The following is a 144179-nucleotide window of genomic DNA, read 5'->3' as shown; positions in this document are numbered from 1 at the left end:
ATTTTTGAGATTTTTAAGCATCATTGTTATGTAAATCAATGAGCATTTCATGCCCATTTGAGTACCATTTAGCTAGAGTATAGTCCTTGAGAAAATTATTTGAGAAATTGTACCAATCTACACTACATTATGGTTATTCATGTGTTATATGTGAATTCTTTGCACTTCACCTCATTGTTTTCATCTTCAAAAGTTCAGCTCTCTCTCAATTTAAGCCTAATTAAGTGGTAGATCAGTGAGTTTAAGCTCCTATTTGTGTGAGTGACATTAGCCCTTGTGACTTGAGCCATCTATGTTATCATCTCTGAGACAAATTTAAGTTCCTAAAAGATTTGTTTATGTGATCCGGGCACCAAAGGTTCGACCATTGACTTTCCTTGCATAATTTAAACTTATTTTACTGTAACTTCGAGTTTGTGAATGTTTTATGTTATGGAGATCGAAATGTAATGTTTTTTAGTGATGTACAAGTTGATGAAGGAATTGTATGTGCAATCCAGGTAATTCTATGTGCATAATGACATAGTTTGTATCTCCATGTGTAAAGTATTTGAGTTTGTAACTTGGGAAGCCAAGTGATATTTGAGTCCTTGCGATTAAAGTTTGAAGTTGTAACAGTGAGCTAAAAGAGTTTGGATTTGTATGTTTAAAATTTTTTGTTTAAGTTTCAAGTACAAGAGCTGTAACTAGAGCACTAGACTCTATATCACTGCAATTGGTATCCAAGCTATGGCTCTTTGAAGGTCCCCTTGGTTCTTTATTAGTGTCTTACATTGTACCCTAGGAATGCAAGTGCAAGCCATGGCATCCAAAGTCCATATTGACCGAACTAATTATAGAGGAAAAGTTATTGAACTAAGCCGAGTGGAGAAAAAAGATGGTTATGTCTTCCATAAGGATGATTTAACTCCACTTGTCTCAGCCCCCACCTAATAAGCCAGCCCGTAATGCATCCCAAGCCATACGAGAGGCTTATGCTACTTGGCACCATAAAAACCAGAGTGCTACACACAGTTTTAGCCACTATGCATGAAACTTATGTGAGAGAGTATGAAGACTACACCTCGGTGAAAGACATCTAGGATAGAATGCAGAGAAGATATGATACTCCATCTAGAGCTAAGAAGATCATTAAGATGAGGAGCCTTTCGACATGCAAGATGGATGGTCACACTAAGGTGCGTGATCACCAAAGAAAGTTCAAGCAATGTATCAAGGAAAGTGAAGTTGCCGGCACCCCTTCGACCAACAGACACTCACCACCCTCTTCAATGTCTCCATCTCTCCTTCATGGGAAGGGAATGTGGCAAACCTCCTGGCAAAAGAGACTCCCATGACCATTGATGAGATCGCCCACTTCATGAAGACCGAAAAACAAAGGAGGATGGCTATGGATGGACCAAAGGTCCATATGGTAAACCCTCCACTCCCTTCCTCTTCCTATCTCCCTACTTCAAATGCTAATTATGTGCAATGCCAGGGCTAGTGGGAGCACATCTAACAGTAATAACAATAAGAAATGAAAGGGAAAGGACAAATCAAGAAAGAACAAAGGAAATAGAAATCCTAAGGGTAAGCCATATAACAAGATGCCTCCTCCTCCTCCTCCACCACCTAGTTTCTACTCCCCTAGGAACCATGCACAAGCTAAAGGTAACCAAGCAAACCAAGGGAAGCAAATGCCTAAGCCTAAGTGATGGAGGGAAAAATTATACTTATTTTTAATTTCTATTCAATTTTAAAGGATGTGTATTTTGGTTTTAGTTTTAGGATTTATTTTTAAGATTTTTAGTTTTTTAGGAATTCTAAAGTTTTTATAGTTTTTTATTTATTTATTTAATGAGTATTATTCCTTAGTACTGTTCACTAGAATTGTTCACATAGGTAAACCTATCATTACAAAATTTAAGTTTAAGTTAGGACATATAGGTCATTTTAGTCATTGTATGGACATATAATGACTTTGAACATTGAATTATAATATATAAGAGATGTGTGGCCCTTGAGAGCGTCAATTCGACATGGTTTTCAGAAATTAAAAGAGAAAAAAGCTCAACCCTAGCTTGGGTGGAGAGAAGTAGCATATGGTTTCTTCGACTGGTGCTTGTGCTTGGTTGTTTCTTGCTGATTTTTATTGTTCCTTAAAATTTCTCTGCATCAAGTTGGAACCAAAGCTCGAGATCTACAAGAAGTACTGTAGCAGTGTAATTTACTGTAGCATCATACAAATATTACTGTAGCGCCAGTTTTTGGTGCCCTAGATCAACAACAACGAGGGGAAGTTACAATGGGGTATAGGGTTTGCTGATTTTGGCTAAGGTTTTGCTAGAACAACCCAGATATTGTGATTTCAGTAGCTTTTTGTTGATTATTTACCTAGGATTTGTGATTTTGGAGGAACTTGAAAGGCAAGTACAATAGCTCAAGCAACAATTCATGAACCTCGATAATGGGCAAGATGGGTGACCTTTCATCCTAAGATGATCTCGAGTACAAGCCTTTTCATTTTTGTGCTCCGCATGAGGAGTCGAGTTATGAAGATAGTGACAGAAGACCTAAATGTTGGGAACAACACTTTAGGGTGTGTTTGACACATGGAGTTTTTGGGAGTGGAAGGGACTCTCCCACAAATTATGGAAGACTGCTCTTCCATCATTTTTTATGGAAGAGAGGTCTTCCAAAAATGAACTCATTTTAACACTAAAAAAGAGCTGCATCGAAGGTTGCCCTTCCACTTTACAGCTTCCACACAATAATATCAAACATGGAAGTGGGACATTTAACTCCCACTTCTCAAAACTTCCACTTATCAAACATGCCCTTAGGGTTTTTGATTTGGAGGATGAGGTCCTTAATTTTGACACAGATCGTATCAAAATCAGTAGGATGTAGATTGGAATCTGTCACCAATCTCCGACGCATACTTAGGTGAAGAACAAGATCTTATAGGAGATCCAATCTATGATGATCAAGATTTTGTGGTTGAATTGGTATTTGATGAGGAAAAAGATGAAGGACTCAAAAGAGAATTAGTCCTTTATCTCAAAGATGCACCCGTAGTGTGTTCTAGAGCTGAATCTGGGCAAATTCGGCAAGGTTACATGGCTGAAGTGATGCAATTTCAACAAATTTATGTGATTAAAAATATTCTATCGACATACAATGACCCTTTCCTCAAGGGTTTCTCAATTCTAATCCACAATCATTGTGTTTTGATTAGTGCAATAACCCACAAAGTCCCAAGAACATGTTTAAAAAATTCGAGTTGAAGAATGTTGTCGGACTAACACCAATTTCATTTTAGCACACTTCAAAACTCGAGGACGAGTTTTCTCCAACCAAAGGAGAATGATGAAGGCAAAAATTATATTTATTTTTAATTTCTATTCAATTTTAAAGGATGTGTATTTTGATTTTAGTTTTGTAATTTATTTTTAGGATTTTTATTTTTTTTATGAATTCTAGGGTTTATATAATTTTTTATTTATTTAATGAGTATTATTCATAAATACTATTGATGAGTACTGCTCACAGGGGTAATACGGCCATTACAAAATTTAAGTTTAAGTTAGGATATATAGGTCATTTTAATCATTATATGGACATGTAATGTCTTTAAAAATCAAAGTTTTATATATAAGAGGTGTGTAGGGCTCTGAGAGGGTCATTTTCCACATGATTTTTAAAAATTCGAAGAGAGAAAGGCTTAAGCTTTTGGAACCCGAGCATATGGTATGGAGAAGAAGTTTCTTTGAATTATGCTTATGTTTAGCTTTATTTCTTACTGATTTTATTGTTCCCCCTGCACCACTAAGCCATCAACTCAACCTATTATAATAAATGGTAGGCCGATATCAGTTTTCAAAAAAACGAACCGCCCAGCTCCTAGGCAACCGCCAAGGCAATCCAGAAGGCTTGGGAGCATTGCCCAGGCCTAGGTGGCCAAACTGAGCGGCATTCCCTGGGCGGGCTGCCTAAGCGGTACGGAACCCGCCCAGAGCCGATGCCCCGCCAAGGGGCAAAAATTTTTTTTTTTTTTTTTTTTTTGTATTGATCTTTTTTTAAAATATAAACGGTTTGAAGGATGGGTTTTAAGTTGATTTCAAACCTAAACCCACAAGAACCCATTTGAGAGAGAAATAAACCTCAAGAAAACTAAATTTTGCGACTTTCATTGGATCGAAGTGTTTCTCAAAGTTACAGAAAACGGATCCAAACATCACCCAGGTTGATTTGATTTAGTTTTGGAGTTTTATAATATTACTAAAGGGTATTCTTTATTATTTTAACACCAGAAAACATCTCAGAGGTGGGAGTTTGGAGTGCGAGCAATCAAAGTGCCAAAAATTTATTTTTTAGATTGTTTGTTTTATTTTAAGATGTCTTCTTCAGGATCTAGTCAAAGTGAAGATCCAAGTTGGAAATAGGAATATAACCCAAATCCAAATGACAAAAACTTGCATTAGATGCATATTTGTGAAAGAGATACAAAATGGTGCATAAACCGGTTTCAAAAACATCTTGGCAGTATTAAGGGGGTTGTTGCTCCTTGTAAAAATGTTCCTGAAGTTATCAGAGAGAAGATTAAGCACTATATGAGTTCTATAAAACCAAAACAGGAACAAAATCCTTGTCATTTGAATAGGTCTATTTCTACTATTTCTAAAAGACGTGATCTGGGTTGGAAGTACAGTTATAATCCAAAACCAAACAATAAAAATCATATAAAGCGTAATTTTTGTGAAAAAGATACCAATGGGGGTAATAACCGACTCAAGAAACATCTTGCCAGTATTAAAGGGAATGTTGCTTCTTGTAAAAAGGTTCCTGAAGCTATTGGGATGAGACTAGACAACTTCTGAATTTAAAAGAAGTAGAAAATGATGAAAATGAGCCTTGTTCTGTGTATCTTCTCCAGATTCTTCTAGAAGTGGTGATCCAGATTGGAAGTATGGTTATAACCCAAATCCGAATGACAAAAATCGTATTAAATGTAATTATTGTGGAAAAGATTCTAATGGGGGCATTTACCTGTTTAAAAAACACCTTGCCGGTATTAAGGGGGATCTTGCCCCTTGCAAAAATGTTCCTAAGACTACCAGGGAGGAAATTATACAATATTTGAATTCAGGGAAGCACAAAAAGATAGAAAAGTGTAGAGCAACCAAAACTCTCTAAGGCCACATCTGCACATACCAATAAGAGGGAGGTAGAAGAAGAGGAGGAAGAGGCAGATTCAAAAGAAACAGAGGAGGACGAAAGTCATATTGAAGAGGGAGATGACTCTGATGATGATGGCCTCAATTCTGATGATATATGCTGAAGCTAACCATATTCCTTCTGATGATGATGATTGAATCGTGTTGAGTGTTGACTGTCGACTTGTTTCCTAGATTGTATATTTTCTTAATTTCTATATATTTTCTTTTTCTTTTTTTTAGTTTCTAGTTCTACTATCTAACTTTTGTGTGTATAGTCTACAGTGTATCAGACTATCAGTGTATGCTTGTATGGTTTTACTGATTTAGTATTGTATGAAAATATGGATTATGATCTTTTATGGATTATCAAAATTCTCTTCTCAACTTCTATCTTCTTCTTTTAACTATGATTATGGTCTTATGGATTATCAAAATTCTTATGGACTATGGTCTTATGGATTATCAAAATTCTTATGGATTAATCATTATCAATCATCACTCGTCAATTTTTTTTAATCAACTGGGCCGCCCAGTTTTTGTGTGCCCGCCTAAGCGTTAGGCGGCCTTGATTCCCTTGGCCGCCTAGGTGTTGCCTAGCGCTTTTTGAAACACTAGACGACATGGCCTTCACCGAGGTGGTCTTCATACTCTTTCACATAAGTCTCATGCATAGTGGCTAAAACTCTGTTTAAAATCTCATACATAGTGGCTAAAACTATGTTTATGGTACTCCAGGTTTTACGGTGCCAAATAGCAAAAGCCTCTCTTGTGATTTGGGATGCATTACAGGCTGGCTCATTAGATAGGGGCTGAGACAAAAGTGGAGTCAAATCATCCTCATGGAAGACATAACAAACTTCCTTCTCCACTCGGCATAGTTCAACCCATTGAACTTTTCCTCCTTAAGTAGCTCATTCAATATGGACTTCAATGTCATGGTTTCTACTTTGCACTCTCATGATACAATCTAAGACACAAATGACGGACCAAGGGGACCTCCAAAAGAACCCTAGCTTTGATACCAATTAAAGCGATATAGAGTCTAGTGTGCTCTAGTTACAACTCTCGTACTTGAAACTTTAACAAAAAAATTTCCATTCAACATTTGGACATACAAATCCAAACACTCTTAGATCATTGTTACACCCTCGAACTTCAGATACATAGACTCAAATATCACTTGAAAATGAAAAATTACAACTCAATGGGGGTCCCCAAATTATAAACTCAAACACGTTGCACATGCAAATACAAACTATGTCAATATGCACATAGAATAGTGTATGAACTGCATATGCAATTTGTTCATCAACTTGTACATAACAAGAATACATTACATTTCATTCTCCATGGCATTAAAAATTCAAGAAAGTTACTGAGTGCAAATTATGCAAGGGAAGCCAATGGTAGAACCCTTCGTGCCCAGACCACATAAACAGATCTTTTAGGGACTTAATTTTGTCTCATAGATGATAGCACAGATGGCCCAAGTCATAAGGGATAATGTCACTCACACAAAGGGAAGCTTATGCTCTCTGATCTAACACTTGATTAGGTTCAAAATATGCGAGAGAGATGTTTTTTGAAGATGAAAACAGTCAATTTTGAAGATGAAAACAGTCTGGTAAAACCAAGTAGAAACAGCCCACATAGAACACATGAATATGACCATAGTGTAAGTGTAGAATGGTGCAATTTCTAAAACAATTTGCTCAAGGACCATATTCTAGCTAAATGGTAGTCCGATGGGTATGAAATGTTTACTGATTCGCATAAAAAGGATGCTCAATAATCTCAAAAAAAAAAAGAGGTGCATGAATCAAGGAGAAAATGGTGTCTAATGGATGAATCTAAAGGTTAGACCATGCATACCAAGAAGCAAACATGCATAGATTCAAAAGGCAATGAAGGATCATCAAATAATCAAGGAAAGGTGATGGAGATACTACTGTAATTGAAAATTTACAGCAAGCAAAGTACAGGAGAAAAGCTCAAAATGAAAAGAGAAATGGTGGAGATCCTTACCTTAGATCATGAAGCATGAAGCATAGTATGATGTAGACACCTTAGAAGATAGTATTCACAAGGATGAAGAAGGATGGAGCTCTGAGAGTGGGGCGTGGAGGCCCATCTCTCTCTCTCTCTCTCTCTCTCTCTCTCTCTCTCTCTCTCTCTCTCTCTCTCTAAGTAATACTCATAAGTTGTGTAGAGAAAATAAGGGTGAGCAAGGGTTTAAATAGAAGTGTGGTAGCCTCATATTGTGAGTAAATCAATTTAAGCCGTTAATGCTATTCATTTATGGCACATAAGAGGGCTATAATCCTAACTATACATCCACGCCTGGCCATCAAGATTAATGGATGTGATTGTACACCTTTATAACTCCATAAAAACCTAGATCAAGCCATTTTACCAAATTGTCCTAAGGTAGGAAATAGATTTCTCATAAAACTTTTACTCATTCAAAAATATTCCATAAGACTTTATGAAAATAATGAAACACCAAAAGGGTAGGGGATGCCCTTATCGTAATTTGGAAACTCTATTTTATAAAATACTCCAATTAAGATACTTATCATAGATAAGCCAATCACAATGTGTCATTTAATGGAATTTACATGGGTTTAGCCAATAAGATTAAGCCATCTAAAAAGGTGGATCAAGGAAGTATTTCCATTAAATACTTAGGATTTAAATCAAAATATTATGGCTAGCTCTCAACCGTAGGCACATGTGATCAAACACATATGTGTGGTAAAAACCCATGTGACAATTAAAAACAATTAAGCTATAAAACACAACTTTATTTAAAACATTATAACTAAAATGAACAAACAACTTAATTCTAAAAGAGAACACCCCCCATTTAGTTGGGCACCATGCCAACATCATCATCTAGGTAGGGTCGTGCGGTGCCACGTGCGACCCCCCACAAGGTGTCCTTCCTAGGAATATGTCCCAAACAAAATTTAAATACTCATTTTATACTTCAAAAAAAGTCCAAAAAATTCCCCAAAGTTCTCTAAAACATTTTCCACCAAAAAAACACATTTTTACACCTAAATAAAATCAAACAATTGGTAAATGAGATCTCTAAGCTGAAATCTAGGTATCAGAGTACTCCATTGTGCTAGTTCAAAATGGTGATCCACCATCTCAAAATGACCCAACAAGCCTTTGCTCCACGGTTTATGGCAGGGACGCATAATATGGCTTTAGGAAAGTAATCCCAATCAAGGACCCAACATTTCCGGATCTCAATGGATTATGGGCGCACCCTTAAGGACAAAGTAGTGCTCATATACAAGGGTCTTCTAATGGCACATGTGCACTAGATCATATACATCAAAAGAGTGGCTTCCAGTGAGACTGTGAGTATACATGCCATAGGGTGGTCGAGCTTTTGATTACCGGCTCATGTCCCATAAGTCAAAACCATGCGATACAGGGCCATTACTTGGAAGATACTTAGGTTATAATCACTTTTGGGTTCTCCTAGCCCTGGCCAACACACAATATCCATGAGGCATAAAATCTCATAAGTCCCTGACTAAAGGTGACCGCGATACCTCCATAATCTCTCTCTCTCTCTCTCTCTCTCTCTCTCTCTCTCTCTCTCATTGGGCCCCAATGCAAGAAGCACCCAAAATCATCTTCTACCACTCACTCCCACTACGCAAGAGAATATTCATTTTAAGGCCTTGAAAGGCCATAATTCCAACAAGTTCGACCATTCCAAACCAAACCAGCCGGTCCCGATCTCCTATTAATTCCGAAGAGTACCCCTTTTAGAACTTTTCGCTGTTTGTAATGAATTTTGACTTTCTTTTTTTTCTTTTTTTGGTCTTCTTGAACATAGTTCAGAGAATTTTGGTCATAAAAGAAGAATTAACAACAACAAAACTATTAATCACTGGGGATTTCATCAAGCCATACAAAAGTTCATAGCAACAAAAATAGTTACCAAGGTGAGATCGCATAAAACGACATAAATCGTTAATAGAAATGAAAGCTGTTGACCATATTGTTAATGGCAACATTCAAAGTTCAAGAATACAGATTCACCCACCTAGGCTGCCAAGGGGGTCCCAACCTCCTAGGCGATCGAGTGGCCACCTAGGCAGCTGCCTCGAATGGTGACTAGTTTCCTAGGCAAACAACTAGAGTGGGAAAGACTAGGGGCACATTGTGGGGATTGGGACATCCTAGCAGTTCCTATGAAGGGTGTTGCTCGGCACATAAAACACAAGGAGGAAGCACATGTCCAACTAAAAGGAGAATAATGGGGTCCAAATGTTGAGAGATTGTTAAAAGCATGAAGAGGGGCTATATATCAAACTAATGGGGAATGAGTAGGGACAGTTGTAGGGAGATTATTATGGAAGTAGTAGATGAGGGTGGAGTTGGATCAATCGAGACCATGGGATATGAGGCTCCTTATGAGCGCAAATTTTATTTTATAGCAAATTTCAACCAAAAATTATGTTCAAATCTTTGTCTTTGTCATGTAGTGCTCTTCTTATATGCCATATTCCTTAATCATGGTCATGAAATTGAATTTCAACAACTGGAACTTCTTATTCTTCTTCTTCTAAGGTGGCCCAAGGTATCCACCTACAAGCTTTTGGGTGCCCCCTTAGGTAATGCCTTGGCCCAAAAGGCAGGGACCGTGTAATGAGCTAATTAGGCACCTGCCTAGGGCTATTCAGTGTGGGATGGGGCCTCAACCGCCTAAGTAGCCAGCCTAGGTGGCAAATGCCCAAATTCTCAAACATTGGCAACGATAACCATTATAAAAGAGCATCAAGCTCATACATATGCAAGCATAAGCCAGGGAATTGCATAAAGCAAGACAAAGCATTAAGCCCACATGAAGCGTTTCAATTGCAATGAAAACGACAAGTAACATATAGAGAGATGAAGACACCACTTTGCATGAAATAACTTTCTAAACTAAGCAAGTAGGAACTAAGAAAGATGTGCTCAATTTCGGACAGTAATTTACAAGATGCTCTCATTCTCTATAATTATTCAACTACTTGAATTCTCAAGGTGCAATTGGGCTCAGGCCAGGATATCTCCAATAATAACCTAGCCCAATTGCTCGTAACTCCGTTTGGTTTGCACACCAAAAGAGAATGCTAGAGACGCAAACATAATGATGATTTGCCTTCTAGTGGTCACCTCAATGCTCTTTGGAGGCGACGAACACATTGCACAAAGGTTCGGCCTATAGAGAAAGAAACAACAGTATAGAAGCTGTCTACAAAAATTCAGCAAGCAAAGGAAGAAGGAAAAGAAAATTGGAAGAATGAAGCTCCTCAAAATGTCCACCATAGATGAATATGTAGAGAAAAAAAATGGAAGGAGCTTTTCTTGAAATTCATCAAACAAGATAAAGAACATGACATGAAGGAACCTTCTCTCTATAGATGTTTGGGTTTATATAGACTTACCAAAAGACAATGATGCCCTGTCTGACATCCATTGGCCATTAAAGAGGTTGGTTTATACTGGTCAACATAGATGGGATTATATTGTTCATCCAAGAGGTGAACAGGTATTGGTTATTCAAAAGGAGGGTCAGTATTAAGATTTAAGAATACCCTAAAAATCTAGGATATAACATCAGGTTTTAACATAAGAACCCCGGGATTATAGAGTTTACTATTAATGTTAAAATAAGACAACATCAGCATATCACTGTCTAACATAATACGAGTGTCAAAAACACCAATTTCAAATTTGGACCTTTAGACACGGAATGTCCATACACTATTCAAAGAAGGGTGAGGTGCAATTTTAGAAGAACTTAAGCATTTTAAAGTAGGATTTCAAGAAAAAAGGTTCTAACGGGATTTTAGGATTCCAAAGAGTCGGAAACAAGCATCATATCCTTGGTGTGTTGACAAGCACAAAAATTCTTGGACATGTGCATCCATGTCATGTCTCAAAATAATAACAATAGCCAAGCAAACAAAGAAAAAAAATTGTTTCCAGCAAACCAAAATCCACGAATAGCTAAATATAAAATGCAAGTAGATAAATATAAAATGCAAGGTAAAAAAAGATGACACATACATTCAGTCACGTACATTTAACAGAAAAGAAATCAAGATACAAGAAATAACTATTGATGAGTGACAAAAACCAATTAAATTAAGAAACTCCAAACACTATCCAGTAAATAAAACACCCAAAAACTTGCTCCCAATGACTAAAACCAAACGAAACATCAAAGAAGAGGCAAAATAGATAAAGAACGAATCATCAAATTATGCTTGAGAGAGATGTGAATGTTTACACAATTAGGAAATTAAACATTCCCATACCTTCAGATGTGCTCCAGGAGACACCTCCAACGAAGATTTTTCTAATCAAACAAGAAATTAGGGCATTGGAGTTAGCCAAACTGTGCTGTCCATTTCTAGCAGGCAATGGGAGGCTAATGACCTAGCACCAACCACTCCCTACATCTTATTCTAACTAACCAGAAACTAAGCCAACTCTGAAAACTAGACCTCACTTTGGACCCAGATAAAACTAACTAACCCTGGTGATGAATCCTTAACAGAGGAAGTATCTTCGCCTGCACTATTTACGTTATCAACCTCATCATCCTCATCTTCATAATGCTCTGAAACGTCTTCCTCGCCATTAGAGACAGCTATTTCATCTAAGGTTTGCTCCTCTGCAACATCCATGATCTCTTCCTTCTCTTTCGTCACTCTAATCCTATGAACCTGCAAACGAGTAAATGTTACTATAACTAGTCTGCTTATCCCAAACCCTAATATCACCTTGAACACTGAACCCCCAGCTATGGAAGCGCACTACCTCCTCTTAGGGTTCTCTGAATGGTTCCTAGGGTTTTGCAGCGGGTCTATACCGAAGGGATGCTTGCCGTTCCTACTTCGCAACTTAAACGAGGCGACAAATAACACCACGCGAGGCGACAAATAACATGTTATCAGATGTGGCAACCAAGTAAGGACACGATTTCGACACGGTGTCTCTTTCAGTGAATGATGTTTGACACCGTCGCTGTGTGTTTCATGGAGACCGTAAATTTGATACGTTTTTTAAATTGGTGCGGTTTGTATAGAGCCTAAGCTCTAAATAATCAAATTAAAGCCTACCTTCAAATAGTTTTGAGAAATGTGGTTTCGATATTGGAAATCTTTATGATAGAATTAAAAATGTACTTTAATTTTTATTTATAAAGTTTAAAGCTTTAAAATTAGCGTAGATCGATAGATATACGAAAATCTTGAAAATTGACAGTCCAAAAATGCGTTACTAGATGCACCATTTTCAAAATTTGAAATTCATTTTTTTCTTATGTCCATGCATCTTGATGTATAGATGCTCAAATTAGAGCCTTGGCACTATATAAATTTTTCCCTTTTGAAAGGGTGCAGTTTGCATGGAGCTGAGGCTTTAAACAATCAAAGTAAAGTGTACATTCAAATAGTATCCAAACTGTAGTTTTAATATTAAAAATCTTTGTGATAGCCTTAAAATATATTTTCATCTATAATTATAAATTTTAAAGCTTCAAAAATAGTATAGATTAAGTAAATCCATGAAAACTTGAAAAACTTGAAAATTGACAGTCCAAAAATGCGATGCACTATTTCCAAAATTTGAAATCCATTTTTTCTCATGTCTATGCATCTTAAGGTCGAAATGATCAATTTGAGGATATTTGATAATTGAAACAATTTCTTCTAATGAAATTTTTGAAGCGAGCGCTAAATTGATTGTTTAGAACCTCGCGCTTATAGAAACTTTTTCCCTTTCCAAATAGTGGCCCAAAGTGTCAAACCTACAAGGAAAATTTTATATAAGGTTTCAACCTTATACTGTATGCGTAAGGTGCACTTAAAAAACAACTAGTGAAGGTTGTTTCTATGTTGGAAAACCCTCAAATCAACCAACTCACTCTTTAGATTTATAGACGTGAAAAAAAAAAAGGGATTTCTAGTCCTAAAAATAGTTCATTTTCTAACTTATTATCTGGACCGGCCATTTCAATATTTTCAAGTGTTTATAGATATGTTTGATAGTTACCATTCATGAAACTTTAAATTTCATAATTGGGGGTAATAATAGATTTTCATATAATTTCATAATTGGGGGTAATAATAGATTTTCATATCATTGTAAGGCTTTGCGATACCCAAACTGCATTTTTTATATAAGTTTGAGGCACACCTTACTTCAATAGTATAAAGTTGACACTTTATACAAACCTCACCCAACCTACCGTGCCTAAATATAATAAAAGGTGTGTGGTGCTGCCATCGTACCTCTTAAGTAATTTTACAGCCTTGCATAAATATTTTATATATAACTCAAATGTATTCAACTTTGGGAAATTTTGGTAATACAACTGCTCTATTTCTTTTATTTTACACTCAGTTCCCTTTTTTTTATTTTTCCGATATATCCCCAAGTTGATAATCCAAGAGGCTTAGGTCATAGGACACCAAAGTACGGGTCGGCACTTGGATATGCCCAATGGCTCCAAAGTGCCGGGCAGCATTCCAAGTGTTGACCCGATCCGAAGCTCAGGTAGGTTCGGCACATGGAGTGTTGCCTTGTGCTCTAGATTTGCCACTGGGTGGGTGAGAAAAACCGAGACTGGATCAATGAAGGAAAATGAGCTAAAAAACATTCCCTTATGTACAATAAACTCATTCATCAGGGCCAGAATAGGAGCATCATGTCAAAATCACACTTGGTATGATCCACAATACTTTGGAGACCTATGACAAGTCCAGAGTGCAGGTCTGCACTTGGAGTGCCAACCCAACTGGAACTTAACTCAAGCACGGGGCATTTTGGAAAATGAAAAGAAAGGACAAAAAAAAAGAAGACATAAATGTAAAATGTAAAAATTAGGGGACATATTTTAAACTCTACAAAAGAAAAAATGATATTCATAAAATTTTCCCTTGAACTTAAGATGAAAACACCATTTTGGGTTTTGGCTGGAAATCTTTATCGCGTATAACTAGTGAAAAATAAGAAATTGTCATCCCACATATTTTACACTTTACACTCATATCTACTTTGAGTTTTTTTCCTTAAAATATCTTCGATCTATTAGTTCCAGACCACTTTGTTCTATATTTTATCTTAAGGAAATAGAAATGATCTAAAAATTTTAGTTTTGGACCGCTTTAATTCATAAAAATGAGCAATTTGGAATTAATAGTTCCAAATCACTTAGATATATACTTTCTGTTTGGAATCAAAGTGGTAAAGGACTATAAATTCCAGATAATTAAACTAAGATGAAAGCATAATATTGTTTATCCCCTACATATAGTGGAATTTAAAAAACTTTGTCGTTCCGTATATTTTACATTTTATGCTCATGTCTAATTTTTTTTTTTTCTTTTTTTTTTTCTAAAATATCCTCTCTAATAGTTCGAGGCCACTTTCCTCTATACTTTCGTAAGGAACCAAAGTGATCCAAAACTATTACTTCTGGACCTTTTATTTTATTACATGAGCAATTTGGAAACAATGTTTAAAAACGGATCGGTGACCAAGATCACACATATGAAAACCAGCTCGAATTGATGGATCAGTGGTCTAGATTTGGCCTGAAAATAAGTTTAAAAAATCACTAATTTTTTTAAAAATTTAGCTTTTTCGAGTTATGAAGAAAATAGGTATTGCTCATGTCCAAGTATTTGTTGTACATTGCGTTTATTTTATAATTAAATAGATAACTATAGCAAAAACAAATACTTTTGGGAATGGAGAAAATATTATGCTATGAGAGCAAAATAGTGATAAGAAAACGTTTCTTTGAAAGAAACGCTTGAAGAAGGGAAAAAGAGGGAGGAAAGCTGTGAATTTATATATATATCTAGAGAGAGAGAGAGAGAAAGTGAGAGAGAGATGTTTGCACCAAAACAGGTTTCATAAGTGCCACATGGGTAGACATTTGAAACATTACTAGCTTGACAAACTTCTAAAAGAGAGCATGCGTGCTGGCTTCTCACGATCGGTAAGATGGGGGTGCTTGGCTCCATCAGATGTGAGGTGGCTTTGTAGCTAGCAAGGAGATGGGTGGGCTACCTGACCACCCCTCGTTTATATAGAAAAAAATAGAAATTTTATACGAGGAAAATATTAAATTTAAAAGTTTTATAGAAATGAAATAATAATAATAATAATAATTATAATAATAATGGGATCCAAGTTAAGTCGCCTAGCTCCATTGCAAAAAACCGGTTGGTTTTGTTACAAAACTAATAATTCTGTTCCTGATAAACATGAATCAAACTCCTAGAAACCCCTCGAAATTTTGGCTAAGGGAATTCCTAAAAACTTTGATTTTAAGTCCGAAGGACTACGTAAACCCTAGTAGTACTTACAACACCTACGCCTAGTTTGATTATCCCGAAACTTATCCCAGATCAAAGTAGACATCTTTTCAATGGTCTAAGAATTGCACAAATTGGACAGTTAGATTGAAAACCGAAATCCTCGAAAGTCAAGGGGTGCGATTTACCAACCCCAAGTCAACCTATAATGCCCCATCTAAAAATACATTGAAAATACTAGAAAATCCCTAGAAAATAGACTGAAATCCCTAGGAAATTTGAAGTTAGAAACAAAAAATCCTAATAAATCCTAAAAAGTAGGATAATACCTTAAAAAATTCTTATAAAAATTATGCAAAATAAGGATAATTCCCCAAAAATCATAGAAAATCCAAAATTTTAGATTTGAGAATAGGAGACCCCAAATCCTTTAGAAACTTAGGGAAAACACCTCCTAACCTTAAGAAAGCTTAGGTAAACCTTATCTAAAAATCCCTAACCCTTTTTCAAACATTAAAAACCCTAGATCTAGCTGAAAGAACCTCAAATCTACCAAATTCCAGCAAGTAAGAAGCATCCAAAGAGGAGATGGTGGTACTAGAAGGATAGTCTGATCTAAGCCCAAAACTCCGGGTTTCGGGTCCCTAAGGTAAATATCTCTTCCCCTTCTTTAATGTAAGTTTATTTTCCATTAAATTAGTTTACTTTTTTTGCAAATTTCTATTATTATTAGATTAGTAATTTAGAAGTATTTGAAAGCCATAGAGACATATTCTAAACTTGGCGCTGCTAGTGAACCCAAAGTAGAACTAGATCTGTATGGATCTATGATGTTTATGAGCCCATAATTTGAGTGATCCTACTCTCTAAATTAACTCGTTTGCATGGTACTTGAGTTGATCTCTTTAGGAGATCGACACAAATCCGAGCGTAAATAATATATAAAATCAAAATAAAAAGCATATGGTAGTGGTGAATGCTATAAAGCTTGTTGCGGCAAAAGAATACAACCAGCAATATGGCATTGACTTGCACCAGTAGCCATATGACTATTGTTCAAACCACAATTTTTGTGGCATCTATCTGAGAATGGCCTTTATATCAGTTAGATGTTAAAAATGCATCTCTCAATGAGGAAGCGTACATGAAGCTACCTCTAGGAGTTATAAATACTCAAAAAATGGTGGGTAAGCATCAAAGAGCCCTAAATGGACTCAAACAAGTACTCAGGGCATGGTTTGTGAAATTTCGTAGTGTGGATGATATGAATAGTCAGTGATGATTTTGGAACTATTCACAAAATCAAACAAAAACTCAATCAAATATTTTAAATAAAAGACTTGGGATTCTTACCCTATTTCCTTGGATTAAAAATTACTTATTCCCCTTGTGGCTATCTATTATCGTAGTTCAAGTATGCTTCAGAAATTGTTTCATAAGTTCGACTTATAGATGATATTAAGAAGCTCGATAACCCCATTGAGTTGAATATAAAACTTTGAGCTACAGATGGTCAACTTCATCCTGGTCCAACCTTTTGTAGATGAATCATAGGGAACCTTGTATATCTCACAATTTTAAAACCAAAAATTGTTTATGCAGTGCATTTGGTTAGTCAGTTTCCAAGTGCTCCTCGATCTGTTCACCTCATTGTTGTCTTACATATAATCTACTATTTTAAGAATACTCTTTATCAGGCTTTATTTTTCTCCTCTTCTTTCTTACTTGAGTTTCGGGCATAAGCAATCTTCTGTGTTTTTCTAAGTGATTCTCTTCTATCCTGAAAAAGCAAGAAACAAAAATATATTGCCCAATCTACAATAGAAGTTGAATATAAGGTCATGACATAAATTACTACTGAAGTTGTTAGGCTTCATTGTTTACTCGCAGACATGGTTGTCACTATTGTCACTCTCACGCCACTCTATTGTGATAACAAGAGTGCCATCTATATTTCAAAGAATCCATAATTGCATAAACACACAAACCATATTGACAAGACTACTTGGTAGGCACAATTTATCTTCCATATATACCCCCTCTACACAACTTGTTGACTTCACCAAAATGCACTTTGTACCTCAATTCTCTTAGTTTGTGCCCAAAGTTTCCACAATTTCTTGGAAATCATTTTAAGTTTGAGGGGAAGTTGAATGTATATTTACTTTCTATTCTTGCTTGTACATATTAGGAACGTGATTCATCATATATGTTTCTTTGCCTGTACACAATTTTGTAACCCTATAAAATTAGGGTATTGTATATAATTTCATACAACCTAAAAAACAGAAATACAAAAAATTTCTCCATAATAGGCATCCCCTTACTATACTTTAAAATTCGCCCTTGCCAATCAACCCTAGGGATCTGTTTGACCCCAAAAACTCTAAAATTATCTTTATCCATTTCTAAAATCAAAACTGAAAAACAGAAGAGGAAAAAATGAAATGCAAAGGTTTAGAGCTTACAAATGTGCTCTAAGTGAATTCCCCCTCCAAGTTTGAATTGTGGACCATCCTTAAAGGTGGGGTTTTTCGAGCTCTAATCATTTTTTACTATTTTTTACATAGATCATAAGATGAATCAAGGATGATTTTTTTTAAATTTTCAAGTCATAGAACTCCTCTCAATACATGTTTTGTCCATGTTACTCGATGAACAATGTGATCTAGTGGCAGAATCTGTGTGTGTGTGTGTGTATGCTGTACACTTGTGATGCAGGGAGAAAAATAATGTTTACACTCCGATCCACGCAGATCTCTAGAATGAGATCTGCTTAAATCTTAGCAAAAAACTGAGTTCATTTTGAAAAAAGTAGAGAAAGTGGGGTTGCTTGAATTATGAGCTCCGAAAAATCTCATATCTATACATATCTAATCTTTTTTTAAGTCTACTGACAGTGCCAACTCCAAATCTATATTTTGATTAAAAAACTGCTTCTAAATTTAATTAAATCTAATAATAAATTAATTTTTAGAAAAAATTAAATAAAATAAAAAATTAAATAAAGAAAAACAAACTAAATTAAGTAAAGAAAGAGATACTTACCTCTAGGGACCCGAAACCCAAAGTTTCGGGCTTGGATCTGGCCGTTCTTCTTATTTGCTCCACCATCTCTTGTTTTGAATGTCTTTGCATGCTGAAATTAATAGATCTAAGATTCATTGACTTAGATATAAGGTTTCTAAGGCAGGGAGAAAAACTGTAAATTTTAGGTAGGGTCTATCTAGGCTTTTCTTGGGATTTCTTGAGTTTTGAGAAGAATTTCCTTAGTTTTCTAATGGTTTTGGGATCTCCAAATATTGAATATGAATTTTGGGATTTTCTGTGATTATTAGGGATTTGTTTTAATTTTTCAAAAAAAATCTCTAAGATTTTATCCTATTTTTGGGTATTTTTGGGCTATTTTTCTAATTTCTATAATTTCTAAAGGATTTTTTTATCTCTTTTTTTTATTTCTTTTCTAGTTTATTGTGGGGGATATTTATAGGATTCAATTGGTGATTTTTTTTTTTTTTTTTTTAATTTTATCGGAATTTTTTTGGATTTGTCATGAAGGTTTTGCCCTATCTAATTAAAGAAAATGCATTTTGATGGGTCATCAGGCGATGCATGGGCCTGCAGGGCCGCGTCACTGCCCAGCCTGTGGTCCAACAACTGGGTCTAACATGGACTACATTGTCATTTATTGGATCTTTTATCTATATGTCTGATTCGGGTGATTTTTAGACCGTTGAAAATCTCTAGGGGTTTACATGAAGTTGGAATAGGGTTTGGGTAGTTTTGGGACAATTATATTGGATCTAGGTTGCCTACGTTTTACTAGGGTTTTTGTGGTCCTTTAAGCTTAGAATCGAGCTTCTTAAGAATTCTTTTAGCTCGAATTTCGAGAGGGTGTCTACAAATAATTATAATATAAATATAAATAAAACAAAAGATGAGAGATTATACCCTCTCTCAAGGTCTGCAAGGAAATCCACCAATGCCATCTCTTAATATCTACAGGGGAATCTACCCCAAAAACGATTTTTTCACAAGACCAAGTTTTACTCAATTCATATTATGTGATCATTCTTTGATCTTTTACAATGAAAGAGGATCTCCCTTTAAATAGACTTAAAAAAAGATAAACAATATCTAAAAAAAACACATATATATCTCCCTCTCATTTACACGGGCTTGCCCTCTCTCCCTATCTTCTCTCTCTTTATTCCCCAATTTTCTTTCTCCTCACATCTTAAAATATATGGATTCTAAAAAGATAGTGCTTTGGGTTGCAACATGATTACTTCCCACCTTCTAAAAGCCACCCTCAAAAAAATATTCATACCATCTCTTCCCACGATTTTAGCTAATAAAAAAAACTCTCTAGAAAGGCAAACCATTGCCTACATTGTTAAAAGATAAACATCACTAATAAAATCTATCTATCTAAGTCTTTTTTTCCCTATCTTAGACCTACGACTTAGTCAACCCTAATTTTCCCCATATCTCACCCAATACAAGAAAAAGGCTTAACGCCCCTTATAAAGTAGCCCATAAAAACTTCTAATTAATAAAAATCAAGAAAAAAAGATATTTGAATTTTCTAAATTTATTTTGCATCATTCTCCTTAGGTTGGGAGAAGCTCAACTTCGAGCTTGAAGAGAATCACCATCTACTAATTGGTGATGCAGTCCCACCATGCACATCGGCACTTTTTCCTTCAATTTCTTCATTAATCTGATTCATCGAATGTTTCGTGCTTATCTCGAAGTAGAACATAGTGCTTTCGGGCGCAATCTTCATTTCTTCTTCGGACTTACTTGGTCGGATTTCGAACACATATCTTCTTATTCATAATTTATTTTTAAAATTTCTTCTTTTTATACCCAATTGATATTCGAAACTTCTTGCACATCGGCTTCGCCTTTTGTATTGAGATCTACCTCTTCATATTCTTCTTTCTCTTGTTCTGATTGTAATTTATGAAAGAAATCTCGTAGACCTTGTTCTCGTAGACCTTGTTCTACTACTTTGTTGTATTTCGAATATTGCTTTTCGAATATTGTATCACACATATCTTCTTCTTCATAATTGACTTTCAAAATTTCTTCTTTTTAGTCACAATTGATAGTCGAAATTTCTTGCACATTGATGTTACCTTTTGTATCGAGATCTACCTCTTCATATTCTCCTTCCTCTTGTTCTTATTGTAATCTATGAAAGAAATATCGTAGACATTGTTCTACTATTTTGCTAATGAGCTCTACTAGGTCTTTTTTGAGTTTCGGAAATCTTTGATTCATCGCCACAACCGTTGATTTGATGTCACGAACTTCTCTTTGAACATCTTCCATAATTAGATCACATATCTCAAAGCTCTCCATATCAGCATGGATCTTGAGGCTCTGATACCAATTGATGCAAGGAGAAAAAAATAATTATAATAAAAATAAAACAAAGGGTGAGAGATTATACCCTCTCTCAGGGCTTGCAAAGGGAATCCACCCCAACGAGAGAATATACCATCTCTCAAGGTCAGCAAGGGAATCCACTCCAAAAACAATATTTTCACAAGACCAAGTTTTACTCAATTCTCATTCTTTGATTATTCTTTGATCCTTTACAATTAAGGGAGATCTCTTTTTAAATAGACTAAAAAAAAAAGACCTTTCTTTCTCTCTCTCATTTGCACGGACTTTTCCTCTCTTCCTATCTTCCCTCTCTTTATCCCCCTATTTTCTCTCCCCTCACGTATTAAAAGATTTGGATTCCAAAAAAGATAGCAATTTGGATTCCAACATGATAACTTCCCACCTTCTAAAAGCCACCCTCTAGAAAATATCTATACCATCTCTTCCCATGATTTTAGCTGAACAAAGAAACTCTAAACCATTGCCGACATTATTAAAAGATAAACACCACTAATAAAATCTATATAAATCATTTTTACCCTATCTAAGACCAACGACTTAGTCAATCCTAATCATCCCCACATCTCACCCAATATAAGAAAAAGGGTTAACGCCCCTACTAAGAGGCCCATGAAAATTCCTAACTAATAAAAAAAAAAAAAAAATAGATATTTGAATTTTCTAAATTTGTTCCGCATCAAATTGACACGAGTAGTATACCAATCTTCTGTACTTCACTAACAGATCTTTCACCATCCAAAACTACTCTGTCTTTTAATCTTGTCATGCTAATTACGGCAGACAACAATTAGGCCGCCCTTGCCTCCCAGACCGATTGTAGTGCACACGGGGTCGATCCTAGCCTGGTCTAGCCCTAATACGGATGAAGAGGAATTGGCCCAAGCCTGGTCATGGCCCTATCAGAGCAAAGTTGCGATTAGGCCAAATACAATTAAACTAAACAAGAAAAACAATAAGGAGAAAAGGTCAGATCATGCCGAACCAAGCCGAGCTGTCCATGTTGTAAACCTAGCCAGGCCCAGTCTGGCCCTTTCATAGGGCCACATTTGTGGCCCGGGCCCTTGTTTTTTAGAGCCAGGCTAGGCCAACCGGCTTGTTGCCAGCCGTATGCTATATATGCTTTTGGTGGGGCTTGTTTTATTTTGGAAACTTTTGGCATTATTAACTCTTAAGATGGCCACCTGCCTTACACAAAGTGTGATCTTGTAAATTTGTATAATATCGATACAAAAGTAATTTCGGTTACCTCATTTTATAGAAAGCTTATATACAATATAACTTACAAAGGATAATTTATTTAAGAAGACAAAATATTGTTGTACTGTATCATTTTGCAAATAGACTTTGAAAAGAACTTCTGAAATTTTGCCTTAGGTTTCTATCATGTTGCAAAAGAACTTTGAAAATTTGTTTTTCCAGCAATGTTAATTTGATATCTATTTGAAACACCCCTCTCTCCTAATTTAGTTTTCATTGTTTCACCCAAACACCTCTCTTTTATTTCATCTTTTCATTGTATAACGTGACCTTCTGTTTTTTCTTTTCTTTTTTTATTACCTTCTTAGACAACACCTTGATTTATGATTAATATTTTCTTCCTCATCTACCAATAGATTGCCGTTATTGGGTACCTTTGGAAATTTCAATCTTGTATACCAAAGCAAATAAATTTTTGTGGTTTTTTTGTGGTTCGGGGCACCCTATAAGGAAATAATGTGACGCAACAACAAAATACATGGTGGCCAATGTAAAGGTTCAAAACAAGAAGATTATATGCTCCGAGGAAGGAGCATATTATAAATTACTCCCTTGGAAAAAAAACCTAATTTAGGAGCACCAATATTTTTTTGCCGAAATATCCAACTTCGTGGAGAACTTATAACAGCTTAAAGAAAGAGAAAACAGAGCTGAAGAAATGATAAAGGCAAAAGATTTTATAGAATAGGTCATGGTTATCCGGATCTTCTAAATAGGTGGAGATCCAGCTCCTGCATTCTAGGAATGAATCTCCATTCTTAATTTTGGGATCTCTTTTCCTTCTATTAGATATTTATGTTCCAATTGTAAAGTATCTGGATCCCAACCTTTAAGACTAAGACAACAACCACATTGATAATTTTCTTTATTTATAGCCAATTAACAACACAATTATAATTTTATTATAGTTGTATTGCTTGCTCGCTATAAAAAAAGATATTACCTATTTCAAAGAGTATATACAATCCTAGAATCCAAAAGCGTGGGATCAAGATCCTAAAAAGTCAAGATCAAGATCCTGAAAATGTTGGGATCTCAATCCCTAACATTTGGGTATCTTTAAAAGTAACATATGCATTGTACAAATTGGGCTCCCAACCTTAAGGACCTTCTAATGTTTCACAATACTCGGCTCTTGACCCCAATTTGGTTCTTGGTCTTGCTCTCAAACCCAACAACCACGGAATGGGGCCCTTCATTGTGGTCAGGCTAAAAGAACCACATCATGGCATCAAGGAGTCCATTCCTACCCAGTTGACATATCAAAAAATAAAATAAATATAAAAAAATATATGTGATGTTGCGCAAGCTAGTCGACAATCAACACATTGTCCAACATCCACAACCACAGTTAGGAATATCATTTTTCTTGTAAAAATAGTTCTTTTTACGTGAATTTTCAAATCATCTTTCATTCACCTCTACAATCTATTTCACCACTTCCACACACACTTCATATTATTGTCATTTTAATATAATAAACTCACACTTCTCGAAAACTATATTTGTGTTACTTAATAAGATCCCAAAATTTAAATGAGCACTCTCTTCATCCCAACAATCAATTCTAAATATAAAAATAAAACTCAATTTGCACCTTAAGTATAGTAAAAATGAGCCCCTTCCAATAATGAATCTAGATCATCCGTTTAATGAATTTTACGAGCTAGACCTTTAGGAACTCAAAATCAATTTTTTTTTTTTTTAGACATTGTTCATCTTATGCAAACAATACTATGTACAAAATTTGGAAAGGAAAAAAAAACTTTTAAGGCCCCAACCTCAGCATCTTAACAAACGAATGGCCTATGTTAAGTGGATTAAAAACAATTTTTAATTTACATTTTCAAATATAGTTTGTTTGGTGATTCTTCATCAAAATAAAAAGGCAATATGTTTAAAAAGTTGGGGTCAAACAAAATTTGTATACAATTGCAACTTTATACTATTGAAGTATAGAGCGTTATTGATGTTAAAGAAGCCTCCAATTGATCATCTCGATCTTGATATGTGTAGATATGAGACAAAAAAAGAAATTAAAGTCCTAAAACTAGTACGTCTTGTAACAAGTTTTCTAAATATTCGTGTTTATAAATATACTCAATCTGTATCATTTTAAAAAAAATTTAAATTTCATAACTAGGGAGGCAAATAGATTTTCAATCCATCATAAGGTTCTCGACACCAAGATTACACCTCCTAGCAAATTTTAGATACACATATATATATATATATATATATATATATATATATATATATATATATATATATATATATATATATATATATATATATATATGGGGTTGTATACAATGTGACACACATATATGGGGTTGTATACAAGGTGGTCCACCAAATTGCCTCAGCATAAATTTTGAAAAATTGTTTCATTATATTACCATAGAACCGGGACATGAAATCACTCCCTATTTCTGTGTATAGCATGATTTTTGAAAAATGTTTTATTATATTACTATAAAATTGTTGCATGATATCACTCGCCTATCTTTGTGAGAGCGCGTGTGTATGTGGATGTTCTAAGAGTTCCATACTCAAAACATCTAGGGTTTTAAGAGAGCTCGAGCAAAAAAATTTATTTGCTATCATTGAGGTGTATAAAAGATAACTACTAGAACTTCGAAGTGAAAAAAGGATTCTCGTATATATTTTGGGTGCCCATCACTGGAACCGTGAAAAGCGAGTGGTCTCGAGCTACCACATTGTATAAACAAAGACAGGTTTTCTAGAATATTACAGAAACAAGGAAACGAAAAACTAGTAAAGTTACCCATGAAGAGGCAGAGACACATGATTTGCTAGGACATTCATCACTATTGGGCTTGGACCATTAGATTAGTAGAGTCATGTGAAACAAATAAAAATGATTCATTATGTAATGGAATGACATTATACACACTAAAATGGTGGTGATTCATTCTGCTTATTCTCTGAAACCACCCAACATAAAGTCCAGTGCATTTTCAATTACGAATTGTGTACTATGAGACCGTCTATCTGTGTTACAAGTTCACAATTACTTTTAATCACTGGAAGTCAAATTGGATGGCTTGAAGTGTGCCAAGAAGTTTGAGATTTTTTTTTTTTTTACTATTGAGTCTAGTCAATAATGTTTTTTACAACCACCCTATTTGAAATCTGAAGAGCAAGAGTTTTTGTGATCTTTTTATACCAAAAGTAAATGATCTCATTTTATATATGGTAAAATTTTATATAAAGCCAAAGCTCTAAACAATCAAATTAGAGCCTACATCAAAAAGTTCACTAGAAGAGATGGTTTTGATGCCCAAATATCCTCAAATCGATCATCTCGACATCAAGATGCATCGAAATGAAAAAGAATGGATTTCAAGTTTTGAAAATAATGTATCTTGTAATACATTTTTCAACTGTCAATTTTCAAGATTTTCAAGTTTTCATAGATCTGCTCGATCTACTCTATTTTTGAAGCTTTAAATTTTATAATTAAAGATGAAAATATATTTTAAGGCTATCGCAAAGATTTTCAGTATTTAAACCACATTTATCGACACTATTTGAATTGTGCTCTACTTTGATTGTTGAAAGCCCCGGCTCTATACAAACCGCACCTTTTATATATTTCCTTTCAATTATACTGTGTTTTCAACAATATATGCAGAGATGATGGCATTAAGTTGCTGTCCAAGGTTTAGAGAAACTAGATTTACCCCAAAAGAATGGTCTAAACAAACTAATTAAGGGACTCAAATAACATTTTTTTTTTTTTTGTGTAACTCAAGAATGCCGAAAGCTGCATTACTATGCATAGAAATACACAATCTGACTTGATGGTTATCAACAATTTTAGTCGGATCATCATGTCAGGTATTGTTGGCCCCATTTCAACTTCTCCACAAGTCTAAGGTGCATGGTGTTTTTAGCAGTTTGGCTTGGCAGGATTTATTTGACAATCAGGATTGCAAAAGCCCATTGCCGATGAATATAACAGACCAAGGTAGACTATTTTTCAATCCTAAATGGGTGCCAAAAGTTGGTCCACTCAAACAACTGATGTAAACCAGTGGGTTGTTTGTTTTAACTCAAAAGTTTTAGCTTTAGGGAAACGAAAGGCACCTACTTGGAAACAAGATATAAGTATGCAGGGTAAAGCCCAAGTGAATATGGATCGTTTGGGACCTTGAATATGCAAAACCTAATTTTGCATATACTGACTTTTGTGGGTCAGAGGCTGTTTGGCGCAACTATAGGTCCAAAACCTGCATTTATATATCCACAAACTAGCTCAAAATGAGTATGTGCGTATTCCAAAAAAAAGTTCGGAATACACAAACTCGTTTTTTGAAATCCCCAGTGTTACTCGGTATTTTTGTTTGGAATACACAAACTCGTTTTTTGAAATCCCCAGTGTTACTCGATATTTGTATTTGGGCTCATTTCTGATAAATTAGAATATTTGGATATAAAAAGCTGGCACACCCCAAGTACAAACCTAGGTTTCACACTAGGCGTGATCCTTATTTGTCTACAGAAAACATTAAGAAACCATATGGGATATAGCTAGATCCTCAAAGCAGTTACGTCTCCATTAACGAACCATATGGGGGAAACAGCTAGATCCTCAAAGCAGTTACCCTCTCCAAAACCCGCAGGCCATCTATTCCCAAAACATTTATTCCATACACGATTCCTCCAATGTCAAGAAATGAATTGCTTCTCACCATTCATAAATCTGTATACAGGACATGATTTGTCCATCTAATCAATGGAACATCTGAGGCACTTAAAATACTCGAAAAAGAAGATCAGTAAGAAAAAAATAGAACATGACATTAAATGGACATTTTCACAAAGAGCATGATCTCATCTATCATTATATAATCAATATCAAGGACAACACAATGATATTGCTTACAGGACACTAATGTAACCAGTGTGAACATTGGATGATGAGGCATGTAAATATCTGTCCACGGACTTCAGGGGCAATGCATAACGCACGCATGCGCACACACACATATCCTAATGCTGTCCATTCATTGTCCCTAAATAAAATAGCTTATGAGCTGTTCATTAGGCAAAGACCTTATATTGGCAAAGAGTTGTCTACCCCACACAGGCTGAATACTTATTTTGGGGATAACTCATGATACAAGGTTCTAGAACATTGTATGTTTACACTAGATTGTTAACTAAGTCCAGAGATGCTAATGTCTTAGAACATGTTAATAGAGAGACCAAACCTCGAAAGAAAAAATTATGAGTTGGATAAAAACAAAGGAATCACTAAAAACATAGATGAAATGTCGAGAAAATAGTGACATACCTAAAACAACTGTAGCAAATGATTTTGAACCAGAAAAACTCCAAAGTTAGACCAAATTATTTACACCAATTTTAGAGGTTATCATCAAGCAGCCAGAACCTCAAAAGAGTGTTGAAGCTTAGGTATCAAGTCCCAAGACCAAGATTAATAGAACTATATAAATGAAAGAAGCAATGGACTTAATAATGAATATTTGGAAATGAAACATGGCATATTGTGATTACAATCACAAGAATGATACTGAGACTAGGATAATTTGTGCCTCTCGCTAAGTCCTCTGCCTTTAGAAATTTAATTTTGCTAAACTTGACTTCAAATTAATCGGACTAGACATTAAGATAATTTTCCTGAATGCAAAAATGAAGGAAGAAACAAATATGAAACAACTAGAAGGAGAAATGGTGAAAAAGAGGTAAAACCAAAAGTCCATGAAATTGATTAAATCCTTAAAATGAAATAAACACAACCATTTTCTTCGTAATATAAATCTAGAACAACCTTTTGACGACAATATTCGAGATTTTTCTTTGTAATATAAAACTAGAACACCCTTTGGAGTTTTTTCTCAACAATCGAAGTGATACACAATTACCATGTGCAATACACCAAGAACTCCTAATCATCAAAATGAAAATGAAAGGACCCTAGCACATCTTTTTTATCTACACAATCATGGTAGGCATTGTAGGGTTGTAGTGGAAGCACACATTATCTAACAGGATTCATTTGAACTTAAAAATCCATCTCCTAGAGGCCAATACTGACCTCTCAACCGAAGCAAGTAAATTTTCCACCCAAAAGAGGAAAGGACAACATAGCCTAAGACAGTGCCAACCATCTGGATGGCACAGTTCATCCATCAAAATTTTCATTTATGAGAATCTAATAATTGTAATCAAAGGAATGGGGCCTGGGTGGTCAAGGTGACGGAGCCACAACATGACATCAAGGCTTTCATTCTTATCCCCTTAAAATGTAAAAAAAAACTGTTGAAATCACCTTGTAAGGACCATGAACCTCGTATCCTTTTACCTAGCTCCCCAAACCCTCCCCTTTTGTGGAAAATATCTCCACTAGGTTAACAAGGCCATAAAACTCATGGAGTAAATCCTCCCTGACCAATTAAAGCCCTATCATTTCAGACTACTAGACCCCAATGACCTATCTACAAAGAGTGAAAAATCACTCTCAGATGATGATGCTTACTCGGATAGATCGAGAAAAATGATGGGAATATCCCATAACCATCAAACCAACTAAAAACACAACTATTGCATCACTACCTGACTTTTAACAAGTGATAAAACTGCATGAAGATGAAGACAAAGCTTACAACGGATCAAAGCAAACCCTGAAGGTCCATGACATCCCAGAGTTCCTAGAGACACCCATGTTAATACAACCTTTTAGTGACCATTTTATCATGCTTTAAGCAACTCATGCTTTCTGCCCATGTGGCATCTTTATGTGCCAAGGGCCCCACAAAGCACATAAGGGCTTATCCATCATGTATTTTATCATGTCTATCTAAAGCCAAGGAGGACAGATTACTGTTTGATGTGCTACTAAAATTCAGCTTGATGCCATCCCCAGATGAACCACCTACTCAATCTGAGGAGGACAGATTACTGTTTGATGTGCTACTTAAATTAAGCTTGATGCCATCCCTAGATGAACCACCTACTCAATATGCAGGCAAAATTTAATTGAATGGCTCCATATTACAAGAATCCATGGAGCTTCCAAATCCCTTTTATTTTATAGTTGCACCCATATTAATTTCACTTTTTCACTTCAAATAAGACATTTACATTAAGCTATAACACACACACATATGAAAATAATAGACAAACACAAACTGAAAAACCAAGAGGAAGAGGGGAAACAAATAAAAAGAAAAGGACAATAGAGGTCAAATAAAAGAGGCAAGCCTTCCCTACAGTCAAGATAAGCTCTACAACCCTTTCTTTCATGGGAGTACCAGTGACTAAATTTGACTATGAGGTGAATAAGATATGTTATTACTCGTTTAACCGCGCCATTAATTACCAATAAATAGACTGTTACAATGTGGAAGAGACGCACAACAGAAGAGGACATGGTCATAATAGAAGAACATGAAAAAGGAAAGCAATGAGAATGAAAGAAAAGACGTTACAAGAACAAAGGTGAAAGTCAACAGTTAACACACCTTAATCCCCTACAGATTCCCCACTGATTTACCCAAAAGAAGAAAAAAAATAAACTATAGATAGGGACTGCCTGTCAACCCTATGTTTGGCTGGAGAATCAACAAATGGTTGCTTCCTTTATGGGTCCTTTGGGATATGCAGATCCTTCTTTTGCATATCCACATTTGATGGCCTAAGGTCTTTTGGCTCCATTTTTGGAGAGCATATCCAGGACATCCACATCCTCAAAACCTCTCATATCCACCATTTGCGAATTCCAAAAAAAAAGTTGGAATGAGCAAATCCAAGCATTTGGGAAAGCCAGCTTTTGTGTTGGGGTGCACGCCTCTTTCCTTTTTCTTTCTCATAACAATGATATTAATCCATATTTACAATATTCATATTTCATATTATTATTATATTTATTTATTGATATTTATTAATTTACTTTGATATTATTATATAATTATTTATGTGCATTATTATTATTATTATTATTATTATTATTACTATTATTATTATTACTATTATTATTATTACTATTATTATTATTACTATTATTATTATTACTATTATTATTATTACTATTATTATTATTACTATTATTATTATTACTATTATTATTATTACTATTATTATTATTATTATTATTATATCATTTTGTCTATCATATTATGGATGTCTTATTTTCAAGAAATCATTTTTATTGGACATATATTACTATGGAATCATCAACTTATGAAATGAACGGCTAAACTGGTCTAACAACAAATTTCCAAAACCCGGTTTTCAACTTAGGAGAGCCAAATAGGGGATTTGTCATGCATTAGGTTTTTCTAGAACCTAACCAAACAGCATTGTTGCTAAAACCAGGTTTTGCATATGCTAGAATTTGTATACCGAGGTTTTGATGCATATCTAGGATTTGCGTATCTAGGGACCCAAAGAACCCATTAGGTTTAAAAGAACAAAAAATCTCCCCAGCTTCATAAAGACAATATTCTTCCACTAACCTGATCTTGCAAAAAGGTCAATGCCCATAAATTTCGAAACTCATCCAGTGCTAGGAACCACTAGATGATAGAATCTGAATTCGTATAACTCATCATTTATGTCCCAATGCATTTATCATCTCTACAACTTATGATTATATTTCTTTAAATATTATTATGTTTTTGGTTTGTCTTAATTTTTTAGTTTTCTTTGTATTATTTTCTACGGCAGTGATCTTGTAGAAAAGCTACTACACTTAATGTACAAGAAGGATTTACAACTTTGATTTGCTATCCAACATTGAGATGTGAGGATAATTTGGTAACTATCACTCGAACTGCTATTGCATCTCAAGTAGGACATGAGAACACCAGTTATGGACCTTTTCTCAAATCAATAACGGTAGGAAATTTCTCCATGGTAGGGTTCCATATTATGTATTTTATAGTCTTCTTTGAAGAAAGCCCAGATTGTTTTCTCAAGCCACTTCTTTTCCAGACCAATTTGTTGGGTTTGTGTGGCTTCTAAAGGCCTTAGCTCTCATGCCACCAATGTGAGTACTCATGCCGTTAATGAAGATAAAGATCCCCAATTTAAGCGGGGCATGGATTGGTCCATGACATAGCAATGAGCTTTATGGACGAGAGGACCTGAGAGCATAGAGGGAGAGTGCCCATAGGACATTCTCCATGGTTTGCATTTTGGACCTACGATGAGAAGTCGGAAAAACCACGGATCCTAGAGGGTCGCACAGCCTAATACATCAATGAAGAGGGTCTAGGCATCATCCTTATTGAAATTAGGGTGAGCTCCGTGTTCGTGTGCCAGGAGGAATTCACACTCCTGCATGAATGGATAGAAGCTTTTGAGGGAAAGAACCAAAACCTTGACACACTAACCTTATAGCACGCATACATGACAATCTCATCTTTGGAGACCTTGTGACCTCTATGAGTGTGAGAGACAACCCCTACATTTTTGAGTGGTGTCTAGGCATGACTTCTCGTTTGGGGGGCACCTGAAATCCCAAGCAACTTTCTAGCCTACACGAGCCCTCGCAAGAGAGGCAAGTGGGTCATGGGCTTTATTGGGTTAGTTTGGGAGGCAGGGTGTGATTGAATGGTTAGAACTCATGAGTGCCTAGTTATAGTGATGCCCTATCCCATTGCATTCTTTCAAGCTTTCTTAAATATACTCTAAGAGTTCATAATGCAAATAAGGGATTAGGGTGACTATTTTCTTTCGACAAATAGCACTTCAGAATTATAATTTTTGTGCTCTTAAAGGGAAGGAGCATCTATGTGGACTTATGTTTTTGTCCTCTCCATAGAACTATTGTGGCACTATATCTTTGTCCATTCCAAAAATATAAAAATATAAAAACATGGGTTAAGAACACTTTGAGGCACATGTGCCACGCATATGCACATAATTCACATGCATCACATGTGCCCCACTGACCATGGGTCCCATGTAAATCTAAGTCATTTCTAGTAATTACTTATTTTAAAAAAATTAGCCATAAATTTTTAAAGGGCTTGGACATCCTATCTTTTTTCTTCCTTTTTTTCTTCGTTTCAAATCTTCGTTCAAATTTAAAAAGAAAATAGGTGATAGGAATCATTTTAAAGAAATGATTGATCTTTTAGAGAGGATTCAGTTCTATAGATAATGGAAAACTTGGTACAAATCCCTTTTGAATTGGAAAAGGAATTCTTTTTGAATTTGGAAGAGTGCGGATAAGAGAAAATAAGGATAATAGCATGATTCTCATTCTTAAATCATCATATGTGATCTACAAATGAAAGGCAAAGATTAAAAGCCTCTCTCAACACACAGAGCTCCTAAGATAAGGCAAGTTCTTTTTTTCCAGGGAGTTAACGGTAAGATAAGGCAATTTTATATCAAACATTAACCTAGTATTATATAAAGGCCTTGAACCACTCTCCCAAAGATATCCACTTGAGACTATCACAAAGTATGTGCCACGTGAGATTGGTTTTGTGAAGAAAATGAGAGGTTACAGCTGGGCGTGAAAGATAGAACAAGGCCAAGGGGCTGGGAATGTGGAAAAGAGAGAAAAAAGCCTAGAAAGGAGAGAAACCCTAAAGAGGGGTGTGATTTCTTTCTTCTCTATTCTCTTGTCCCTAGCCATTCAATTCCCTAGGAGACTTGAGAAGAACTTTCCCAAGCTAGTTATCATGAGCCATTGATCCAAGGAGATAGAATGGGCTGTCGTGGTTGGAGTTTTTTGTGTTTTTGCTCAATATTGTTATTTATTTGTGTTTGGCTGCTGAGAATGTGGCAGCAATCTCTTATTGGTGTTCTTTCTTCTTCTTTTTTTTCCTTGTTCCTTTCATGATGATGGTTATATGTAATGTGTGGATCTAGGTGTTTGTAATAGAAGTTCAAGAAATTTTTCGGAAATCTATACTTGGATCGCCACACACCTGCTGCTTACACAATTAACCTTATCTTTTCCAGTGTCATCTCTATGTTGTATTATGAGATTTTAACACTTTGATTGACATTATTGATTTCGGGATTTTAACACTTCGATTGACACTATTGATTTCCCCATCAAATTTACCTCCACAGAATTAGTACCAAATCCAAATACCACTAAGAAAAAGTAACAGAAAAATCAGCAAGAGAAGTTTATTCCCTCAACTATGAGAAAGACCAGAGACCAACTAAGAACAATGGAAGGGAGAAATGAAATATTCACACTTTAAAAACTAGATCATATTACAAACATGGACATTGGACACCATCTACAGATGATCAAAAAACATTCTATCCAATATGGGAAGTTAATCCTCTTCAACATTAAATTGCACTCTCCTCCACAATGTTAGATATAATATAGGCTAAACTCCAACAAAATAAATGTAAGCCCTTCCACATTAAATTTGTCAACTATTTATAAAAAACTGAAATAGTGAAAATGAAACGAGGTCCAGTCCAAGACTACTCAGCATTACTTGCAGTTTCACAACTTATATCTCCTAACTCCTAACAGATAAGGAATGTGTTTCTTTTTTCTATTGGTAATGAGATCTCCAAAAGGAAAGAGCCAGCAGAGGTATAGCCTGTGTGTCAATGATAATTTAATGCACTGTGTATCCAGGAAATAGCCAAATGCTTCTAAGAAAAGACTAACAAGGCAATCATAATTAACAAATGGTTTCAAATTGAATGTCCATGGCTTGTAATACCTGAATTTCTCTGGTGCAGCAATACTTCTCTTGATTGTTACGGGGCAATACATCTCCATCTTTGGTCGTTTTAGCTATTGGACGTAGCTAAGAAACAGGTATACTAGCAAAACCACAAGTTGAAAAGAAGGAAGTTTTCTATTTGGAAATTCTTCTGAATCCCCAAGGAAGTATCATGAGGGCCCTAACACTAAAGCCAGGAACAGGTGTAATTTTATTTTCTTTTTTGATAAATAAGTGTAAAATATTTTATTGGGTGACACTAAAAACTATCATAGAACAGCTCAAATTGTGAACAACTAATGTCCACTTCTCAAATCTTAACAACAAGTGTAGAACTACCACGCACTCTAGCTCAGGCCCCTCTAAATTTGGTGGCTAGTTAGCTACTACCTAAACAAAACCAAAATATGTGGCAGAAGAGCACTAAGCAATTCAACAGAGAAAGAGGAACAGTCCAAGGATTTATTTTCAACACAGCAACATACGCAGTATTGTACTATTATATCCATCACTGAACAGTAGTAACATGAAGATTAAGTACTTTACAATGAGAAAAAGAACATTTCCTGATGTCGATTATCGTGGATCCTATCAATTCCTTTTACACAAAACCTCCTTGTTTATTAGCAAACTATGCCACCAACCATTCTTATGAATGCTACAATAATTCTGGGCTACTACAAGTTATTTTGAAACAGCATTGATATTCTGGTTTAAAAGAGGACATTTGGATTATATGCATTAACCCTATTTCTGTTGTAACCGACCCCAAATAATGGGATAAGGCTTGGATGATGATGATGCCCTTCATTTAAGTAAAATCACACAAAATTTTATAAATCTTTATTTTTTCCTATAAGTTAAAGATAGATGACTTTTTACATTGAAGTGAGGTTGGTCTGAAAATGTTCAAGATGTTCCCAATATTTTTTGGGTCATTTTAACTATTCTCCCACTTCTCTTTGTCACTGTATCAAGCTTATGTCTATGCATTTTTCCCCAATTTTTTTGTTGTTTCTCTTCTGATTGTTCACGCAAATACAGCATTTCCCCAATTACTCGCATGAATCCACTCGTTAATGTGAAAAACTATAAAAACGAAAAAAATATAAAGCTTTTAAGTTATGGGAAAGTATATAATGAGACCATTTACCTTTGGTACAAGGTGGTCATAATTAATCATGACCATTGGATGTGAAATTGGGTGGCTACATTTATTTCATTGACCAAGTTCAAAGCTCAAAATAAATTTTTCAAAATGTGACACACCCAAGCTATCAAATTTGACATCAGATGGCTGTAAGTAATTGTTACCTCCTGTACCAAACGTAAATGGTCTCATTCTATACAATCCCTTAAGTTATATGCAGCATTACAAGCATTTTTTTTTTCATTTCTTTTTTCTTTAATTATCCAAAGCAATACTCTGAAATCTCCATTGCAGCAAGGAGAAGATATGAAAATTAAGTTATATAGGGCAACAATATCTGTGTTTTCTATAAAAACTTTATTATTCCCATCAATTAAATGTTTAATACACCAAATAACAATCACAAATGAGGGGGAAAAAATATGAAACAAACACGAATACATTATAACTTGTCGGATTATCAGACCATCAATCTCAAATTATAAATTATCAAAAGATATCCATGTCAAATTACATCCAACATTGGATAACTACCAAATAAAAATACATTACATCCAAAGCAGAAATTTAATTTGTCCTTCTATTAACAGAATGAAGCTCAAAGCCCTAAACATCCCAATAAAGCAAGACCTTTCCTCTTGAACAAAAAAACTCTTTGACTAGAGAAAATCTAGCCAAAACAATTATGGTAACACCAAGATGAAAGATTATTCTTACACACAAAAAAAAAAAGTTTATTTTAGATGTTTATGTCCAACCATGACCTCTGTGCTTTCAAAGGAATGAGAAAATTTTACGAGCAAACGTACACTTCCACGACTGCAAGGTAAATAAAAAGGAAAAGAAAAGGGATCAGAAAGCGGGTATATCTACAGGCAAATACAGCAATTCACCTCACAACGAAGTCCTTAAATCACATGACAAACGACCCCATAATTCCAGTAAAAACCGTGAAGAAAACCTGATCGCGCCCCTCCAGAATGAAAAGCAGAGCAACCAAAGATCCAGGCATCCCAATTTTACAGGACACCAGAAGAAAAAGGGGAAGAAAAAGAGAGAAAGAGAGAGAAAGGGGGTATTCTGGAGAGAGAAGAAGAGGGGGAGGGATCAAACCAATTGCAACGAGTTAGCGAGCATGGGATCTATTGAGGGTGCGGAGCTGATCAGTGACTTCAAGGACCTCCTCGCGCATGTCTCTGATGATCTCAAGCGGGAGGGTACCGATCTTTTCCATGAGAACCGCCATGCGAGATTGCAGGTGAGAGAGCTCCTGCAAAAGGGCCCCCAATTCACCATCAATCTCTATCCTCCTCTCGTCGTCGTCCTCCTCTTCTTCTTCATCTTTAGCCTGCCATGCGAAAACCAGGCCCTCCTGTAGCAGCCTGAGCCGCTCTCTCACCCTCTCCCTTCCAGCCATCTTCTCTCTACAAATCCCTCCTTTTCTCTCTCTTCTGTGATCGTGGGTGATGAAAGTTTTAGGGCGAGAGAGTGAGGAGCATGGTGAATGAATGGAGGAAATCCATCTCTCTCTTTCTCTAGGTCATTTCGCTGCTCATTTCTCTCTCTGAGTCATCACCTGCTTTACGCGATTGGCGCCTCTTTTCTCTCTCTAGCTTTTGGATTGGACAATGCGAAAGGCAGGCTGTACATTAACGGTCTCTCTCTAACTCATGGTGCACTCGATTGGAGTTTTCCTGTGTGCAGCTTTCGATCAGCCTCCTTTCCCTTGTTCCTCTCTCTCTAAAACCCATTAATAGCTCCATCCTCCGACGAGCTTTTTGGTCCAGGGTTGCAACGGATCTGGGTCCGGCTGGACTTGGATCCGAATAGTTTTCAGGTCCAAAATATCGATTCATATTCAGACCCGTCGGCTCTTGGATTTGGTCGGATCCATTGCCATCCTACGTTTATAAATTTTTTTTTTCTTTTGCTAATGTTTTACCGTCGTATAATTCTAGAAAAATTATCAAAAATATACATTTAGTTTCACTTGATACAAAAAAAAATTTTAACTTTCATAAATCTCATTCACACTATTTTTTGACAATTTTTTTTATCAAAATAACATTTACAGTAGTCATAATATTATTGTGAAGCCCTAGCATTACCGTACTTTAAGTACCGTAATGACTACCACATTTTATATGACATTTTAAATGCCGTGATAACTCTAAGTAATTTAAATGCCAAAACTGAAAAAAAAATTGTGGACGATTGAGGGTTCTTTTCTAATTTGTCAAAAACTAATATATATTTCTAATAATTACCCATATATTTTATGACTATAAGCTTCTTTTTTTATTTTTAATAATGCTATAAATATAGTCGACAATATAAACGGCTAACGTGTGTCTAAAGACTCATGATTGCCACCATATATCTTATAACCATGGATACGGGTCGGGTTTAGCGGGACCCAAACACAAATCCGAATGGTATTCGAATCCAAATTTTGAACTCATATCTAAATCAAATATTGAGTCTCGAGTCTGGTCGGGTCCATTGCCACCCTTACCCAATCGTCTCCATATCTCTTTCTAAAATGTGACAAGGTCGACGCCTGACTCTCTCTCTTGGACTCTTGATCACGCCCGTTATCTCTCTTCCACAGTTGTCTCGTCGCCGTCTGGCTATGAGCCGAGTCCATCACCTAATGGGCTTTTTTTTCTCTCTGCCCGGTGCCCAATGCTTTATTTTAGTGCTTAGCAACCCCAAAGTGGAAACTCTGATTAAAATGCAGTTCTTTTGTATAATGTTATTAAAAGATTATTATAAATTACGGGTGATATTCAGTTTTTTTGGTGAACTCATCATATGAAGGTTCATTTATTCTTGAGCACTTTGTTGTACTCTCTCTAGCAAAGTTGATTTCTACTCTCTTGGGAGGATTTTTTTCAACATGAAATTTTGGGAACTCACCTAAAAATCAATGGATGACTACTCTCAATAGAAAAAAATTGAAATTTGTGATTTCTAACACTTATATCTCACCTTCTATGGGATCTTAGACTTTAATTTGCATATTTTGAAAAGAAAAAAAAAAAGGTTATCTTTGACGTGGCTTGCAATATGAATTCTGAGTCTTCTAAAGAAATGAGGTCAAAAGGAGCATTGCAATGCACAAACAGTATGCATGATGCAAATATGTGTTTTAGAGAGGAGTGCCTCATATTTTGGAAAGACAAATTTCTTTGGGCCGTAACTTTTAAATTGTACATCAAAAGTGAGTAATTCTCATACTTCTTAAAATATTATAATGTCTTTAAATTTGACCTAATTTGGATGACTTTTGAAGGTTACAGTGCATGAATTCTAAGGGAATTTCAAGGTTTGTAATTGTTGGATCAGTCCATGGGGGTGTTTTATAGAGTCCATTAGGTTAAACTTGATTTAAGATAACTGGTTAAAGGCTATTACTAGCTTAGATCCTAGGGTTCGGTCTTTTATAAATTCCTTTAGCTAAATTAGAATGTCTATACTATTGAACTTTTGATGGGAGGAGGTACCTCTCCAAAATCTCAGGTATTGAAGGCCATGTCGTTTGAATGTAAGTCGCAAAGAGCAGAGCTTTCCAAAAGTATTGAGAATTCTATGTTTTTATCTGTGTACTTCTTCATAGCCATGAAATCCTAAATTGTAAAGGGATGGGAGGAGGTTGTTTTTCAACATTCGGCTTTCCTTCCTAGAATCTCTGACAAGATGACTAGGAAATGGGTAATTATTTACTATCTATTAAAAAAAAGTCTTTTCTTTCTCTAAAAAGCCTTTTGATGATAAAAACACTATATAGTATTTTTTTAGGATACATATTAATTATATTAAGAGATAAAATATGACGCATGCGAAGCCCCATAGCCACTCATACATACCAACATCTCCCACTTGGCCATAAGGACCATATATTGAAATATCATAAAGTCTATACCACTTAATGGGTTTAATATTGATGAGTATATCATTATCATGAGGCTTTTCATGCTTGTGCGGTTATGCATTTCATGACACAAAAAATATCCAAAGTCGTGTAATGAGGTTTTTCAAACTAATGCGGCTTTTTCTCTCATGACTAAGACATCAAAGGCCCTATGACAAAGTTACGTGTTTTGACAAGTCCGTCTACTGTATCTAACTTCAAATCATTTATGAAGCGTTCAATCCAGACGATATAAGTTGTAGCAATGCTACGAGCAATATACTCGGCTTCCATAGTATACCGAGCTATACAACCATGTTTCTTACTAGACCAAAAAACATATCAACTTCCAAAGAGGAACACAAGTCCAGAGGTTGATTTTCTATCATCTAGGTCTCCTGCAAAGTCTGCATCAAAGTACTCAGTAATATCTAAATTATCTTCTTAGAAGCACAATTTGTAGTTTTTAGTTTTCTGAATATACCTAAGTATCCATTTTACGGCTTGCTAATGAGTCATCCTAAGATTACTCTAAAATCTACTCACAATACCATATGCATTACTCAAATTAGGTCTTGTATACAACACGATATAATTTAAACATCCTACAACTTGAGCATATGGAATTATTTCCATTTCAGCATCGTCACTATCATTTAGTGTATATATTTTTTTTGAAAATTTCAAGCCTTTACAAACGGTTGTATAGATGGGTTTACAATTTTCCATCTTAAATCTCTTTAAAATACGTTATAAATAATTTTCTTAAGATAAACATAAAGCCTCGAACTTCTATCTCTTACTATCCTAATACATATCAGGCTTCTCCCATATCTTTCATCTTAAAATTGAAACTTTGCCATGATTTGGTATCGTTAACATGCCAATATTATTATCAACTAGCAAAATATCATCTACATATAATGATAATATAACAAAATTGCACCCACTATTCCAGATATATACACAATAGATGTTTAAAAAATCGGTGATATGATTCTTTTGCTAAGTGAACTTCTAAATTTTTTTTTTCAAAAATCAAGGGTGTAGAGGCCAATCTCTCGGCAATCGCATGGCCCACCATCTCATTCTAAGCCGCCGCACGTGCTTTTAAGCACATACAAATGGTTGTTGCTGAGTATTTTATATAGGCAAAACCTTCATTGCTTTTCGATGTGGGACAAATTGAGTCCCCCACCTTTGCATCTCTCTCTCTCTCTCTCTCTCTCTCTCTCTCTCTCTCTCTCTCTCTCTCTCTCTCTCTCTCGTCTTAAGAAATCTAGATCACTTGATTACCCAAAAAAAAAAAAAAGGGTGTCTCTTTCTCACTCCTTGGCCTCTCTCTCTCTCTCTCTCCCTCTCTCTCTCTCCAAACTCCTACTCTATTAAGTATTAACAATGTTGTTTCATATTTATTAATTTATTTGTACTATACGTTATATATGTATTATTATTTTCTATAGTTGTAAATAAAGTTTTTTAAATTAGATGATACTATAAGAAAAATTTAAATTCATTCTAATTTGTATAGTAAAATATAAACTAATAATTTTAATTTCAATGTATAATATTCTAGCTAGTTAGGTTGTTACAATTTTGGATGAGCAAAAATAAATAATAAATATTTAATGTGATACTAATTTCAATATATAACGGGTAATATTTTTTAAAATCATATAAAATGAAATTTTTTTAAAAAAATTAAATCATTTTATGAAAATATTATAGTATTAAATTATAATTAATTCATAATTATAGAGACATCCAAACAGGGAAACGTCTCTGTAGTTACATACCTTTTGGAAAAAATGAAAGTACATAATGTAACACCTCTAATTTTTTTTGAAACTTAAAAAATATTAATTATAGAAAATTTTAGTGATAACAAAAAATGCCTATTATAATTTATAATTATACAGTGATGACCAAATTTTGTATTTTATTTATTAATTTACTTTCATTATAAATTATGTAATATATTATTGTCTTATAGTTATAAATAAGAATTTTTAAATTTGTTTAATATAATAATATTTTTTAAATTAGATGATGTTACAAGACATTATAGATTTGTTCTTATTTGCTTCTAATTAAATTTGTTTAATATAATAATATTTTTTAAATTAGATGATGTTACAAGACATTTTAGATTTTTTCTTATTTGTATAGCAAAATAATTATAAAATATAAACCAATAATTTCAGTTTCAGTATATAATATTGTAGTTAGTTAGGTTGTGATAATTTTGGATGAGTAAAGCGAATTAATAATGTTTGATACTTTGATGTGATACCAATTTCACTTTATATGAGAAATTAATTTTTTTAATTATATATTATAGAAGTGTTTTCTGATATTTTTAAATTATTTTAATGTAAATTATAATATGATATTATTGCTAATAATTATACATACATCCAAATAAGAAAACAACATCTTAGTATTAACCTATTTTATAAAGTAATGAAAATACATAATGCACCACTCATAATTTCTTTTAAAAACTAAAAGAACACTATTTTTAGAGATTTATAGTGATTTTTTTAAAAAAATTTGGGATAAAAATTGCTGATTCCCTGATTCAACACAGGTATAGGTGTGACCGATTCGAGTCACCTATCTGTTTTTTTAAATACTGGTCTAACCTATTGACTACATAACCAATTTCAGTGATTGCATTATAAAAAGTAAAGTACCACTACCTAGAAGACTATTTTAGACCATATAATGATTTTTTTAGTTTGTATTATTTGTCTTCTTTGTCTTTAATTACATATCCTTCAAGTTATTTCATGTATATATCTTCCTTTAATTCTCCATTCAAGAAAGTTGTTTTAACATCCATTTGAAATAATTATAGACCATAACATATAACTAATGCTAGGATGATCCTAATAGATGTAATTTTTGCTACTAGAAAATAAGTCTCTGCATAATTTATACTCTCTCTTTGGGTAAATCCTTTAGCTACCAACCTAGTTTTATATTTATCAATGGATTCATTTGCATTAAGCATTTTCTTTAAGACCCATTTACAACAAATGACTTTTCTACTTTTAAGGAGGTCAACCAACTCCTAAACTTGATTCCTTTTAATAGAATCAAGCTCATCATCCATAGCTTAAGTCTACTCAACTGATTCATGAGAGTTATTATCTTTACTGCAGCTTTGAAGTTAATTTATTGAATCCTTACTCATTGAAGAATAAGTATCTTCATTTATAAACACATAAAATTCTTTTAAAGTAGTAGTGGGGCTCTAGTTCTTTTAGGTATATATGGTATATTAGGTTGAATTGAGTCATTCTTACCAATTGTAGAGGGAGACTGAGAAATAGGGTCTTCAAGACCTTTATCTTTATCAATTTCGTGTAAGTCAATAGAGTTATTTAAAGTATGTTCTTCATCTATATTTTCAAAGAAATGACCATCACAGCTCTCTATTAAGGATATAGTATCATAGTTATAGAATCTATAGCCCTAGGAATTTTATGAATAACATATAAAAAAACATTTGATATTTTTGTTTTGGAATTATCTCTAATTTGTTATGGTATAAGTACATGTACTCAAGAACCTCAAACTTTCAAAATAGTAAAGTCAGGTTTCCTACCAGTCCATAATTCATTGGGGTCCAGTCTATTGATTTAGTTAGAATACGATTAACGATGTACATTGCAGTATTGAGAGCCTCATCCCAAAAATAAGGTGATAAATCTGCATGGCTCATCATAGACCTAACAATGTCCATTAGAGTTCTATTTCTTCTTTCAGCTACACCATTTTATTGTGGTAAATATGATATTGTTGTTTGGTGAATTATTACACGCCTCTCACCTGTTCGAAGAATAAATAAATTCGATAAATAAAGCGGAACAATAGTCACCTCTCTTATTTGTTCGAAGAATTCTAATATGTCTACCTAGTTGATTTTCTAACTTAGCTTTATATGAATATTTATAATGCATCTAACTTTATACTAATTAAGTACACATATCCATAATGTGAATAAACATCTATAAATGTTATGAAATATTCTATACCTCTATGCGTTTTTACATTTAATGGACCTTATATATTAGAGTGAACAATACTAAGTAGTTCACTATATCTTTTGCCTTTAGGAAAGTGTTTCTTAGTTGATTTACCGGATATACATGGCTCGCATGCTTTGAACACAATTTCTCTTAAGTTGGGGAGCAAATCTCTTTTAACTATTTGATTCATTATATCTTTATTTATATCTACTAATCTGAAGTACCATAAATATGAATCATCCACACATACATAAACATCAAAAGATGCATCAATATAACCAGAATAAGATGAAATTTCAGTAATGTTCAATCGGTACAAATTGTCAACTTTAGTACCATACACCAATGCGCGAGAATATTTATCAATGGTAACCCGATCAAACTTGAACATTATTTCATAACCATTGTCATTTAGCTTAGAAACAAAAACCAAATTACGCCTCATATTGTGCATATACAAAGTATCAGTCAATAGGGAGATTCGTTCCTCCAGGTATATCAATTTAAAAATACCGACACCAAGTACACCACAATAAGTATCATTTCCCATATAAATCTGCTAGTTACCAGCTGTGATCTCCTTTAATTATGTAAATCCATCATTGATCATCGAGACATGTCGAGTAGAGGCTGAGTCGACCCACCAATTTTTTAAGTCATGGTGGGCAAATAATGATTCTAGGACTATGCAGATCAAGTCATTTCTTTTATTTTGATTACTAATATTATTTTGAACATTATTGTTATTCTGACCCCTATTTTTATTTTTAAGTTTAGGACAATCAAACTTAATGTGTCCAGTTTCTTTACAATAAAAACATGTCTTGTCAATCTTATTCCTTTGCTTTTTAAAATTTCTTCCATTTTTCCTTATACCTATTATTGTTCTGATTATTGTAAGGTTTCTTGAGAATATGAACTTTGGGCAATGTGGAGCTGACTTCTTCCTCATTATTTTCCTAGCTTCAATAATGAGGAGCACGGGAAGATTCAACGTAGTTATCCTTTGTGCAGAGTGATTCAATGCAATAATAACATGCTTCCAAAATGGAGGGAGATTGTTAAGGACAATGAACACTTGCATGCAGTCAGGGACTCGATTCTTGACTGCAACAAGGTTCTTTACGAGCATTATCATTGTATTGACATGCTTGTTCATTGAGTCCGATTCTTTCATTTTACAAGTGTTATACTTTTTTAATAACATTGACACATAGGTTTTAGAAGTGATCCCATATTTTTCAGATAAGGCACCTGTCATACTTTGAGTGCTGGTGTAGTCCTCAAAGACTCTAATTAAATCATCCTCCATAAAACTCAACATTGTGGTTTTAACTACTTTATCATCTTCTAACCATTTATCAAGTCACCTTCTGGCTTGACCATGGATATTAGGCTCTAAAATTGCTGGTTCTGTATCTAGAACATTGTCCACCCGATCTTGGAAGATAATATATCAAAATTTCTTTTCCACATAGAAAAATTAGTTCCATTGTGTTTTTCAAGTTTTGATAGTTCTGACATAACTAGCCTTGATGCCATTTTAAATTATAGATAATGCCTAAAATTAAAAAGTATAAAATATAGACAAATTGAGTTTAAAATTTTAATTGTGCTTTAAAATAGGTTGTTTGCTAGTCAAATCAAAAGGTTGCCAACTCTATATAGGCAGTAACTTCAATAAAGATTTCTCTCGAACATATTATGTTCTCACTGCTGTGATGTAAGAAACTAAAAAAGTAAGGCAACAAAACTACTTTAGGTAATTCTTGCACAAGACTGATTTTCATAAATATATGATTGTCTTAACTCTAGAAGGAGAATCTACAATGATATTTGATATTTTCAACAAAACTATGGTATAACCGCTAAATCAAAATCATGAAATTTTCTCACTTAAAGAGGCCAAAGCAAATGATACTTACGCAAGGCAATGATAATTCTGATACAAATATAATTTATAGAAAATCCCTAAATTATAAACCAAAAAAATGCATGCAATTTGTTGTGTAAACCTTCACTCGAACAGTTGGTGTGTGTGCACAATAGTTTCAATATTCCTTAAAAGATGTGCACCTATTTCAGTCGCCAAAAAATCAAGGAAAAAAGAGTTGTACTATAATTTTTAGAAAATGAACAATAGGTATTTTTTATCATTCTCTTCAAAGTTTAGTAAGCGAAAACAAATGTTTCATTCCATCATCAATATTTGATTTTCCAATTCTTTTAGGTACTGAATTTCAACAATTTTTTCCACTGATTTTCTATAGGAGTTAGGTGTCTGTCTCTCTCTCTAAACTTGCAGCAATAGCTCTATCTCTCGTTCTCTCTCTAAAATTACAGCAGTAGTTATGGATGATTGAGACTGTCAGAAATGTCTTTTGCAAGGAAACAATTAATATTACGTAAAGAGTGAATGAAAAAAAATGTTGCAGTGAGATAATTTACAAAATGAAAAATTAATGCAATGGATTCGTTAAAAATAACATGCCAAATTTGATTAACATGATGCTTGAGAATAAGATGAAATTTGAGAGAGAGAGAGAGAGAGAGAGAGAGAGAGAGAGAGATGATGGTGAGAATAAAGAGTTGTTGTTATTGGGCTTTATATTAGAGAGAGATTGGGGTCACCCAACGAGAGAGAGAGAGAGAACTTACGTTGATGGAGAAGGAGAACAAAGAAGATAACTTTTTTGTTGATGGACAAAAAAAAAGCTTCCTTTTGCAATGAATTTTTGTTGCTTCACTCTTCTTGCCTCTTGTTTGCCTCTGATGCCAATGTTGAACTTTTGATGGGAGGAGATAACCCTTCATAATCTCAGGTATTGAAGGCAACATCGTTAGATTGTAAATCGTGGAGAGCAGGTATTTCCAGAACTATTGAGACCTCTGTGTTTTTCTCTGTATACTTCTCCATAGTCGTGAAACCCTAACTTATAGAAGGATGGGAGAAGGCTGTTCTCTAACGTTCGGCTTTTCGTTTTGGGAGCTCTTAGAAGGTGGCCCTTTTTACCTGAGAGATGGGTAGTTATTAACTATCCATTGGAAGCATTTTCTCTCTCGAAAAAAACCTTTCAGTGATAAAGATCACATAGTATTTTTTAAGGATAAATATTAATTATATTTAGAGAAAAATATGGCACATGTGAGTCCTTATGGCCACCCACACATACCAACATATACATGGTGATTTGAAGGAGAAAGTGTACATGGAGCAACCCAATAAATTTCAAGATCTTTCTTATCCTCATTATCTTAACAAATCTCTGAAACTATTTTCAACAAGCTCCTAATCCATGCTTTGGAAAAATTAAGCTCTTCACTCAACGGTATTAGGTTTGAAAGAGTCTAGCTGGCTACTCTTTATTCTCAAAGTAATCTCCCCTAGGTATCATTCTCTTCTTGACTTATGTGGATGATATCATTATTGTTTAAAATGATGTTAAAAGCATTAAGCATCATAAGAAAGTATTGAAGTTGAATTTTGAGATGAAAGTACACAAAAAGTTAAGATACTCTTTCGATATTAAAATTATTTGAACAAAAGAAGGGATTATATTTACTCAACCAAAGTATATAACTAGTTTCCTCTCTAAAGCTAAAATATTAGAATCAATATATATCTATACACTGACACGAGTTAGTAGAAGCCTAAAGAGTGTAGAACGGGTATTGCAATCTAATCTATCTCTGAATTGTGAAATGAAAGTATATATTGTCTATCAGGTTAATAAAGAAGGTGTATATGTAATCAATATATATATGGGAAGGGTAGGTATCATATCTTGTATTTTATGGTAAATCTAAGTGTAGTATGGGTGTTTATGATTTATTTATTATTATTATTATTTGTAATTTGTCTATAAAAGACAAGTCTGTACATTCATATCAATTAATGGACACTGAGTCTCTTCAGATAAACGTGAGACTCTTCACATGGTATCAGAGCCAGATTCATTTTTGTTGTGTCAATTCATCATCTGAGCTCGCACCTCATATCTGAGCTCTCTACCGAGTCGTGTTTCGATTATCTAATTTGTCCTATATGTTGAGTCGTGTTTCGACTCTCTTATCTGTCTTTATGCCGAGTCATATTTCGACTCTCTGATCTGTTTGATCTACTCTACCTCTTTTTCTGTCTCCCAAATTCATTGTTCGTCATCAATTTCCGGTAAGCATCTCTGGCTAGTTTTTCGACCTCTCTTTTTTTTTTTTTCCAGCCATCCTATGTGGATTTCTAAGACACTCTCTGACTAAGGCATTCTTTTTTTTTTTTAGACTGTCTAAACAAAGCAAAAAGCTTTTTATGCATAATGGGTGGAGGTTTTAAACTTTGAAACATCACCTTTTTCCCCTTGTGAAGGACCATACTATTGAACCATTCTTACTATGTTATTAACGCAAAATTTTGCGTCTCGCTTGCAGTTTGTATCCGCCATTGTTACCTATTTCTGTCTTTGGTAAAGATATGAAGTTTTTGTTACTCGAGCCTACTTAAAACAAACTGGTTATTTAGTTCCTTCGTATTATATATACGCATATTAATGTGAAAGGAAAATATTTGAGGAGCCTAGAGTTTGTCCTTTCCTCTTGATAACTTCGTAAACTTTCTTAGTTATGCCCCTAGTCTATTGAGAGACTGGTTAAATTGTTGTAAATTGGTGAGATGCAAGTGTAGTTAGGGTCTACGCAACGACTAGTTATGATGCTATAGTAGAGAGTATAAGGGTAGGGCTGGATCCACACAACGACTAGTCGTGATACTACAATAGAGAGTATAAGGGTAAGGCTGTAGGAGTTGTGGATATTGTAAATTTTTGGCGTAGTCTTTGTTATATTTTTTTGTGAGTGGCATTTGTGGGCAGGCATGTATTGCTCAAGAACACACTTATTGAGGGTTTGTCTTAGAAGTAACTTTTTAGAATTAACAAAGTACTTTTATCAACTCTATTTCTCTATGCAATAAGTCTTGCTAGTATTTTTTAATTAAAATGTATTTTTGGTTAATAATGAGTGCTATATACAATGGTTTGTAAATATATATATATAAATATATATATATTATTTGCTGTTATTACAATAATACCTTTTAGTTTCTGTTATAACAAATATATTCATTTTTTGAACTTTGTAACATATTTTTTTAAAAAATAAAACTGCCCACTTTCGATTTTTCAAAAAGTGAAATAGGCATGAATTCAGTATTTGAAAAATTGAATAGCATGTCTTAGAAGCAATTTTTGACATTCCCTCTCTCTCTCTCTCTCTCTCTCTCCAGTTCACACAACAGACATGAGTTCCTACATTCTCTCTCTCTCTCTCTCTCTCTCTCTGTATTTGTGGATTCAATTCAACAGAGAACGACTCGATGGCTAGTGATTCACACAATAGGTCAACCGATTCAATGCAATGTGGGCCAAAAGGTGAGTCTTCCATTGATGGCAGTTGCTTCTTTGCAATCTTTATCCAGCAATAAAAATGGGTTTTTTTCCTTGTCTCCTTTCTCCATTCAAAGGTCTTTTTCATGTCAACGTTAACTACAACATTCAAGGAGCAGATAGACCCTTTCTATATTCCAGTAATTGGTCTAGTTTTAACAGGTTATAAGCATTTTTCCAACTTTACTGTTAATTTGGGATGAAGCCCTCTTTGCTCCCTAAACATGTGGCTGTTGTTGTTAAGTACCAGAGAGACGTTCTCAGAGCTCTTGAAATGTTCGATTCAGTTAACAAAGAAGATGGGTTTACTCATACATTGTTAAGTTATGAGTGTATGATAGAAAAACATGGTTTTCATCAAGAATTTGAAGCCATGGAAAATCTTTTGCTGACGATGATGAGATTGAATGTTCCTTCAATTCCTTAGAAGGGATTTGCATTAATGTTATGCAATATTACGGGAAGGCTGGGAAGATCCAAGAGGCAGTGAACACATTCGAAAGAATGGATTTTTTCGATTGTGAACTCTCTATTGGATCTCATAAGACAATTATGATCATTTTGTTTGAGAATAAGTACTATGACAAGTGTACTTAAGAATGATAGATAAGGGGATCTCCCCTAATGTGTATACTTATAGAATTAGGACATTTGGTTTTTCAAAAACTGAATTCAGGACCATTTTAGTTTTTGCAAAACTGAAAATGGGCAGTTTTATTTTTTTATTTTTTAAAAAAAAGAACCGAATATATCTGTAATAGCACAAACTAAAAGGTATTTTGTAATAACGACAAATATAACAGATATATACACAATTTTTCCTTTGTAGGCAGGCTTCTAATCCCATAGTGTCTATTTATTTTGAGAGAATCATGTTTATAAAGAGAAATTGTCTCTACCTGTGTTTCTAGAATGAAGTAGCTATAAGGCACCATGCAAAGCATATGAAACACAATTCCGTGTGCATGGGTATGAGGGCCTTTATGATACTCTTTGCATGCTTTCATCATATTCTTTTAGGACTATATATAAACTTTTTCCCAACAAGAGGGCAAAAAATTCCAAAGGGTGCAAACTAAGTATTTTTAAGGTTGAAATTAAAATGTGAGCCACTATAAACCAATGCAGGTGATGACTATTTGATGTCTCAATTTCAAAATACTTGTGACTGGTAACAAAAATATAATTATGTACAGTAGGAAGACATGCGCTTCCCTTTATTTGGGCAGACAAGATATTTACAAAATGAAAGAAAGACCTATGTGATCTTTTATTGGGGAATAATTTTTTTTTTTTTTTTCATCCATTTCTTTTGGTAAAAGATGACTTACATGTGGTCGTTATTATAATAAGATAAATTTCAAAATAACAATAAAACCAAGATCTTTACAACTTGATGTCATTGAAACAACTATGCACTATAATTGAGAATAAAAGATAATATTGCAAGAAACAAAAGGAAGAGTGTTGGCGATTACCTCAACCGGGCTTATTACACCCCACACCGAGTCACAACCATCTGATGACGCGAGATTAACGATCTAGCTTCAATCTCGAACCGGGAAAGCAAATTTCTGTCAAGCCGCACCAATGGAACATGAACCCCTTTGATCACAAACTCAAACCCTAGGTGAATTCTCTTAACAATCTAGTTTGAGAGAGATGGATTATCTTTTTGCTAAACCTTAAAACCTTTAGCTATAAATCCATATTTGAGAGATAGGAGAGAAGAACTCCATAACCTAAACCCTTAGGTTCTTTCACAATATGGGAGAGAGAGATCAAACATGAGAGAGATAAATTTTCTTAAAAGAGAGAGATATAAAGATAAGGTGTATAGATTTTTTTTGGTAGAGAAAATCTTAGACTTTGAATAAGATTAGGGTTTCTTAGGATTTTTCTTAGCATGCCTCTTCTGGTGAGATTGAACATAGACCGTTGAACAAGGTTGACTTGTACGGTGAGAGATCTGAGTTATCCATTCCATAGATGAACCATCAACATTATGGAAGGTGCATGAACCATTTTCCCCAGTTTCTAAACTATTTTCCCATCAATATATTTAAATAAAATAAATATCATGCGTTCTATAAAATTGTACAATCCATGTCACATATTCCATCAGAATATGTCAAATAATATCAAGTAGATAAATACTACCAAATATAAATAAGATTAGATCCATATCAATACAAATTAACCATATCTCTTAAAACAAACTTGCTACAAAATTGATAAAGTCATGGTATATCCCTTCCAAGATTTGACCACATGCCACAAATCAAACTAACCTTATCTTAAAAGCAAACAAGAGAATCTAAAGAGGGTGGGGTGTGTCTCCCTTTTGTGGCACATGTGGGCCCCACCCACATCCCACATGGGGGGCCCATGTGCACTATAGGCCTCCTTGGAATATTATAAAAAAATATTATTTTTAAAATTGAATAAAACAATTTAAAATATATATTTGAATTTTTATAACTTTGTAAGAACAATAACTGTATTTTTATAAGTCCAAAAATAAAAAAAAAATATATTGAGAGATTCATAAAAATTCAAATAATAAAACTAAAATCATTTCAATAATAAAATGAATACAATTAAATTAATATGATGGGAAAAAGATCTATATGGTTTAGGAATCAACAATCATGGGGCACTCCACCTTCAATTGTGGACTACAGATCACACTAGCTTTATCAGACCAACCTAGTGTTTCCCATGACCCACAGTCCAAGCAGAGACTCATTAGTGGGTCACCAAAGTCCGGCCGATGAGCCAGCAACTACGCTCTTGGCGAGCCATATTTGGGAAATAAAGTATGTCACCTCTTTTACCGTAATAGTTATTTATTCATGTTTTATATTTGGGAAAGTATACAATGAGACTATTTACCTTTGGTATATGGTCATCACAATTAATCTTGACCATTGGATGTGAATTTAGATGCATGTATTTATTCCATTGACCACGCTCAAACTTCAAAAAAAATTTTCTCGAACTTTGTGGTACATGCAAGCTATCAAATTTCACATTGGATGGTTATAAGTAAATTGTAGCTTCCTTATACCAAAAGTAAATGGTCTCATTGTGTACAATCCACGTACATTTTCCTATGCATCTATTCTTCTAGAGCTTTCTTGCACATGATTATCCATTGTTCATCTTGCATTAATTATTTCATGATTCATCGACATTGATTATTTCATAGTTGATGTGCAAGAAATTACAAACATAAGACCTCATGTTGCCTATTATTTTAAAGTATCTCTTATTTCTATTATTCTTCCACTTTTGAAGTATATATTTCATGTGTTTTATATCCTGAACTTCTTCTAATGTTATTTTGGCTTTTTGTCAAATTTATCCTTTTGTTTTCTTGTTTATAAGATATATGTTCCTATGGATCATATCGCCTTGACTAGTTTGGTTTCATATCACCCATTCACTCGTTTGATTAAAACTATGTCTAAATGTAATTCTAGGAGCCCAAACTTGATTGTTACGAATAATAACCTCCTAACCTCGAATAGAGTTTGAGATGTTTAGTTCATGGAAATCTCATATCCAAATACAAGTTTTCAAGAAATCAGCTTCATACATGCATTTCATGAAAGCCACTTTCCTGTAAAACGCCACCAATTTGCATTGCCATGAGAATGTTTGTATTTTCTTGTATGCCACTTTATGACAAAACAAACATAGGAAAGTGGCTTGCCTAGCATAATCTCTGTTCTGAAGAGAGATTTCTCGTGGTCCAAGTGTTTATGAATTCAAAATCTATTTTCATAAGAAAACAATTACATCTGCATATTTTCTCGCTTGCAAACTAGTCGAGCTCTCTGCTTCTCTCTCTAACCTATGTTCCATTTATTGAGGAATATTTAGCATCGATTTGGTGCTTTTATTATTATCTTAACCTTTTTGTTCAAAAATTTCAGAAAACATTTCCATAATTTTTGTTGTTAATTGCAACTTTTATGTTCTTGTTATTTCTTTGGATTTCTTAAATTTTTCAGTAATTTTCTACATCTATTGGTGATTTATTTGTGGGTCCTTTTTAATTTTTTGGGTAAATATTGTGGGTCCTTTATATTGTAGTGGTTGGTATGTAATTTGTGTGCGAGTAGTTGATTTTTGTAATCTTGAAAGGTTTTCTGGTTTTGTATTTCATGTATTTTTCTTTGTATCATAAAGAGGTCAAGATAGAAATTGTAAAGATCAAGAGCTATAATCTGTTCAAATTTAATGATGCTTACCTAGGGGTTTATATGCTAGCATTATGTGAATTATTGAGGCTAATAAGATGTGGTACCTTTGCCTGCTTATTTATCACTAAATTACTATAGCTGACTTCGTTTTATACTTTAATACTCTCATGGGTGCCTGCTTGTTTTAAAAAAAAAAATTATCACTAATATATCTTAATTTTTATCTATTTAGAAAAAAAAACTCTCAACTTTTATAAACCTCACCCACACTTTTTCTTGTTTTTTTTCTTGAATTTTGAGTTTTTTTTTTTTTACCAAAATAACCTTAACGGTAGTTGTATTACCGTTAAGCCAAGTACCTTTAATTACCGTAAAAACTAATCCATGTTATACGCCATTTTAATTACCGTAAAAACTAACCCATGTTACCAACCCACGTTATAGGCCACTCAAAATGCCGTAAACCCTTTTTTCTGTTCATAGTTATCTCTTTCATCTTTCTATTTTTTTATGTTTATCTCTTGTTTCTCTCTCTAATTCTTTTTAATATTTCTCTTCATTCTCTCTCTACTTACTTCATCAACCCAACAAACACGATTCCAACACGATACAAATCTAACTCTATCTAAATTTTCATAGGGGATGGGATTGAAGGGAGTTTTTATAGGGGATGGTAATGTACTCATAGGTTGTTATACAAATATCTTTGGAGAGAGAAAGAGAGTTAGAGAGAGATAAGATTTAGGACGTATTTGATAAGTAGAAGTTTCTGAAAGTGGGAGTTAAATGTCTCACTTCCATATTTGATATTACCGTGTGAAAGCTTTCAAATGGAAATGTGACTTTCCATGTAGCTTTTTTTTTAGTGTTAAAATGAGTTCATTTTTGGAAGAACAGTCATCTATAACAATGGAAGAGCAGTTTTAGTCCCTTTCACTCCCAAAAACTCCATGTGTCAAACATATCCTTGGTGAGAAATAAGAGATAAAAAAGAATTAAAGAAAGAAAGAATAAATAAATATTAAAAAGAATTATATAGAGAAAGAATAAATAAATATTAATAAGAATTAGAGAGAGAAATAAGAGATAAACATAAAAAGAATTAGAGAGATGAAATGGATGAATATAAACAGAAAAAAAGAGTTTATGATATTTTTGAGTGCCGTATAACTTGTGTTAGTTTTTACGGTACTGTATCAGATGAGTTAGTTTTTACTTAAAATGCCATATTACATGGGTTAGTTTTTACGGCACTTAAAAGTGGATTAGTTTTTACGGTACTTAAAATGCATATTACATGGGTTAGTTTTTACGGTACTTAAAATGCATATTACATGGGTTAGTTTTTACGGCACTTAAAATATGGTAGAAACATGAGTTAGCTTTTACAGTACTTAAAATGTTGTATAAAGAAAAAAATGTTGTACAATGAAAAAAATGTCGCATAAGGAAAAAAAAAAAGGGTGTGGGCGAGGTTTATGAAAAATAAACTTTTTTTTTTCTAAATAGATAAAAATTAAAGTATATTTGTAATAACTTCCCTTAAAAAAAGGTGTACGGTCTTTTATTTAACACTCATGCTGCTGCGTAGGTTTCTTTTTTTTAAAAAAATATAATCAATAATACAAAGTGATCATAACATTTCTATAAAATGGCCAGGTTCCTCTAAATTCTAGATAGGTTACCAAACACAATATTTTCGAGTACAAGGCTTTAGATCATCCAGCTCCATAGGGATTATGAAATTCCAGGTTCTAGAAAACTAGAAGCTTCCCGTTGTCAAAGAGGGTGCATCGATTCTAGGGTGTCTTGGGGACCTGTGGGCACCTAAAATTCTTCCTTATAACGTTTATCTTCACACGTAGGGCATTCCAATCTTTACCATGTAGGGGTGGCAATGGTCCGGATGGCCTGGCCCATCCCGATTAGCTGGACCCTAAAAAATTAGGGCCTGGCCATGAAATGTAGTATGAGGGTCGGGCCAGGCCCAAGCAACCACACACCATGGGGAAAAGCCCATCCAGTCTTGGGCCCTCCCTTTCTTTATTTTTTTCTTTCTATTTTTTCTATTTGGCTTGGTCCATCCTGGGCCGGCCGGGTTAATGTTTTATTTGGCCTCACCCGGCCCAACCCAACCTAATCATGCCAGGTCCTAATAAGGCTAGGGATGGGCCTGGGCCTGGCCTTGGGCCTAGGCCTCTTTGGCTTAATCAGGGTTGGGCTGGCCTGGGCTTGGGCAGGCCCTATAGGGACTAGGGCTAGGCTAGAGCTAGGTTTGAGCAGGTCCACTGCCCTAGGTCGGACCCCATGCCCAGCCTACTCCTATCCTGTTTTACCCTTACAAGGAAATAGCACAATAAACCTTACTTAGGATAGATACTGCCATTTTGAAGTGGAGATGGTGATGGAGAGAATGTGGGCCTATCATAATCTGGTCTGCCTGACACTTCATCACCATCTATAATGATTTTGGACGGTGATGAGTCAAGGACCATGACTTTCCAGAGTCCTTAGTACTAGCATAGAATTTCTGTCCATTAAAATACCAGACCATCGTAAAAACACCCATTCGTGCAATGCAATTCACTTCAGTGTTATTCAGTTCTCTGTGGGAAGCCGATTTTGGGTTAGAGAGAGAGAGAGAGAGATTCGGGTTGCATTAGGAATTTGAGAGAGAGAGAGAGAGAGAGAGATATTTGGGTTGCATTAGGAATTAGATAGAGAGATTTGGCAAATTGAGATTGCCACAATATTTGAGGCGGTAACAGCTCCTGACTGGTTTGTCTTCCCTTTCCTTCCATTTATTCTCTCTCCTAGTTTTTCTATTTCGCGAACTGATTTCATTCTATCAGATAAGTTTCCACAGTATAGGAACTCTTTTAACTCCTTTCATGGTTGCAAGACTCCGTCGACAAACATGATTCTGTATTATAATTTCACGTTTCATTCTTGCTCTTATATTCTCCTTTTCGAATTTGTTAATGCTTCTGTGTTGTTTCAATTGTCGCAGCATCAAATTTTCGCCTTTTATTTTGTGATCGATTAATAGGTAGAGGAATTCATGATTGACACAAAGGTTGTCCTGCCAATTGGTACACGATTTCCTCCATTTCACTCCCAATGAAACGAACTTGGTGCCTACTAAGTTTCGAGTTTCAAATGTAAAATATGACTGCCACTTGAATGCTGTGATAAATAATGTTTGGTGTTATTTATAACAATTAAAAGAAAGTTTTGATGTTGTATAATCTCATTTGCATTGGAAACAATGCAGCATACAGTGCAATTGGCTAGGTTCACAGGGTCCTGTTTTCCGACTCATGTAGTGTTTTATAGTTTCACAGTTTCAACTGTACAAAGAAAACCTATAGCAAACAAAGGTAGCTACCCTTTAATCTCATACTGCCCTGAAAACACATCGCGGGTTATGAACTGCCTACTTAATGGAAACCATTTATTAATGGGGAGAATAGCCACACTCCAGATCTTATGGCAGAACACTTGATCCATGGGGAGGTAAAGAAACCACTCCAATACACCCATGCCTCTAAGTACATTTAATCTGACAGAAAACATTTATTAGTGGGGAGAATAGCCTTACTCCAGATCTTATGGCAGAACACTTGATCCATGGGGAGGTAAAGAAACCACTCCAATGCACCAATGCCTCTAAATACTTTTAATTTGACATTTCAACATTTCACCCTACCCCTTACTCTTTTTATCACACATGATCTGACATCTTCGTGACAATGGCTTTATATGCTTTCTTACTGCCTGTATCTGACCTTCTACCATGTGTACCAATTCAAGCAGCGCAACAACTATTATGCAAATTGAATATATCTAATGTGTGTCAGATGTATAACATGATGCACATGTTTTTCCTTGATAATCAACAAAGTCACAAAAGTATATATTGAGTAGTTTTCCCTAGTCCATAATTATTGAGTAGTTTTCCCTAGTCCATAATTATTGAGTAGTTTTCCCTAATTCATAATTTTTCCTCGTATATATATATATATATATATATATATATATAGTATTTTTTTAATTTTCTTATGAGCTTGTTTTTATATTTGAAGAATGCACTAGACTATTTAACGTTGATTTTCTTTGCTAACAAGAAACCTTGCTTTTAATTTTTTCACTTCGTTATGTAACTACATACAACCTCTCATATTCTTTGAGTAATTATTTCTATAGGTTTTTTGGTTGATGTTATTTTTTACTTGACAAAGGTATGACTCAGTCGTTTATGTTCATTGTCAAATTTTGTGTTTTGTTCTCTATGATATAAATGACCATTGAGAATAACATTTTAATTTTGGGTTTATATTTATTGTTCCTAAGGGTACAACTAGCATTTGCAAATAATAGCCTCTCCACTCAGTTATACTCCAGTTATTATGACCTTGTATAAATTGAATTTCTGTGTGTAGTTAGGAATCATCTGAGTTTGTGTGATGGTCTTGGTACAAGAGAATTTTTGAGTCTTATGAATATAGTACTGGCAGGGAAAAAATGTCTTTCTTGATTTTCCTCTGAAGATAAAATTCAGTTTCTTATGTTTATTATCAATTTTCATCTGCTGCAGTTTTATATATACTCTGAATAGCACAGTTACTTTGGATTTGTATATCCTTTTCACTCAGCAAACAACCCAGCAACTGTGAGAAGTTAATTGCCGGTTTATTTTACTTGAACTATCGGTAGTCCATTCACCCTGTCTCTTTGTTTTCGCAAGTAAGAATAAATCAATTTTATTTTAACTTTTTTATTTTTCCTTTTTCCAGAAGGAAAACTCAAGAAAGATGGGTATCATTGAGAAGATTAAGGAAATAGAAGCCGAAATGGCACGGACACAAAAGAACAAAGCCACAGGTTCTCCCCGGCATCCCTCTTTGTTTTTTACATGCTCTTTGCCATGTTGTCATTATCTCCCTCCATGTTTTGTGGTTGTCTTGCAGATATAATTTTATATTAATTAAACTAATGGTTGCTGTAACTGATGCTTGTACTTCAATCTAGTGGAATAATCATCATCATCATCATTCTAGCTTTATCCCAACTATTTGCGATCGGCTATACAAATCTTATTCTGTAGGTTTAGGTTTCATGAAAAGATGTGGTAAAGTTTTGTGCTGGCTGCCCTACCTAACACAACCATAGTCCTTTATCACGGCACGGGACCAACATGATCGGCTTGGGACCGGCCATGGCGGAGTTAATATAGTGGAATAATACTGTACTAGAAAATTTTCCTGTCATCAACTAGACAGCTAAGCAGAAAACTCTCCCATAGGCCATGGTAACTTGGGCTTGAGAGTACATGTAAAACATCAGTAATATATATAATTGAGTGAAGAAAAAAATATTAAAATACAAATTGGGATCGAACACAATGAAACTGAGCAGTGGATTGGAAAAATCATTGATTCCATTGTCCAAAAGTCATTCAACTTTGTGTTTTTAATCATTAGGAAATTTGTGCTCTTTATAGCATCATGTGATTTCCACAAAATTCTTATTTTTGTGATTCGATGGAATACATAACTACGTGATGGAATCCATCCTTGATTCATCAAATGATACATGGTGGAACATGAACATTATTGTTAAAAAGGTGTACAGTTAGTTGTTGTCATTTCATGTTCATATGCGGGATACTATCACTGTTAGACTTTGGCTAGGGCCATAGCCTTCCGCGGCATAGTATTCATCCATTATTAGTTGCTAAAGGTGCCTAATAATTGTCTATGGAACAAGATGTCGGAAGATTCAGAGGTAAGTTTCTATTAGGAATTGATAATTAATTCCCAAGGGTGCTTTGTTTGTTGGAGCATGGATGCTGCTGCCAAGATATAAGGTTCTTGCAACTAGTGTTCCGTGGTCCCAACTAAAAGGATATGCTGAATGGCTTTCTTTAGCCTTTAGTTGTTAGCACCCCAATAATATTTGAAACAAGTGGACCATGTTTTTCCAAATGAAAGTTATTGCATGGAACATCTGGGGTTTGGATGACTTTGCAAAGGAGAAATTCATTTGAATCTTTACCATTAAACTTCTTCCTAAAATCTTAGTCATTTCTTAAATTAAACTAGATTCCTAAAATCTTGGTCATTTCTTAAATTAAACTAGCTTCCTTAACCCTAGCCTGAATTTGATCCACTTGGGATAGGGCAAAATCTTGGTCATTTCTTAAATTAAACTAGATTCCTTAACCCTAGCCTGAATTTGGTCCATTTGGGATAGGAGGCCTTACATCCGGGACTCCCAGCTTGACAGCATTTAGAGGAATCTGGAGTATGCAGGACTCGTCAGACTTTTCTGTCTTACAATTACTTTCTTGTATCTAACATTGTCCTTGGAAGCCCACAATGATCTAAGGTTCAAACAGACCAAACTTCAAGGTCCAGTTTTGGGCGGAACTTGACCAATTCCAAACCTTCAATCCCCTTCCCTGCTGCTTGGGATGGGGTGAAGGTGGGGCTTAGGTTTCTGGTGGATGGGTGGTGAGTTCAATGTGACCAGATGGTCCTATCTTATGAAACAATGTGGGGGCTGCATCACTGCAATTATGAGTGGCTTCTCTGAGTTCATGTATTGGCACCAGTGTTATCAGCTTTGCTCTAGAGGCTTCTTTGGTTTGGCTGGGAAAATGGAAGAGCTTTGGGGCTTCAGGGGGAAGACCTTGTTCTTTTTGGCTACACGATTTTCGTGCGTATTGTGCTAACCCATTTTTATAGACCACATGTAGCATTTGTAAACCTTCACTCACATCATTAAGTCCATTCATCAAAAAGAATTTATCTCCACTTTCCTTTTTCTACATTCTTGTTAAATGACAGGTGTAAAATCTATTTTGCTGATGCATATCTAGATGATATTTTTAATCAAAGAAAGAGGTGTAAATATCATTTGTGAAGGTGTAAAAATTTGCAAGATTTCACACATGCACATGTGGGGCATGCATCCAAGGTGTAAGATTTGCAAATTTTCTAAAACTATTGAGTTGCATGTATGTGCTCGAATAGCACTTATTACTAATTTTTTGTCATAACTTATTCATACTGATTCTTGTCATTGTACAATCGCTTCATATTACCTACTGTATGTCTATTGCCAACAATTCATTTGGAATTTTTGATTTTCGATAGAAGTTTGTATACCCATTACTTGATTGTTATTATTTGATAGCTCAAAAGAGAAGATACTTTTTGGGAATTGGGCTTATTGACAGAAAATGTTAATTTTATTATTTACGGTTTGAGGAGTTGGATGATCTCTCCTTTAAGCTATTGAATAACAACATGCAAAATCCTTTCCAAGATAACTTGTACGGAGAAGCCCATAATAAAATCTGTACCCTCAATTATACTTGAGTATTTAGAGCCAAGCCGACTTATGGCATTTGATGATTCCTCTCATACATGAAGATCACACCTGTGGATTCTGCGGGATATGGATTTCCTTCTGTTCTCAACAAATTTGAGATTCAAAGCAATTGTGGGAGGACTGTCTGCAAACATGTATCTGGAATCAGATCCTTGAAGACATTTGGTCAAGGTCGGTATTAGTCAATCACCTGTACTTCATCCATAGTGGACCTTCTGAACAACCTTATGATGATTTCCAGGTCGACATTTTAATCAGTTTCAGCTTGTTCCCCTCCTTTCAGGCTTCACGTCACAACTTAGCAATCATAACCACAGCGATTCCTTTGGACTGTCTGACCAACCATATTCTGAGAATTAGACATCAATTAATGGTTGTTAAATATGTGATATTATGGTAGTAGTTCATATGGATTAGAGGAGGGAAGAACTCACTCTATTATTATTATTTGGTCGCTAGAACTTAGGTAGTTTAGCAATGTCAAACATATGAATGGAATTTACCTCTCAGACCCACAGATTCCATTCTTACTTACGGATGTCCCAGATTATAATGCTTTTGGGCAGATTATGTATCACTTTATACTTTTATGACTGGTTATCTAATTGCTTGGAATTTATGTTATGATAGTCGAATGAGTGTTTGTTGCAAGCTACTTTCAGGTTTTACCTCAGTTTCTCCCTTATTTGAATTTGGCAGCCCTAGTTCATATACATTAACCTTCCTCTTTGGCTACTCCGTAGTATTCTAAGCTCTTTGCTATATTCTTCTTGTTTTGCTTCAATGATCTTGTTGCCTTTTTAGGATTATAACTGTCTTAAACTGTCATATCTGTCAGATTTAATATTGCCCATGGACTTCTGTTTTCATTTATGCTGTTCTTATTGCTTGTTTCTTCCTTTTCACCATGCTTAACAAAGTTTGCCAAAAACGTAGCAATATCTCAACATTCATGTATTCATCTCATGCTTTAGTTGCATTAAGAGAAAATTTGTGTTTTGCTCTACTTTATACACTTAATTTTTCTATCAGCCATTTAGTGATGTATCATTCAGTCTATTGACTAACATCCATCATTATGTTGGTAGAGTATCATCTGGGACAACTCAAAGCAAAAATTGCAAAGTTGAGGACGCAGTTGCTGGAACCTCCAAAGGTACTTGTCTTGTTTGCAGATGACCGAATTCTTTATTTTGTTTGTCTATTCCATGCTTATAAATTGCAAATAGATCTTTTATTAGGTCTATAGTGATATTATCATTAGAAACCAAAATATATTTAAGGTGAAAATCGTGCCTGACTTTTGCAAATGCCAGAAATACACTTTGGGACTAGCTTGTTAGGACTTACTTTTCATCATTTCCTTCCTGTGATTGTTAGCCTTTATTAATGCTTCTCATATCACACTGTTATGACTTGACATTGCCATTTGTGGGTTGCCTTGTCTAGATTATGTTATTTTTCTGAATGCGGTTTTGAATTAGTCACAGCTTGAAATATTTTTGCAGCTATGGAACTGTTTTATTCATTTTTATGCTAAAACTCTGAATTTTAAGTCATGAATATTTGGGAACAGCTGTTCTCTTCGTTATTCTTTCTGGGCACAGAAAGAGTAACTTATTAATAAATCAATTACACAAATAGCACACCCCAGGGGGGGCAAAAACATCTAATAGAAAACTACAAATTTGACTGAGTGACAGTGGAAGTTGATTTTCAACCTAGAGGCTATTAGTCCTGAGGAAAAATATGGAAAGAATGGGGAGGGGGTGGGGGGTTTATATTCTAGGTTTATAGTCCAATAATGGGACTCGCCTGTTAGTTACAAGGATTGATAGATCAGTTGTCTTGGGGGATTGGGAGAGTCATATTTTGGCATCAATCAAAAAGGCTACCTAAGCCAGTTCAGGACCATTGTTCTGCTGGTACCCAACCAGGTAGAAGAGGCCTATCCGTATTCAGGTTTGAGCTGATGTAACATCGGGGATTCAAGAATATGGTTAGAAATGATGGGTGTATCTTGGCCTATTAGGGATAAGTAGTTTACATGGGCAAACATGTCTTGTGCTTTCCCTTCTTTATCATTGAATTATTTTCATGGTATCTAAGCTCAAGGTTGGAGATTGATCCAAGTAGCTAAGATTGAAATGTCAAGTCAAACCCCAATAACATTTTTTTCCTTTTCATTCAAACCATAATTCTTCTCTCCTCAAACCCTATCTGTCTTCTCAAACCCTATTTCTCATCAATTCTCAACCTATTCTTCTTTCTGGATTCTTGTTCATTCCTGATCTCTAACTGTTCATTCCTGATCTCTAACTTTACTTTCTTTAAAAACCCTAATTTTGATTCTCTCTTAAAAAAGAAGAAGAAGCTAATATTGATTCTGGTTCATTCCACAACATCTTCTCTCTTACATTGGATCTGAAAATTTCAGCTTTGAAAATCCCAAAATCTCATCTTCATCTTGATCTCTCTAATATTGGATCTGAAAATCTTAGATCTGATATCCCTAACTCTCCCTTCTTTATCTCAGTCTCTTATATCATATCTGAAAATCTCATATCTGAAAATCCCTGACTCTCTTCATCTCGATCTCTCTTATATTATTAGATCAATATCCCTAACTCTTTTTTTTTATTCGTATTTCAAATTATTTATTTGTTCTCATTCCAAACTTGAAATCTTACCTCTTTCCATCCTTAAATTCAGACCCTATCATTCTCTTTTCAGCGCCAATATCAAGTATGGCTTCCTTATCTACAAGTTTCTCTTTCTCACCTTCCACATATGGTTTCTATTATTTGTACTTCCCAGTTTCATAATATCAAAATCCAAGTTCTACTCTTGAATGGGCTAAAACTGATGGGATATCTCAATGGAGCCCTAATGTCTCCACTAGCTCTTATTGAAAAAGAAATTGTACTTGAAGATGACAGAGAAAAGATGAAAGTGGTCTCTAATCCTGAATTTGATAGCTGGTTTGCCTCGTACCAGTCTTTAATCGGTTGGTGAAATTTTACTCTTTCTTGAGACATTTTGTCTCAAATGACGGGTGTTCGTTCAACCAAGCAATTATGGGATCTTCTTCATGAGATTGATTCTCAACCATCCAAGGCAAGCTTGACGCATATTCGCCGTCAACTCCAAAGTGTAAACGAGAGAATTCTACCATTAGTGAGTGTTTCAACAAGGTGAGGGGATGTTATTATTAGTTAGCTGCCATTGGCTATGATGTTAGCGATGATGATAAGGTGCTCTACTTGCTTGGAGGATTAGGTGAAGGGTATGATGTGTTTGTCACATCGGCCTTGTCTAGACCAGCTACACCTGGTTTCAATGAGCCGTACCCTCTCTTGTTGCAACATGAAGTCTTATTCAGGAAAAACCAGTTGAAGGCAAAGGAAGACAATAATGATGTCTTAAATGTCAATTCTTATAACTTAACACTTCTACTAGAGGCCGTAGAAGAGGAAGGAACAATCATGTCGTGGACTTGGTCGATTTTATCCTTCTAACCAATTTTATAAAATCATAGATATGCTGGCATAACAATCGGTCACAAGGATACAGTGCCCAGGGAGTTTTACCAGTGCTGTACTGGCTTACAAAAGCCAACCAGCCCATTATATGTCAGTTATGGGGAAAAAGGAATCATACCGCTTCCCAGTGTTTCCACAGATATGATCCAGTGTTCCAAAATAGTACTGCTGGCCTAACACATTCAGTTGCCAATATGAATTCCTCAGCACTGCCCTCAGATGCCTCTTGAATTATGGATACTCGTGCAGCTGATCATTTTCATGTAATGTAGTTGAGTTTTCTTCCTTAGTCCCATATGTTAGTAAAGGGAAAGTTATTGCAGGAGATGGCACTCTAGTTCCTTTCATTGGCATTGGAAATGTTGTTGCCATACTCAATTAGGTTCCTTTTCTTTGCATAATACTTTATTGTCTATTCTCATTTAGGCTACATTTCTTTGCCTAATGATCTGGAGTATTCCTCGGTAATTACTCCTAACTCTGTGTTCCTGAAGGATCTTCATACAAAGAGAACAGTTGCTGAAGGAACACAATAAGGGAACATATACTTTATCAGGGAAATTTTTTTGATTGCATATTTTATCGAGGAACCTTCATCATTGCAAGATTGTATCAGGAATATCAAGGTCAAGAATGGGAGTCTCTTGTTTTTCCAGTTCAGTCATCATTCGTTTTTCTTTCCAATAAGGCCTACAAGTCTATGTGGCACCAATGTCTTGCCCATTATGGGCAAGGGGCTCTTGTGAGCTTCCTTCAATGTTAACAATAAAAGAGTGATTTTTCCTTTAGAGTTAGTACATTTTGATTTTATAGATAAGTAAAGATACAAATAACACCACCCCAAAGGCAACTCACAAGAGACGGGCTCTCAGAAAAAGGTGTAGAACAGACAAAAAGAATACTTATTGTGTAGGCTCAAAACAACAGTTAAGAACAGTTGCAGAGACGTAGAGAGAGATAGCAGAAGGGTGAGAAAGAGAGAGAGAAAGAACAGTGAGAAAGAGTATTGCAGAACAGCAAAGAGGAGTGAGAATAGCTTGGTAGAGTGGAAAGAGTCAGAAAAAATAAAAACCAAGTTCGAATGTTTTGACGTGGATCTTCTTTTTAAAACAAGAATCCATTGTTTTCAATGTCTCTATTAAATTCTGTTGCTTTGTTGAGTCGTATTTCCAACGCTGTATTATTCGATTCTGTAGTGATGGAGGTGGGGAGTAAACATTTGATAAATTCAAAGATTTCCTTTCCAATGCAAGATAAAGAGGTAATAGTCTATCAAAGAATCAAACACAGGGAGCAGTCCATGAAGGATAATTTAAGCATAGAAAATGCGCACCAAGAAGTAAAGACTCATGAGAGGGAACCTGATGTGTCCTTCAAGAGCGATCAAATCAAGAATCCCCTACTTCATAATTTATACCTGTTAGGGACCCAAAACAACTCCAAAGATCAGCTCGCACTTGGCATCCAATAGAAAAGTGGACATAGCTCTTTTTACTGAACATCAAATTTTCTTAGCAGAAATTCTAAAACAGCATGAGCCAGGTTTGCATAAAATGGCAGCAAAGAATGTAAGATGGAAAGAGGTAATAAAAGAAATGCAAGCTCTACATAGATGTAGAATAGATGTAGAATATGGGTGATCGTCCTGAGGTCCAAAGGGGAAAATGTTGTGGGGTCGAATAGGTAAATAAAGTCTAAGGCAGATGATTTCATCGAGTGTTTCCAAAGCAAGGCTAGTTGCAAAGGGATATACTAAGAATATGAGCTGGACTATGATGAAACTTTTAGTCTAGTGGTCAAAATGGGCACTATTAGAGTTATCTTATCCCTTGCATGAGCCCATACCTGGGATATTTTTCAGATGGATGTTAAAAATGCATTTCTACGTGGGACTCGAAAGTAATATATGTGGAACTACCAAGTGGCTATAATGAAGGAGATCTAAAACTCATAGATTGCAAATTAATTTGGGTTATATATGGGTTGAAGCATGCATCATGAGCTTGGTTTGATAGCTTCTATAAAGCAATTAGGAAATATGACTTTTAGACAACTCCAGTGGACCGATCTTTATGCATTCGGTGTGATGGAAAAGATATGACCATTCTAGTACTCTATGTAGATGACATTGTCCTCATAATGAGCTCATTGAAGAAGATGATCTCATTAAAAAGGTTCTTATTGATACATTTCAAATGAAGGACCTGGGAAATCTAAAACACTTCCTAGGCATAGAAGTTGAAACAAAGAAAGATAGGATGATGCTTGGGTGATGCTATATGCTATGGGCCTTTTGAATAGTACAAAAATGTAGATGCAAAACCAGCCTTTAAACCTGCTGTTTTGAAAAGACGATTGGGAGATAATGAATGTTTCAAGGATTTTATTCCAAACATAGAAACAGTACAAAAGTACAGTTTTGCCTTACAATATCTCACTCCTTTAAGACCTTGTATATCTTACACGCTTAGGTGATCCAGTATATGCATAGTCCATGATCCAGTATATGCATTGTCCAATACGAATGATGGGCTACTTTACCTTCAAAATAATCATATGGACATGAAACCTTTAAGAGTTGTAGCCTTTTCAGATGCCGACTGCACTGGGGACCTGAGTACTGGAAGAGTGGTTACAGGTCACTGTGTGTTTATGTGCAAGGATTTTTGTATCCTGGTGCAGCAAGAAACAAAGGACAATGGCAAGATCAAGCACAAAGGCTGAGTATAGGGAAGTCACCTCTGAAATCTCTTGGATAAGAAATCCTGCGATGGCTCTTGGACTCAAATTATGTAGTGCACTTCTAGACTGTGATAATCAAATTGCGATAGCCATCTCAATATATCCAGTGCTCCATTGAAAGACCAAACAGATTAAGATAGATCAACACTTTGTGAGAGAAAAAATTGAAGACAGAAATGGTTGCAAAATTTTCTGGGACCAATGAACTGGTGGCAGATACTTTCACAAAAGGGCTAACCAAGCAAAGGCATAGACTTCTAAAGGGCAGGTCCATGATTGTTACTGATATAGGGATAGAGGGGGCATGTTAATGATATAAAATAGTTTACAAGGGCAAATATGTAAATATATTTCTATGCTGTTAATGTTGTCATGGGCACTTTTGTCACTTACATTGTAAATGATTTATATAAATATAAGGACAACCAAACCATGAAGTACTTTCGGGACATCCCATTCACTCATTCTCCCATATCTAGCTTGTTCTTTCCCCCCTTCTTTATTACTGAATTAGTTTCATGGATCAAATAGTGAAGAAAAAGAAGAAGGGGTATTAAAAGGCATTATGTATCTTGACAAGAAGGAAGAGGCCTCAATATTATCTTTGTAAAACAGAGTATCCTGAGCGTCATTTAAGTTACAATATCAGGAGATCCTAGAATAGGAAGAGATCACTTAGTGCCAAAAATCAAGAGCAAAGTGGCTAGAGGAGGGTGATAAGAACACAACCTACTTCCCTGAGGTGCAAATGCCCGTAGAAGATTTAATCAAATAAACAATGTTATATCGGGAAGTAGGAGAAAGGTACGAGAAATTGATGTGAACACTGCTAAAGTGAATTTCTACCAAAAGTTATACAAATAGGATGATATTTGGAAATGAGCTTTACATGACTTGAGTTGTGATAGGATCACAAATGTGATGGCCAATGAGCTAGGAAGAAAAGAAAATGAAATCAAGGCGGCATTATTTTTCTTGGGCTGTGATAGAGCCCTTGGACCAAATGGTTTTACTATATTCGTCTTAGACAATTGGACCTATTCCAATATGTTTTGGAAATGTTTCCAGCTTCTATGAGTAGGGTTCTTTTGGTGTTGCCACAAATGTCATGTTTATTGATCTTTCCCTAAGGTTGAGGCAGCAAAACATGCTTTGGTATTTCAAACCGATCAGTTTTGTGCGAAGCATTTTCAAGATCTAGGACATCCATTTTGAGCAACGTTAGTCACCTTCTCAAAGTCTTTGTTTGGGGGACCCCCATTTTGGACTGGATCCTCATTTCTAATGAATGCGTTGATTCAAGTGTTGGGGAGGTGCCTTAGACATGAATATGTCCTATGATTATGGAGATTGGGATGTCCTAGTCTCAATTACGTCCTTGATGGGATTTGTTCCTAAATGGCTTGAGTGGATTTACGCTTGCTTCTCTATGCCAACCTTTTCTATTGTTATTCATGGGATTGTTGAGGCTTCTTATTAAGTACCAGAGAGCTGCGACAAGGGATCCACTATCTTCTTTCTTGTTTTTTATTTTTTTATAGAAGTCGTTGACTTTATTACTATGATTAAAGTTTGTTTGCAAAATCAACAAGATGGTGACCCACAAGCTGGGCGCTTAAATACAAAATGGAGTTCCAAAGTGAAAGCCAAAAAGTAACCAAAAAAAAGAAAGTTACCCCATCAACCCTTATCCACTCATTGGTCCAACATTAAAAGATACTGTGGCAGTTCCTTGTTTTTCACAAATTTATGTTGAAAATCAATTACAAGAGTGATTAGCGCAAAGAGTCTCTTTATGGTTCCTGTTAGGTGGACGTCCAATTTATTGGCTGTGGTTGGAGTTACTAACATTAATTATTTAACTTCTGTTTATAGTTGTTAAAATATTGGTGTGCCTAGTTAGGAAAACTCATTGAGGAACAGCTTTGCAAACTTAATCATTCCAAAGAATAGGTTTGGATTATGGCATATTTCGCCAAAAGAGTTTCAAGCTAGTTGCAGTTTACTCTCCTCTATAAATTTATTATGGAGAAAGGTAAGTTTCTAGATGGAAACAATGTTTGTGCATGGGTTATTTGATGTTGAGTGTTATCTTCTTCGCCATTTCAAAATTATGTGTTTCCATGCATCTCAGGTAATTTGCTCACAGTACTTTATGTTCTTTGTGTCTTTCACTGCACCCATGTACATATGGAAAGGTATTTGAAAAGAGTTTTTAAATTTCACAAGCTATGGTTTGTGCTAATACAATGGTATATAATTAACTCTAATATTTTGATGCCCATGTGATGCTGCTGGGAGAATTCCATGGAGGTTGTGTTATGGTACTGTTTTTAGATCTTGTCAATTGTAATGTTTGTAGAGACTTGCTGTGTAATGTGAAAAATTATGAACAGGGTTCTAGTGCAGGTGGAGATGGTTTTGAAGTTACAAAATTTGGGCATGGTCGTGTTGCTTTGATAGGATTTCCAAGGTACGTTGCTGCATACAAATTTATCATATGACTTTAGTGGATTTTATATCTCATGTACTACAACAGCCTCTAAGTATGTTGATTTTTGGTTGTGATAGCAACTGTGTTACCTTTTGTTGGTTTCTTGGCCTGCCACATAATTGCCTTCTTGAAGACCAAATTAAATATTATTGAAAAACAGATGAATATATCTTATTGAAGCTCATCTCCCACCATATGATAGTTGAATTTAATGCGTAATTAAGAAATTTGGACTTAAGGTCAGACCCAACTCAGATTGCCTATGATTGAAATTCAGTCGGATTGAACTTGGGGGTGTCATGAAAAGGGACACCTAGTGTTTTTCTACTTGTACAATCAGGCTTAACAAGGGGCACCTGTGCAACTTTGGAGTGATAGCTTACAAGATAATGTTTTAATAAGAAAAGAACTCCTTGCATGCAAATTCTAGCTATAGGAATGTGGTCTTCATTACAAGAAAGAAGTTTTAAGTGAATAAAAAATTGTTTCCCTTTATTGCTAGTTGAAGTATATAAGGGATAGTATAGTTAACAATGTTATGACTACTTTTATGAATGCGGCTTATATAAAACGTATATTATACAATTCATCCCCTTAATAATGTACTCAATGGTGTATTGCAATATAAACTATGGATATCTTACTTTCACCTGGTTCTTTATGCTGGCAAAATGTTAACTGTAGTATAACAAACATGCTGAAAAAGAAAAGCTACAATGAAACGTGTTATGTTTCCAAAATGAGTGATCTATAAATGTGAAAAGCTACAATGGAACATGTTACATTTCCAAAATCAGTAATCTATAAAAGCTGGGAATTAATGTTTTTGCTTCCCCTTAATGGTACGAGTATGACATAGCTTCACAAGCTCTGAATGGTAAAAGTGTAGGACATGATTGATGACACATCTTTTCATAGAGTATTCTATGTGTTTAAGGGCCTTACCCTGTTGAAGGATGAAAGAGAAACACATTACGATTATCCAGGGCAAGGAATATGCATTCTTATTGTGTATTTCAGAAATGATCAAATTGTCGTGTAAAGAGCTTGGCTTAAGTGCCTTTTCTGGCCACATTTTGTGCACAAGGGAGCAGGTGTTGTTACAATTGTGCTCTCTTCTCTTTGCATTATTGCTTCCTGATGTATTGAAAATGTCCCTGCATCTTTTTGGAAATCAGGGTTCCTTCAAAATGTCATGTCCTCCATGTTCAGAGCAAAGATCTGATCCATGATAAGTTATCCAATTGGATAAGTAGTCAATTGTAAGCAATATTTATGTGATTGCTGAAGTGGGTGGGCAAGGCGAAATGGAGATGTGCAACCGGAGCTTTATGTGATCCCCTCATATCAATAAAGTTTATGGGCAAGTTCTATAAAACAACTGCGAGACCGGTTTTGCTTTATAGGGTGGAATGTTGGGCTGTCTAGAAACAACATCCCCATAGAATGAGTGTAGCTGAGATGAGGATGTTGAGATGAATGGGTGGCAAGTCAAGAAGGGATAGAATTTGAAATAAATATATTCAGGAGGCTTTAGGTGTGACTCCAATAGGCGATAAGATGAGAGAAAGTAGACTTAGGTGGGCTGGCCATGTGCAACGTAGGCCTAGTGCAATACCTGTTAGGAGGGGCGAGTTAGTTCAAATGGAAGGCTCAAAAAGGGGAAGGAGTAGGCCCAAAAGGACATGGATGGAAGTAGTGAGAAAAGATATGGAGACTTATGGCCTCATTGAGGGTATGACCCTTGATAGCGCAGAATGGCGGACCAAGACTCGTATAGCCAACCCTAATTTGTTGGGAAAAGGCTTTGATGATGATGATGATGAAGTTTTTGACTTAAGTAGATTGATGTGAAATATATTGTGCTCAGAAACTAGTTGCCTATAATCGTATGAACCTAAAAATAACATGACTTCAATATTGTTGAGGGCTTTTCCTTCGAAACTAGATTATGGACTTACAGTATTAGTCAGACAAGTTTAGCATTCGAAAGTCCTTGAAAAGGGCTGCACCATGGACATGTAGATGTGCATGATTTCATATATATGTGTTCTGAAATAAGTTTGAGAAACATGTATTCCAATGTATGCGTACATTATAATAAATAATATAGATTGATGAGAATTGTTTTCTTTGGAAAGAAGTTTTATCTTTTAAAAATGGTGGAACCATGAACAGGTCCATGCTTCCATAGAACAGTACTGCTTCCATACAAGCCAAAATAGATTGGCATGCTGATGGCACTTTAGTTGGACAGAAAAAGGAGACCGGGGTATTGGACATTATACATGCTGGTTAGATGTTAGAAAGATCTGGCATTAAATTCTTGAAGTTTGAGAAGAAGCCATAAAATTGAACCATTCAATTTTATATAATGTGAATTGGGTCTGCAGACTACTAATTATTACATGAGGTCACTATAACCCATATTTTGAAGTATTAATGTAGGCCCTTCCTTTATGAATTTTTTGCAATGAGATTGATTACTAAATGTGCTTATCTTTTTCAAAAGGATCGAATCCCACTATTTCATTAGAGAAACATGGGCCTCTCTCATGATTACTGTTTTTATGATGAAAACTGGAATTTATATTATTACTTCTACAGTTCAACACATCGGGTCATGATTAAGAAAATGGAAACATGGACCTAAGAAGATTAGATTGTGTTTCTGATTATACTTGAATGAGCTACTTTTCTTAGTGAATATGATCATCCTTACCTTGGGGTTCAGAATCTCATGATCTGATTCTGAAGTCATGATTATCCTTAATACCTTATCTTGGGGTTCGGAATCTCATGATCTGATTCTGAAGTCAGAGTGCTGCTCTAGTTTCATTGTTCTTAGCAACTTGGCTTGAACCCACAATTGGGAGTCCACAATTATTTCCTTAGGATCTTATTGGTTTATGGTTACTAATGTGACTTACTTTCCCTCAGGAAACTGTGGGATACTTATCATTAAAGGGATGGGCATGATGTATATTGTAGTGTCACAGTTAATATCTCATTTACACTTTTAGCATTATCTCAAGGTCTCCACAGAAATATATATATATATAAAGAATGTTGTCTCAAAAGAAATATTGTGGATGCTTTTCTTGTTACCCCCACAGTGAATAGAGTTTTGTTTATTTCAATGTAACTGATCTATTAAAATCTGGAATCTGTTGGTCATTGTTTGGCTCCATGTATGAGTTGTGCTATGCTGATTGTATGGTATTTCTTTCCCATATAGGGTGCTTATGTAAGATAGCGTTCCATATTTGATTCCTGTCGAGCATTCATATTTCTGAGATGTTGAATATGTGCAATCTATCTTCTTCAATTTGGATTTGTTTTGATGGAACCAACTTCTCATGCTTTCTCCTGTCTTTATGTTGCAGTGTTGGAAAGTCGACAATGTTGACTCTTCTAACAGGAACACACTCCGAAGCAGCATCATATGAGTTCACTACACTGACTTGCATTCCAGGAATTATCCACTATAATGATACTAAAATACAACTTCTTGATCTTCCGGGAATCATTGAAGGTGCTTCTGAAGGAAAGGGCCGCGGAAGGCAGGTAAAATATTTGGACACATTCATGATGCTCTGATATTTTCCTGTTACCATTCGGCTATTAGTCTTGACTTATCAGCTGATTGCCAATTTGTGATGAGTGCACCCTTATCTTTCATTTATGTGTTGGTCTTGTCTGATCTTGTTCCTTCTTACTAATTTTTCCTTAAATAAGGTATGATGTTATAATTGGTGAATACGCCTTTTCTGAACAATTTGAGCGTTACATTCCTGTCTTACTGCAATATTTTGTACACTTATGTAAATGAATGCATCTGAGAATTATGTGTGCTGTTGATTTGTCAACTGATCCCTTGGATCAAAATATTACAACTTGCTTACAAATGTTTCATGCCTCTGGATTATATTATGGAATTTTCTTTAATTAACAATTTCTTCTGACAATATCTATAATGAAACATTCTATAATTACTAGTTCTTACTTGGTGGAAGATGTTCAAGCTCAAATACTTTCTCCATTCAATGGAACGAATTTTAAATCTTTCTAGGTTCTACTTCTAACACGATTTTTTTTTTTGACCCTTATGCCAACTTCCCATAAGGGTTGCAGTGAGGTCCCTATAGCCATCCCTGAACCAGGACTGCCATTCCTGAAAACGTTTGGGACATAAGAGTCTCCAAAAGATTGTGGTGACCTCCTTGTCTTTGAAAACTCAGTTCGGGCAGGAGTCTTGCTCCCATAATTGGTGTTTCCTTGGCTCTTCCTATGTGGTTTTCTAGGGAAAAGCTATTTCGTGCTCCTCTCCTGCTCCCTTTTGCCTTCAAATTGCTTACTAGGCTTTTATGATGGCTGAGCTGTTCTTCTGATTATTTATGAGCTTTATTCTTGAAGTACAGAAACCTAATAGATTTTTTTTTTTCTCATTAGTTGTTTGATTGAACTCTGCCATGGCCGGTCCCAAGCCCGGATAAAGGAGGAGGGTTGTGTAGTCCCAAGCCCCGATAAAGGAGGAGAGTTGTGTAGTCCCAAGCCCGGATAAAGGAGGATGGTTATGTAGGTAGGGCAGCCAATAAAACTTTGCCACATCTTTTTATGAATCCTAAACCTATGTCTCACTGAGGGTATTGCCCTTGATAGAAAAAAATGATGGAGTAATATTCGTATAACCGACCCCAAATAGTTGGGATAAGACTCGGATGATGATGATGATGATTAGTTGTTTGATTGGCAAGTTCTATTGTATGTCTCAATTGGTTCTACTAGTTTGACTTCAGTTAACAACACCAGGCCCCCATCCTTATTACGTGGAATGTGATTGTGGAAAGATGCCTGTTTTCCTGCACTACCGCATTGATTGCAAGCCTTGATAGGTCAGATCTTACTGTCTCTCACAGTTTATTCTGTGTGGTACTTGGTACAATGTAAGGTCAGGGCAAGGTCAGGGCAACAACAACCTTCTGCAGTAGATTTATTCTTGCTGACAACTTTCATCCTGTGACCTTTGCTCTCAGGATGAGTATCATCCATCTTAGCATCTGGATGGATTGGGAGCAGTAGAATCAAATTCTCCTTTTACATTTGCATCAAAGTTTAAGCTAGTAGAGACCACATTATTACGACAATTCATGTAATCATCAGTGGAGGAGAACGAGATGCAACTAGCGGAGGAGAGGGGGAGTAGGAAGTGATTCAAAATAGGAGAATACCTTGGAAACTGAGTTCAATGGGTTCAACAAAATGTGGAAGAAATATGGAGTGCATTTTTATGTTAAAGTTTAGCAGTTCGGCTCTTTTTGAAGCCAACCACAGCCCATATGCACATATATGAGCCAAGATGGAATATTTGGTTATTCCTAGGAATTGGAGACCACTAGGTTTTCAGGTCACCTAAGTAGACTTGATGGTTTGAAATAATCTCTGGATCCCTGCCTGCTTTTTCTGGTGAAAGGAAAAACCGTAATGTGTGCTCCTGGAGTATCTGTTCAACTGTGTGGTCAGAATAAGCTGATGTATGAAAGAATTGGTGGATCAGCTGAATTGATCATTAGATTTCAGCCAAATGGCCTATCTTAATGCAAATCATATTTGGAACTTGAAGTCTGCCAATTTCTGACTTTTTCTGGGTCTCATAATTCGTTGACGTTTTTTCTACATTTCTGTTGTTCTGTCAATATATGGAAAATAATAACAGATGCCAGTGTTGTTGAATTTTAGCGAGTATCAATTATCTATCATTGATGGCATTGTTGACTTTTGGTTTCTTATATTTTCTTTACATTTCATCTTTCTCGTTCTGAATGAACTTATTTTGGTTTGTCTATCAGGTTATTGCTGTTGCCAAGTCTTCAGACATTGTGTTGATGGTACTTGATGCCTCAAAAGTAAGTTCTGAGTTATGATGCTTGGCTTTGGTTTATTTTATGATGTGCAAGTCTGTTATTGTGTTTCTATCAACATTTATGTTTATGCTCTCTGTAGGATAGAGTGAAGTGATCTTGACCATTGACCTTTATGTATTTCAAACATTAAATAAATTCCCAAGTGCATGTGGTGAATAAATAGAATTTGTCTGACATTTTGCCCTTTGTATAATGATGCTTATTGGGCCTGATTTTGTGTGGTTTCATAGGGTTGTGTTTTTTGTTGTCCTATCTATTATCAGGTGACTGTTAATATGTTTTAGAGTGAATTTTGTATATGCAGGACTTTGTCCTTACATTTATGATGAATGGTTTTTGTTGAAAGTGTTAGTTTCGGACTGCTATTTGTTTCTTGGTATGCTTGTCATTACTGGGTGTGCTTTTAGAAAGAGATCGCTTGAATAAGTTAGCCATGACATACTATGGATTTGTTGGGAATCTTGACGGGGTAGTCTAGTATAAACTGTTGGGGGAGGGTAAAATAAAGAGAGCAAATTATAATCTTGTGTGTGGAAATTGCAACCACTCTGAAGTAGTTACTGGCACAGAACTAACAACAAGTTCGCTTAGTAGATTAAAATCATTAATTATATGCTTTTTGCTTCTGAAAACACATGGAATTTGGATAACGAACATTAAGCATATAATAGTCTCCAATTTTTGGTCAAGAGTTTCAATAGAATTTCGTTTTGCTGTGCGTATCAGCCCTGTTGAGCCGAAAAACTTTGAAAAAAAACTGAAGAATGATACTCTTCCCTTGAATTTTCTTTGGGGACTTCAATTTAATTGTAAACTAGATTTTGTATGAGACTTTTGAAGTTGTTACACCATTCATATTCATATTCATATTTTGTGAAGTACATCCAGGATAATGGGCATAATCAATGAACTGCCGGAATATGAGGCGCTAGCTGGAGAAAACCCTTCTCCCAATACATCAGATGAACTGGATCAATTCCAAAAGTGATGATTTTTTTTTTTTTTTTTGGGGAAAACTAAGGGCGGAGTTGGTTGTGTTTGCAAACAATGTCAACATTCTTATTGGACGTATGAGGCAAGTCAATGTCACATACACGACCCATATAGAAGATGGAAGTGCAGTTTTGATCGACTTGGGTGTTCAAGTGGCGTGATCGAACAAGAGATAGAGATAGAGGTACTATCAGGACGCTCCATCATTAGTTTTTTGTGATGGTCATTAATATAAAACAATCTCCCCAGTTGATAGCCTCTTGTGATTCACTTTCCAAATTTTGGTTACCATACAAGGTATGTTGATGGATGAAAAGGGTCATTGCAATTGTCCCCTATCAAGGTTACGCCCCTGTACTTATTAGGAATTTAAGAACAAGTTTATTGTTAAGGTCAAGCGTACTATGACAGGTTGAAGGCAAGCTGATACTATCTATGGATAAAGCCGATATGAATTTAACACTATTATTGAGTAAGTTAATCTTTATGGTTTACATAACTTTTGTAGTTTTGTAACTGGGACTAGGAGCCAGAACTTGAGGCTTGTTCATCTGGGGTTATTTTGTTTATTTTCTGGTTCTTTTGAGTGGCTCTTCTTGAGAAATGTCCTTTAGTTCCAATTTTCAGATGTGTATTTTATGATGATGCATTCTTTCCAAATTTATGTTTGAACTCGGCAATTATTCTATGTTGGCCATTGTTTCAAACCAATATCATGCTGCTTAACTATGGATGGTGGTGTTGGTGGATGGAATATGCTGCAGAGTGATTTTATGCTACTTCCCCTGTAAAATAATCCAGGCAACATGTGGTGCACCATTGGTTAGGTGATGTAGCCCTTCTATCATAACAGTTAGGTGGAATTTATTTACCCAAGAAATCAACTAGAATTTAGTACTTGATTTGAACTGGAATGCAAGTTTAGTTATAATAGGGGTAGAGATGAGGAAGTAATTAAGATTAACAGACAAGAAATACCAAAAAGAATGCACTTTCGATGAGTGCTCTTCTATTCTTACTTCCCCAAAGCCTCTGATAGCATGGACGAAACAACAACAGGTTCTCTGTCCCTGCGGGGATGGAGCGACAGCAGTATTGAGAATCCAAGATAAGGTCACGGCGAGACGAACCATTTATCATCATGATAGGCGTCAAGTGGAAGTGCAGTGATGTATGCAGCTGAGGCATCCTAACAGATCGAGAGATTTGAACCTAGGTTCAAATGCCTCGATCAATTTGATCAGTCACACGCCATCTATTTTCATTGTTCAATTGTTTGTGTTTGACACCAAAAGCTCTGCCGTATAACACTCTATCTATCCAAGGGATGGAAGGGCAGAGGGAGGTTCCCTTTGGTGTCCCTTCCAGTCCAGAATTGGGGCCTCACAATCAACAATCACTGCCAATACGCTTCTCTCATGCCGTTCTTCATTCATGGTTCGATACTTTGGTGCTCTAGGCGTAGAGGAACCACACCAATCCATCCCGAACTTGGTGGTTAAACTTTACTGCAGTGACGATATTGTGGGGGGGGTCTTGCAGAAACATAGCTCAACGCTAAGATGATAAAAAGCTTAACACCTCTTATTTAGTGAAAAGGTGGGTCGGTAATCTAAAAAAATGGAGAGATTGAGAAAGATGTCGTACATAGAATTAGAGCTCGGTGGGCAAAGTGAAGATGTACAACCGGAGTTTTATGCGATCGCCACATATCAATGAAGCTGAAGGGCAAGTTTTATAAGACAGTTGTGAGACCAGCTTTACTTCTGGGGCAAAATGTTAGGCGGTCAATAAACAAGATACTTATAGAATGAGTGTAGCTAAGATGAGGATGTTGAGATGGATGAGTGATAAGGCAGGAAGGGATAGAATTAAATATGAGTACATTAAGGAGAATTTAGGTCTGACACCAATAGGCGATAAAATGAGAGAAAGTAGACTTAGGTGGGCTGGTCATGTGTGGTGTAGTACTAGTGCAACACTCGTTAGGAGGTGCGAGTTAGTTCAAGTGGAAGGCTTAAAAAAGGGAAGGGGTAGGCCCAAATGGGCATGGTTGGAAATAGTGAGAAATGATATAGGGACTTGTGGCCTCAATAAGAGTATGGCCCTTAATAAAGCAGAATGGCGAACATGGATTCGTTTAGCGACCCCAATTAGTTCAAAAAAGGCATTGACATTGATAATGATTTGAACTGAATAAACAAAAAAATTTAGTACCATGTGTTATTTCGTTTAACTTTAAACTATAAATTCTGCTATGTCAAGTGTTTACAAGATGTCTTTGTTCACATCCTTTCTGCATTTTGTGGTTATTATGTGAAGCACTTGCCGTAAAGGCTATTCCATCAATCATTTTATAGGAAATTGGAGATTCTCCAGTCACTTTTAACTTATTTTGAAACCTATTACATAAACTCTTGCAGTATTGTATTTAAGATAATACTTTGGTGTCCTTTAGATAATAAATAGTTTTTTAATGTCCTTCTACTCTTGCATATAATTGATGGTTGATATTTCTCATAGAGTGAAGGTCATCGCCAAATCTTGACAAAAGAGCTTGAAGCTGTGGGCTTGCGGTTGAATAAGAGGCCACCGCAGGTATGAGGCGTTCATTACTTTGAAAACTTTTGCTTTCTGTATCAGATTTTTTTCGATCTTGAGAATGCAGGGCCTCCTGGATCACACTTAATAAGGAATCTTTTTATTGTTGTTTAGGGATAACATATTTTTGTTAAGCTTGTTGCTAGTATCATGGCTTACAAGTTGAGAAGTGTCACCACTGGTGTGGTTATGAGATTCTTCTACACTCCAACAATGTCATATATTTTCCACTGATATGATCCCATCTTTTACCAGGAAAACCGTTAAGTTTTGGGTTTTTCTTTTGGTTGTCTTGATCATCTTGAAGTAATATTAAGCTAATGGGAACTTGTTCTTGCGAATGCAAACTTCAATAGTTATTTAGGTTTTGAAATTGTTATATATGAGTTATAATGTGGGGAAATATCATTGGCTTTTCTACCATTTTCTTAGGATTCCTATTGACTGCTTGATGTTGATATAGCTAAGTAATGTGCCCAACAAATTCTCGTTGCTGGACTGGCAAGCAGTTTTTAGTAGAACATTTATAGATATCTATTATGTATAAAGCACACCAAAGGTTTGTGCACTTATGGTACCACTAAAAGCTTCATAGGTTCTCTAGATTTGGTTTAATGGCAAAAAAGTTTAGTGGATTTTCATGAAGGTCCAAAATTGATGAAGGGAAATATTGATCTTCTTGAGGTAATATTTAGTCTTGATCATCTTGGTGTAATATTACGATCATGGGAAGCTTGCTCTTGCAAATGCAATTTTTAGTAGTTATTTAGGTTTTGCAATTGTCATATCATTGGCTTGTTGTACCATTTCCAAGGATTTATACTGACTGCCTGATTTGATACAGTTAAGTGGTATGCCCAACAAAGTTTCATTGCTGGACTGGCAAGCACTTTTGGGTAGAAATATTGGTGGATATCTATTATGTATAAAGTATGACAAAGGTTCGTTTCACATGTTGTACCCACTAAAAGCTTTGCAGGTTTGCTAGAAAATTTGGTTATATTAATATTAATTAATTCCAAAAAGGTTTAGTGTATTTTCATGTGAGTCCTAAAGGCTTTATACAAAAATATAATATAATATTTACGAAAACAAAAATATATTAAAAGGGAGTTCCTATATATATTACTTAACTCAAATACGAGATAAATCTATACAACAATAAGAATGAGAAAAAAATAAGAAAGAAAGCAAATATGTACAAATGAGAAACATAGAGAAACAAGAGAAAGAAATCAATAAAGAGTGAGAAAGATTTACATCATGCCTCATTCATATTGAGAGATTCGCAGCAGCATCCCCGCCAGTTTTCAAAAGAGATACAGTGGATTACATTGCAACCCCTTCGTAGATTTACAACATGCGTCTGCCTAGAGAAATCATCATCATCATCAGAGCCTTTTTTAACTATTTTGGTCGGCTACATGAATCTTGGTCCACCATTCTGCTCTATCCAGGGCCATACCCTCAGAGAGGGCCGGCCTAGAGAGATAGAGCATTTAAATATGCCCCCACGAGAGAAAGCATGCCACAATTCAATTTCCTTATAGACAAAGGAAACTATCTAAACCTAAACCCTCTCTCTGAAACCGTCCTATTCTCTGTGTAAACTTCAATCACCATAAACCAGACAACCCAAACTGCATCAATCTTTTTCTCTCCCTAAAAACCAAAAAAGCTGTAACCCATCTCCTTGAATACAAACCTCACGCCCCACTAAATCCCATGAGAGAAAGAGCCACCACTCTTTTCTCTCTAGACCTCATTGTCATCATCATAGCCTTTTCCCAATTATTTGGGGTCGGCTCAACCACCAAAAAGACCAAACACCAAAAATCTCCTTAAACAACACTCCCTTTCTCTCTCTCTCTCTCGAACCCCGAAATATAAGTAACAAAAGTGTGGAGATTCTTCTTTTATTGTCTCTATCTCTCTCACCTTCCACAATTTTAACTTCTCTCTAAATCAAGTTCTAATAAAGAGAGGAGAGGGAAATCAGAGGGGTTAGAGAGAGATTATGGATGAAAGAGCTCTCAATACCAAAAACTATGATTGTACACTCTCCCACTAATCGAAGTTCCATTAGGGAGAGAGAACGTAGGCATTAGAGAAAGACTATGGAAGAAAATTCTCTCTCTTTCTTTCTCTCTCTGTCTTTGTCTTGAAAAGAAGTAAAATAGCCATTAATGTTTGGTAGAGTTGATATTTGCTTCCTGACTTTTGTCATGTGTTTGTGGTTTATAATCATCATATTAGTATGTGACGATAAACGGGGAGATTAAAACATGCACCAACGAATTGCACTATATATCTACTCCCTCAAGTATATTTGTCTAAAATATTGGGATCCATTTAAAAATAATCAAATAAGTAATTCTTTTTTTTTAATTGGATATTAAGTTTCTAAATGCTTAGATCTATCAGAAATTTGGGGTGTCTTTTTAGGCACATAAAAAGTATAAATGATTCTCTCTATTTTATTTTATTTAGGTTGGTCTGTAGGTTTATGAGATTGTATCTCTAAATTTGGGATATTACAAGGACTCCGACATGATTTTTACTCTAGGAATCATAAACATGCATGAGCATATAATTTTTCAAAAGATACAAAATAGATGACAAACATAGAGAGAAGAGAGCGTACATGCTCTAACAGAAGTAGAACACTTAAACCCTTGAGTATAACACGTACAAGTATTTTTTCGATCTAAACTTTTTGGCATCCTCTTTAGAAGAGCTAGATGAGTATTTTCTTTTCCTTTTTTATGTTTAAATGATCTTGAGTTTCTAAAAAGTTAGATCTGATGTCCAAATATCGGGCAATATCTTCTCGTAAGACATTATTTTTCATGAACATGCAAAACCATATGATATTTTCTTCGCCAGGTTGAGGGGTCGTAGAATGTTCCTAAAGAGGGTTTTTACTAGAGCAAACATATTTCTATAGAAGTATATATCCTTTCAACAAATGGGGAGAGAAGAAATGCGCAGGATTTTATGTATAAATATGTTTCAGGTCATGTCTTTTAGTAAAAAATTTGTAACAGCCAAAAAATAATGAGGTTTTCTCTGAGTATTTATCTGGAAAAATTCTTAGAATCCTTCAAGACATCTTCAAGTCTCAACATTAGTTTAGAAACCCTACAGGAATCCCAGCTAGGCCAACCTTCGTCTGTCCCTAGTCTTTACCCGAAGTGTTTACATGTTTCTGTAATTCAGGTCTAATAGGTGTTGACACTTTTAAATTGTGAACAAATTGTGATATATTGTATCTGTGAGGTGCTTCTGTGATGAAGGTAGCATGCAATTTAATACTTGAAGATGTTTGATTAATTTCTTTAGTAACTCAGATTATAGTGTGGAAGATTGTGTACTATTTTTTAAATATCTGAGAAAAAAATGTACTGTTCTTGGGCTTTTAAGAGTGAGTAGTTCGAAATGCAAAATAGCAAAACAGTTCAAAACTTACCAACTGTACCTTCCAAATCTAGCCTTTTATCTTACACCTTGCTCGATTATCTTTCTTGGAAAAATTTTAGTAGGTATTCCCCAGATCTTTGCTTGGCTGCTACTTGATGAAATAATTGCAGACCTAATCATTTTGGATTTTTCTTAGTAGGCATTTAATGGATATTGGCTTGACTATTTGTAACCAAAAGTTAGGAATTGGACAAGTATGCCATCGTACTAATTTGGATAATTAGTGTATACTCTTTTCTGTCTCTATGATTGCTGTATTTCTTGTCTTGTCTCCTTGATTCTACCAGAATGTTCCCGAAACCTAATACCATGGTCCAGTGAGAAGCCTTATTTGGTTGACGACTGATTTTCTTTTGATCTATTATCTGTATGTAATGTTCTGAGTTTGCAGATATATTTCAAAAAGAAAAAGACAGGAGGCATTTCTTTTAACAGCACTTTGACTTTGACTCATGTTGATGAGAAGCTTTGCTACCAAATTCTACATGAATACAAGATACATAATGCTGAGGTATCTCTCTCTCTCTCTCCCCCCCCTCCCCCGGTTAACTTACTGGTACTGATGGCTGATGGACAGGAAATTGACAAAGCAATCACAAAGAAAAGAGAAAAAATGACTGAAAAAAAGGAAGGGAAATGTTCAGCTGACATAGGTGCAGATTGGGTTGCAAATGAATGTGATACATGCCATTTATTGGGAATATTCAACAAGTAAATTTTTGTAGTTCACTTTCCTGCCCAGAATGAGGGACCAACCCAGAATGAGGGACCAACTTACCTTGCACATGTATAAAATTAGGAAACGTCATGGAGTTATACATTATAATGACAATGAATAAAAGGAAAAGGTCATGGGATGATGCCACTATAATGACAATGAATAAAAGGATGTGTACACATAAAATGCATAAATCTTACCAATGCATTCAGTGTGATCATGATGATTGGAATGTGTCAAAATAACATGTCAAAAATCTGTTCCATTTATTAATATCCCTGCTATCTCTTTGTTTGCATGGGCTTTAAACTTGGCTATAACAGCTAATACAATCTACCAATTTCTTGAAGAAAATGTATACAATGAAACCATTTACTTTTTATACAAGGATGTCACAATTGTTGTTGACCGTTAGATTTGAAATCTGGTGGTTGTTGACATGTCATTGTTTAGGCACACAGTCCAAAACAAAATTTCTTTAATGTTATGCACACGTTCATCTACTAGATTTCTATCTAATGGCTAAAACTGATTTTGACCTCCTTGTACTGAAAATAAATGGTCTTATAGTATACAATTGTTTTCTTGAAACACCAAGTTTTCAACATGGAACGGTAAAGCAATGAAGCAAAATTCTGCCATCTTGAAATGTACTTGTTTTCTATGCATGCTCTTTTATGTTTTGCTTTGAATTTATGTAACCGGTGATGATGTGAACTTAGGGCCCATTGGATGATAATTAATTCCTTCATGACTCACTAGTATACTTCTACCTCTAAAATTTATTTACACATAAAATCATTGTGATGTGCTGTTCAGGTGGACATAAAATTATAGATCTTTGTAAACAACAATGCATACACGTGCTCCCATTCCTTCCTTGAACTTCAAAAGTCATGATAACAGCTTTCAAATGAGCTGCAACTTTTGGGTATACCCTTCTAATGGTCTCATTTGCCTATACACCAAATTTCATTTGATTTGGAGTTGATTTGGAGGGTATTCCAACGGTGCGCTGCATGCTAAACCTGTTTATGTGGAGTCTGGCGGTGAACCTTTGAAATGGGCCCAAATTGCTAAACCTGTTTGTGTGGAGTCTGGTGGTGAACCTTTGAAATGGGGCCAAATGATGTTCATTTGATCTCAAATGTGCTGGAATGTTTGAGGAAGGTGATAACATGCTTTCTGTTCACCTTTATAGCATTTGGACAAGATTTGAGGCACAGTGCTATTGTTCAAAAGCTCGTGTGAGCCACAATGCTATTGAGGCGCCTAGCTGTGGCAAGGATCTCTAAAATGACCACCTTAATCAGCTCATGTAAAGATGAATTTTAAGGGATCAAGATGATTTGTTGTAGAAGCTGTGGTTAAAATTTCATTGAATTTGGAGATCATTGAGGGGACCAAATAAATGATGCTGGTTTGTTGCTGTTTGCCACAATGCAGATCACTGCGAGCCAAAATAGGCGACCTTAGCAACCTTCAATCAAGATGAAATTTTGTAGGTAGGTAATGTAATGCCTTAGGAATTATAGTTAAAATGTTATGATTTTGGACATCAATAAGGGGTTCAAAAAAATAAAATTCAGTCCACTTTCGAGTTTGAACTGCGGACCGTAGTTTTTGAAATATGGGGTTGAGCATTTGTGAGCTATAGAATATCAATTTTTTGATCTCCCTCCAATCAAGATGAAAATTTTGTGGGCTGATTTAAAAGTGTCTCAAGAGCCCAAAGCTAAATGTCGTTTGATTTGGACACTTATATGGGGGGTCATTCGCAGTAAACTTTGCCCGCTCTTAAGTTTTGCACGGCAGATGCAGCTTGCAAAATTGCCTCTGTCATGGACAACAGAAGGATGCTGATCTGTTGCAGTTTGCCGTAATGGAGTTAGCTGTGAGCCAAAATAGGTGATCGTAGCAACCTTCAATCAAGATTAAATTTTGTACAGTTTTTGAAATATAAGCTCATGCCAAACTTTGTTGCAATAGAACTCCATGTTAGTGAGCTTTAATCAAGATGAAATTTTGTGGACTGATTTACAAGTGTCTCAAGAGCCGACATTCAAAATCGTGTTTGATTTGGACACCTATATGGGGGGTCAATCGAATTAAACTTTGCTCTCTCCCAGTTTTGTGCTGTGGAATGCAGCTTGCAAAATTGCCTTTGTCAAGGGCAACAAAGGGTTGATCTAATGATCTTGGATTGGGGGGTGAAATTTTGTGGTTTAGTGCTGAAGTGAGGAATCTTCAGTCCAAATTTCATGAAATTTGGATATTGGTAAGGGGTTCGAATGAGATTCTATCCATTGCCAGTTGGGTCATACTACACCTGCAGGATGAATAATGTCGCCACAGCAAACTTTGTAATAATGTCGCTACAGCAAACTTTGTATAAGCCAAGTAGACTTGAACTTTTCTGTAGGCCTATTTGAGTGTGAATTGGAAACTTGTTTTATGAGTAGTAAACAAGTTTTTTTTTTTTGAAATAGTTAACATTGCATTAATAATAAGGATGTACAAGTACAAAAAATGGCATCCCTCGCAGGGTAGCAATATACAAAAACCATCGAGATGGTGGGATATGTCCAAAAAATGCTATACATCCACTATAAGGACCCAAAACAGAGTAGTGAGGAACCACAATCTCCAAAAACTATCAAGAGATTTCCCTACGTCCGACCGTGTGGCCCCTTACTTAGCGAGGGCATTGGCATTGGAGTTGGCCTCGTGCCATATATGTGTCTAAGAGGTATGTATACGCCTGAAAATCTCGAAAATTTCATTAAAAATGTGAGCCAAGGGTGGGCAGTGGATCCCAATGCCCAAGATATGACACTTTTGGAATCCCCCTCGACGATAAGAAGATCTCTCCAAGCAACGTTGAAAGTGATCAGGCCCTCGAGGAGGGCGAGGGATTCTGCTGTGATGCTATTGGCGTGGCCGAGGGCTTTGGAGGAGGACATGATGGCGTTGCCAAGGTGGTCTCTGACAATGCTCCCGATGCCAGCTGACCACCACGGGAGCATCCGTCGAGGTTAAGTTTGACATGGTCTGGTTTGAGTGGTCTCTATAGTGAAGCTCAAGAGACATGTGGAGTTCTAAGGCCGCTCAAAGCTAGCCAATTCTACAGGAAGTCCGTGAAGGAGTAGTTCTTGAAGTGTTTGTGATTCTTGGCCCAAAAGATCACCCTAGTTCTCACTCTCTCTGTTAGGACCTCGATAGGAGCCTTTTCTTCATGAAAATTCTTTGGTTCTGGTGTTCCAAATGACCCACAACATGGTTGACACTGTGGCTTTCCAAAACAAGATGCCTGATTTTGGCCATGGCAGATGTTGGAGCAATCCGAAGAGGAGGGGGACCATCCGTGGGGCTACCCAAGACCACCCTAAGAGCTGTAGGAATTCCCCCCACAATTCCTCAACCACTATGCAGTGGTTTGAAGGGGTGGGCGTGGGTCTCCTCTTCACTCAATCTATAGTTCTTGGAAATGCTTATGATTCCAAATCATTTCAAGAATTGGAATCACAGAATCGCGGGTGTCAAATGATTCCTATAATTGGAATCGTCATTTGTATAATGCAAATCACCTGTCGCATGATTCCCACTATATTGGAATCACGATCCAATAAAATAGGAATCGTGTGTCCTATCTTGTTGGAATTAGTGTCCAATAAATTTGGAATCGAGTTTCCTACCTTTCTAGAATCGCTCATCATCCACTTGAATCAATGCCATCTATAATTGTGATCTGATAAAATAGGAATCTTGATTCCTATATTGTTGGAATCATCGTCCCATCAATTTGGAATCGAGATTCTACCTTTTAGAAATTATGCACAAATACCCCCTAGACCACACCATAAGTTTTAAGAGAGAAAAGATTTAAAGTTTTATATAATTTATAAGCTTGAATTTTGGACTCCATATAAAGAGTACGATTAACCAATCCAATATTATTCTAAAGACACTAAATTTTATATTATTTATAAGCTTTAATTTTGGACTCCATATATAGAGTATGATTTACCCTATCCAATATTATTCCGATCGGTGTCTTTGACAGCCCTCCCCTAACAATGGTATCGGAGTATTGAGTGCTCTTTAACATAGCTCTCTACCATAAAAACAGGGTTGGGCTCCCTTGGGTATCTACTTTCTTGGAGTTTCTAGAACTCTAAGCAAACAATATACCGTTTGTGTTTCTCATGCTCATTTGAGGACTAAACAAGGAACGGCCGCTTCTACCTAGAAAAAACTCTTTGAGATGTGGACCTCAAGCTCTCAGAGTACCGTATGCTTTGATGCTTTATTGAAAAACCCTTTCGACATCAAGGTCTAGTTTTTAGGGTGAGAAACCAAACGAATATGTTGCATGCGTTTTCATGCATCTTTTGATGATGAAAGAAAGATGTGTATCTTCTCACTCGAAAATGAGTCTCTGTGATGTGGACTTCGAGCTCCTAGAGAGCCATGTGCTTCAAATCTTTGTTGAAAAACCCTTTCAACATCAGGCTCAAGTTAAAAGTTGAAGATTCTGATTTACACTTACCAACAAAATACATTTTTTTTTTTATAATGTTGACTTTTATAAAGTATAAGGGGGGAGTACAGAGAGAGGAAGAGAAATGCTTTTCCACAAGCAGAAAGCTACAGACCCTTATGAAAATGGGAGGTGAGAGAGAGTAGAATCCAAAAAACATATTTTTAGTAGTTACAGTGACAGAAACAAAGCAACCATAAAAAATATGCTTTCGCCAAAAATTAAGCATGAACTAGCTGCTCCATCTTTAGCAAGAGTGTCTGCTGCCTGGTTTCCTTCGCTCCAAATCTGCCTCCATGAGGAGTGCATATCCCTGCAAATATAGTGAATCTCATAAAAAATGTGTGCCAAGTTCCAAGGAGGAGGAGAAAAACATTTTGAAGTCTTCAATTATGAGAGGCTCTGAGAGGTAAGGAAGGCAAAATTTGAGGTCTTCAAGAAGGGCAGTTGCTTCTTCCTCCATTTGAATCAGAATGTCCAATGGATTTGGATAGGGATGCTAGTGTAGTGTTAGAGCTGTTCCTAAGGATTGCCGCTATCCCGGGAGGTATAGGGTTTCCTAGGGAGCAACCATCGAAGTTTAGTTTGAGTAGACCTGGATCAAGGGGTCTCCAACATGAACTTCGTAATATGCCATCGCTGTTATGTTGTAAGATGGCCATCCGATCATTGAAGAAAACTGCGTGAGGAAGACCTTTAAAGTCGTTGTGATTGGTTGCACTAAACACTATAGAAGATTTGAGCTTGGCAAAGCAAGTTGGGTATGTGGATGAGACTCCCTTGAAGATTCTATTGTTTCTCTCGATCTATATGACCCAATTGTTGCTGCCACCGTAGTTTTCCAAAGGAGAATCCCTAGTTTTGCCCAAGGGTAAGGTTGGATCTAGATAGGATTTGGGGGACCTAGGCTGGAAGTACCCACTTAACGCGCAACAGATTTAGTACCTTACCCCAAATGGCAAAAGCACATGGACATTGTAGGAACAAGTGGTTATTGGTTTCCTCTTCTTCTAAGCAAAGGGCACACCTGTTAGGTAGGGGTAGGCCTCTTCTTTGCAGCCAATCGATAGTGAGTACCCTTTACCAAAGGGCAATACACATAAAGGTCTTGAGCTTGGGGGGTGAAATAGATACCCATGTCGAAGCCACTATGGAGGGTGGTGCATGAGGAAAGGTATAGGGAGAAGTGAGATTAGAGTAAAAGGAGGAAACCGAGAAGACACCTGAGGCATTGGGTGACTAAACTAACTGGTCTTCTCCAGTAGGAGGGATAAAACGACCGTGAAGTGCCACCGATAATTCAAGAAAGTGTGGGATTTCGAGCTCATTCAGGGGTGTTTTGAAGCTAAGATTCCAGGAACAAGATTGTCCCGAGAGAGTCATCTCTTCGGCCACTGAGGAGTCTTGGTGGCGGGCCAGCGAGAAAATGCTGGGGTAACTATTCTTGAGGGGTATAGGACCAAGCCAAACGTCATACTAGAACTGAACTCGATTGCCCCTCATTGGGTGGATGTGAATGCAATTTCTGAAAGAATGTTAGGAATGGAGTGATCTTCATAAACCAGAGGCTCTAGAGTGATTCCTAAATTCAGGGACCCATGGTGAAGATGGGATACAATATTTGTGTCTAAAAATGCCGATCCAGAGTTGGTCAGTTTGAGTAGATGGATGCCACCACCACTTTCCAAGGAAGGCTAGATTCTGTTTCTTGAGTAATCTAATGCCTAACCCCCTTTGCCTTTTTGGTTGGCAAAGGTTGTCTCAGGAAATAAAATGATATTTGTGGTTATTTCCAACTCATGACCAGAAGAACCTCCATATGAGCTGTTCGATTCTTGCAGCTATGGCAGCCGACATATGGAAGATAGACATTTGGTAGATTGGAATGTTGGCTGTGGCTTAATTAGGGTCATCCTTCTTGCAGGAGAAAGGAAACAACCTTTCCATCTTGCCAATTTCCAATCAATTTTGTCTAAGATGTGAGACCAACAAAATACATTACTATCATACTTTGCTAATAAATCAATCTATCAAGAAATTTGCATTTGAATCTTGATTCCGTATTATTAGAACTTTGACTCAGTGTTGATTGAAACATTGTTCTGACTTTGTCCATCTATGAACCCAGGTTTTGACGTACTGGATCTAGCTTCCAAAAAACATTGGCACATTATTCCAAAAAATCGAGATCAAGGTTGAATACATGTTGAATCCCGCTCTTGAGCTCCTATGAATCACAAGTTTTGTGAAATGGAATCTAGATTCCCAACTCCAGGAACTGGGATTCAAATAAATATTTGGAACGAGATTTGAGAAATTTGGAAAATATAGGGAAAGAGATTCGAGAAATTTGGAATCGTGATTTTTGTCTTTTGAGAATCACGATTCATCCTAGGAAATGCAGAATCGCGATTCCAGACCTCGGTACACGATCTAGGTAATTGTAACTCAAACACATGATGCACCGGTTACGTATGTGCAAGCCTCTCCTTTGGAGTTGGTCCATAATCAAAACTCTTTCAACAACAACCAACCAATTTGATAGTTGAATTTTTGGTGAAATGAATGGGAACCAGGCTCTAACAGGTAGGGGAGAGGGTTGGGTGGGATGGTTAGGTAGTGAGAAAAGTCAATGGTAGAAAGAGGAGATGGAGAAATTATCCGAGGCTCTAGGAACCCAAATGAGCTTGTCCTCACTCGAGTGGGAAAGGTAGACTAAGTGCATTAAAGCGTCGAGTTCAAGGTGTGTTCCCAACTCGTGGTCGGCAAGGGATCTTCTAAAGTTTCGGGACCAGGGTCTAGTGCGATTCGAGAGATTGAAGTGGTTGGCCATTGTGGTCGAGTGGTTACTGGCCATAAGGTATAAATTGGGAAATCCCTAAGGGGGGTGAGTCCAATCCCTAAGTCGGACCAAAAAAGGATTTGGTGGTCCACCCATTGGAGGAAACAAACATTGGCCTTGAAGTGATCATAATAGTGGAGTAAAGATCGCCAAAAGCAAAAAGAGTGACTATTAGTGCTGCAGGGGGTTAGCCAGTGAGAGGGGAAAGATTTTTTTTTTGGCGAAGTACCACTTGCCACATGTGACCCTCTTTTGTAGATAGGTGCCACCACCACTTGCCAAGTAGAATGAGATTGTTACTCTTGAGCCTGCAGATTCCCAAATCCATCCGAGGATTTAGGCCCGTAGACTTTATCCCAAGAGATGAAATGAAATTTTTTGGCAGTCTCCTCTCGTGACCATAGGAAATATCTCATGAGTTCTTCAAGGCGAGCAATTATAGAGGAGGGAATATGGAAAAGTGTGTGACATCTAGTAAATGGAGACGTTGGAAAGAGTTGCCTTGGTAAGGGTTACCCTACCCGCCGAGGAGAGGAAACGCCCTTTCCAATCGGCTAGCTTGCGGTCGAATTTGTCGGTGATGTGTCCCCATTGACTTTGTTTTGGCATGCCCGAGCAGAATGGCAGCCCTAGGTATGTGGTGGGCAGGGTTTCGATGCTACATCCCCACTTTTCAGCAAAGGCGATAGTGGTTTGTGCATCGAAGGCCACTCCAATCATCTTTGTCTTGGCCATGATAACCAACTGGAAGCACTTAAGGAAGAGAAGAAGGGTGTTCACCTGCTGGTCTGGGGCATCGTAAAATCGTAGGGTGTCATCTACATATTGTAAGTGGGATGCCATGAGGCCATCGTTCCAACTTTTGAATCCTTTTAGATGGCCGTGGCTATGCATCTCAGCCAAGGATCTACTGAAAACCTCTGCTACAATAACAAAGAGGAAAGGGGAAAGGGGATCCGTTGTCTTAACCTTCTAGAGGAGGGGAAAAGTCCTTTGGGAGAGCCGTTCATCAAGATGGAGAAATGTGGGTTTGACATGCAGCCCCTGATCCACGATCTCCACCAAATATCAAAGCCCATTCTTAGAAGAGTTTCGTCAAGAATAGCCCAATCGACGTGGTTGTAGGCTTTCTCCAAGCCTAATCTAATGACGAGGCTGAAAGGTATGGCTGTGGAACTCAAGGTATTAAATTCAAATTTTTTTCAAAACTTTTCGTTTACTTTTATTTCAAATACTTGAAATCCACTTACATGGGTCACAAGATGTTGCTGTAAAATTAAAATAATGCTCTAGATACAACCTTGGATCTTTATTTTCACTGCCAAGAGAAATATAAACTATCCATAAACTTTAAACTAACTCCTATTATAATTTTTAGCGCAAAATAAATTCCTAAAAATTTACAAAACATAAGAAATAATATTGTAAATTAATTTAAAACTACTGGGAAGACTTACTGAAAGGCGCCTGGAGTTATCCTACCAGGACTTGGTACATCCTACACCCGATGCCTTGACCCATAGCACACTTTTGCTCCTTAAGGTGCTGCTGGAAATTCTGAGATATGGATGCTTTAGAGGTAATGCTTCTTTCTCTAGGGTTTTAGAGAGCTCAAAAATGACTAGGGTTTCTACAAACCCTGTAGGGCCAAATTAGGGCTAAATCTGTTAGTTGATCTCTTTCTAGATTGGGCTTCTCTCTTCTTTCTTAAAAAATACAGCAAACCCTTACTCTAGGGTTTCACTATAGCGCCACCTCTATTTTTCTTTTGGGTGGCTTAGTACACAAATATAGAGGAAAGAGAGTGGCTTGCCTCCCTATGGGTAAAGAGAGGAGGGCACATGACCTTAAGTTTCCTTTTGGAGAGAGAAGAAATTTGGAGAGGTGTGTGAGAGAGAAAGGATCTAGTCTTGAGAGAGAGAGGAATCTTAGCATGTCAGAGAGGGTTCAAACTAGATCTTTATATAGAAAGAAAATCTATCTCCTAATTTGAATAGGACTTTCCAGTTTCCAGCTAGACCTTTAGGATAAATAGAAAATCTATAGGATGAGAGAGATTTAATTAGAGCCTTCCATCCCATAGGTCAACCATCATGGTTATTGGCGGAAAGATAGGAACCTTATCCCCTTATAGTTTGACTCAACTCCAACTCCTATTTAAATTTGAGATGCAATCAAATTTAAACATTAGCTAGATCTCCATTTAAATTTGAAATACAATCAAACTTAAACATTATCTAGATCTCATAGGAAACCAAATCTAATTTGAAATAGATTTTTCCTATCTAATTTTTTAACTAGTTTAAAAATTTTAAACTATATCATCAAGAGGGGCGTTCCCCCCCCCTTCCCCTCTTTTTCTAAATAAATGGGTGGAGCCATTTTTCTAAAGAGGTGGCTTGGGGGGGATTTTATGTTTTAAAAAAAAGTGCGCCCCATATATATAAAAAGGGTGGCGAGCCACCCTAGAGGTCATGTGGACCGCACATGGGTGGCACGAATGTGGGGGTTGGATCCTTGGTCCCGACATGTGCTATGTAAAGTTCTGAAATTGCAGAAATACCCTAATATAAACAAATACTGCAGAAATAATGTTTTAAAAAATGTGAAAAATATTTAAAAATCAGAGAAGCATTTATAATACCAAAATAAAATATACTAGGAGTGGGTTGGTACCAATGGGTCAAAATAAGTGACAATAAGGGCTCTCCACTCACCTCATAAACCATTATCTACTACTGTTCCCTTATCTAACCCAACAAAGACCCATAACGCACTGGCTCAAAGCTCATGATTGGCTTATCAAAATTGGACAATAAACAATGGGACCATGATCTTAGAATGTGGATTTCAGGTTCCTCCTTTAAGAGTAAGTCTAGCACTTGTCACTACAGTGCAAAGGGGGCTCTCTCTATGCACATGCACAAGTGTTCCTCTATAAGGCTGCTTCCTAATAATAGAGAGAGCAAGGGGGCTCTCTCTATGCACATGTACATGTGTTCCTCTATAGGATTGCTTCCTAATAATGCTATCATGTGTACATGTCGTGTGGAAGTTTGTTGAGGCTTTGACCCTTGCTCTCACAGGCCTACAACTGCACATAGGAGACCACGCAATTCTCCCGGCCTACAAACATGGTCCTGGGGCATCTCCTTGACCTCAATAAGGGATGACCCAATGTAAATCCTTCTCGATAGTGCCACATGCCCAGGCCCAAGGGTTTTGGACATGATCAGGGCCATAAACCGCCCAACCCTTAGTCAGTCAACACACTCCCACTGAGTGCATATTCCACTATAAATATCATTTTTACAAGCTCTCTAAGCCTTTAAAGGCCACAAAACCCAATTGAGGCCCAGGGTTTTGGCCAGGGAAGGAGAATGGATGCATTCATGCGCAACCAATGCACCATTGAGGAACTGACGATCGTTCACAAAAGCCCCTTTATTAGTGCATATGACGCAGTCCAAGACCTCTCTAGGTCTAGAGGCTAACACTTTAGAGAGAATCTTGTACGAGCTATTGATAAGGCTTGTAGGTCTAAAGTTTTTAAGCTCGTCTGCCCCCCTCTACTTTTGGAAATAGGGTGATTAAGGTGGTGTTTATGGCTTTGTGGACTATGCCTCTTTCATGGAATTCATGAAAGAAAGAGAGGATATCTGGGTGAAGGGACTCCTAGAAATGCTTGAAGAGGGCTATGGGATAGCCGTCAGGCCTTGGGGCTCGGTCTTGGTTGAGATCTCTAATAGCTTGGGTGATCTCATCTTCGAACAATGAGCGTTCTATCCAAGCAACTTTATCGTGGGGGATGGTTAGAAAGGAGAGGTTGGTCATTCGAGGTTTAGGCCCGGCTAGGACTTGGAATAGTTGCTTGAAGAAGTCGAGTGATTGCTGATTCCACAAGGTGTGGTTCATTGAGTATGATGTTACCAGTTTTAATCTGAGTTTTGGTTTTCTGCAGTTCGCAATTTTGTGGAAGAGGTTGTGTTTTGATCCCCATAATTGAGCCATTTCACTCTGGAATGTTGGAACAGTGGATTTCTTCTTTGTGGAGGATAGATTGGAATTCAAGTTTGAGATGGGATCTCTCACTGCGTTCTGTGGGGCTAAGATTTCATGCCTCTTCAATTTGTTCCACTCACTAATGGATTGGAGAACGGCTTCTTTTCAGCCTTGGAAATTTCCAGGATGGTTGTGGCTCTAATTCCTCAGGGAGTGTTTGAGACAGGGATGAGGTAGAGGAGTGGCTAGACTAGGTGAATGCTACACTTGCAAGCGGTATATCAATAAGATGGTGTTAAGAAATGAAGTTTAAGAACTAGGTCATACTTTGTGTAACTCTAGAACAAGTGTTTCTCTCAAAGGACCTTCTTGTAACATTGAAATCATCGTCGGGGCACCATTGCGACGGAGGGAAAGCAGCATTGGCATCTCATTCCCCCCAAGCTTTTGGAACTGCCTGAGTTTGGGCCTTATACTGCTGTAAACTTCTAGAGCAGGCTGTCAGAGACCTTGGTGAGGGAGATAGTGATCAAGAAGTTGGCCAAAAATAAGGAGAGAGAGGGGGTGGTTGGGTCCCGGATGACCCAGATGCCACCTAAGGCTCCAAGTGCCGCAAGACCAATCCACTAACATGGCTGCAAACCCTAGACTTGACAGATTTCGTCAATGAATGGAGAAGGCTTCTTGGTTTGAGGGTAAGAACACAAGGGGTGTATTTCCGGCAAAGGTCTCTAGATGAGCTGCCTTTAAGGGGTCCTCCTAGGCGCTAGACATTCCAAGTAAGGAGTTTCATAAGTAGGGGTTAAGGGGTTAGGCTTTTCGTAGATGAGTGTCTGGGACAATTGTGTGAAGAGGAGAATGCTGCTGGGGAGGCAAGGAGAGCGGAGGGTCATAGTGTATATTGGAGGTGAGGTTTGATAATTGCCTTTTTTACTAATACTTACTTGGCACTTGGTACGCGCCATTGTTATAAATGGCGTAGGCGCTCGCCTAGGCATTTTGAGGGCCTGGCCGCCTACCTGGCCCGACGCCCAGAGACAGGGGCGGTAGGGACTATTAATTAAGATAGAAGTTGTACTATAATAATTATTTATTAATTTATATCTATAACATTTCGTTTTGGATATCAAATATTCACAAAATATCAATTTCACCCAAAGTTTATGACTATTCGCAAAATATAAGTCCAAATCAGTAAATTTTCCATCTACAAATATTTAAAATATCAAAAAAGTTAAAAAAAAAAAAAACTACTAGGATATCAAAACCTCACACATTGTACAAAATAGGAACCAATTAATCATAAAAGAATTTGATATAGGACCAATTTCATCGTCAAAATAAGTTAATAATCAATTAATCACAAAAAAAGCAATTATTTTCAACTAGAAACATGTAACTATATCATAAAAGGAAAAAAGTTAAAAAAGAAAAATCAATTGATTCAAAACATAATATGTTATAGCAAAAAAACTCAAAACCCTTATTCGAATATCATAATGGCAAAAACCTTATCTATTTTATCGTCAAAAAGTCTTCACTATTGACCACTTAAAGCTCTGAAAGCTACCACGAAGGGTTGCCTTGATTTTGGAAGAACTCGAAAAAATTGAAAATTTATCGATCTCTCGAAAAATTACAAAATAGAGGTTTTTGAGAGATTTTTTTCTCCCTAGATGAAACGGATTTGGTTTTGGGGGTTTAGAATGTCCCCCAAAACCCTTTCCCCCCCCTTTTATGTGTGTGTGTGTGTGTGGAGGGGGGGGGATTACTTTTTTGATTGTAACTGAGGGCATTTTTCTGCCCTCGGCAGCTTGCGTTGAGGTGGTGCCTAGGTGGCACCTTGCCTGCCTAGGTGGGCGCCTAGACTCAAGTCGCCTAGGTTCGCCTAGGCGTTTTAAGCGACAGGCCGCCTAATCGGCTGGGCGGTCGAATTTTTTATTATTGGTATGCACATCAGCTTTCATGAATGTATTGACATCCACTCATGGTTGTACCACTCAAATCCCATGACTTGGAGCACTTGCACTATGTCTCCTTGGGTAGTGTCCATTCTAGTAATGAAGCTGGAGCCAACTGAAGGTGGGGAAGTAGAGTTCGGCCCTGAGCTAGGCTGGGTGAGGGAGTCCGAGTGGTTGTTGCATCAAAGGCGTTGAGGTCCAGATCCACTCAAGGGAGAAGTGGAGCCGACCCAAGGGGTGAGGGATTGCTGTTGGCCGAGAGTGGGCTAGGCTTGGAACAAGGGATTGGTGGTGCGAGGTTGAATGTGGGAGCTGAAAGAGGGGGGAAAGGAACCGGGATGGCAGCTAAAGGAGGAGGAAAGAAGAGGCAAGGGTTAGATGGGATGGGTGAGTGCGCAAGGAGGAGAGGGGGGGGGGGGGGGAGTAATTGTTAGAGAGAGGTTGCGGAGGGGAGGGGGACGAAGGTTGGAGGACTCCCCTTGCAATGGTGTGGAAGATGGGAAAAGGGGATTGAGGGGTGGGCAGTGGGGTACTGGAAATGGAGAGGGGGGCTGGGAAGAGCAGCTAAGGTTGGGGCTGAGGAGGGGATGGTTGTGGGGTCCAACATGAAGGTGTCCTGAGGAGGTGGCACAAGTTGGTTTTCGGGGTAGGTTTGCTTGTGTTGGGAGAGGGATTGAGGAATAAGGGCCATGGGGCTGGAAGATTGGTATTGGGAGATAGGAAGGACAGGGTCAAGGGTGACCGAGGTAGGAGGTGAGGAGGGGGTAGGATGGTCAAAGTGCAGGGGAGAGGGGTGGGGGAGAAAAGGCAGGCTTAAGGGAGAGGAAGAAAAGGTAAGAGAAGTTTGGGCTAGAGGGGAGGGAGAGTGGGAGGGGCTGGGTGGCAGGGAGGCCTAAAGCTTCGAAACGATAGAGTGGCCCGCTTGAGGGGGAGGAGATGGCAAGAGGATTTGAGGAAGGGAAGGCTAAGGTAACTAGGATATGCGAAGTGGAGGGAGGCTCAATGGAGAGAGGTAAGTCGGTGGAGGGAAAGGCAGGGTGGTAGTTGGATGAGGGGAGTGGATAGAGTGGATAAGAGGAAGAGGGAGGGAGTGGCCCTCACAACCGTTGGATGAGGTGGGTGGATTTCTTAGAGGAGGGATGAAGCTAGGTGTCCCATGGGGGTCTCGGGGAGTGGGCTAATTGGGGGGGAAGGCTGCAGGGAGGAATGGCAGGATAGGGGAATCACATGATTAAAGTGAGGGAGGCCTCCAGGTCGCAAAGGGGTAGGCTTGTGGTCATGTGCAGGGGTGTTGGGGACTTGGCTGAATGGGGAACTCGAGGGGGCTGGGGGGGGGGGGGGGGAGAAGGTCCCATGGAGAGAGGGCCTGGTGAGTTGTCATGCTCTCGAGGGTGGTCACCACATGTGTCGTGATGGAAGAAGGAAGGAAGCGCTCCACAAGGATGGGAGGTCTAGGGCTGACACATTCCTTGCTTTAGACTGTCGGATGAGTGTGAGCAAGGGATGGAGGGTCGAGCCTTGGTAGCTGGGTTGAGGGGTCACAACGGCCACACGATAACAAGACCTATAGTTGTGATGGGGAGGCCTTTGTCCTCTGCGAGAGACTCTGGTTCAGGCACCTTGGACTTCATTAGGGGGTTTCTCACCCCCCTGGAGGTGACATGGGGACGGGGAAGTTGTCGCCCAGGATGGATGAACACAATATATAGGAGTCCTACGAAAATCCACGAGGTGGGAAGGATGGAATGAGGGTCAAGCACTTCAATGAGCAGCCTGATGGTGTACAAGGGCCAAGGGGAGCTGTTCTCTCAATTTCCTGTGCACGACACAAAATTCCCAAAGCAGTCTTGATGGATTGCAGGTTTGCGGATGACAGACATGGAGGGGGATGTTTGATAAGAGAATGCAGATTGTTTGTTTCTTGAAGGCACCTAAGAGTGGGGGCCAAGAAACTAGGGTAGGTAGGAGGAAGGGATGACTGGAGGGTCTTGTGTGTGCTATGCCGAGGAGAACAAGAACACGATGGATCCATCTGCGAGTATTCTGCACCCAATCTTGGCCCCATTTTTCAATGCCTCACAAATCTTCTCTTTAACGAAAGAATCGCCCAACCAGGGAGGAAAGTAACTTCGCCTTCTTCTCTCCAATCTAAGGATGGTCTAGAACGATGAGGTTCTGGGTAATCTCATTGCTGGGCAATGCGGCAGTATGGGGTAGGTACGATGAGGTTCTGGGTAATCTTGTTGCTGGCCAACGAGGCAGTATGGGGTAGGTGGCGAGCAAGGAAGGTCTGGGCAACGAGAGCTACTTGAGGGCAGATTCGACAGAGGTCGAGGAGGGCTTGGCCTGAAGTGGTCTAGAGGATGGGGAAGAAGGGAGTTTGGAAGAGAAGAGAGTTTGAAGAGGTGGGTATAGTTATGGTAGAGTAGAGAGAGGGGGAAGGGTGTAGGAGGAGGGGAGGGGCTTGAAGGAGGAAGGATGGTTGTAGGAGGGCATCTTCTTCGCGGCTCAAAAACTTGAGCAGCCTTCACATTTCCACACATTATTGGTAAGCACGTCTAATCTACAAAACGATGAGAATTAGGGCCACATAATTTTATTTTTTCTATTTAACCATCAATATTTAGTCTAGTGTTTCTTGAACTTAAAACAAGGGTATTTTTGGAATAAAATATTTGTTTCAAATCTGGCATATTTATGGTATTTTAAATTTGTTACAGGAAACAATTTGAGTCGGAAATCTAGTGGCCCATGTGGGAACTATTGAGGGACACAGTCAGTGTCCATGTGGGTCCATTTGAACGACATGGAGGCCACTGGCCATGGGGTCCATGGGAAGGTCAAAGGTGGTTTTAGCATGGGTCCCATGGAATCTTCTAGATGGTGCCTGAGAACCATGTGTCTTCTATTTCAATTAAGTTGCCAAGAAGATTCTAGGTGGTTAGGTCATTAAGATTTGATAATTTGGTTAGGAGGTTGATCTATCATAGGAAATCTTATCTAGTTGGGAGCTAGTTATTAATCCTAACTAGATTTGGAAGTCCTATGGAAGATATCGTTGAACTTCATCTAGAAGTTAGGAGAGAATTGGAAAGTAAAAGTCCTAGGAGTAATGGTGCATGGTCAACCCTTGATCTGTGGTGGATGGCCAGGGGATTGATGTCTGAAGGTTAGCACCCTCTGACCATTATTCCATTAACAGAGAGAGAGAGAGAGAGAGAGAGAGAGAGAGAGAGAGAGAGAGAGAGAGAGAGAATCTAGTCACACCTAGACTCTAAAACTCACACAAAACGGAGAGAAGACGAATGAAATGGCCTTCTACAAGGTGCACCATTGATCTGGAAGATGAGGTGGTATGTAAGAAGTCCTAGGAATGACCCTAAGCAAATCTTTTTGCTGATTTTGCTGCAGACAATTGACTGTTTTTGGTGCACTCATGGACTGATGTGCTGGCAACTTTTCAGGGGCCATGGTATGTTGGCCTTTTGTGATTTTGTGACTAGTTTTATGTGTGAAAATTTCAGTGTACGAAAGTTTTAGACCATGGAGATATGGGGGTTCTATTGGAAGGTGTTCTATCTGGTTTCTGCTGAATCACACCTTGTGTCACCTTGGTCATCTTGCCACATTCATTTATCCTTTCGTACATGGGACCTATGATACCCTAGAGTTCTGGTTTCTTAAAAAAAATTTCTGTGATTTTCAGAAGAGGAGGGGGTCTTATGTAATATTTATTGTCATAAGACAAGTTAATAAGACAGTTAAGAAAAGTACATATTCTACAAAATTAAGTAACATTGGTCGTGCTAGCAGCTCAAGTATAATTATCACTGCCAAACCACATCAGGACTTGTAGTTTCTTGAAGTCATTGCAAGTTTCAGCTTTCTGACTCATGGGAAAATTGTCTCACTCGACTTAAGGCAGGTTTTCATATTGCCATATGAGGTAAATTTATAACAGTTGTTGTAGAAATTCATGCGTGCCATTCATTTTCATTCTATTTGGTGCCTGAAGAACTCACTATTTCCCGAACCAAGGATGTTCTTTTGTAGGATTTGTTGTGGGCTTTGTGCAATCTCCTGGGATTGGAGCTTACCTACACGATTAAGTTTTTCTAGCAAGTTATATTTCACAAGCCTTTTCTTGAAGTTGTCACATCTCTTATTGGGAAAGAAGAAATTGCATCTCAAAGCTGAAACACCCTTACATACACACTTCTTATTATCCTTATTGAATATTGAGTGCTTGTGAAGTCTAACACTTGATTGGAACTTGCTTTCAGCTTTGCAAGGAATTGTCAATCATGAACATGATTACTCTAGTGGAGTTTTTTCGTGCCCTTTTTCTTCTATGTTGTTGAGTTGTTTATGCAAGTCAAATGTTTACTCCAGTAGTTGTTCAAAATATGTCGTTGTTCACTTGTTGAAATTATGTTGCTCTCACTTATGTATGAAAGCTTGATATTTCCATTTGCAGATTTTGTTCAGGGAGGATGCCACTGTGGATGATCTCATTGATGTAATCGAAGGAAACCGTCGATATATGAAGTGCATTTATGTGTATAATAAAATTGATGTCATTGGGATTGATGATGTCGACAGACTTGCCAGGCAACCAAACTCTGTTGTCATTAGCTGCAATTTAAAGGTAAGTGTCAATTTCCATAATACAGTGAATTTTCGTGCCTGTGAAGAATAGTGAGGTGTGCTACTTAGATTCTTACAGAATTGAGTGCCCTTCACATTGCTGGATCTTGAATGTCTGGTTTCTTAATTCTTAATGATGGCATGTTCTTTTTATTTTATTGGTGCAGCTCAACTTAGATAGGCTGCTAGCAAAAATGTGGGAAGAAATGGGGCTTGTAAGAGTTTATACAAAGCCACAGGGGCAGCAACCTGATTTCTCAGAGCCTATTGTTCTTTCTTCTGTGGGTTGAATAATTCTTTCAGTTGCCTTTCTATTACCTTTTTATCTAAAATTGCTGAGTAAACTTAGCACTCATGGACTCTGATAATCTGTTCTGCATTAACTCTTTTCAGGACAGAGGTGGGTGCTCAGTGGAGGACTTCTGTAATCATATACATAGAAATCTTTTGAAAGATCTGAAGTACGTGCTGGTTTGGGGCACCAGTGCAAGGCACTACCCCCAACATTGTGGGATTTCACACATGCTGCATGATGAGGATGTGGTTCAGGTTGTGAAGAAAAAGGTAAGCATGTTCATTACTTTGTCATAGGCTTTATAATAGCATCAGTTTTCTCTTAGGCTTTGTTATGGCATCAATGATTTTTTGGCTTTATTATGGCATCAAAAAGGTAAGCATGTTTGTTACTTGTCAAATGGGGAATTTGACTTTGAATAGTTTTAGGTTGGCATCAATTTACTCTTTTCAATAAACTCTTTTGCGTATGTTCTTTTTCACTTTTCTGTAGTTGACGTGCTTTTCTGAAGCTTGGTTAAGCCTATTCACCCAAAAAAAAAAGTTTGGGAAAGCCTGTGATCTGAAGAAATGCTTCCTGTTAACATGTGATTCGACAGATCAGCCAAATATGCAAGTGCTGTGAGTTGCATGCCACATGATTCTTGCATGTAGCATTGACATAATTTATGATGAATGGACTTGCAATTGGCGACTGACTTTCTAGTCACAAGACGTTTGTGTTGACTGTAAAATGAAAAAAACGTTCGAGCCTACTGATCATAAACTGGCCATTTTCTGTTCTGCAGCCTAGGTTATCTAGGAATCTAAGATCACTTGCAAGCTATGTTTTCCCGTGGGAATGCAATTATGATATTTGATTTGAAGCAATGCATATACAACGTTACATGGGAATCTACCATCAGATTCAAGGTCACACTTTATTGACCGCTTTTCCGTATGATTGTCCTTCTACTTATGGAAATGCAAAACCGAACACCTATTTCTTTTGGTGGAGTTTTCTAACCGGAAATTTTGTTCTACAAAGCTAAAAAAATGTTACTTAAGGTTTTAAGGTTGAACTCAGCTGAACACTTGTGGAAGCCACTAGCCTGGTTAAATTGTGATTTAGAAGCTTTAAAGCGTTGTCAGAGTTTTAAAATAATTTCAGAGAGACCAGGAAGAATGAAATTAATTAGTAGGAGAGGATGAGTATATGTTGAATCTCACATGAGAATCGAGAGGTAACAATTCAAAGGCCATTCATGATCTCAAGATTTGTCTATATAAGGAAATTGATACCAAGGGCTTGATGATTCTTCTTTAATTCTTGGTATTGAGATGGCCTGGTACTGTAAGGGCATTTCTACACAAAGGAAGCACATTATGGATTTTTCCGAGGAGATGGAAATGGCTACCTGAAACAGCATCTCAGACGCCCTGATGTAATGGGGGGAAGAACCATTGGGGAACAGTGTATCAGGGTTTACTAGTAAGACATGTCTAACTGCCATTACCAGGATGGAAATTGCACTTTTCATATGACAAACCAGTTTATACATTCTTCATGTGCGACCCATGGATGTGGTCACCATCATATTAGGGTACTTGATGTTCTCACCTGGAATTTGAGATTATAGTATACAAATAGGTGTGTACATATTTAAGGCTTGCTTGGCCTTTTTTCTGTATGGTGACCCTTTAGGACCCTACAATGGAGGTGGTTGATGTATTTTTGTACATTGTAGTAGTAGTTTGATTCTTCTTGCGATGGTTTTATCTGTTGTTTTGAATATACTTAGTAATATATATACCTCTGTGTGTGTGTTTGGTGATGATGACAGGGGGGAGAGGGGGAGGGATTGAGGGAGGGAGGGGGGTGGTGATGATGAATGTTATGAAATATATATACCTGTGTGTGTGTGATGGGATCGAGGGAGGGTTTGCAGGACCAGCAAGCTTGAGCATGTCACTCCCAGGATGGATGTGGCCACAGCTCAAGCTGGTCTTCCCAATTCTGTTGGTCTAACAGAGTCTTTGTTACTCATAATCAATCCATAATCTTGGTTTACATATAATTCAATCCATTATGGGTGACTATATCTGCTGATCGCATAAGTTTTATGATATCAGTTTCTCTTGTGTTTGGATTATCATTTATGATTTGATTCTTTCTGCAGGAGAGGGAAGACGGAGGAAGAGGTCGATTTAAGTCACACTCGAACACTCCTGCACGAATATCTGACAGAGAGAAGAAAGCCCCTTTGAAAACATGAAGAATATATTCTGAACATCTCTCATATAAATTCACAGCCTTGGTTTTTGGGGGTCTCACCAGTCTTATCACATTGATATCTATAGCCTGAAATGATCTCATTTGTATGTGTAGCATGTTTTATGCTTATCCGTGTCTCAGTTAGAAATCTAGTATTCTAGTGTTTATTTTTTTTCTTGTTTAGTTCAAAATATAACATATTAATAAATAATTCATGGGCAACTCAGTTGTTCTTATTTAGACATACTGCATTCATTTCACAAGCTGTCATTCTGAAAATTTTGGGAGAGAATATGAGGAGACTTCTGAATGGAAAAGACCAATGAATTGAAGTCGGGAAATCGCAGTTACTCAGAATGTTTTAGGATCGCTATTGGATCTTGACAAGAGGAAAGAAGCAAATATTGTTTGAAGTAATGGAGAGTTGTGATGCTTATTGAATGATTAGCAGGCAGCCCCATGCAATGCAAGGGCATGAGACTAGGGTAAGGGAGAATACTTGGAGAGTTTTTTGGGGTAGAAATAATAGTAAAGTTTGAATGAGAAACTACTTTTGGAGTCCTTATTTTGGAGTAGAAATAATAGTAGGTTTGTTGGAAGAGTACATTCATATGCCTTCGATTTTTTAGAAGAAAAAGGAAGAGCGAACGGGTTAATTTTCTCATTTAGTGCTCTCAGTACATTGTTATCAAGAAAATTCTAGACATTCAAATTACATCATTTAACAATGGAAACCCTTAAATAACTTATGGGCACTAACGCATTTCTTTATTCTAACAAATCCTCGTTCCTGAGGGTGGGATGAAATTTATAAACGATCATTCAAATTTGAAATCTGATGTGGAACTGAAACCTTTAAATATGGGTAATCAGTAACACAACCTTCTCAACTCACCTTTTAATATATAAACTTAAACGGACCATATGAAAACTTAGTTATCCACCTTACTAGCTTTAACTTGCATATCCATTATTAATTTCTTCCAAATTGCTCCTCACTATTGTTACTTTAGAGCAATTTTTAGGTGAATAAGACATTTTTTTGTTAATTCAAATGGCTAAATTTGCTTTCAGATCAGATACATGTTATTTTAAAGAAAGATTTTTATGGGATGCCTTAAATGTTGTGATAAATTCATTGATATAAAATATGGGAAAGTGTAGAATGAGACCATTTATCTTTAATACAAGGTGGTCACAATAATCTTGACCATTGGATGTGAATTGGTTGGTTGCAATTATTTAATTGATCAAGCTTAAACTTCAAAGAAATTTTCTCAAACTTCGTGATACATCCAAGCTATCAAATTTCACATCAGTTAGTTGTATTAAAGGTAAATGGTCTTATTTGTATGCAATCTAATAAAATATTATCAAAGTTATTATGCACATTAAAATTAATCATAATAAGTAAGAAAAGTTTATATAAGGTTTCAACCTTAAAATGTAAAAAATATAGGTTGTTTTTTTTTTTTTGTTTCAAAAAAGGTTGTTTGGATGTTGGAAAACCCTTTAATTGATCATCTCTGCATCGCTCTATATGAATATGAAAAGAAAAAAAGATTTTGAGTATGTGTAATAGTCTCTTGCAACATAATATAATATATTATTTGGACAGTCTATTTTCAAGATTTTCATGTGTTTATAGATTTACTTGAATTGAACCATTTTTAGAGTTTAAAATTTTGTAATTAGAGATGAAAATAAATTCTCAAACCATCCTAAGAGTTTTTTATATTAAAATTATATTGATGATAAAATTCATAGGTGTGCCTTAATTAGATTGTTTAAGTTTGCAACCTTATGCAAACCACACCCTAATAAATAAAATAAAGATAATTTCATAGCAGGAGAGAGAGTTCTCACTAAGCACCCAATTGGGACGAGAGTGAGATGAGGGGCATAATCGGTAAGGTTGGGTACGAGGTTGGCTCAATTTTTGGATCCGATGGTTTGACTTGACCTGCTTTGGATCTGGATTTAAATATTGGACTTGATAGGTTGAGTCTAGATACACATGACTTGGACTCGTTGTAAGATGGGTTTGGGCTAGGTCCCCTTTAGATTACAACCTGACCCAATCTGGTATACACTAATACAAAATCATATAGCCTATGTATCTAATTTTTTTTATATATTTATATATATATATAAACCTTGATTAAAGTACCCTACGGTTCAGGTCACAGTCCAGGTCCGAGTCCAATTGACTAGGACCCGACCTGAGTTCAGGTCTACTTTAGACCTAGTTGGGGCGGTTATGGGCCGGGGTAGACCCTGACCTGACATGACCCATTCCCACCTACAATAATCACATATGCTCCATCCCTTTCCTCGCTCATCCGCGCATTATATGAGCCTCCTCCTTATCCAAAATCAACCAATTCCAAAAACAAAGGAAATGCTGGAGCCCATCCCAAATGAGAAGTTAGAAGTTCAAATTGGTGGTTGGTTTCAATGGCAAAACAAAGCTTTGGGCACATATGCTCACCCCTCCCCCTTCCCCTCTTTCCATTTTATTCTCTTTGCTTCACCTCTCTCTTCTCTCTCTCCTCTTTTCTCTCTCTCCTCGTCTCTCACTTTTGTATAGGGTGGCAAGGCCCCGATAGACTCGGGACCCGACCTGACCTTGGGTCCAAATATGGGTCGAATACATATACTCATAAGGCATATGTGTTTTTGGGCAGCGGTAGGTACTCATATCGTCACAATATCGGTAACATTTATAGTATTAAGAAAAGGAAGCTCATAGTCATAGGAAATATATGATAGTAAAAAGAGAAAATTATATAAAAGCCTCAAAAATATACTTTCTAGGCACTTTACCCCATCCTAATTTTTCTTGGCATATTTTTCTCAAAAATCAAGCTTTATAATAAATACTCCCAATGCAAAACGTTCATTTTATTTGCAAAAATACCATTACAAATCATAAATGAAAATGCAAGACCGTGGTTGTATATTGCTGAACCCAATCACTATGTCGGATCAGAACTGTACACTATCGGGCCGCCTATTACAGACACAATTTTCAATTTTGCCGGACCGTAGCTCACAAATGCCGGACTGCTCATTAATCCAAAAACAAATGCTGGATTGCCTCTTCCAAACTCCGGACTGCCATGATGAAGTGCCGGACCGCCATGGTCAATGTGAGAAGTAAGGAAACTCCGGACTGCCATGATGAAGTACCGGACCGCCATGGTCAATGTATGAAGTAAGGGAGGGAAATTTTAGTATATATATATATATATATATATATATATATATATATATATATATATATATATATATGTTTTTTTTTGTTGATATGGAGGTATTGGCTAGGAAATATGGTTTTGGGAAAAAAAAGCGCTGAAAAAAATTATGTTGGGGTAAATTTTTTAGAAAGTCTACTTTGGTTTTATACAATTTTTCCCAGTAAAAAAAGAAAAAAAAAAAAAAAAGTTCATAGTAATACGGTGGTAAACCCTGGATCCGACAGGTTCAGATATAGTTTTAAACTTTGGACCTAAATACTATTCGGGTAAGGGTCCGGGTCCAGGTCCCGTTGCCACCCCTACTTCTGTTCATTCTATGTGATGTAAGAGCACGTGCCCGTCATTATGCCTCTGCTCACCAAAGGATTACTGGGTCCATTATTGCGGCAAATTAGAGTCTTGCAGATCTCCATTTTCGTTGAAAACTAAACAAAAGTACTGCTCCTCAGTTGAACATCAAACCACCCGCCATTGACAATCCAGAGAGAGAGAATTTAACAGCAAAGACCAGAAGAAAAGCCTTAAGAGAGAGAGAAGAGAGAGAGAGAGAGAGAGAGGTAGCCATGAAGTCAGTGATAATCTACATATCCGTTGCTCTCTTCCTCCTCTTCTTGATCCATTACGGCCCCAACAAGTCCCAGACCTCGCGAAGCCTCCATCGTCGTGTGGGCCCGGCCCGCCTCAAGCTTCGCTCCAAATTCTCCTTCTCTTCCAGAGATAGGAAGCATGATCCGGTGGCATTCGACCCCTTCGTTGCAGAGATCGAGAGGCATCGGGAAGACAGGGAGTGGGAAAAGAAACTCATTGAGCAAAATTACCATGAATTGAATCATTCGAGTGCCCCGGGCGAAGAATCACAACCGGAGTGGGAGGATTTCATGAATGCAGAGGACTATTTGAACGATGAGGAGAGGTTCAATGTGACGAGTCGATTGGTCCTTTTGTTTCCAAGGATTGATATAGCACCAGCTGATGGGTTTTTGAGCACAGAGGAGTTGACGCAGTGGAATTTACAACAGTCTTTCAGGGAGGTGATGCATAGAACAGAGAGGGATATGGAGCTCCATGACAAGAACAGAGATGGATTTGTTTCGTTCGCTGAGTATGACCCACCCAGTTGGGCTCGTCACGCCGGTGAGTGGTTTCTCGGCAGTTTTCCTATGTCCCATAAAGGCGAATTTGGTTTGTTAATTTCGATACATAGGAGCTCTAGTTTAGATTCATGTATTTGGGGGTTGGTTATTTTCTTCCACAGGATCATTTTACGATAAATTCATTGCTTTCAGCAGGTTTTTGTGCAGTTTTCTTGTATCTACCGTTATGGTGGATTCGCAATTTTGTCGCAGTTATAGCCTTATTTACTAAGAGAGATTTCGTTTTTATTTGTTAATTCTCATTTTTCATGAGCTTGGTTTATTGCGGCAGCTTCTTTTTGTTGCCTATTTTAGATTTTTAAAACTTCAGATGCAGCTAAACCTTTAAAGAAATTTATGTACTGGGGAGATGATTAGTTCTGTTGGATTTTCTTATTTTTGTAGTTATTGATTTGTCTTATAAATTATAAAGACAATTTGCCAAAGCTGCTCATGTATTCTGGATCGGACAGTTCCTTTGCTACTCTCTCTATCATGTTTGGTGAAGGCATTTTTATGATTTAGAAGAAATCACTTCAATTTTTTTAGGAAAAGCTACTTCCATGTATACATGGACCTTAATTCATTTTCAGGAGGGTGCCTTCTTTATGTTATACACATTTTAAACTCAGAACCGTGCTTGGGGACTAGGACTGGTCCCGTGTGAGTCATAATGAGTCAATTTGGATGAATCATTTAAAGCCTCATCTATGTCTCTATGAACTTTTAGGCAAAACTGTAAGACTTGGCCAAATTTTGTAAGACTCTTGAGACTCGCAGCAGTTGCTGAGTTGAGTTGACTCACGAGTTGCGAATCAACACTGAGAGTTTTGACACACTGATATAACAAGTTATCTTTTGATATAAATATCACACAAATATTGAATTAGCTTGATTATAAGGGAAATTTACATGGATAGTTTTCATAAATTAAGCATGCGAAGGACTTTCTTGTTAAATTTTTGTTAGGGAGCTTGTGCTCCACATTTTTGATGAGGGTTTCACACTTTCATCTAACAGATTTTTAAACTAAGTCTGGACTTCTATCGCAGCACCATTTCTTGGTCAGAAAACTGCTGCTTTTGGACCATGAACACTTTTTTAGGGAGTTTTAGCAGGCCAACATGGTAATCCTTGTCAGTTTCTATAATTTTGTGCTATTTTTTTTTTTTTCTGATAATGTTAACTTTGTATTGCTATAATTTGTGCTATTACTTATTATGTATATCTAATATATCCCCTTTCCATGCCTCTTGCTTTGGCTTCGGGTTAGACATTATGATTTAGGTGAGGGAGATCAAGGGTTCAAACAATTGAAGCTGTTCTAAAAGCTAAGAATTTTATATGCCTTTTTAAATACCACCATAATATGGTTAGTAGCATACTCATGTAGTTTATGCCTAGAATGTTAGATGAAGGAATAATGGGTTGGGTTTTTAGAGAGGGAGAGTGTGAGGGAGAGAAGAGCTTAAAAAGTTGGGTTTTTAGAGAAAGGGAGACTAAGGGAAGGGAAGAAATCGTAGGAGAAACAAAAAAAAAATGTCGTAAGAAGAAAAAAAGGTCCTTAGATTTTGTCTAAAAAAGGAGGGCGAAAACAGTTCATGTACCCCTCTTCAAAAGATAGGAGAGCTGAAGTCATAAATTTTCACGAACTCCAAAATCTGAAAAGGAATATCTCATAAATTTTATTGATGTAAATCTGTTGGTTATGGATTTGCATTGCTAGTCATAATTTTCATCATGAGGAACGACTCTCATTTGCAAGCATGTTGTCTCTTGGGTTCCTAACTATGGAAGCTCAAAGGGTGATTGAGACTGTTGACAGAGTAGTGCCTGATGGGCCTTAGTGGATCTCTTCAAGGATTCTGACTAAGGATATGCAGCGGAGGCCATCAAACTGAAGTCTGTTGAAGAGAGAATAGGATTGACCTAACTTGCTGAGGAGACTTGGGGAGATGGGGTAGAAGGCATTTTTGATGAAGTGAAGGCAAAGGAAAGCCCTTCCTGAAAGAGGCTTGGTTGGAAAATGTAGTGCGTCATGAATGCTCTAAGCACTATTGGATGCATTGAATTGAAGATTGATATATATTTTTCATCTGAAAGTTGACATTCTTATTCATAATGATAAGGGAGATAAAATCACAATAGTAGAAATAAAAAAAAGAAAAATGAACTGGGAGATGCTAAGGTGGCATCTGAAGTCTACAACAGGTTATTAGAAAAGCATATAATAATTTTTGGAGACTTCATATCTTTTATTTGCAAATTCAGCTGCTGCCTTGTTGATGCTTTGAGGCACATGACAAAAGAGAATCAATATATTATCTCTTTTGTCAATTACATCATCAATTATATCGCCAAATGCCATAGGAACGACACTTCATTTCTAGCCTATTGTATCACAATTAAAGAAATCTCCCTCCAGTATGAAGTGTGGAGTATGGTTAGGAACCAATCATGACTAGAGGCAATCCTAACCCCTTGAAAGGGCTTTTTAATTCTGCCGTAGTAGAGTCACTTTCCCTATGGGGCCCTAAAAGGACATCAACATTTTTGCTGAGCCGTCCCTAGCTAGTCTTCCCATAGGTACCAGGAATGGCTACGAAGGTGGTCGCACTAGCTCTGGAAGCTCGATCTTGCGCTCCAGGACAAGGGATCTCAATTCTAGATGTTTTTTGAGTTTAGGGATCTTGATTCTTGGAATTGAGGATCTAGATCACTGTTTAATAGCATCTAGAATCGAGCCTCCACCGCTGTGGAATTGAGTTTCAGTTACATTGGTACCGATGATTATCATTACATTTCGAGTTTTATTTACAATGGGAGCATGGATCACCAACTTATTTGAGTTGTTGTGTCTGGATCACAAACATTTTTGTTAGCCCCTAGAGCTTCCTTCATGCCTGAGGACTAAAATTTGCGTCCTCATATTGGGTTTTCAGTTTCACTTCTCACTTATGAAACACACTTCAATCATAACAAAAAAAATTCAAAATATTCTAAAAATGGATTCTTTGTATTTAATGATACTTTGGTTTTTGAATTCAGAAAAAACATTAATCGTATCGTTCAACAGACTTTGTTCCTGAGCTAGAGTACCTTGGTTAAGTACTCTTGGGAAGCATCGATTATAAGCTGGACTGAACTCGATCCCATATACTTTATCATTTGATCCTAAACAAATTTGGATTGGCTCCCATCATATTGGTGTCAAGATCCCTTTGACTCATTGTGGATGGATCTCAATCCCTATTCCACGCATCTGCGTGCATCTCTCAATCTCGTGGTCTCGATCATGATCCGGTGTCTGACTACGCTCCCGATCCTGGTCACTATGAGTCTTCCATTCTCTCTCTATCCAGGGGTTTCCCCTTGAGCGCCCATTGGAATTTGATATTTATCTATCTAATTGGTGTTCTTTGTCATTTGGATGCTGGCCTTAGGGAGGATGATCTCAAGAGAGCAACCTCCCATTATACAAACTTCAGTCATATTGTCTCCCTTGAACTATGGGGATACCAAAGTCCGAAATAGAACAATTCTCTGGATCTTTTTGGACAGAGTCTCTCTGGATCTAATCTCACCCCAGAAAATCTAGTTATTCCTTTTCAACCTTGCACCCCACATGGTCCCCACATTGGAAATCGATAGTTGCATTTGCATGGCCAGGGCTTGCAATGGCTGTGTTGCTGTGCAGATGTCCAAGCCTACATGTGGCAGTTGGGAATTAGGTCTCAATGATTTATTTTTTATTTCTTATTTTTTTTATTTTAGTGGAGTAAACTCAGCTATAATTTTAAGGCCTTCTGTTAATAGTCATATGGCAGCAATTTTGTGTAATCTATGTAATCTATATAGCAGGTGGAGCTCCTTGTTCCTGGGATGCACTGCATTTATTATTTCTTCTGAAAGAAATAAGGTTGAGTTAATTGGCTTAATGACTGTTATACCACTATAGGAACAAAAGGACCTTGTCCTTGATTGGCTTTCAACACCCATGCATTCCTTCGAATTGAGCTTACACTTTGTGCTTGATTGGTAAAACCCAGTTGGTTGATGGAGTATATGCCTGGGATGAGCAGGTCAAACCAAAATTGGGTTTGTTCATTCCTTTTTTGAGAAGGATGGTTTTACTTTATAACCCCGAGTTTGGATGGACATATGTTTCTGTTGACATGTTGGTGGTGCATCTAAAGTTGCCAATTTTTGGGTTGGATGAGAACTCGTATTTTCTGTTTTCGTTGCTAAGAGATGGTGTTCTATGGTGGATGAACGCCTACTTGGGCAATGAAATGGCACCCATGTTCTATTTCACACATAAATGCATGGTCACCCAAGACAGCACTGAGCCAGAGTTTGATGCAGCATCCTCCATTTTCTTTGAAATCAGCCCATTCAATCCACCAGGTTGCCAGGTAGGCCCCTATCCGTAAAATTCACTGAGTCCAAACTTGGGCTTGCAAACTTAGGTTGGCTGTAATCACCTATACCTCCCTTGAATTTCTGCTTTAGTTTTTGTTTGTTTTGTGCTTTTCAGTTGGGTTGGAGGAACTATGATTGTTCCTTGGCAAATACTAATGCATATGCCTTAGACTCATCAAGAATGCCACTTGGTAAGTGCGACTGTGGTCTAATTACTTTATTCACAGCCCTCACTTCTTCACCTCCTAGAATGCTCATTGCTAACCTTTATATTCATCACTAAAAGATTCTTGAACTAGAGTGTTTGTTTAGCTTTTATTTTTACCTATCCGTAATCATCCATGTTTTCCATTATATTTTGTTTTTGTTCATTTAGTTTATCATAATGCTGTTTCCATTATGAGAATGGGACACCATAGTAAATGAAGAAGACTCCTAGGGTTCCACTTACTGACTAAGATTTCCTTATTGCTCGAGCAGATAATAATTCTTATGGTTATGAAATTGGATGGTGGAAGGAAGATCATTTTAACTCTTCTGATGAGGATGGAGATGGCCTTCTGAATCGAACAGAATTCAACAAGTAAGCTTTATATCAAGATCCTTCTGATACTTTGGTGTTGTTTTTCTTACTGATTTTTTCCCCATCAATCCACAGCTTTCTGCACCCAGCTGATAGCAACAATCCGAAGCTGCTGAGGTGGTTGTGCAAAGAGGAAGTAAGGTGGAATACATTGCTGAGATTTTGTATTGTTTGCCTTGTAATTTCTGAACTTTTTTATAGTTTACAACTTAATGTCTATTTAAGCCATTTGTTTTCCTATTTGTTGTTCTCGACTTCTTTCAACTTTCTTGGATGCCTCTGTATCTCATTGGTTTTTTTTTCTTTTTTTGTTGTCGGTTCCTTCTGTTCTGGATGTTGTGGTACAAGTGGTACAAGTGTTGCCATTGCACTTTAACTACCACCCTTCATCATAGATGATTGCATGTATCAAATTACCTTCACCATTTGACTATACAAAAGGGGAACGTAAAACAATCCTATATTTAGGCCTCTAATTACTGGCATCATCACTGTCCAATGAAATAACAAACTGTAATATCTTTAAGGACTTCGGTAAAATTGAAACAATACATAGACTATGATGAATGGCGATGGACGGAGAGTGGGATGCACCAGATCCACCACTGTCTACCATTTCATTGGATATTGATGATCCTGTTTAGCTATGTTTTTTCGAACTCTGTTGGATTATCATATACATTCCCCGTGCATTAGGCACTACATTGGGAGCTGAAAACTTGTTTTCTGGTTCAGAAACTTGTAGCTTTGGGTAAATAGAGAATATTTCATGATGGACTTCATTAGTTATTGAGGCCCATATTTAAATCTGTTGTCATAAAACATTAGATAACGGGAAAAAATGTGATACACTTATATCTCTCAATATTTAATTTTTGAAGCATTCAGACATAAGCATGGTACTTGAATTTACTGGAGGATTGACAAAGCTGTTGCAGAAAAAAATTGGGCCAATGACATAGTCACATATTTTTAGATCTGAAAATCGAAACACAAAACTATTTAAATATGTGTTGATGACTCATGGTTTCCTGCTGTGTAACTTTGAGGCTGCTGTCCTATTAATATATAGGGCCCATCCCCGTCTACTATGTTTGAAATGTCAAAGAACAAAATGACTTGTGCTTTTCCTATACTATACTTTTGTTTTGTTATGGCTAATGTGAAAATTAAAACATAATATGAATTTCTTGGGAAACATGAAAGAATTCTGGAATTATTATTTATTTATTTAATTTTTATAAATTTGTAATGGAATTCTTGAAGTGATATGCAGTTGTCTTCACACATAAACAATATGTTCTTTAGTTGTAAGAACCTCAAGAACCACCTGAAACTTAAAGGATCTTATTCAATGATTTCTTTTGCCCTCATGGTTGATGATATTCTATTCTGGAACCCGTGATGTCAAGTGCTTCTCTATTTTGGGACCTTTGATGTCAAGTGCTTCTCCCTAACTGTTAGGGGATGGGAGCTATTAGACATGAACACTTTGCTATACCTATGCCATCAAATTCATCTGTACTATGGGTTTCCTTTATGAGTGGCGTAAAGGCGCACTTGATTGGAGTTAATTTTTCAATTCTTCCAAGGTTTTCCTAATAACACCGGCGCTTCTCCAATTTCCCAGGAAAATCTGCGGCCCGTTTGGTAGGTTTTGCTTAAAGAGCTTTACCATTAAGGGCTCGATAAGAAAGGGCTCAAAGAATAAAACAAGTTTTCTTCTCTCGTGATTCAATAAAAGTATTTGGATCAGCAAAGAAAAAGTCAAAAACCTGCATGGTTCTCCAGACAACGCTGTCCCTATGAGAATGCCCTAAAACCTGCTGTTTTTGGATGATTGTGTTGGTGTTTGTGGCCTATAAAGGCCAAGAGAGCTTGTAAAAAAATAATATTTATAGTGAATTACGTGATTTAGTGGGAGTGTGTGTGTTGATTGACAAGGGTCAGGCAGTTTATGACACTAGTTACGTCCAAAACCCTTACCCCTGGGTATCTGTCACTATCGAGAAGGGTTCGTAGTGGGTCATCCCTTGTTGAAGTTGGAGAGATGCCTAAGAATGATGTTTGTAGGCCAGGAGAATTATATGATCTCATGTGTGTAGTTGTAGGCCTGTAAGAGCAAGGGCCAAAGCCTCAAGAAACTTTCGCTTGGCATGTACACATGACAACCGCATTATCGGCAAGCAGCCCTATAGAGAGGCGCTTGTGCATGTGCATAGAGAGAGTCCCCTTTGCACTGTAGTGATAAGTATTGGACTTGCTCTTAAAAGGGAAACTGAATCCACATTCCGAGATCATAGTTTCATAGTTTATTGGGCCAACTTTGATAAGCCAAACATGAGCCCCTGCATGAGACTGTGGGTCATGGGTCTATGTTGGGTTGTTTGGAGAAGACAGTTATAGATCATGGTTACTGGGTTGGGTGGGGTGCCCTTATAGTCACTTATTTTGACCCATTGGTATCAGTTCACTTCTAGATCTTCTATTTTTGGTATTAGAGATGTTTATGTGAATATTTAGATTTTTTTTTTTAGAATTATTAAAATTCTGTTGTAAAATCTTTGAAAAAGGCATTTTCAAAATTTTCAGACTAGGGAAGGGCACATGTGGGGCCCTTGGATCCAGCCCCACATGTGTGCCACCCTCACATGGGTGGGATGTGTGGCCTATGGACCCCACTTGAGGTCCATAAGGGTGGTGCGCCCCACTTATTTTTAAGTGATAGTTTTTTTTTTTTTATTAAATTTACTTACGTCAAAATAATCTTTTAAAAGAAAAGATTATGTCCTAGCTTTGTGGGAGTTTGTTTTGACTTAATAAAAGTTATCTTTGACTTCCTACAAATTTTGAAACAGGAAATAGGAAGTTCTCGATTGGATATAATCCAATTTAAATTAGAAGTTAGACTTTGGTGAAATTATAAAGGGATAAAGTTCTTAATAATCATCCCAAAATCATGATGGCTGATTTGTAGGATGGATGATTCCTAAGTTCCTATTAGTTAAACTATGTTATTGGATAGACAATACCTAATGAAGGAATTCTAATCCAAATAGGAGAAGAAATTCTTTCTATTTAAACACCATTGAACCCCTCTCTCCCAACACACATATTTTTCTCTCCTCTGTGCACCAAATCTTTCTCCTTCTCTCATTAAAATTTAATTTTCTCTCTCCTTCCTTCCAAAAAGGGTCATCATCATTATCATCATCAAACCTTTTTCCCAACTAATTGGGATCCGCTACACGAATCTTGGTCCGCCATTCTGCTTTCTTAAAGGCCAAAGCCTCAATGATACCATAAGTTCGCATATTTTCTCACAATTTTCAACCATGTCCTTTTGGGCTACACTTTGCCCTTTTTGAGCCTTCCACTTGAATTAACTTGCACCTTCTAACAGATGCTATACTAGGTCTGCACCACACATTTCCAGCCCACCTAAGATCTTATCGTCTATTGGTGCCACACCTAAATACTATTGAATGTATTCATTTCGAATTCTATTCCTTCTTGTCTTGCCACTCAGCCATCTCAACAATCTCATCTTAGTTACATTCATTCTATGGGTATATAATTTTTTTAACACGCAACATTCCGCCTCATAAAGTAAAGTTGGTCACACAGTTGTCCTAGATTACTTATCCTTTAGCTTCATTGCTATACAACGATCATATAAAACTCTTGTTGTACATATCTACTTTACCCACCTAGCTCTAATTCTATGTACATCTTACTCAATCTTTCCATTTTATTAGATTATTGACCCAAGATATTAAAAGTGCACTTTTTTTGGTATTTCTTGGCCGTTAATCTTAATTACGTACTCGTCTTTACTCCTATTATTACTCAACTTGCATGCCATATACTTTGTCTTTGTTCGACTAAATTTAAAACTTTAAGATTCTAGAGCATCCCCCGAAAGTTCTAACTTTGTGTTGATGCCGTTTCGAGTCTTATCGATCAAAACTATGTCATCCTCGAACAACATGTATCACAGTATCTCATCTTGTAGGTGCTTAGCTAAGTTGTCGATAACTAAGATAGAGGCACGAGCTCAATGCTAATCCTTGATATAAACTTATTGTCATTTAAAACTCACTCATCTCTCCACTAATTATTCGAACGGTAGTTAACACTCCCTTGTATATATCTCTCACTAAGTCAATGTAGTGTCTTGAGACTCCCTTCTTTTCCAACATCCACCAAATCATAACTTTCTCTAGATCAGTTAAAACCATATAGCGTTCTTGCCACCCAATTTAATAAGAAAAGGGTGGCACATTGAAACCATAATTACGGTTTTGTTGTTTGGACAAGAAAAAGGGGTACGGCCAGCAATAGGAGGATTCTATGCCTTCAAGATCAGCCTTAATTTGTTCCTAATACCCTATTTAGGTTTTCATGCTTTCTAAAACACTAGAGTATGAGATATTGCCTGTGAAAGCTTCCCACCTCTGAAATTCCAGCAAGATCAAAAGGGACAAAGTGCGTCATTGGTCAGGGAATTGGGTGTTGGGTGTATTAAGTCCTGTAGGGTAGATCCTAGACATGAACAATTTCTAGTCTTGTGGGGAATCAATAAGTGAAGTTCGTTTAGTCATCGAAAGTGCCCATCTCAAAGATGCTCCATTAGTATGTTTTAGGGCTAAACATCAACAATTTCTATGGATATACGATGACTCATTCCTCGAGGGTTTCTCAATTTCAGTGCACAATTATTGTATTTTGATCAATGCTGTAACCCACAGGTCGCAAGATTGTGTTTAAAATGTCCGAGTTAAAGAAGGTTGTGAGGAAAATTTTATCTTAGCGCATTTTAAAACTCGAGGATGAGTTTTCTCCAACGAGGGGAGAGTGATGCAGATCAAGATCAGATGGATTCAATGTTTTTTATTTTTCTCAAATTTTTGGGGCCATAATTATTTCTTTATTTTTTATGGGTATATTTTTTTATCTTTATTTTTATTAGGGTTAATTTGTTAGAGATAGAATTAGTCTAGGATTCTTTAGGTTAATTTGATAAAGTTCATATTTTTTTAACTGAGCCCATTTTATTTGAAATAAGAATTTTTTTTTTAAAAGAGTTGAATTCATGCTTATAGAGTTGAGTCCATGCTTAAAGAGTTGAAGGAGTTGAATTTTTTAAATAAAATTTATCTTTATGGAAAGGATAAGTTTGCAGGTTCCTTTTATCGGGGGGGTTGTTGGTGATGTGGGTAGGAGTTGCATTAGGTGGGAATAAGAAATAGTCTTTTGGTAGTTATCTTCGTTTGCTAGTTATCTTTAGGTTTGTGAAAGCAAATTCCTTTAAAAGGAGCACGTGAATTGTAATGGAGGAGGATTTATTTTGGTCAATAAAAAAACATTGATCTTTGGAGAGAGAGAGAGAGAGAGAGAGAGAGAGAGAGAGAGAGTTGCCCTTTGTGGGTATTTTCTGTCTTCCTCTTGTGCTTGTGCGCATGTAGCGGAGGACTCGGATCCACACGTTCGTTTGCTCTCTTCTTACTCATTTCTTCTTGATTTTTATTTCTCTCTAAAACGCGGCTTTTGTTGCCGGGTGTTAGTTGCCGGTGAATTTCCAGCTGCGTCACATCCTCTTTTACGATTGCCAATAGTTCCTCCTCAAAAGGTTAGAAGCCATCCTAAATAATCATTCCTCAAAAGTAGGCATCTATCTAATCATTCTATATTAGGGTTTGTGGCCTTCAAATGCTTGTAGACTTGCTTCTTTGAATAAAGCTATATTTTGGGTTCCCCAGTGTGTATTCTAATGCCTTATGTTTATGGATTACTCTCAAATTGAGTAGGAGTGCTTTACTTTGCTACCTAGAACGGAGCATATGTGGGGAGCTGGGCTATATTTGAGACATGTGAGTTCTATTTTGCCTAGGTGTGCAACTAGGCCTTTGACTAGATGTGTGGCTGTTCATAGTTTGTCCATGATGTGCGTCATCAAAGAGTGTCGCTGAGGTTGGCATAGCCAGGGTGGTATTGTTTGTGGTCAGGAGAAGAAAGACGCTTCTCTAGTGTAGGATGCATAGGAGCTTGTGTAGCCAAGTGTCTGAAAACCTTGGCAATGAAATACTACACAACATGCATGCTGCTACTTGCCTCGGATTTGTGTGATCTTGAAGACTTTTGTTGGGTTTGTGTGGCCATTAACATATGCATATGCCTGAGAGACTCATTATACAAGGAGGAAACTGAGTATTCCCATACAAATATTCTTGGTCTGTGCTCTAGACCCTACACTTGTCATTGGAGAGTACACCTGGGCATAGTTACTGGGATCAGGAGCCTTGGTGGCTCCCAGATCGGAAGCTGGATAATGGGATTGAGGGAGGCTTGAAGATCTGTCGAGGAGGGAACGAGATCCTTACATCATGACGGAAAGGGGGAGTTCCCTAACATTAAGGGAGCACGATCTAATTTACTCAGGAGCGAACGATAAAGATATGGGATCACGACCCGTCAAGCTTAGGATAGAGGCTCCTAAAGTTCATTTAACTATGGTATTCTAGTTCGGGAACAAATTCCATTGAACAATATGATTTAACTTTTTCTGAATTCTAAAACCAAAATATCACATGACAAAGTGAAACTGAAAATCCAATATGAGGATGTAAATCTCAAGTCCTTGGGCACGAACGGAGCCTAGTGTCCTTGACCCTCTCTCTCTTTCTCTCTTCAAGTGTTGAAGATCTCTCTCTCTCTCTCTCTCATAAATTGGGGACTTCTGTGAACTAATCTCATTGTCTTTAAATTCGTCAGTGGGAACATTGTGATCCATCTCTCTCACACACTGACAAAAATAAACTCTCTTACCTTCGCTTCTGTAGGTGAACTGAATTCGGTGAAATGACCAAAAGCAGGAATAGAGAGGAAGCATGAGACCATCATGTCCTTCAATACGATGAAGGTACCTTTTTCAACTATCAAATTCATACAATACATATCCTTTGTGTGGTATAATACACACCTTGAATTCGTATAATCCACATCTTGTGCGTGGTGTATATGAATCTGAAAATGTACAGGTGAACCTTTCTCCCAAAGTAGAACATACTTGATTTGAAGTTGTTGAAACTCACTTTCAGTTACTCATAGAAACATGATTTTGAAAATAGGGATCTGGATCACATTGACCTAGGATCTAGATCCTCAATGTCGCAGATTGAGATCCCTAAATCAAAGAAACGCCTGGAATCCAGATCCCATGTCTCGGAGGCAGGATCGAGCTTCCGGAGCAGGAGCTACCACCTCCTCGGAAGATTGCGATAACTATGCTCTTGTGCTATATGACTGTCTAGACTGTGGCACATCTATGCCTCGGCTAAGCTTGATATGTCAATCATGAGCCCCTTGAAGGGAGACTTGTCGTTGGGCCTTTTGCCTGGTAAAGGATTTAGTTCCAATGGCACAACTTCCCAAGTTTTTATGGATTTAGTTAACATATTTCTTTTGAAGGGCAATTTGGTTAGTTATAAAAGGTGAGGAGGATGGAGATGGCCTATGATTTTGTTCGACCCAAATGGATTATACACTAACGAAGGGGGCACACAATAGATACAGTAGATCGCTTGGGCCCCACTTATTTTGGGGTGCAGCATGGCATATCAACATGGCCCATGGGAGAAAATGGGAGAGTTTGGAATGTGTGTGCAGCCTGGGTTGTGCTTCTAGAAGAAATCTAGTCCAAGGTAGGTTAAAAGGTGGTTAGATAAAGATTATTTTTGTTGCAAAATATCTTTGGAGAGTTTGTAGTCGGATTATATTTGAGTTTTATGAAATTAATCATTACAGTCTAGATATGGTTTGGAGGATTTTGGAACTAGGATTCCTCCTTGGGATAATGGTGCGAGGCCACCCTTAATTTGTGATGGCTGGGCAAGGACAGACGACTGTGAACAGCCCTCTCACACCAGTATTATCCCAATATAATAGAAGACCAATTCACTTGTTTTCTTCTCTACCCTTATAGGCCTTTGTAAAAGGGAAACCCACCCCTTATATTTCCATCTCCTAATGCAAGAGAGATATACGTTAGGGAGAAAGATGGCTTAGAGAGAGTGAGGGTGTGCCTAGAAAACAAGTGAATTATGGGGAAAATATCTTTATACCCCCCATTTTTAAGTTTTATATCTCAATAGACCCAAGGTTTCAAAACATCTCTTGGGTCATAAAAATTCTAAGTTTTATATCTTTTAACCCCCGAAGCTAACTTTATCCCCTTTAAACCTATTTTTTTGCCCCAAACAAATATAAAAAAGATATATCCTTTCCAAACACTATCTTTTCTCTCTCTTCACGTGATTTTCCCCTAAATCTCTCTCTCTACCTATTTTCCCACTCTCTCTCTCCCCCATTAGAGAGACAAAGAGGGTGAATGTTAGAGAGAGAAATTTGGGGGGAATATATCACGTAAAGAGAGGAGGGGTTTAAAATGAGCATGTCTTTTTTATATTTGTTAGGGCTAAAAAATTAGTTGAAAGTGGGTAAAGTTAGTCTGGGGGTTAGGAGGAATACTTTGAATCTTTGAGTCTATTGAGATATGAAAACCAAAAATAGGGGTTACGTGGATATTTTCCCTAAAATATACAAGGTGGCTGCATCCTAATATAAATATATAAGCATATACAGATCCAATACTTGATGCAGTTAGGTATTGTTTGGATATCCCAAATAGTTGGCATGGAATTGGTTGTTAATGAACGAAAAATGGTTTTTCTCTGGTAGTGATATATTTAGAGTTTAGGGTAGGATCATGTTAAGGTGCTGGTTACGGTTTGTAGAAGTGCTAGTTTTTGGTTTAGCTAGAAGGCAGGATGCTAGGGAACAGGTTTCTAAAAGGATTTGGAGAAAGTTGATCAGAAATGGGATTATTTGGTGATCTGACAGGTGTTATGGATGGGTTAATGGAGGGATGGTAGTGTGGGATTATGGGCTGTAGGGAGAGAGAAGGGCCTGAGGGATTGGGGCACAGGTTGATGGAGATTGAGAAATTGATGGGGGTATGCAAGAAAGGTGTATAAGTAAGGAAGCTATCCAGTCAAATATTAAGGTTTTGTGGCATCTCACCATAAAGAAAGATAGTGGAATCTCTTCTCTAAAGATGAACTCTCCTTGCAAGATGGCCTCTTGATGCAGGAAAATAGAGAAAAGAGGCAAAAAACAGTTCAATAACCATTAAAACAGGCCATATTTAAGTCAATCTGGCATTCCTTGCACAAAAAAGTGACCCCAAAACCCTGCAGAGGGCTTGTTGTTACTATTCACAGCCTGTTTTACTGTTCACATCCAAAAAGTGTTAGAAACCCCAGCACTCGGGCCCTTTAATTATATTATAATAACAAACGACCAAAACTATCCCGACTTAAGTTAAAACATTATAAAAATACCCCATAAGTCCCTTCTTATAAAATAAAATTCAAAATGCTAGTTTTACCCCTAATAAAACAAGTAACTTCATAAAAATTCTTAACATCTCCTAAAATCTTAAAAAATATAAAAAATCCTAGAATCCCTGAAAAAACTTAAAAACCCCTAAAAAATATCCTTAGAAAATTCCAAAAATACATCTTTAAATTTTGATAAGAGAAGTTTAAAAATAAGACGCATCTTGTCTTGCATCATTCTCCTTTGGTTGGAGAAAACTTGTCCTCGAGTTTTAAAATAAGCTAAGGTGAATTTTGCATTAGTCCTGCAACCTCCTTCAACCTGAATACTGAAAACATGATCTTGGGACTTGTGGGTTATCAGACTAATCAAAACACAATAGTTGTGTACTGAAACTGAGCCTTTGCAATCAGTTGATATATCTATAAACACTTTTGAGAAACTTTCAAGGAAAGGGTCATTATATGTCGATGAAATAATCCTGATATATACACCCGGTTCAATCGCATTAACTAGCTAAAATTGCATAATGTAGCTGTTAAACCCTATTGAAATTACTTTAGTTCAGCCCTAGAACTAACCAAAGGAGCATCTTCGTGATGATCATCTCCAAGCCTTTGTTCAGTAACCAAATCAACAATTTCGTCTTCCAAAACTTCATTATCTTCATCTTGACCATTGTCACCTTCCTTTTTTTCACTTGGTTCTTGATTAAAAATTGGATCACTACCTTCTTCAACTGAACACTCATCGATGACCCAATCAACACCTTGCTGATTTTGGAATCAAATTGATTAGAAATTCTCCGGGTTTAACCAATCTGCCTCGTGACGTCGTCTATTATTCAGGTTGTAATCATTCTAGACTGAATCACCAATGCCTCCCCATTATCACTACAGGTCCTTCCAGGTCCTGTTTATCAACCGGTTCATCGTAGATGGGATCACCTTCAAAAGAATGCTTATTGTCCTCATCATAAAACTCTTCAAAAAGGTTAATGAACTTTCGGTTTGGACACTGGGATGAGACAATGCCCGATCCTGAACACTTGTAACACTTGATGTTGCTACCGGCACCCCTTTCGGGTTGCCAAACTCCTGAAACAACCCCTTTTGGTCTAGGGCACCTTGCTGGGTAGGTCATTCCAGCAATGTGAGATATCGAACCAGCACCTGTCATGCTACCTTCTATCAAAATCGCCCACGGGCTATTGGGCAATTTCCCCATCAGTCGCACCCGCACCCCACCTATTTGAGGGTCGTTTCTGCTGAGTTTCATCCCTCTTTGCAAGGTTATTGACCTCGTTCGGGGTTCAACATTGCTGCAAAGCTACCATATCTTGAATTGATTGGCGCAGTTTATTTACATACCTGATAATGGCCTGCTCCTCCCACTCGATCACATCACTACGGGCAGTCATAAGGTAAAACTCATCTATGTATTCATTGTCCTATCTCCTTGACGCAACACATGCATCTTTTGATATAAAGACTGTAAATAATTTTCAGGTAAGCAGTTTTCCTTTAATTTCATTTTCATCTCCTCTCAAGTGTTAATTTTGGGCTTTCCCATTCTCTCTCCTTTTGCTCTCAGCTGTTCTCACCATACCGAAGCACTTTTCTTCAATTTAATGAAAATAATTTTAACCTTTTTGTTCTCTGGCGCATCTTAGAATCTCTAGAAGAACTTAAAACCCCTAAAAAATAACCATAGAAAGTTCCAAAAATGTATCTTTAGAATTTATTAAGAAAAATTCAAAAGTATGACACATCTTGTCTTGCATCACCTCTCACCACCAATCCAAAGAAGCAAGTTTTATTCCAAATAACTTAGTCTAGCCATAGGTCAGCCTTGTACATGTATGTGTAGAGCTTTGGGGTGCCTATCCAATGGCATGGTATGTGCTAACAACCCTAGACATGCCTTAGAATCCAACTTTCATATATTGGGAAACTAGTTAATCGTTACAGTTAAGAAACCAAGCAAAATGGAAATAATTATGCTAGTAAAATCTATGTCGTCACTCTAGAAAATAAAAGAAACCTTATTCCAACTTAATCGGAAATCGAAGAAACAAAATGGAAAGAATTCCTAACATGTCACTGTACTTTTGATCATGATTTGCGGTCCGAAGCATTGACATTTGGGAAAAGTATAAGAGTAATAGTCATGGATCTCTGAGAGATCTTTAGATTAGCTTTGGACCACCCAAAACTGATATCTAGGGAGAAAGTTTGTGTGCGTGGAAGCTGGCTGCATCATAGCTCACCATCAAGAGGCCATATTCTGTTGCTTCTGTTTTCTCGTATTGTCTAGCTTGTTTGAACTATTGCTCTTCACTTTTGATGTACGAGAACTCGAAGAAACATAGAAAAATCAGCAAGAAACACCTTGACACAACCAAATTTGGAGAAACCCTAAAGCTTTCTCCTACCTAGGGCTCAAGCCTTAGGCTTTTTTTATAAGACAAAGTATTTCTTTTCTTAAAGAGGAATACATGAATGACTCTCCAGCCCATCCATACCTTTATTTATATTGAAAAATTATTGTTTTGGACAATATTTGTTCATACAATTAACTTTTGACCAAAAGGTCCTAAGTTAAGTATAACTTGAAACTAAACTCCCTAATTTTAATTGAAATATATAAAAACTCCTTAACTGGTTTAGCAGTGAAATAAATTTTTTTATTTCTAAAAACCCTAAAATTCCTAAAAACTAGAAATCCGAAAACTAAAGTCAAAATATACATCTTTTAAAATTGAATAGAAATTAAAAATAAACATAATTTTTCTCTCCATCATTCTCCCGTTCTTTGAAAAAACTCGTCCTCGAGTATGGAATTGTGCCAAGATGAGTTCAACATCAAAAACACCTTCAACCTTCTTTTTCTTTGTTGACTCAAATGTTATTTGTGGTAAAGTTAATTCCTTAAGAAACGTATCTTGATATGTATATTGAGGAATTAGGACCACAATTTGCAGATTCTGAATCGACCATACTTTCACTGTACTACTCCGATTCCATTACCCTAAATTTTTTGAATGCTCTATACCCTCAATATTAATGAGATATTCAAAGACCATGATTTGGATCAGTCCTCCTATTGCCTTCTCTCTATATTCTTCACCATCTTCCAAAATATCTTCACCATCATCTTGATCCTTATCATAGATAGGATTTCTTACGAAATCTTGTTGTTCATCTGAGTATATATCAAAGACTGGTGGTGTGTCCTAGTCTACAACTTGGTGGTTTTCCATACAATCTGTGTCAAAATAAAAAATCTCATCCTTCAAATCGAAAACCCTAGAATGATGCTCCCACATCTAGGTCTTCTGTCACTATCCTCATCAGTCGACTCTACATGGGGAGCGCAAAAATGAGAAGGCTTGTACTCGAGATCCTATTGGGCTAAAACATCACCGTCTTATCAATTATTAAGGCTTGCGAATTGCTGCGCCAGCTGCTGTACTTGCCTTTCAAGTTCCCCAATTCTGTTATCTGTGCGATCATGGAGTGGATTTATGAAAACCCCTTTCTAAGACCCTTTCTCCTTGCCATATGTTTGCCAAAATCACAAACCCTAGGCAAATAATCAACAAAAATTGCTGAAATTAGCAAGATCTAGGTTGTTTTGACAAAACTTTGGCCAAAATCAGCAAACCCTAGAGCCCATTTTAACTTCCCATCTCTGTTGTTGACCTAGGGTACCAAAAAAAATTGGTGCTATAGTAAATCCGTATGTGCTACAGTAACTTTTGTGTTTCTACAGTAATTTCTGCACTTGCTACAGTAATTTCCTGTATATTGTCGGCTCTGATACCACTTGATGTAGGAGAACTCGAAGAAACACAGAAAAATTAGCAAGAAGCACCTTGACACAAGCAATTTTGGGGAAATCCTAAGGCTTTGTTTCTTGCTTATTTTACTATTCCCTCAAACTTCCGGGCATCAAATTGGTATCAGAGCCCGTGATTTACACGGAAGTTACTGTAGCAAGTACGAAAGTTACTATAGCACGTATGAAGTTATTGTAGCACCATTTTTTTTTTTGTGCCCTAAGTCAACAACAAAGAGGGGAAGTTGTAGTGGGGTTAAGGGTTTGCCGATTTTGGCCAAAGTTTTACCAAAATAACCTAAATCTTGCTGATTTTCAGCAATTTTTGTTGATTATTTGCCTAGGGTTTGTGATTTTGGCGAACCCATGGTGGTGAGAAGGGGTCGTAGAAGGGAGGTTTCCTTGATCCACTACATGATCTCATAGATGATAGAATTGACGAACTTAAAAGGCAAGTACAACAGTTGGCGCAACAGTTTGCGGCCTCAATAATGGGCAAGACGGTGATTTTTTAGCCCAAGAGGATTTCGACTACAAGCCTTTTCACTCTTACAATCCGTGTGGGGAGTAGAGTGATGAGGATAGTGACAAAAGACCTAGGTGTGGAAAACATCGCTCTAGGGTGTCCGATTTGAAGGATGGAAATTTTTATTACGACACAGATTGCATGGAAAGTCAATAAATTGTAGATTGGGATTCACCGCATTCACCACCAATATTTGATATATACTTAGATGAACAACAAGATCTTTTAGGAGATCCGATCTATGATAAGGATCACGATGATGGTGAAGATATTTTGGAAGAGGTTGAAATTGTTGGTTTAATCGCTGATCTCAAAGATGCACTCGTGGTGTGTTCTAAAGCTGAGCCTGGGGAAATTCAGTAGGGTTACATGGCTGAAGTGATGCAAATTTAACAAGTTAAAGTGATTAAGAATATTCTATCGATATATAATAACTCTTTCCTCGAGGGTTTCTCAGTTCCATTGCATAATCATTTTGTGTTGATCAGTGTAGTAATCCACAAGTCCCAGGATCATGTTTGCAATATTCGAGTTGAAGAATGTTGCCGAATAAATGTCAATTTCATCTTAGTACACTTCAAAACTCGAGGACGAGTTTTCTCCAACCAAGGGAGAATGAGGGACAAATTGTTCTTCTCCTTTATTTTTATTCAACTTTAAAGGGTATATATTATGCTTTTAGGGCTTATTTATAGGGTTCTAGTTTTTTAGAGATTCTAGGGTTTTTTTTTTTTTGTTTATTTCGTGGGATCTATTCACAAGTACTATTCATTAGTACTATTCACGGCTACTATTTACAGGGGTAAATTTGTCATTATAAAATTTAAGTTTAAGTTAGTATATTAGTCATTTTAATCATTGTATGGACATGTAATGTCCTTGAACATTGAATTATAATATATAAGGTGTGTGAGGCCTTGAGAGGGTCAATTTCACATGATTTTTAGAAATTGAACAAGAGAAATGCATAGGCTTTTGGAATCCTAGCTTGGGTTGTTTCTTCAATTTGTGCTTGTGTTTGGCTTATTCCTTGCTATTTTATTCTTTCCTTCAATTTTCCTTACATCACTTTTGTTCAGAAATTCTTATTGCCATTGGAGCGGCTCAAAATTTATTTATTTTTTTGTGTTTGATTACCTAGTAAATGCTGGTGGTCTTAGCTAATTTTTCCATGAGTTGATGGATGTTACCAGCAATTCTACACTCCTGTGAGAGCATTTGCTCAATTTATTCCTGTTGGTAAAACCCAATCTAGAGTATCTTCCCCCAAAATTTGGGGATGTAAACCTAAACAACCTAGTAATCAACCTCGACCAAAAAAAAGAAGTTTACGTGCGTGGGAGAAATAAATTCTAAGATTGAATAGAGACCGTCCAATTTTTGGATGGTCATATCTAAGAACTCAAATTTTTTTTTTCTTGAAAATAATCATCTGGCAATTCCTAGATGGATCCAAAATTTTGAATCGAAAAAATCTTGCGAAGTAACTCTTTGGCTTGAGGGAGTAAGTATACAATATGCTCCCGTGGAGCATAGTATATGTGCTTATGTCTAAGATTTAGATGAATTTTGGCTTCCCTGGCCTCCATAAAATTTTGTAGAATTTTATTGCTGTTCCACTTAGAATTATGCTTTTGTATTGTTTTTAACAGGGAACGAGATATTGACAAAGATGGGAAGCTTAACTTTCAAGAATTTTTTCATGGGCTATTTGATTTGATAAGGAGTTATGATGAAATTGATTCCAATTACACACATGAGTCTGACCCTTTAAAAGAGACACCTGCAAAGAAGTTATTTGATGAACTTGACAAAGATAAGGATGGGTAATTTGCATATCAGTATTCCTTTCTTTTTGGAAGAATTTGTTTTTTGCGGCTAAGATTATCTGTTGATTGAGCATGCAATGTATTGGTCAGGTTTTTGTCCTATGAGGAATTGCTTCCTGTAATAGCTAAACTCCATCCTGGCGAGCAATACTATGCAAAACAGCAGGCAGACTACATCAAGATGCAGGTACTGTGGACTCGATGATAATCTTTATTTTGATTGGACTCTCTTCTTAAAGGATGTGCACATGTACGTATTACGAGCATTATATATGATTTGATGAGCTATACTGAAGGAAACATATTTATTAATAATTGGTTTTGAATTTTTCGTTACTTACCCATATTGTTCCTACTTATTATTAAAAAGGGCATGTGATAGAAATGTTGTTTCCTAACTTGTTCATAATTTTTTCACTGTTATAAGTTTTTCATCGAATTTCTCTCTCTATAGTTCGCCAAGAAAGAGATGTGAAGAATAGAAAGTATTTTGTTCTACACAATCTAGCCATATTTGATATGCACATTGTTTTACCTTGTGCCAAAAGTGCCTTTGAGGCACCAATGTTTCTTCAGATGCGGAGTCATTGGAGTATGTCCTTCCCCTGGTTGAATTCAATTGTGCTGATGAATGCATAATTTTATTGTGGAGCCTCCTTGTCTCTTCATATTAATAGAGCGACTGACATCTTCCATCCATTTGGTAAGAGATTTGTGTGAGATGCCTTCTTGGCAACAGTCACGATACTATAGTGTGAATACTTCCTGGTGTAAAAAACTGCACTAAAAATATGGACATTGGAATTAGAACCAGAGGATTAGATGTACATCTCAGTTGAATTGCCTGTAGGCAAACTTGTGGATAATACTCCAAAACGTTTCTTAAAATTGAAGGTACATAGATCTTATGTTGTCTTTGTTGACACTTGAAATCTATGGTGGTACTCCTGATCATCATCATCAATCCGAGCCTTATCCCAACTATTTGCGGTTGGCTGATTCATGATAGAGATGTAGTAAACGTTTTATACTGGCTGCCAACCTAATACAACCCTCTATTCTCATTCGGGCTTGGGACTGGCCATGGCAGATTTTGGTGGTTCTCTTGATAAGTTGATGAATTCTTTATTAGACAAATCACTAGTCTGAAGAGATCAATGACGGACCTAATTTTAAATGCATAGGAGCCCAAAACTAGAGCCTCTTCATATTTGCTTAACTATCAATCACCAAGTTTACTTCTCTATAGAATGTGTTTTATATCCACGACCCACAAACTACCATTAATCCCTAATTGATTGATCCTTCCTTCTCATGCCACACCAATGGTATCCAGTGATTCATACCACACCAATGGTATGCAAGAGAAGATCCTAGGTTATATTCCACTAGTTTGCATATCAAGGGGTAATAATGCAATTGATTCATAGCTTTAATGAGCATTTCAGCCATCTGGAGCTATAGGGAATAAAATGTTGCATGATTTGTTTGCCATATCTCTGTCCTGAATGGCTATATTCACTAAAGACTGGATACTTTAGATTTGATGGAATTGAATGGCTCGGATATTATCAGCATGTGTTGGGAAAAGCTGGAAAATTCCGATTCTCTGAGCAAACACATAGATGGATCACTTTAGTGCATGCAGATATTATGGCATGACATTTAGCATCAATTGTAGATTTAAAAAATGTTGGACTAGTTTTTGCACTTCCAAGAAATTGAGGACTGATCTAGGAGCACATAGTCGCTAGTAGTAAATTGTTGGTTGAGACATTCAACTCAATCAGCATTTGCATATGCAGTATGTTGTAATGAATAAGATCAAAGAGTAGTGTAAGGGTATCAAATAATCTGATTCGCAATTGTCAGTGGAGGCAGCTTTCTGTAGGAGCTAATTTACTGGTCATGTGTGGATCATGAGCTATGTCCGGTCTGGTCATAGTGAGATAGGCATGGTTCCCATGAAGCTGCTCATATAAAGTAGGGTCCACAATGAATCTCCATCACCCTTGGAGTATTTGATGTTCAATTTTAGTGGGGAATCCATTCCTTTGATTGTCAAGATGTTGAAGGTCGACACGATCGTGCTGACAGTTAAATTAACTAAACAAATACAAATGTGTAGTTTTTCATACTTCAATTCCTACGACTGGGTCGTCTGACCTAGATCTGACATATTTAGATGTGCCTGTAATATATTTTCCAACTCACAAGTTCTCTTTTCATGATTTCTCTGAGGGCATTCTCCACATAAACGAGTGATTGCAGACTGATTTGATTCGAATTAAAGGAGAGTTACGAGTGCTACTTTGGGGATATTCTGATTGAATGGGAACTTGGCTGAAGTTTCAAATCTTGCTCGTGGAACTTGCCTGACCTCTTTGGATCGATAAATCCTTCCAATGTTTGCAAATCAAATGGGGATTAGAGGAATAGGAAACATACACTTCTCCTTTTGATCACCATGGGATAAGGCTTTCCTCAGTTTCATTTGAAAATGTTAGATGCTAGAGCCAGGATTGACATAAGAGACTCATTTTTGCCTATAGTATGAATGCTTTTTCCATTTTATATATACTTGGGCAACCAAGAATTGCTTATACTTGTCAATAAATCCATCAAGCTCCATTGTATAACTCTCGCAGGGAGGAAGTAGAACTAACTAATTCTATATATGCTTAGATTGAAACTAATGCAAGAAATACACGTGTCAGACATGGTTTGGCTTGTCAGAATATCTGATGCCAACATATACGTTGACAATCATGTCTACACTTTGGACAAGGATGTACACTTGACACTTTAGGCACACCTGTTGACACTATGCAAAGTTGGCTCTAGGGTTTTGTCTTTAAGCAGGTTAGCAAGGATTCATATCTTGGATGTTATCTTGAACCTCTGAACTACCCAACTTTTTAAACCAAGAGCCCCGAAACACATTTGGCCTTGAGAGTTATGGGCTAGTGTACTTGTACAGTCAAACAGTTAATTCGAGTTCTCTTTGACAAATAGATTTGAAAATTCCAGCTGTAAAACTGACTCTTCTTCGCCATACCAATAGAATCACCATCATCATCAACTATTATGTGGTAAAATTTCATCTGAATAGAATTTAAGGTCATATTATATTACCAATTTGACGTATAGAACAATGGTGTGAGGATAAAAGTGGAAGGGGTTGGGGTTGGGGTGGGGAGTTGGTGGTTTGGTGGAGCTGAGTGAGTTGATGTTGATTTCTCAATCTAGACGCATATGTGATAAAGCTATTTGAGGGATTCAAGTGGTAGCTAAATCTAGTCATTTTTGCCATTCTTCCATTGCCTTGAGAACATCAAAGTCTAGCAATCCCAGATAAATGCAAGCTGTTGGCAGTAATGGTGTACTAAGGTTTAGCACTACATGTTCAATGTGCATTTGTGGTTGGGTGGGACTCATAACTTGTTAGTATACTGCAAATTGTTCCACAATAAAATTTATTTTTGCACCTTTAGCCTAATGTTGTAATTACTGTTGAATGTCTTTCCGGACGGAGTATATATTAACAATATGTGGCAGTTTGGAATTGGACTGGTATTTGTATTTTGATCCAACTATTGCACTATATTTGATTGGATTATTGAGAATATTTCCAATATTTGCAGGCGGATTCAAATAAAGATGGACGATTAAGCTTGCAAGAGATGATAGAAAACCCATATGTATTTTATAGTGCTATTTTCAGTGATGAAGATGATTATGAGTATCATGATGAGTTCCGCTAAATTGTTCAAGGTGAGTGTGAAATAAGATATCTTGTTTGGTCTAACTGAATTCCCCTTGTTTCTTACAAAACAAATCCATCTATTGCAGGTCTTAGTTTGTCTCCAATTGGTCTTGTAAAAAAAAGAGAGCAGTCACGTTCGTCCTTTTCCCTACAATTTCTTTTTAACCATGTTGAGCTTTGTGTTATCTGATCACCTTCAAGTGTAAGTTTACACAGATCTTTGATCTCAGCTTTTACGACATAGAGAAAACATGAAAAATCTCTTCCCCTGCGACTCTCTGCCATTTTCTCCATGCTGAGCTAGATTATATGTTACAATTTTGTGGACAGGTCTCAATACTAATTTCTTCACGGCCATCATAACTGCTTCTGTATTTGAATTTCAACGTCCAGGCTTATCTGGCTGGTTAAGTTCTTTGATTTATGATGTTGCAGCAGGAGGGATAGTATACTTTCATTCCATACATTTGTACTATATTAGAGCATCAGGAGTTCTATAATTATAAAATTTTTGTTCAATTTGTTGCTCGGTTTTTCAGTGGAGTTGGTTGATGGCGATGTTATCTACCATGCTACTGTATATCTAGGCCATTTATATGATTGGTCTTTTTGGATCATAATGGAATTTGGTGAAGCTCCTGAGGCATCCTTTGGAGTTTGATGTTAGCTCAAATATAGCTACCCTATTCAAATGGGTACATCTGCTTCTGTTCTTTTGAACGGAAAAACCACCCATGCCCAAAAGAATTATTGCAATAGTCAAATGGAATATTTTGCGTTCGCATTTTTTGAGTATGTTAACATAATTCACGCCATGAAGTTTAGCCCTGCATCACATGCACACCTCATGCATGCATACACATTGCCAGCCTATCTATGTTTAGTGATAGCATCCAAGGGAAATTTATCAAAATACCCATAAGAGATGAACTACTTAACATTCTACTTGTATCTTTTGATTTAATTTCGAAACACTTATCAAAAGTCACATGATCATATGTTGGAATTAGTGTTTTAAAACCTGGATTGGTGGGGCCGATCGTTCATCCCTAGATCCATATCGGATCATTGAATTAGTGATCTGGATCGGAATCCAATTTTTTTTTAAAAATATGTAAAATAAAATAAAAATTAAAATAACGGTTTATAGGGTGGGGATTTAGGGGAACCTAAAAAAACATCAATTTTTTTTAAAAAAGAAAGGAATATAAAGAGGGGGGGGGGGGGGGGGTGGTGGTTTCGGAGGGAATCAGAACCCATACTGTCCCAAAACCGGTTTGGTCCCTATTGATTCCCATTTGGATCATCGATCTGGATTGGAAATCTTCGGGTTTTAAATCTCTAGTTCGAATGGTTGCAATTGGGCCTAATAATTAAATAGTGTAAATTTCCCTTTTTATTATTATTAATCCTGTTAATTTAACTCATTATAGAGTCTCATGTGCTTTCTCAAGATATAAATTTTGACTATCTCAAGATATAATTTTTGACTAAATACTCTCTAATCAATGTTGCCACGTATGGCTACTGTCTGCCTCGTCACACAGATTTCTACTGATACCCAAACCCCTCATGATAGGTCTTCTTCATGTGCTTTTTGTGGCCTGATCAATCCACTATACAAATGGCTGGTACTGCTCGCTTGTGGCCCTCCAAATCTATTCTTTGCCATGTTTGTTGAATGGTATGTTTAGCGAATTTGGACTCCTCATTGAACATTATGAGGCTCTCTTATGTAGTGTATCACAAATTTCTGAAAGGACAACTCCCAAACCAACCTTTGTTAAAAGGCCTCACAAACTTGTATTTACAAAGGAAGCTCCTAAATTTACAACAGGAAGACCTACAGAAACTAGCAAATTTGCAGACTTTCTTTCTCCAAAAGAAAATAAAAAAGAAGAAAACCTGTTTATAAACTCATGTTCCCATAACCTAGGCTGTTATGTTGATCTAGAATCAGCTCTCTATAAGACTTGCATGTCCTTGTAAGATCTTCAGTAATGGCTACTTGATGGCTTCATAAACTCGTACTTGTATTGAAGATGCCACTCACGCCACCTTCGATCCAGCCGCCATGTTAGTGGCTAAAAACTTGAGTATCTTGTGCTGTGTTTTTCTCATTAACAATCTATTTGGCTAGATTGTGTTATCTTGTGTCTGTGCAACTAGGTTCTTCTTGGCTATGGGAGTCTAAACAGTTCTGCTGGACTTGACTGGGTAGGCTTGATTTGGTTCGAAACTAAAGGTAGATAACAAGCCTAGCTTTGGTTGACTCTGCAGAATTCAAGGAAACAATGTTTCTAAAACAATAACTCAAGTCTGAACCAAAAACTTTAACTTAACCCTTAGATTTTATTTAGACCGCCTAATCTTAATTTTAATTCTAGTGCAATTCGACATCAATTAAAATTTGATTCAAACTTGAAATTTTTGCCCTTGATGAATTGAAATAAGACAAACTAGTCCTAAAAATAATCCTAAAAAAGTACATTGATTTCGTGCAGGCATTACTTCCCACTCTTATGACTCCATTTTGAAACGACAACAACAACCCTATAACCTTCAAACTCAGGACGCTGGGTTTGCTAGGCTAAAAAATGCCTATAAAGGCCTGAATATTGGCCCTGAATTTTGTTAGTGTGTTGCTTGACTGCATCAGAATTGGAACTGTACTTGATGCGTTAGGTCAAGGGTTAGGGTCCAGATAGAGAACTAGGTCAAGTTGACCTTGCTCGGCACAGGGTCGACCAACCCATTTAGAACCCCTAGCACTCAACCTTGCAACCCACGTGCTTCTTTTTATGAATCAATAAAATCGATAAAACCTACCCACTAAACTTTCTCAATTGCAATATTGACCAGAAATGTATATTTTGAGAGGATTCATCTCACCTTTCAAAACAAATTAAGAAAAAAAAATATTTTAAGAAGTTGCACTAAGGTATTTGAAATTAGAGGAAAAAAAAGAAAAGGAAAAAGAAAAAGTACCAATGATAGTTAGTATCAGAGCAGAGGCTCACTCCACTCCAAGAAATGGCCCTTACAGTGAGCGATAGAGGGATGGGGTTGGAGAAGCAGCTGAAGTCGAATGACCTTCTAGTGGCTTGAGTCACTTCCCTTGAGGAGAGTGTTTAGGCCCTTGAGGAGAGTGTAGAATTCTCCAATACGATTAATGGGATACTACGACCCATGAGGAGCACACCAATACTTGGAAAACCCATATAGGGGACCTTGAGGCTGATGCTGTTTCCCTCACAAAAAATGTTTAAAGAACATCTTAAGACACTAGCTGAGGACCTTGCCTTCGTCAAGAGGACTTTGACCAATCATGTGCGCATTGTCAAACCAGCCAGGGTTCGAATGCCTAAGCCCAAGGCCTTCGGTGGAGCTCATAGCTCCAAGGAGGTAGAGAACTTCCCTGGGACATGGAGCACTAATTTGAAGCTGCTCGAAGAAGACTAAGTGATGCGGGTCACCATGTACCTCATCAGAGATGCAAAGCTCTGGTGGAGGACACTTGCAGTTGATGGATCGAGGCCTCCTGTGACTAGTTAGGAGGACATCAAGAGGGAGTTGAAGGAGCAGTTTCTGCCTGTACTGCTCGTGAGGCATTTCAAGTACACTGCTATTGTGTATGAATACATGAAGCAATTCTCGAGCCTCATGCTCGACATAAAGAACATGTTGGAGGAGGCCAAGCTGTTCAGCTTTATTGGTGGCCTGCAATCGTGGGCTAATGCAGAGCTAACAAGACAAAGGGTGAAGGACCTCCCTGTAGTGGTGGTTGTGGCAGTGAGTCTTGTTAATTTTAAGCTCGATGCCTCGTCAATGTCGAACTAACAAGACAAAGGGTGCAGGACCTCCCTGCAGTAGTCGTTGAGCACTGTTATTGTTAAGCTTTTGCCACGTCGTCGTGGGGCATTAAATACTATACTCTTTTGGTTCGGGAAATTTGTATAAGATGCTTTTATGGTACCATATTATACTATTATTTTATCACAATTGATAAATATTTGTAGATCTAATATTTAAAAAATTATTTTTAGTCACAAATGCCTAGTTTAAAAATTAAATTTTTATGTTTTGATAATTATATATCTATTTTTCAATCAAAACAGAATATATCTGAAGGAACACAAACAATTTTATGTGAACTTAGCAATAGATACTTGCAATATGATATTTTACCATATATATCATATCAACCATGTATATGAAAAATATAAATGTTTATCCGAATCAACCTCCTAACCCTAAAAACAATTTCTTGATCGATAATTGATTCGCTCGTCCCTTTATCCAACCGTCCATTCTGAATGGACAGCTGAGATGACTCTAATCACAATGTCATGTCTATACACTATTTTATTTTTAATTTTTTTTCTACAAACTATTTTGACACCAAATTTTGGGCATCCACTATTATCTTAAACTCGCACTTGCAAGAAATATTAAAACAATATTTTCAATAAATTAAAATGATTAAAATACCCATTGAAAATTTATAAGGGGTATTTTAATCATTATATTTTATCGAAAAATTCTTTCTAATATATTACTTTAGGTGCACCCCATTGAGAAGATGGCATACACCAAATTTAACATTTATACAATTTGTGGAAAAAAGCAAACAAATAAAACACTTTTAGGCGTCAGATCTAGATCAAATAGTGAGTGGCTCACTTGATCTAAATTGAACAGCTAGATAAGGGGAATTATATATCTTCCATGTTGTAAGGGAAGTATAGAAACTTTTCCGATGATATATTACTCTATAATAGTTTCTCTATAATAGATCATATAAATGAATACAATACCCCTAACTTATTAAGATAGTGGTTGAGCCGTTTCAAGTGAAGGGGGCGAGAGATATCCAACGTTAAATTCCCCAGTTGTATGTTATTTTGTCCTATTTTATATAAAATATGTAAAATGGGTGCCCCTGATGGTAGAAGCAATGATGTACTCCCAAAAGGTCATAGAATCCAATCCTTCTATAACCTTCTTTTGGTGTTAATTAAAAAATAAAATAAAATAAAATAAAAGAAAGAAGGAAGTGCTAAAAGTGTACATGGACTGAGTTCAAATCCTTGACCTCTCAATCATGCGCGTTCACTCTACCACGCTTAAATGATTAAAAATTGGGCGATACTTTTATAAGAAGTGTCGATATGGGACTTGACATCATCCAACATGTACAGTCCTGTATCCGGGCAATATCTAGCTGTGTCGACATGTGTCTAAGTCTATGTTAATTATTAGGGTAATACTGCCTATCAGTCTCATGACCAACCTTTTTGAGCTCGTTGCTAAACTCCTTACAAGGAGGCTAAGGGAAGGATTAGCTCTTGTGATTTATGGTCCTTAGCCTGCCTTCGTCAAGGGGAACCAGATAACTGACGGCATTTTAATGCCTCAAGAATACATTTGCTCAAAAAAACTGAAGACAAGGTAAGAGTTGTATCTAGGATTGAAATAGACAAACGTTACAAGAAAGTAGACTCTTAATGCAAATCATGGCTGCCATGGGATTTGCAGCAAGGTGGAGAATATTGATTGTTGGGTGTTTATTAACTACTCATTTCTCAGGATTAATTAATGGTAGGCCAAAAAGATTTGTTAGAACTACTAGAAGAGTTCAGTGGGGAGACCCATCGTCTCCTTTTTTGTTTAGAATTCTGGCTGGGGCATTAAGCGTAATCTTGAGATTTTGGATGAAGCCTGGTAGATTAATGGATTTTAAGTATCAAATAAAGGGAGAACAATATTATATTTACGGTATGTTGATGACACATTGATATTTTATGATACTAAGAAGGACGAGATAGTTGTGTTGAAGAGATTTCAATGTTGTTTCAAGTCATCACATTGTTAAGGGTATGATTGGTGACACCATGGTATCCTTATATTTTGGGATATTGTGGAATCTATGATAATCTTGATTTCAGAAGAGATGGAAAGGGATTGTGACATGTTTGACGAGATCAAGCCATATCTTTTGATATTCAAATAACTCCCCAATATCTGAAGCCTTAATAATTCAACTTGTAGTTGAATTTTGTCCCCAATATCTGAATCCTTAATAATTCAAGTTGTAGTTGAATTTTGTGGTTTTTTATCAAAATTTTTGCTTGTCTCCCTCTTGATTTTTTAATCTCCCTCCCTCTCTCTCTCTCTCTCATCCCACCTATTTCATTCTCCCTCTCCGCAGATAAAAGTGACAGCGGGTAGGGGTTTCAATCTCTCTCTTTCTCTCTCTAATAGCCGATCATCTGCGAGATAAAGTCTAGAAAAGGCAGCAATCAAGATGCACGCAAACCTCTCTCTCTAGAAAATCCAACTTTGAAGTTATGTTGCCGCCCTTGGTGCTCCTCTCCACTACTAAATTACAGACGCATTAGAGATCCTCCTCTTCTCTCTCCTCAAAACACTGAAAGTCGCTCTTCTCGATCTTGCACCTTAATCCCAAAAATTGAAAAACAATAGACGTCATTTCCAGTTTAACAAATCCCAAATTGCAACCATCGAGGCTTTAAGCAACCGTCTCTCTCTCTCTCTCAATTTCCCTTCATTGGGTTCCATTAAGGGTTTTTGGAGCTTAAGTTTCACCGTAATGTGGAACAACCCGAGATCATCTATTAAAAATCATGCACGTCATAAGGTAGCATAGGGTCTGTCTTGAAATTTCAGAAATGGTTAGGAAGGGGCAAATCTATCATTTTGCACCCCATTTTTTGATTTCTTTTAATTCAATTAAATTTTAATTTCCAGTAATTAGGTTTATTTTTTATCAATCCAACCATGTTTGAGCACAACTGTATATATACCACATACTACCATTGTACAAAGAACCCTTCACTTGCTTAATAAAATTTTCATCTTGCCTATTGTTGGGTCACATTTGGGTCATTTATTTTTACATAAAATGTTTTTTTATATTTTTCCATGTTCGCTCTAAGTTTATGATGGGACACCCAAAATTTCATCCAAAAATGTTTCGTGGCAAGAAAATGAAAAATAAAACAGCGTTTGATGCGGCATAGTGATATGAACATTCATAGCCAATCGATTCAGATCGAATGGTTAAGAAGTGGGGCCACATGTAACTTATATGTTGTTAGGGTCACATAGAAACATTGCCCTTAATTAATTATATGCCTTTGTTTAGTATTTAGAGAAGTTATAAGGACATATTTCTGGGTAAATTGGATGAGAGCATAAAATTTAACTTGGTTGCTTAGAATTAGCCCCAAGGAGGACTGGAGGAGGGATGACTGGAGATTAATAAATTAAGACTAATGAATAACGCCATGTTAGCAAAGTGGTGATGGAGGTGTATGAAAGAGGATGAGGAATTATGGAAATCTATCCTAGAAGACAAATATGGGAATGATAGAGATTGTAACATGGTGGCCAAAGGATTGAACAAAAAGTTATATTAGCTATACGGAAAGGTATTGTAGCGCACAAAAAGTTATTTTTAAGAAACATAAGAATGTTGGTTGATGATAGGGATAAAGAAAGTTTTTGGCATGAAAAAGTGGGTTGGGGATAGGCCACAAAAACATATAATTTCATGAGTTATACGAGAAACTGAAATAAAAAAAGTAAAAGATACATTAAATAAGATATTTTATTTGGTTATTCGGTCGTGAGAAGTGGTTAGGGATTGATACATTAAGGAAGAGGGAAAATAATAATTAATGTTTATATTATGCGTGAAACTTATGAGGAAACAAGGGATCAGGTATTTTAGATTGTCTGATTGCAAAAAAGTTGCAGGAGTGGGTAGAGAATGTGCGAAGTTCCAACGCAAGAACAATATATCTTCACCCAAATGAATGGTATGGATGCCTCATGCGTAGGAAAGACGTTCTAGAAAATGGTTAAAGGGCTGTTGTGTAGTGTGGGAGATATGAAAAGATAAAATCGAGAACATTTGAAGGGGCAACATTCAGGCATGAGAGGGTGCAAGATGTGGGAGATAAGAGCTGGGGTGGATTTGATGTGCAAATGGACGAGATAAGTCTCGGTAGCTCTCAAGTTTCTTTTTCTAGATAGTCGTTTAGCTATGGTATAGAGATGTCAGATCGTCAAGTATTGAAGGGTTGCTCGACTAGGTTTGTTGAAGGTTAGAGAAACAACTCTATGTCAAAAAATATGTGATGTAATTCTCAATTGGTATAGTAGATTTCAATTTCCCATGCCTGTAGATGTAACCCCTTCGGTAGAAATTATATAAATCTTTGTGTTCTTGTGGTGTGCATGTTTTGTATTTTAGCTATCCTATTATGTTTGGTATCTATTTTATTTCTAGCCCGTTAATTACACAATCCTGATGGGATCCAACTTTTGAAGTCCTTGTTTCCGCGTCTCAGTTTCTTGAATCCTAATATAATGCACAATTTATAGTAATAGGCTATGGTTTGTGGATTTGATCAAAGAAAAACACATGGCAAAATATACGAGTATTTTGCTTTGAGGTGGAAAAATATGATAGTAGACAATATTTATCAGCAAGAATGGCAAAGGAATATATTTGGCAAAAAGGAAGAAAACATAAAGCTGTATGATGGATATTGGTATGGTGAGTATGTGATTTTGCTAGCAAGGTGGAGATTGTTAGCTAATGTGAAAGGAAAAATTATAACCCATTAGAAATCTTTGGGTAAATAGGGTTCAGATTTGATAAAGAAAATAAAAGTCCAACTAAATTAGGAGTCTTGGTTATATATATCTTTAGTTCAAGATATATGTGGCATCCATGAGATTTCTATCTGGTATGGGATTCATAGTCTTATGTACATGGAATGATAGATAAGAGAATTTGTGTGCTTATTGAGAGTCATCCTCATAATAATCATCGTCAGAGTTTTTTTCCAAAAATTTGGGGTTAGCTACATGAATCTTAGTTCATCATTCTGCTCTATCAAAGGTCATACTCTCAGTGGGAAATAAGTCATCATATCTTTTCTCGTTACTTCCAACCATATCCTTTTGGGTTTACTATTGCCTTTTTTGAGCATTCTACTTGAACAAATTCACACCTCCTTACAGGTGATGTAATAGGTATGCGCTGTACATGCTCAACCCAATTAAGTCTACTCTATCTCATCTTATCGCCTATTGGAGCCACACCTAAATTCTCATAAATGTATTAATTTCAAATTCTATCACTTCTTGTTTTGTCACTCATCCGTATCAACATCATCATCTCAACTACACTCATCTTATAGTCTCACAACTATCCTACATAATTTTTCCTTCAGCTGTATTGACCACATAAAATTCTAGCTGCATATCTCCAATTTGCTACCCAATTCTATATGCAACATTTTCTTCAATCTCTCTACTTTTTTGGATTATCGACTCGAAAGTGTACTCTTTTTTGTATTTCTTGACCATCAATCTTAACTACGTCCTCGTCTCTACACATATTATTACTAAACTTGCATTTCATATGCTCTGTCTTAATCCGACTAATATTAAAACCTTTAGATTATAGAGTATCCCTCAAAAGTTCTAACTTTATATTGACGCCACTTTGGGTCTCATCGATCAAAACTATGTCATTCTCAAACAACATACACCATATGTACTTATCTTGTAGGTGCCTAGTTAAGTCGTCCATAACTAAAATAGAGAAGTATGATCTCAATTTGTTGATCCCTGATGTAGATCTATTGTCACTGAAAATCCACTCGTTTATCCATCAGTTATTTGCAAACTAGTTAGCACTCTCTCGTACATATCTCTCACCAAGTCGATATAGTATCTAAAGACTCATTTCTTTTTTAACACATACTAAATTAAATCTCGACGTACTTTATCTCAAACTTTTTCTAAATCAATAAAAACCATGCAAACGTCACTTTCTTTCACCCTAAATTTCTCAATCAATTGTCTAAGTAGAAAAATAACCTCAATTGTTAGCCTCCCTGATATAAAACTAAATTGGTTTTTTAAAACACTCGTTTCATATCTTATTCGTTAGTCAATCACTATCTCATACAACTTCATATGGTTACATATTTAGAGTCATCAAATGGGAAATGTGACTTTAGTGAGAGAAAGAAGCATGAGCCTCCTGTGAATGAGAGGCAAGGCGCGATGGTGTCTCTTGTAGAGTGAGATGTTGGTTCTTGTTTCTCATGGAGATTTTGGGTAGTACCCTTTTTAGTGAGATTTAAGCTAAAAAAAGTGCTCGGCTAGGTTTTATTGAGGGTGAGAGAGGTAATTCTACATACCCAAATTGTGATATGACTCTCATCTGTATAGATTTCAGTTTGCCATGCTAGTAAATGTAGCCCCTTTGGTGTGAATAATGTAAATCTTTATATTTTTGTGATGTGTGTATTTTATACTTTAGTTTTCATATTATGATTGGTACTCTCGTCTATTTTATTTCTAGTCATTTAATTACATGAGCCCGGTGAAATCCAACTTTTGAGGGTTCCTATTTTTGAATCTAAGTGGGTTATTTAATCCTAACTATTATTGTCAAGAAAAGACCATAAAAAAACTCTAATTGCTTATCCCTAAATAAAGACAAACCAGATCTTGTATGACTAATTGATTTGGATAAAATAAAAAATAAACAAAATCACATATAAACTTGAGATTCGCGAGTGTAATTCTTGAGTCTATTACCTTAATGACTTTGAACTAGTGTTTAAAAGCCGACTATCGAGATCGAGATTCACCGAAACGAAATGAGAATTGATCAAGGAAGAACCGGTTCCGGGAAAGTAAGGGTCCTTGCTCGGTTCCCCCCAAAAGACCCTTACAATTTTTTTTTTTTCTTTTTTTCCTTTTGAAGCTTATGCAATGGTTTTATGAGATTCCCCATATCCCCATCTCATAAAGCCCCTGTATTAATATTTATTTTACTTTTTACTTTTAATAATTTTCTGCCCAGATTTGGATTGATCCAAATCATTGATCCAACAATTTGATACGCATGTGGGGTGGACGATTCACCCCACCGATCTGGGTTTTAAATACTGCGTTGACTATAGCTGAGCTCAAAAACTAATGGGTCAGTTTTTGGTTTGGCCGCAGCAGCTACACCAAAAACTTGTGGCCTCCCCTCAAAATCCACCTTTTCAAAATTGAGTGCCCATAAATAATGAAAAACATTTTTAAGTTACTTTCCACAATAGAAACAAGAATTTCAAGCTTCCAAAAATCAATCGATCAGTCATCCACCGAAATGGACTATTAGATTCCAAGATGTTACAAAAAATGCACATTTAGGCTTCAATTCTTTTTTGCTATCAAAAGATTAATCTTATTAATGAATTCGAGAATTATTTCCAAGTTATCTGGATCCTCAAACATCCAAAAATATGGCTACTTCAAATTTGGTTACATGGATTTTGGTGTAGCTTAGCCGACACCAATACGTCTTCCACAACTAAGAGGGCACAATATTAAACAATAGAGTACTAAAGGCCTGAACTTTACCAATGGCAATCGATATATAAATATCCTAAATAGAAGATCTATGGTATTTAGGAATATATAGATAGATGGAACATGTTGAAACTAAAGTTTACAAAGAGAAAGAGAGAAGTATGTAAAGAGACTGATCATTTTTAGTATGTGGAGGTCACAATCAATCTTGTCAGTAAAAATTTAAATTAGATGATTGTAAGTATGTCATTGACTAGACTCAAAATTCCAAAAAAATTTTGTCATACTTGATGACACATGCCAAGCTATCTAATTTGACATCTAAAGGCTAGGAATGATTGTAAACTCTTTGTAATAATGGTAAGTAGTCTCATAGTATACAATCTCAAGAGAAAATGTATCACATCCAAACTATGGCCATCAAGTAACTACGCTATACAAGGTTTTGAATCTCACAGCAACATGCTATTGGGTGGCGGTCCCATTTATGGGGTCAAATCAGTACGTTCTAAGAAGAAATATTTGAATATCAATCTCATTGAACTCATAAGTATCATACAAAATCCCATCAATTCAATCACTTTTTCAGTAAATACGAGACATCTAAGTCATACGAGTAAAAAGATCTATTCATTGATAAGAAAAAGAAAAAATGTGAACATCGATTGGATTGATGGAAAATAAAATCCAGGGTCATGAACATTGATTTAATTGATGATGAAGAAAGAGAATTCTTGGTTTAGTTCTCCTCCTTAATGATAGAAAAAAAGATTGATCAAATGCTATGCTGACTCAGTGATCATTTCTCAAGGAATGACTTTGGTTATCAAACGATTAAACGATCGAGGTCACTTTACTTATGGCTCTTAGTTGACATTCATAAAGAGTCTTTATG

The 144179-nt window shown here is 36.7% G+C and overlaps 3 protein-coding genes and 2 long non-coding RNA genes across 9 annotated transcripts in view; 2 read left to right on the top strand and 3 right to left on the bottom strand.

Annotated features, from left to right (window-relative positions):
• The window catches only part of LOC18443590 (heterogeneous nuclear ribonucleoprotein 1), a 16944-nt gene extending 4821 nt beyond the window's left edge, over positions 1–12123 (bottom strand). Inside the window, exons 1-3 of the mRNA XM_011628529.3 lie at positions 12039–12123; positions 11754–11944; positions 11534–11574 (exon numbers count right to left, since the gene is read on the bottom strand). Coding sequence (XP_011626831.1) covers positions 11534–11574; positions 11754–11905 — 193 coding nt within the window. The 5' untranslated portion in view covers positions 11906–11944; positions 12039–12123. The remainder of the gene's footprint in view (positions 1–11533; positions 11575–11753; positions 11945–12038) is intronic.
• Positions 12124–35537: 23414 nt separating this feature from the next.
• On the bottom strand, positions 35538–36634 carry LOC105421371 (uncharacterized). The gene is made up of 2 exons (XR_966965.3): positions 36194–36634; positions 35538–35899 (listed from the first exon to the last, which is right to left on the bottom strand). It is a non-coding gene; the product is annotated as an uncharacterized LOC105421371 (long non-coding RNA).
• An 18612-nt stretch (positions 36635–55246) lies between these two features.
• LOC18443592 (developmentally-regulated G protein 2) lies at positions 55247–103355 on the top strand. 2 transcript variants are annotated; one of them, XM_011628530.3, is made up of 13 exons: positions 55247–55457; positions 57277–57391; positions 57476–57563; positions 61166–61233; positions 68758–68834; positions 72242–72422; positions 74705–74761; positions 78296–78370; positions 82245–82364; positions 100394–100564; positions 100731–100844; positions 100957–101127; positions 103017–103355. In XM_011628530.3, exons 3-13 carry the CDS (start codon positions 57494–57496, stop codon positions 103110–103112), a joined length of 1200 nt encoding a protein of 399 aa, XP_011626832.1. In that variant the 5' UTR covers positions 55247–55457; positions 57277–57391; positions 57476–57493; the 3' UTR covers positions 103113–103355. The 2 variants fall into 2 exon arrangements, with proteins under 2 accessions (XP_011626832.1, XP_006853841.1); XM_006853779.4 differs by lacking the exon at positions 57277–57391.
• A 3467-nt stretch (positions 103356–106822) lies between these two features.
• LOC18443594 (Calcium-binding EF hand family protein) lies at positions 106823–132388 on the top strand. Of its 4 annotated transcripts, XR_016056007.1 has the most exons (9): positions 106823–107505; positions 112407–112509; positions 112585–112645; positions 119352–119431; positions 127927–128100; positions 128194–128290; positions 131748–131877; positions 131956–132071; positions 132200–132388. XR_016056007.1 is itself a non-coding variant. In XM_020673185.2 (7 exons), exons 1-6 carry the CDS (start codon positions 106935–106937, stop codon positions 131865–131867), a joined length of 1131 nt encoding a protein of 376 aa, XP_020528844.1. In that variant the 5' UTR covers positions 106823–106934; the 3' UTR covers positions 131868–131877; positions 131956–132138. The 4 variants fall into 4 exon arrangements, 1 of the variants encoding a protein (XP_020528844.1); XR_016056006.1 differs by lacking the exon at positions 119352–119431; XR_002282518.2 differs by lacking the exon at positions 119352–119431 and having other exon boundaries at positions 112585–112650.
• A 1231-nt stretch (positions 132389–133619) lies between these two features.
• LOC148781964 (uncharacterized) lies at positions 133620–135587 on the bottom strand. The gene is made up of 2 exons (XR_016056008.1): positions 134858–135587; positions 133620–134143 (listed from the first exon to the last, which is right to left on the bottom strand). It is a non-coding gene; the product is annotated as an uncharacterized LOC148781964 (long non-coding RNA).
• Positions 135588–144179: the final 8592 nt, after the last annotated feature.

This window comes from Amborella trichopoda, chromosome 5 (genome assembly GCF_054954075.1).
Source record: "Amborella trichopoda isolate Santa Cruz 75 chromosome 5, AtrichopodaSantaCruz75HAP2 v2.0, whole genome shotgun sequence".
Lineage (NCBI taxonomy): Eukaryota > Viridiplantae > Streptophyta > Magnoliopsida > Amborellales > Amborellaceae > Amborella > Amborella trichopoda.
This window is presented reverse-complemented; position numbering and strand designations above follow the sequence as displayed.

Coding starts and splice junctions, on each gene's coding strand:
- LOC18443592 (XM_006853779.4), top strand. CDS start 57,494: ATGGGTATCATTGAGAAGATTAAGGAAATAGAAGCCGAAATGGCACGG. Junction 57,564..61,165: donor ACAAAAGAACAAAGCCACAG/GTTCTCCCCGGC, acceptor TTATGTTGGTAG/AGTATCATCTGGGACAACTC. Junction 61,234..68,757: donor AGTTGCTGGAACCTCCAAAG/GTACTTGTCTTG, acceptor AATTATGAACAG/GGTTCTAGTGCAGGTGGAGA.
- LOC18443594 (XM_020673185.2), top strand. CDS start 106,935: ATGAAGTCAGTGATAATCTACATATCCGTTGCTCTCTTCCTCCTCTTC. Junction 112,510..112,584: donor AATCGAACAGAATTCAACAA/GTAAGCTTTATA, acceptor ATCAATCCACAG/CTTTCTGCACCCAGCTGATA. Junction 128,291..131,747: donor CAGACTACATCAAGATGCAG/GTACTGTGGACT, acceptor CAATATTTGCAG/GCGGATTCAAATAAAGATGG.